Here is a 143,041-nt window from a genome sequence, read left to right as displayed (position 1 = left end):
AATCACTATCTGTGTTTGTGGTAACAGCAGTAATAAAAACAGATTTTTATAATTCATCCACATTTTTTGTAGTGTCTATGACTATCCCTTCAGCTTTTTCCTGTGGATTTCAACAGACCCCCTCTCGTCAGCATCTCGTTCACTCTTGGTATAAGATTGTCTTTAAAGTCCCACAGTCGGGTGTCCACGTAGAGCTGCTCCAGTGGACACTGTCTCGGGGTGCTGATTGGGCAGTGAATGATATGACAGACCTCTGGTGGGACCTTGACCTTTTCTCCAGACATCTTAAGCACATCATGTACTGAGGTCTGCTCCACAAACCTGTGACATACATAAACATTCCCACATAGTCAGTCATACATTGACCCAATACATTTATTACAATGTCAATTATTTGAAGTTTGCTCAACACGGAAACAAAAGTTCACCTGCTGCTTTAAACTGAACTAAACTAACAGCTAGTTCAATATTAGTAAAACCAACTCAGTTAACTGAACTTTAAAAACAAAGACTTAAATCAATATGTTTAGTTGATTCAATTATTTAGTCACAGTCAGTCAAAATATTTTTCTTTCTTTATACATTTTGTCAACAATCACTTCTTCACGTGAAGAACTCCTTGCTGCAGCTGCTGAAGTCATTTTTTTTTACCAAAATTAGCACAAAGGCAACATCCAAGGCTGCTGGTAGTGTGTCTGGTAGTGCCTAAAATAATTTGTTTCATATTTTCAAAATATTAAATATACTTTAAATATGTAAAAATAGTTAGCATTATGAAAGTTTTCTTCAAACTACTGAATAGTTTAGAGTTAACAGTGCATGCTGGGAAGTCTGTTACTTTGTTTTTACTGTAAAACATCATTTACTGAGTTGAGTGAACTCTTGTCAGTTCATTCATTCAACTCATCATTTTGAAAGGGTCCTTTCATTCCACTAAATTATTCCAGAATATCTCTGTTCCAAGTTCCATATTTATCGGCATTATTGACTGAGCCTCGAGGACAGAAGCTAATATTCCTCCTGAGACATCATTAAATGGTATAAGAAGTCCTCATACCGTGGCTGAACTATCATCTTGTAAGGGTGAAACGACTTTCTATCAGGCTCCTCCCTGTAGATGTGCTCCAGAATATTGTAGCCTGGGACCCCTTTCCAGGTGGGCAGGGGGCTTTTTTTACTTTGCTCAAAGGGTTTCTTGGGGAAGACATGATTCTCAATCAGGAACACTCCTGCCTGCATGACATGGATTCCAGTTTGGTGGGCATAAAAATTTGTGAAGAAAAGAAAAGAAAGTCAAAACATGACAGATGCATTCAGGCGAAATGTGTAAATGCACACACACAATGACCTACATTTGGATGTTGCTGTTGGAGCATGTCCATCAGGCTCATCAGGTTGTTGTGTTGGTATGGCATTATTATCTCATCTATGTCATTCAGCAGGACATAGCGTGACCGATCCATGGATCTGTAAATGCACTCATTGAGTGTAGTCAGCTGGCCAAAGTAGTGCAAATCCCCTCCGTACTGTGAGAAGAGCCAGCCAGAAGACGGCCTCAGATACTGATCAATGGGCCAAGGAACCACCTCCAAGAAGCCCCCGTGATTGTAGCTCCGCAATAGGCGGTCGAGGTCCGGACCACTGCTGGTGTTATAGACCACCACCCTGTTCACACCCAGCAACCTGGAGCAAGATGAGGCAAAGATTAAAATGCATTACATTGATTTTGCCTTGCTTTGTTTTTCGCCATGCAGCTTACATGGAAACTACACCGGATACAGGGATACAGGGCTAAAAGCACGATCAGTGGCACTGTACAAGTTTCCTTTTTTTAATAAAACAAGGCAGTGCTACAGAAGCAAAGGCTTTTCCTTTTTCAAGGATGTTGGATTTGTTATGCCTCAATTCAACAACAAAAAAACCCAAAATGTTTTAATTTATATACATCATGACGCTTCATTATAATTCTTTGGATGAAAGGCCATAGCTCTAACTTAAAGGAAAACAGCTAGTATGACCAAAAAAAAGCTTTGAGCCAGGTTTGACTAGTAACTAGAGTGCTGTAGTGGTGCTTTTAGATCAAATCTGTTACTTTTGGATAGCAGGCAAATTTTCTTTTGTTTTTGTTTTTTTTTATGATAAAGTAATCAAACCTTCTTCTGGCTGTAACCTGATACTTCATCATATGAGAACACCGTTGAGCTTTCTGGGTACTTTTAAACAGAAAAAAAACACAGCACTCATCAAACACGTCTTTCTATTGTTCATTCTTTAAGCTTTGAATTACTTTCCTGTTGCTGTCTTACAGTATATTTACCTTGTAAAGTTCTGACATCCGCATCTATGGTTTGTTCTATGTTTTTGTTGTAATCCAAATAAAATAATTTGAAAATGATCTCTTCCTTCTTATGAGTTCTCTTCATAAAAAAAACAATTCAACTTTTTCGCCATTGATTAATTTCATTTTTTTAAACTTTGTGGTGTTTCTGTGCTGACCTGTAAATCTCCAGAGTTTGTGCAAACTGAAGCACGTTGTTGTATTTGTCAAACAGTGTGGAAATGCAGACTGTGAAGTTAAAGTGAATCTTATTCTCCACTTTCATATTTTTGTTTCTTATCGGGAGCCAACTGTGGTTCAATGCCTTCACACCATCGGGCTGAGTCAGCAGAGTGACATGTGTAGCATCACAGTTAGAAGGAACTTGACACATGACATCTGTAGTGTCAAAGGGAAAACCAAAGTGGTCTGAGTGAGGTAAAATTGTTGTTGGAGTTGTAGTGGATAAGTGGCCTTCACAGCAGAAAACACAGTGAAGGGTTTGGATGGCGTCTCTTTTAAATATGCCGATGATCCGTATACTGAACCCATTCACTCTCTGGTCCGTGTAGGCCGATACCAGAAAATGATCTGTGTTGATGAGAGGGGTGATGGTCTGCTCAGACACCTGATAGGGACAAGTCTTTTGAGCCCCACGTGGCTTTGGAATCGACCAATTAGTCCCAGGTGATCTCACAAAGCTGATGAAGATGAAGATGACGACAATAATGAAGAGCAGGAAGATCTTCCCTTTGTATGGTTGACTCTTGTGCATCCTGTCCAAGATGAGACAGACTGCCAACCTGAGACAGAATTAGAAATCACAGTAAGAACGAGAGGAGGTGTGAATGTGATGTATTTAAAATGCACACACCTCTCTGAGTTCCTCTGGATGAACATAAGGGTTAAACCTCTGTCCTGTGCAGCACTTTACATGAACATATGTTCAATCTAATGTAAACCACTGCAGCACTGAAATTGTTGGACTCTTTCTAGACACAAAACCACATTGCTGCTCACAAATGCTCCCCTCTGCCCTTAGCCTAGCTTCCACTACTCTTTCCCACAACTTCACTGTGTCTCATCAGCTTTATTCTTCTGTAGTTGCCACAGCTCTACAAATCTCCTTTGTTCTTAAAAATAGGCACCAGTACACTTCTCCTCCAGTCTTCAGGCATCCTCTCACTCTCCAAGATCTTGTTAAACAAACTAGTCAGAAACTCTACTGCCACCTCTCCAAGACACTTCCATACCTTCACGGGTATGTCATCAGGACCAACTGTCTTTCCACTCTTCATCCTCTTCAACGTCCTCCTCACTTCTTTGCTACTTCCTGCTCCACAACAGTCTCCTCTTCTACACTTTATTCTCTTTCATTTTCCTCATTCATTAACTCTTCAAAGTTCTCCTTCCATCTCCCCATCACACTCCTGGCACCTGTCAATACATTTCCATCCTTATATTTATTAACCCTAATCATCCTAATCACTGCTGCACTTCCTTCCCATCTCTATCTCTCTGCCTCGCCACCCTGTGTTTTAGGTGGAAAGCCCTTCCTGACACAACCCTTTACATTTATCCACTGGGACTGGCACAAGAAGACACTGGCTTGTGCCCCCTTATGGTTACCTTGTTTTGTTTCTAGTGTGATGGATGGAAGAATTATAATGGAGAAATATCCAAATATACACAGACACACACACACACACACAATGTAAATTAGAGGGTTAAAGAAAATATGCTTATTGCTAGCATGATGATGTATTTGTGTGCACTTTTTGCATTTAATGCAAAGTGAGTTGAGGGAAACTGATATCCATTCTTGTCCAGTGCTGGCACGTAAATCTGACTATAATATTCTTTCTTAAAAGCAGGTTACATTCTGCTACTAATATCACAACTTTCACTCTATACTTGGAACCCTGCTGTAAATTTTGAACTTTCTTTTGCAATAGGTGTAATTAACCAGAGACTGCTCTGGTAGCTCTTAGGGCATTGCTTAATTGTACTATAGTGCAATGCCAACTTCTAACTTGTTTTACCACATCTTTGGATGATGTTTTTATAATAATATTTACCGGTAACACCCCAGTACCAAAAGTGGTGTGGAGAACTGGTCCTGTAAGTAGCACCTTGCCATTAAAAAAGTTACTCTTATACACAGAATTCCAAATACAGTTTCCAGTCAACAGGAACCAAAAAAGCTAAAATAGTACAAAGCACTGGATTTTCTACCACTCTGCTGCCATTCTCTTCTTATTACAAACAGAAAATGTCTGTTACAACAGCTACAAATAAATTCTACTGCGCCATAGTTTCATGGGTATATATCAGACTTTACTTTTATTTCATTTATTTGATCGATTAACGTACAAATTACCAGAATTGGATTTGAAAGACATAATACAGTTCATCCCCCAAACCCACAGGCTACATGTACCCAGCAGTATGTAAAGGAACATTTTCAGCTGGTAAATTGAATCGACAGTTTTCTGTAGTTGGGACAGCTAAACTACAGTACAGATTCTACTAAAGGCCATGCAGAGCAGAGCTGAGGCTCACTGATGTGTTTTAATAGGTTTTTGAGCTGTATAATTACAGAGAAATACTGCAGCCGTAAGCCACAACATTAATACAACCTGATGGTTTTATTGTAAAAATATTACACACTGAATGCCAACGTGTAATTGTGGCTTAACCACCTGTGAGCAGATGAAGTGGGTAAAATCAGCTCACATACCTTGTCCTTCCCATGTCCTTCCCCACATTATTCAAACCACCAGTGTTAATAATGTGGCTGAATGGTGTTTATCATGCGTTGACTTGTTAGGATCATTCATTGTTGTTGCTTTTTGTCTTTTCATTGAATGTTATATAAAAATGTATCTTATAAAACACACGCTTTAATCATTATTACTTATTATTGGTCCATCCCCATGATGAATTGTCTCCAATTGTCATCCAAAAATCTGTTAAATATCAGACTGACACCCCACTCTAATCTAATCCAGGTAGAAGACTGATGGAAATTCTCTGTGTGAATTTAGAGTTATTGTCTTCATGGGGATTGAAGAAAATATGATTAATAATAAATGTCCCTTGAGAAAAGGGAATAACACTTGGAAATCTCCCACTTTACTCTGGCCAGTTTGGTTTAAATCCCATATTCTGCCTCATTGCCTGCACTGGCACAACAGTGATCTAGCATTTCAGTGTGATGGCTCACTTTCCATGTCTTTGTGCAGATGTAACAGGAAGTTGTTTAGTACATTTACTCAATACTTTAATACGAATAAAGTTTTACTTTATATTAAAAGCCAAACAACTTAAAAAAACAAAATAGGAGGCAGTGTTAAAGACTGACTTATCTATAACTCCAGTTTGGCTGACAGTAAGCCAATGAATGCAAAGTGCTACTTCCTTTTACATGGAACTAGTACGTTGAATGTAGCAATGCCAATTCCTCCGGCACAGGCCTACACAGATATATTGTAACGCCAGCTGAACTGGTTGATCATCGCGTGTGTCCCCTGACTACAGACACAATGGAACACACATGGAACTAGTACGTTGAATGTAGCAATGCTACTTCCTCCATCACAGTCATACACAGCTGTAGCATAGCTTGTAAAGCGGGCTGAACTGGTTGATCATCGCGCGTGTGTCCCCTGACTACAGACACAACAACCCCTTCAGTTAGCAGCAAACATTCAGATTGATATGAGCTGTACAAAAACAGTAAGACACTACTATCATCCTCCAACACCACATCTGATGAAAATGTGTAACTTACCACAAACACAAGAATATTCTCCTCCTGATGCAGAGCTGAGGAACAACAGAAAATTTTACAAGCGCTGACATGCTCCCTGTCCATCAGATGTCGGCTCTCCTCACACTCATACCAGGTGACAACATCCAAGGCGTTGCTGTCTTTGTCTCCTTCCAGGGTGGAGCAAAGCATGCTCGGAAAAAATGAGTTTTGAATTTGTATAATTTACAAATGTGCTAGAGTAAAAGTATAAGTACCCACTGCAATTTCTACTTAAGTAAATAAGTAAGTACTTGATTTATATCTTACTTAAAGTATTGAAAGTACTTTTATTTTTTCTCTGTCCTTTTCTGTTGACCAGTGCTCCTTCTTGTTTGGTGGGGGTGGGGGTCCTTAACAAATTATTCATTCATTGTCACCTTAGTTTTATCAGACACTCTGCACCTGGTAGGTTCTTCAATCTCTGCATTAGACCTCTGAAGCTCTGTTAGAGTGACCACAGGTTTCTTGGTCAACATAGCTGATCAAAGATTATCTTGCTTTTATTAGATGGCAACCTGGAACCATCCTAGTGGCTACTGGGCTCCCAATAACATTGAAGGCTTCAGAAGTGCACACCCTGGCTCCAGCATACGACTCTTCACCACTTTGTCCAATCAATTAAATTTCCCACAGGGGGAGTCCAATAAAGTTTTACACACATCTCAAAGATAAAGTAATGTGAAGTTAAAAAAAAAAAAAAAAAAAAAAAGCCAACCTACTTTAGTTTCTGAATGGTGATTGTGGACAAAACATTATGGTCATTATGGTAAAACATGTACATTAATAAACAAAAATAAGGGTCAGAAATCACTTTTGCAGAGAAGGTGGATTTTAACCACTAATGTGAACAGTTAATTAACCTATAATGATACATCAGCATTTTTCAAACCATATTTTTATATTATAGCCATCAGGTGCTATTAATGTTGATTGCTAGACTATATACCCCAACTGAGTAAATTTGCTTAGTAACATAGTTGAAACTTATTTACAGTAGAAAAAAACCCCCAAAACTTTATTTTTTGTCCGTATAGTGAAGGGTATATTTCACACAATACAGGGTGGAATCTGATGTGAATTGTTGCTGCAGCACTGCGCCAAACACTAAGTTTTGTCATTTCAAAAACTGATTATCATGATGACAAGTGAGGAGACTGTGCGAGTGACTGAACTAACAAAAGACTTTATTTGTCAAAGAACAGAAACTGCTCCTATCAGGAGGGTGTGAAGGCAAACATGAAAATGGAAATGCTGAGTAAACGGATCCCAGGGAAAACCACCTTGCACACAAAACCCGAACGGAAACAAGACGGATTATAAAGATATAACTAAAAAGCCTCCCATAAAACCTAAATCACTGACCGTGAAACCCGAGTACCACAAAATTTAAGGAGACTAAAATGAGCGCACTAATACAGAACAGACACAGAAGAGAAACAAACTTTTAAACCAGAATTACACAAGACTAAGGGGAGTAATTAAACAGAAACAACACACAGTCTTAACGAAAGGACAAGGAACAAAGCCTACCAGAAATACACACAGAAAAACAACTAGGAGACAGGACGAACACAAAGCAAACCTCAGACCAACAGGCGTTGATCCAGAATGCAAGAGTCAGGTTTACCAAGAGTTCAGAACATTGACTGTGTGTTAGACGACAAATTAAACTACAAGCATGTGGCAGGTAAATGAGGGGAAGACTGAGCTTAAAACGTGAGGAGAACAGGTGCAAACAATGAGGGATAACGAGGGTAAAGCTAAGGAACAGAACTAGGCACAGGAAGTGGGGAGAAGCGGCTACAAAATAAAAGTCCAAAGGGAGGAAGTGCACTGGGACCATGACACTAATCAGTATACAGTGCATCCAGAAAGTATTCACTGCACTGTTACCTTATTTCTAAATGGATCAAAATCATTATTTTTGTTCTACAAACAATACTCCATAATGACAATGTGAAAGAAATTTGTTTGAAATCTTTGCAAATGTATTAAAAATAGAAAAACGAACACAATCACTTGTGCTTAAGTATCCATGGCCTTTGCCATGACACTCAAAATTGAGCTCTGGTGCATTCTGTTTCCACTTAAGTTAAATGTTTGTACTACTTCATTGGAGTCCACCTGTGGGAAATTCAGTTGATTGAACATGATTTAGAAAAGCATACACCTACAGTATATAAGGTCCCACGGTTAACAGTGTATGTCAGAGCACAAACTGAGCCATGAAGTCCAAGGAATTGTCTGTAGACCTCAGAGACAGGATTGTAATCAGGGGACAGATATGGGAATTGGTACAGAAACATTTCTGCAGCATTAAAGGTCCCAATGAGCACAGTGGCCTTCATGATCCTTAAGTGGCTTCGCACCGATGCTCCCCATCCAACCTGATGGAGCTTGAGAGGTACTGCAAAGAAAAATGGGAGAAACCGGAAAAAAACAGTCATACTCAAAAAGACTTAGGCTGTCATTGGTGCTAAAGGTGGTTCAACAAAGCAAAGGCGGTGAATACTTATGTACATGGGTTTTTTTATTTAATTATTTATCTTTTAAAATAAATTTGCAAAGATTTTAAACAATCTTCTTTCACGTTGTCATTATAGGGTATTGTTTGTAGAAATCTGAGTGAAATAATGAATTTGACCCATTTTTAAATAAGGCTGTAACATAACAAAATATGATGCACTACTCAACTAGTCACATGTCCAGACAGTCAAACAGGAACAGGGCCGTTCCAAATCCGTTCCGTTTTAAAACATTTTTCAAGGTCTTTCAAGATAGTATCAATTGTTCTACTCTTTATGTCAGAAGATTTACAATAATGCCTTTTTTAGAATTAGTTACTACACAGAAGTTGAATGTAGCAGTTCAGATGCAGTTCTGCTATTTTTCTAAGTATTCAGACGTTCCTAAACTTACTGTACATCAAAAACCAGTCAGAACTGCTTTATTTATCTGGTAGACCCCAAATAATCCACACACCAGGTGAAGAATACTTCAATTTGTGGGGGTGTGCGTTTCCTCCACCACTCCAACTTTTACATACACCTCGACAACAAAAGCAATTAGAAAACATAAATAAAGAAACATCTACACTATCTAAAAACCACGAGTAAAACACCATAACCGTGTTTCATTTGTTTTGTTTTCATGTTTTATTCAGTCCTTTAATTTCCCATACTTCTCAATCAGCCACTGACCTTTAAGCCAGTAAAAATGTTGACACACACAGCTCTCCTGCTTAGTAAGTGAAAAAACAAACCTCCTACAACACTTTATACAGGACTATTATCTTTAGAGTGTGCAATAGTATTGATTGTGCAGATATGTACAATGTGTACAATGATATAAAGCACAAGCTCCTTTGTGTCGTTTTCATTGTCATCCTGATATTTACACCTTTTACACACACACACACACACACACACACATATATATATATATATATATATATATATATACTATCCTGTGTTATCCTGTGAGCTAGGGGTCACTACAACGGATCATTGTCCACATGTTGATTTGGCACAGTTTTTACACCGGATGCCCTTCCTGACGCAACCCTCACCAATTTCTACCGGGCTTGGACCAGTACTGCACAGCTGGGGAGGGGAATGGGCTGTTAGGGGTTCAGTTCATCCACATCATCAGCATTAATTTTAAAGTTTTTTAAAAGAGTAAACGTGTTCCACCAGCAGATGTCACCAAAGAGCAACATTAACCTCAGGCTGTTGCTGCACCTTCCTCATGACAGTAGCATTTAAAAACAGCTATGTACTAGTGAATAACTGCTACAGAACATAAGGTATACAGTTGATGTACACAAACATATACAAATACACTGATCAACCACTTACACTTAATACCACCTGATAATCTAAATTTAACTGTGTGTGGTGTAGCCACATAGACTGTGCTTTATTTGGTTGGAGCAGTCATGCTGACCCCTGTCCACAGCATTAACACCACCAGGTGGTATTAAGGTTGTGGCTGATCACTGAAGGCATGTGCACTGTACAATGTGTACGTATATATAAATACACAAGTGCATCAACTGGGAATCATTGATTGTTAGATCAACCTTTCCTTCATTCTTTTAAGTCACCGATAATTTCTCCACAGAATTTTCTAACAAGGCTATAAGGACACAAGCATGGCTGGATAAACCTATTAGGGAGCAGTGCGGCTCACAGCAGACTATAAATGTCAGCTTCATTATTTGCCCAGAGACCAACCAGTAGTTGAGCTGGAACATTACCTGGCTCTCTATTTTTTTTTTTCCACGTTAGTTTGTGGCAATGCCATTAAGCATAACTTTATTTATAATGTGCCGACTGTGAGCAGGAAACGCATTAAAATAACAAGGTCTGAAAGCTGCATTCTGAAAGAGGACTTATCCACCGGACAGGTCCATATCAATAGGCAATAATGCAGAATTCGCTGAATTTAAGCTCCAAATGAAGGACTGACAAAAGCTGAGAGTGAGTGACGTTAGTGGCTCTGCGAGGCTGTACTCTGTACTCTCTCACAATACCAGAGTTAACAAGCTGATGATAAGCAAGTATGCTTACCATCTTTTAAAGTAGTATGTTTGCATGCAAGGACAGCTAAGCCTGAAGGGAATGTCCTTAGCTTTGCTGGTATTTGGACAGTTGGTCAGTTGGACAGTGAATGTGTTTGCTACATTTCACTGCAATCTATCAAATAGATTTTTCAGTCTGGACCAAAGTACTGGAGCATCTGACAGATTGTCATCATGCTACTACAGTTTATGTCTGAAAGCTACTGACACTCAGTGAACCTTTTTAAACCTTTAAATGTCTTCGGTTAGTTGGTAATTCATCCCTAGACACAAATAATACACTAGTCCCCTAAAAAGATTTTTATATAAAATATACAGTACCTGAGCAGGCTGACATTGTGTTTTTCACATAAACAAAATCTAATCAAACTAAGGGGATTTTTCAGGCTTTTTTGCTATGTCTACAATCCCGGTATGAGCAGAAGATCTCAGGAGTGGGCTGATTTCTCTCATATCATTACTTCTAAACGATTCAGCACTTTTGAAAACACTAATCCAAACCCCCTATCGACACACAGGGCCCTGCTCATCTAAACCAAACTAACCTCCTACTGCAGATCTTCAAACGAGCGGCCTAGTCAGCAGAGACCCCGAAGTCTCCCATCCTCCCAACTGTGGAAACACCCGACCCATATATGTAAATCAGTTCAAGTGCAGACTGACTTTCCAATGAGAAGTGTTTTTTTTCTATCCAGAACTCAACTGGTAGAAAATGTCTTGATTGATTTTACATGAACAGTTTTAATTTTGGAAATGTATTATCATGTCTTTAATCGTCCCCCATTAAACACCACGTTTCCCTGCACAATAACAGCTGACCTATGTCTCCACCTGCTGTAAGAAAGCTATGCAGACAGCAAACTGCACACATTCAGAAGAGAATGGTGATTAGTGAGAACATCCGGTCAGTTTAGTTTTAACTGCACTGTACGAAGAGCACGTGAATCAATAAATTATGCCTGCAATGTTCGTCCAGATGGTGGCATTGAGAGATTAAGATGCATACTGCTAAAATTGTTTCTGGTGAGATATGTCCAGCTATCATATTTCCTTTCTATTTCTGCCAGCTGTATCTTGCCATAAAAGAACTGAAACAACATGGACACCTCTATTAATGTTTTTAAATCATCACTTAAACACGAGAAGCATTTTTCTCACATCCTCGTTACAGTTCTTCCGGGTACACCAGATAGGAAAGATGCCACAAGTGATTAAAGACTTTGGCACTGACCTTGTCGATTATCTCAATTTACAGGACTAGGTGGCTATAAATAGCAGCCAGCTGGAGATTTCCCCAGGGGAGTCATAGATGGGGGCTTGACACTCGTATTGTGTTGGAGGAATGAAGCAAAATAGATTCCAATTATAGCATACAAACGAAACAGTTTGTAAAGGCCTCGTATGTCACCTTTAAGCTATTAATAACAATAACATTTGTGTTGCTTCATCCCTTTTGATGGTGTGAGCCTTTTTACTTGGTGATATTGCAGTTCTAAATGTTTGTTCGACATTATCGCACAGATTCTCTTCTCCGGAGGGTCAGAGGTCCAACAAGACTCTTAAGTTGTCTCCATCGTGAACTGCAGAACTGAAGAGAACCAACTCAACAAAGTTTTTCTTTGTATTAGCTAATAACTTATCTAAATGAAGAGTTTAATTGTGTTACAGACACAGTAGGAGAGTATTATAGGAATATCATAACATTTTTGGATAAGACCTCATGAGATTTCAGCAATGAAATTAGTTACAGAGCTAAGCTATAAGCTATAAGGCAATTAGTATTATACGTCGTCTTAGCATTATTGCGATCACAAAGTTGAATTCTTCTCTTGATGTAAGCTGAGCGTGTTTCTAAGGTTTGAAAGCCATTAAGAGTATCCTGCTCCAATGCTGCCGTCTCCCTCCTGCCCATAACAAACTTCATTATGCTCCACAAATAGACTACAATGGAAAACAAAGCTATATTAATCACGTGCAATCCGAGAGCTCCCTACAGTAACATGTCATAGAAAGTAACCAGCCATTAAGGTTATTAGGAGCTCATTTAGATAAGTCGTAGTTCCTGTATGGATAATATAGGTTAAGTAAGGGTTTTTTCTGCAGTGTGCTCTCTGCTTGGCACCACAGTAAAGGTCACCACCAGTGGTGGAAAGTGACGAAAGAAACAAGTACTTCATTACTGTACATTTTCCACGTATCTGTACTTTACTGAGGTAGATTTAATTAAGGCTACTTTGACTTTTACTCCACTACATCTTAGAGGAAATACATTTCCAATCAAATTTGAGGTCCACAGAGACAGGGAGAAAAAAAAAGTGGAGTAGTTTTGTTTTTAATATTTAAAATAATATATAAAACATGTATTTATTTACTTTTACTTAAGTAGAAATGTCAGTGGGTAAGTTTTTGTTTGTGTATTTGTACTTCCCGCTGCCTTCATGTTTTCCTCTCCATTATCACCATCAGGCCATTTCCTTAGTTCTCAACAGATTCTCATCATTGTGGTCATCAGAGTTTTTGTCTCCACTGTCTTCAGCGTCGTCTTCACTTCTGAAGGTTTTCCTTGTCTGAGGGTGCAGAACTGAAAAACAGTAAAGACTAAATTCATTGATTGTTGTATTGATGTCAATAGTCCTGTTCTCAGTATGAGTTTATCATAAAAGTCAAAAACAGTAACGTGGTTTAGGGGGTCAGAAACTAACTGCGGCACAAACATATTTGGATTTAAAGATTTAGAATTAGCCTTTGATTTATTCTTATTTTCTCTGCTACTGTGAATTGTCAGTAATCCTCTGTTGTGGGCAGAGGTTTGGTTTGATGTTGACTGACAACATCTTGGTGTTCAGTCAATATGTTAAGGAATCGTTAACTAACACACTGTGCGTGAATGGGAATTAGTACCCATTTGTACCCTTTCCCTCTGCTTTATTCAACCTGACTGTAAAAATATTGATGTGTGCAGCTTTCAAAAGGCTACAAGGACACACAAACAAAATAGGGAAAACTCTGCCCCTTTGCCCTATAGGTGGTAAAAAAAAAAATCCACAGAGAACCTTTTAAATAGAGAGTATCGGTGACTGCAGCCTGTTTTCCTGTAAGCTGTTTGTGCTTACAAAGTAATTGAGACCTGTAGTTTTGTTGTCTCAGTTGCAGTTGGATCTGATAAGCACTGCTGCTCCATAATCTCTTTCTCCACTGTGTCATGTTTGTATTGTATTGCAGTGAACACTGAGTTTGACAGTAATTTATGCTGACAGGCATGTTTTATACCACATCTTTAATGTATCTGGGACGTTAAAGGCCAAACATGTCTCTGGTTGTTTTGGTCCTTTGGATTAATATTTCCTTCTCACATGTCTTTATTACAGACGCACAAACATGCAATTTTTTTTCTCACACATGTTCAATAACAACAATAATGTTCTCACACTTTCTTCACTGTTCATGGGATGCTTTCTTGATTGAGTTGGAGGCCACAAAGACAGATCAACGTGTGATGCTAAGAAGGCTTTGGAGAGACTGCTTTGCATTTGATCGACCTCTTACTCTTTCATCAGCTGCGATGAGAACTTCTCAGCAACGATTAGAGGGGCATGTAGAGAGATGTAAATTTAGACAAGATCATAGAAGAAGTTGCAAGGCTTAGCCAGCCAGACGTTAGACAGATAAATCAGGTCAAGCAGAACAGGGGACAGATGCTGCAGGAAGTATTTGTTCAAAAGTTTCATTTCCAAAATGAAAACATCGATGCTTTTAAAAGAAGTGGCGCACGCCGTGGATCAGCGGGTGTGTTAATTTTAACCTTTATTTACATAATCAGGGCGAGTTTCACTGAACATGTGTGATGTTTTTTCCTGTAACCCCCAGAAGACAAAACACACACTAGAAGCAGGATCATCAAAATTCATCAGTGCCGCATGCTTAATTATCTCCCTTTGTGCCACATTTTACCCTTCGTTTCATTTTGTTTCGTGATCCCAATCTGACACTTTTTATATGATTTGCTGTAAACCGCTGTTTGAAAAAACTATTATTGCTGTTTCAAAAAGGAAGAAATGTAGTATTCCATCAATCCTGACAATTTAGCAATAATTGTCTCGGACATTTCAAGAAAAGATTAATATATTGTTGTGCAAAACATAGACAGTGTTCAATAGATATGATTTGACCCATTTGCCTCCTAACCTAACAGCAGGTCACCTGAACAAGCAAAAATTTGAATTTTAAATATAAAATAGGTAAACATAACTTAAAATGTAACATCATAATGATACAATGATTCAATGTATTTATTTTTAGCTTGGGCTTAAACGAAACAATCTTCCAGGATAGTTCCTCTGGAAATCAACAACTGCTTATAACAACTAACCAAATACCAAACGTCTGTCTCAGAATTTATACTTTAAACCTTAAAACCAGCAGCAGAGTAAAAATATATTATATAATATGGGTAAAGATGCAATTTAAAAGCACACCAATCTGGAGTATCTCAGTGGTTTGTAATGCAACAGACAGCCTTTGCACAGTGCAATTTGTTTCTGGTGTATTGCCGCTTTTGCAAACATTCACACATGGGAGTGAAACCTATATCTGCCACTGTCGACTGCCGAATGGCTTCATTGGAGCATATGAGTGCTAACTGCCTTTTCTCATTCATTTTTCCAGAGCCCACTTTCCTGCGAGCTGACCTGGGGAGTTGAGCCAGAATTTTCCGTCTCAATCTTGCACCTTTAGGCTACCAGAGCAGTAAAAATATCCATGGAACTAGTGGCTTTTTGGTTTAGAGCTGGAACATAGCAACACTTGCACATCTGTGTAGGAAAACAGTTAAAAGTCAATACATGTGCATGTACAGAATGAAGCACAGTTGGGTGGATGCCCACTTTCCTTGGGGGGGTGGGGGGGGTGGGGGGGAATTGGGTTTCAACTCCAGAGCTTGTTGAATGTGGTGCAGCAGAAATTTTGACTTTAAAAAACAACCAAACAAACAGGATTATCTGCAGCCACAGTTAATCCCATTTTATTGCGGATACCTCCAAGTGCGTGATCCGTGTGATGTGTGTGCTTTTGGACATGTGGATTTGTGCACTGCTTGTGTGTGTGTGTGTGTGTGTGTGTGTGTGCGTGTGTGGGTGTATGTGTGTGTGTCTGTGTGTGTTTGAAGTGTTGATGGAGGGATTCAGAGGATCTCCTTTTTTTAGACTGAATAAATTATTGTGTTGGCAAGTATCTGTGTTTGCCTGCATCCGTGTCTTGTACATGTGTGTGTGTTCGTGTGTCTGAACATGAAACAGTCTCCTGCGTTGTACACCAGCTCCCTAAGGTATTGCCACCTCTCAGTTATCGTCACATGTTGTGTAGCCTCATTTCCAGCTGGTGTGCACAGACGATTATGTGTAGGTAAAGGAGCAGCATACAGTAAGCAGGTGTGTGTGTGTGTGTGTGTGTGTGTGTGTGTGTGTGTGTGTGTGTGTGTGTGTGTAGAAGCCACACACTAGCAGTCTACACAAAGAAAGAATAGTAAAAAAGAACACCAAACAGGGAGTCTAAAGTGAGTTAGATGAGGGGAAAAGTGTAAGTAAATGAATATATCACTGCCTGTTGTTATGCGCTAATTGACTTGATGTTTTTGAGCCATTAGACTGCATTTCTATTGGGCAAGGAGCAATTAGCTTATCTGGTAAGAGCACACAAACACTCAAAGCCACACACACTCACACACACACACACACGCACACAAACATAGATGCTTGACAGTTTGATCAATGGATGTCTTACTGACCATAATGACTCAGTACGGCCCCCTTTCAATGCAGCACAGCTTGAGTCTGAGTACAATAAGCCTTTATCAGACACACTTGCACAAAGTGTACATACACACACACAAACGCTAAATAAAAGGCACATCAATCATAATCATAGGCACCTTTTAAGACAATACAGCTGAGATAAGAAGGGAAATGGCATATCCCTAATTACTGTCTCACTGTTGTTTACGCCCAATTATCACACATAAACACACATATACTGTAGGGGTGCAGGGACACAAACACACACAAACACACGCACAATGCAGACACACACACTCATACTGAGTGAGGATGATGAAAGTTCTTTAAAGAGAAGTGGGTCTTGTGGGCCCAGAAGAGCTCTTAGTGCCACAAAGCTCTTCTCTCTTCTCTTCTCTCTCTTTCTCACACACACACACACACTCGAATAACTTTGGTTTTGCTTCTCTATTTCCTCTTTGAGTGTAAATGATCTATCGATCCAGTGGATCTCTCTCGGTGACCCACCACTGAGTTGTGAGAGCCGCCCTCCCTGGAGTTTCCAGCAGCTGGACTGTCTCCTATCGATTAAAATGAGTCATCAACACACCTGAAGATTGCATTTATTCCTCTGTTGGCATTGAGTGTTTGTTAAGTCTGTGACTAATTGTGCCGTACATTTCTGTATGTGTGTGTGTGTGTGAGCAGGCTTAGCTACACTTGTGAGGACAGCCTTTCATGTACAGTATGTGTGTTAACCACAGAGCTACAGGAGCTGGTTAGCTTGGCTTAAAAAGGCTTGAAGCACAGTGAAACAGCAAGCATATTATTTGCTCCACAAATACCTCAACCAGCACATCATCTAAAATAAATCAACATTTTTATCTTTTCAAAAGCAAAAAAAAAAAAAAAAGATTTGTTGTTTGATTTTGCTGTTTCTATAGCATCAGGAAGTTGTCAGGCAACCAGCAGGAATAAAGTTACAGCAGCATCCTTCACCTAAGACATTTCTGTACATTAAACTAAATTAAATTACAGTGTTAATTCCTGAGCCGTAGGCGTACTGGTAGGTACATTTTTTGCTTTGGAGAGAGCTGTTTCTGTTCATGCATATGTTTCATATCTGGCTCACATTTTATTGCCAGAAAGCAGCCAAGTGCACTGACACTCAGCCACTATCAGCCCATCTTAGCAGACTGCATGGGGTATTTTCCTTTTTTCCTCCAAGTGCTGAATTTAAAATGTCTCAGCAGCAGCGGGTGGTGTGTTGAATTTAAAGGGCTGCATTATTAGTACAGTCATTTTCTTTTCCCAACAGGAGTCAGATTTTATTATAGTGGCAGAATCATTTGTTCCTGTTGGTTTATGTACATGCTAGAAAATCGCACTTTTGCACCTTCTTTGAGCCTGTAAGATGAAGAGAACGTCAGGAAAAAAGAGATTCACACTCGGAAAACTGTCACAGATCATTCAGTCATTTGCATTGTTCCCCCCATGTCCTCTTTCATATCCACTAACATCCCAGTCATTTCAGACCCTGCAGAAACCCTGGATCTCACCTTGGCATTCAGCAGTTAACTATTCACCTGCTTTAATATGCTGTGTTTATCCGCCTGCTTCCATTAGTCCGATGGCAGATTGTCTCAGTTGCCTTTGTGCCTCTAGCTTTCACTCTTCTATCTACATTTTACTAGTGTGAGCTGGTTTTGGAGCTAGTGTTTTTGCTTCTCCCCCTTGTGATACCTCAACCTGGATTATTTTTGGATTCTTGCTAACAAACTCTGCTGGGATCTCTGACCAAACTTCTGCCAAATCCTTTTGCCTCTTTGCCTCAGCCACTAAAGAGAAAGTGCTGAACTTTTACCAGCCGTCTCCCAGCCGTGCCATTGAGTCCAAACCTGTAAACGTGATCGAAATACAGATGAAAAGAAGCTCGAAACCATTTTTACACGGCTGAAGAATTAGTCCCAAAGTTATAACTGGTTTGAGCGTTATGGTTAGATGTGACATATTCTGGTTTTGAGCCAGCAGCAAATGCACTGTGAGTCAATACCCTGTCCTCACAGGTGTAGCATAGCCAGCCTGTGTGGTAAGTGTGAAAATGCTCATGCAGAGTGGATCTTTTTTCCCAGGCCTGTGAGGGCTCTGGCAACAGTCTGTTTCGATTTTCTTAGAGGAAGTCAGCGGCTGTAAGTGGAAGGTTTCTATTAAATGTATTTCTTGTTTTTCTTTCTCTGCAGCTTTTGTTATTCTCCCCTTTGTTTTCTCTATATTTCCACTCACAGCAACCCTCCTCGCCCCCGTCTGTTGTCTTTGTCTCTCTGTCTTTCCCTTCATTGCTCCCCTCCCTCTGTTTTCTTTCTTCTTGCCTCTCATTTCCATTCACTCCCTCTCTCTCTCTCTCTCTCTCTTTCTATCTGTGTCTCTCCCTCTCTCCCGTGTCTGGTGTTTTTGTCCTCTGCAGCCGGCGCCGCTCGACAAACAGGACAGTAAATTTGCATTGCAACACACTGTTCACCATCACATGCTGCAGTCCTACCGCCGAAACAAGAGGCACCTTCTCATCCATTCACCCTTTTACGGATGTTTCCTTCAACACCTCCTCCTCCCTTATTCAGTCCCTTCTTCATCTCCTCAAGAGCAGTGCTGACAGGCTGCACTGGGATAATTGAAAGTTCTATAGATCGCATTGGGTATATTGATTCCCTCCACTCTTCTACTCCCTTCTTTCTTTCAAATGCACCTCCTCCTCCCTTCTCCTCACCTGTGTTTGCCTATCTCTCTCTCTCTCTCTCTCTCTTGCTACGCCAGTCACTTTCTTTCTGTCTCCGTGCCTCCTGTTCCTTCTGTGATCACAAGTTGTAACTGCTGTGATGCGCTGCATAGATAATTCAACCACCTCCTGATCTATCTGTCTGGTAATCTGCTTGTGTATCTCTCCTTCTGTCTGTCTGCCGGTTGTGTAGCACTTCATTCTCTTTTGTGGCTAAAAGCAGAGAGATGGATAGCCTCTTAGGCTGACAAAAGAAATAAAGAAAAAAGAGAAGAAAGAAGCGGGAAAAATGCAGGTTTCACAAATATTGAGCGCTACTCCTTTTGGTACTTAATGGTTATTTTGACGATTTAGGATGTTCTCCTGCCCGCTTCCTCCACCTTATTTACATCACCTTGTTAAGGCCTAGAACTGGTGAGGGATTGTCACTTTTACCTGGAATTATTTGGGCTGTTTTAAAGACCAAGCCGCCACATTTCGTGTAAAATCACGTGTAAGTAAAACAGTCATTTTCATCTTTCTATCGACACAGCAATGATAATCCGTAATGTTTTAGTGCAAATAAATGTCAGCTTTTATACCCCCGTTGCCAATTAAAACAGCACACTAGTGACTGAAGCTCAGTAGCAGCAGCAGCAGTTTCACTGGTTTGCAACAAAAACTTTAAATCTAAAGCAAATGACTTGTGCTCATGTTTGAATGACAGTGTTCTCTGCAGAGAAAAGCACATAAACACCAAAGCAACGAGGCACCAAAGATAAACAATAAAACAAAGGTTCCCACAGATTACCGCTTTTTACATTTCAAGGCCCAGACTTACAGAAACTAAACATTTTGCAGAGGCACATTCTTCAGCTGTGACTTAAGATAAGCGAGCAGGAGAAAAACAGCCTTCCATCCAGAGAAGATGGTTTTCTTCACTGTTCGGAAGCAGGGCGGTTCGCACATTGATCTGCCTTTCACTACCCTGTTTCTGTCCTGATTTGGATTCCTTGGCTCGGCCTCGACTAGCTCGCTTATGCTCTGCCATCTTGATCCGCTGCCGATGCTGAGCGCCAAACACAAACGACGGCCCCTCAGCTCGTTTCTTCCCTCTGATTTACAAGCACTCATTGTTTCACCTTCAAGTAATTACTGTGGCTGGTTATCACGGTCATCGCTGGAGGTGTCTTATTTCATTGTCCATTTCAGTTAATGTGAAATGTCCAATTCAGTTCTATATTTGCCATGTCTTTGTCCTTTTAATACTTCTCAGAAACTCACTGGATTGTGTCAAAAATGCATTGTCACACAGCCAAAAGTAAAGTAGTTTTTCTTAGGCTGGGAAAAGTTGACATTGTGAAGATAAAAGGTTTTCACCCAGAGCTGGACAGGAGCCCTAGAACATGTCAAGGATTATAGATATTGTGTCAGAGCTGCTGTTGAATTGTTGTCACAGGGCCCACAGCTTCGAGCTGTGTCCTGGCAACGTGTCTCTCATTTGTGGAAAATCCAGTCTGTAAAAAATGTTCAAAATCCCAAAGAGTTTCCTTTTAAATAAACAATTAAGTAAATGCACAAATTAGACAAAGTGACTGCGACTCAAAAAACATTTCTCCATCAATTTCCCTTCAGATTTTCTTTTTCCAAACATCCAAGTGATGTCACTTTTTATTTTCATGCTACATTTTTGCTTCATGATGTCACTTTTCATGACCCCCACCCCCCCTAACACACTACCACCACCACCATCACCACACACAGACATACACACACCGACACACCTGGTCTTTCAGTCAATCATCCCAGCACGCCACTGTCGAAAGCATCTCACCCACACCCGCTCAGTGTCTGGCTATAACAAAAAAATTAGATGTTCAGGTATTACTGGTGTAGATGGATATAGATGTTTGCAACATCTGCTGTGTACTATTAGCCAGGTGTGAAAAGGAAACCAGTGCAAAGTTAGGAAGATGTGAACTTCCCAGACCTCTGTAGCCTCCAGCTCATCTCTGCTTGGCGACTACACCATGGAAGTCTCACCTCCACTCAGCACTTCAGGCAATTTTTGAAGTTGCCACAATTGAAGCCCAAAAATCTTTTTTTCCATACAGCCCTTTTTATACAGAGACCCTACTTTACCAGTGTCAGGTTGACCCTTACTTAATACGCTTCAGCTTACACTCGACAAAACGCTGCCCTAAAGATGTTGTAGTGTTCGTTTTACACTGGTGACGATGTCGTGCCAAAATGTGAAAGGTAAGCATGAGGGAACAGGGTGAGTATAGGATAGAAAACCATTTTTTGGCACAACAGAAGTAGTGACAACCAATGTGACTAGTTTTGTGCATTTGGGACATAATTTAGACTCAAAGTTGATGTGTGAGTACTGCTTGAGCACTACAAACAAATCTGAAAATGATTTTACACAATTGTTACTTGAGTCTGAATCATGTTTGCTGTTTGTACCTCCGCGTGCATGAGAGAGCCTCCCTGCACAAACAATAAAAAAAAGCACCACCGGCTCAATGCCACACAGGTGCTGGGGTGAAACCACTCCACCTCTGAGAGCACCTCTTGAGGCGGCTTAAAGGACAGTCAGTACTGATCCCCAACGCCGATTAGTGCCTACATAGAACAGTAAAAGGGGCCTAGGATGATAAAAGAGACCTGTGTAAAACAGGTCACAGGACACATCAAACTGCAAACAAAGTCGTCTTTTTTTTTTTTTATTGAAACTTTTAAAAACTGTGTGTAAGCGTAATGTTTTGGAGAACTCATTCAAGAGAGGCTGGAAACAAGGCAGCGTCACAATTTTAGAACTGTCAATGACAATGAAATAAAGAACATAAAAAGAGAGTGTAATAGGAAAAATATTTCTAAACACAGATTCTGAAAGAGGAATTTAAAATCTATGATAAAATAATACTCGATTAAAATGAAAATTATGTATTTTCATAATAAGGAGAATTTACTGGATATATTTACTCAAAATGTATTAAATAACACACCCACACATGTTTCAAAGCTCAAAAAAACACCCATTGTTCTTGTTGTTCATTATTGTTTAAACTAGCTGTGATGAACACACATGGCTTAAACTTAGATTTTAGATGAGCAGAAAGAAACTTTTATTTATTCAGCAGAAAAATTAGAAAACAGTTTGCAGCCCAAACATGTGCATAACGTAAGAACACATTGACATCGACATTGACATTTTTGAGCAAGGATGGACTTAATTTTTTAACAATTTGGAGTGTGAAATTTACTTGGATATGTTTTTTTTATCCTGCATTTTTTCAATTACAGATTTTCTTATTTTTGAAGGAGGCTGACGTGGTTACAACATACTATTTCTGATTTCTTTGTTATTTCATGAAGGCAGCAGACAAAGTTCTTGCTGTTTTTAAAATAAATTTCACTCGATTTCCAGTCAAGGTGTTGTTTATCCTTTTCACCATGCTGTTGCAAGTTATTATCACTTAGCTTAGCTTTGTAGTCTTACAGTCTGACCTGTTGCAGGGGCTGTTGGCACCACCACACACTAATCATCTTCTTCAACTTGAAACAAGCTGCAGCTGAAGGTGTTCTAGTTTTGCCGCTTCCATCTACAGTAGGAAGACGGAACAAAATTCCTCTTTGAAATCGGTCAGAACTTTAACACTCCTCGTCTTCACAGAGTCTGTGCTGACAAAGGGAATTTACAGCATTGTACAATGGCAATTAACAAAAAGAAGTAAGGAAGCAGAGCGGCCTGAAGAGGGAACATCTTAAGGAAAGATGAGAGACCCTTTATTTCCTCATCACTAAATCCTTGCTGACGGGCATGGAGGATTCTCTCTCCCAAGCTTTTCTTTTTCATTCGCTCCCTCTCTTTTGGTTTTAATGAGCACACGCACTTTTACACACTCACACATGCATACACACACACAGTCTTTATCACCATTATTTTCTACATTTTTGTGCCTTTCTTTTTCTTCTGTCTCACACACACACACACACACACACACCCTAAAGAGCAGAGATTGCCTCATTCTATCATCATTGGCCTTATTTTGAATGAAACGTGTACGGGCATATGCTGCCAAAAAGCTTAAGTCAGGAGGAGCACAGTGTCTGCCTTCTATCAACAAAGCATTACATTACATTTGAAACCACCTCCTCTGTTTGGTGTTAATCTAATGGCCCATTACCCCACCTGTCATCATGAGAAAATATGGAGAAAAAAAATTCTACCTGACGCCTATCTCCCACGCCTGAATGGGGATGAGCTGCTTCCTGTCATTGATGTGTATTTGTGTGTCTGTGTGTGAAGTGTGTATATTTGGAGTATGCATTTATGTTTTTAGTGTATTGGTGTATCACTGTGTGTGTGTGTTCGTGTGTTTGTGTGCACACACATTCATGTGTGCATGTGTCTGTGTGCGTGCGTGCGTGTGTCTACAAAGGGGATTGTTGATTCCCTGGCAAGCAGAACTATCTAAACAGTCTAAACAATGCCACTTTAAAATCCCCCTGACACACACACACACGCACACACACACACAGGAGAAGACTCACACATGATCACACTCGCACACTGTTTGTGATTTGGCATATGATCTGTGAGAACAAACCCCAGAGTGGACACTGTGACGAGGGTGATAGCTTTTGTTTATCAGCCGATAGAGCTAGATGTTTACCACAGTAACACACAGGTGTGTGTGTTTATATGCACGTGTGCCAGTGCCGGTGCCAGTGCACGTGTGTGTACATCTGGATGTCCGTGCATGCACGTGCCTTTTGTGGACCCACTCAAGGCTTTTGGTTGCCTGGCAACCAGATAGAGAAACTTGCACCTACAGTAAAATTATTTTACTTTTTTGTTGACAACGCCTAAAATAACTAAGCCTGAGCAAACACACACACACACACACACATATCACTGGTATGAAAACCAGGATTAATTGCATTGTGACCTTTGTTTTGATCACCTGTATAATGTGGATGTATCCTCAGCAAGAGCCAAAATAACCAAAGCTGTGTCAACACGCACACATACACACACACACACTATGAATGTAAATCAAGACATATAAGTATGCAAAGAGGGAATTGTGTGTTGTTATGAGCTTCCCATGGACTCAGAAGCAATTGTTTGTGTGTCTAAAGTGAACGTGTGTCTGAGTGAGTTACAACTCCTGGTACGTTGCTTAGCTGTTTTGAGGTGCACTGACTAAAAACCAAACAACGACACTAAGAAAATCTGAAAGTTCATTTCTGCAGCCCTCCTTCTCACTGTGTCTCTCATCGCCCGACACCTCTTGATCCACCGACTTTCATTGAGAAAATAAATGCAATCCATTATCATTATAGACAAGAAGAGATACAAGGACAAAGAGAATGAAATTGATTGCATCACTTCTTTTGACACATTCATCAGAGTTGTGATGAGCAGGATAGGCGGGCAATGCTCCTCACTTCAGCGGCTGAAACATGACAGAGTAAGACTTAGGGACCAGAGAGGCTTGAAGTGACGCCCATGCTAATGCTCTAATCTTATTCCTGGGCCTATATTTGGAACCCACCCATGTAAATTTAGCTTCACAGATGCCTCGACACACCCAAGGCACTCCGGTTTCTATCTCACATTTGAATAAGTCTGTTTTTCATGAGCAAATCTATTCCACGATTACACAGCGAATAATTACCTACAGCTGAATATGGAGGATGAAATCATTATTCAGCGTCAGATTATTAATCACTACTCCAGACCTGATCTGGCTCCTCAGCTGTGAAATTATAGTTCTACTTTAGCAAACAACAATAATGGACTGTACTGAGTTGAATAGGGTGAGAAGGAGGGAGCAGAAAGAGAGCAGGAGAGGGAGGGAGTGAACGAAAAGACAGACTAAAGAGGAGGCAGAGGAGGAAGAAGGGCGATGTAGACAGAGCGAAATATCTTCCTGAGAGGTGGAAGAGGACAGATAGGAAGCAGAGGGGGAACACTGGGAGAATGAGTTTGCTGAACAGTGTGCTGGAATTCACAGTAATAATTACAGCACTAGCTCCTTCCATTGTGTGTCTTGGGAAGCCGGATCCAGCCGCAGCCAATTTCAATTCATCTTTATTGAAGCTATTGTCAGCATCCTGGTTGGCAGAGAGCGGGGGAAGAGAGAGAAAGAGATGGAGAGAGAGAGAGATGGAGATGGGAAATGGGACAGCGGGAAGTGCTTGGAGGGAGGAGACAGAATGGAGCAGCAGGCCTAACGTATGAAATGATGGGAGGGTCTTCTTGTTTGTCCCTATCACCAAGTGATTGTTTGCTCAAAGCCTGCCCACATTACTGACAAGCTTCCGGTTTTCAATGTGCAGGTTTGTGATTTACGGTAATGACGGGGGGAGATTTGGCACCTGAAATTTGCAGTATTAAATATTTTACAAAAAGGTTTTTAAAGCTGTTTAAATACAGACGCAACAAAAAACAAGCAACTCATTTTAAACCACCAATCACTGATTTTGTAGCTGGCAGGTTGTTTCAGCCAGAGCGAGCACATACTTTTACACTGCTCATCTCTACTCATCTTATTATTTTTACTTTTTATTGCAGAAGAATGCAAATTGGTTAAAACTCCAGCCTTAGGTGAAATTTTTAAAACTGTGAAAGGATGCTAAATGACCTAACAGACTGACTGCTGGAGCTGCACATCACAAGATGCTGTGGCTGTAGAAAAGTATAGAAAAATTGTATTTTGAAATTTAGTCCCTATCCCCACAGTAAAGCGTAGTTAGCCAATGACATGCTCTTTAGATATTATTTTAGCCTTATTTTAGAGCAGGTAAACACTCTGCCTAATCCGTTTCTTTTGCTCTGTGCAGTTGTGCTTGCTGAGCTTCAGGGTTTAGCGAACAGACAACTGTTGCACTGCACCTCAGTGCTGACTGTATGTGAGTGTGCCTCTGTGCATTTGCACATCCACGTTAATACCCATATGTATGAGCGTCACACATGCATCTGTCTGAATCTGTGGGTCTGTATGGGTTTGTATTGTTGTTGTTCCTCCTGTGGCAGGGAGACAACTCTTTATTTGAGCTTGCTGGGAGCCATGACGAGTGATGCATCCCAGAGCAATAATATTCAGGGGGTAGTATTTTACAACATCCCCTCTCTGTTGGTATTGAAGCCTTTGGAACATTGCTCTGCTCATTTTCATACATATTGCCTCTTCTGTCTTCTTTGGATGCACCTCTACCAAGATCCATCACAGAAAGAAAGTGTTTTCTTTAAGACGTATCTTACCGTAGTCAACTCTACTGAAATGCCCCTTTGAAGCGATTTTTCACAGCAGCAGAATGTTTTCAGTGCTTTCTTAAACCCACACACACACACACACACACACCTCCAGAGGAACACAGGAGTAGTCAACCTACAGCACTGGCAGCCTTGGGAATCCACTGTAACCACCAATGTTCAGGTGTTCCTATTGCACACAGAACAAAACTCATAACTCTTTGTTAGACTATATAGGAAGTGGAATTAAATGCTATCCTTTGTGTCTAAATGGCTTTACAGGTACGAACAATATTACTTCCAAGCAAAAGCAATTGAGCGGCGCTAACACAATCGTGACCTCCTGTGGAGATGTGCGTGCTAAAATGTGCAAATGGAAACAATTGGCACCTACCTGCACAAAATTATTGCTGGCATGGGAGCAAATTCTATTATGATCCAAATGAAAGGTCTCACTTAAGACCTGCATTTTATGATTGTTAACTACTATTTTTTCAAGTCATGCAAAGAGCTTTGCTAAATGCATGTGTAGTGTTTTATAAAAGCTTGTCCTCCAACAGTAAATATGCCACTGCAATGCTCGCACTGTACAGAGATTAAGAGCAGAAAAGGTTACGGCCCCGTTTCCCCGTGTAATCCACAGAAGGGCTTCAAAGTAAAGCATAGTACAAAACATCATATAGAGATACTTGTGGAAGGATTATATTATGTCATCAGATAACCAACCCACACAAACCATGAGCTGAACCAGAGGAGAAGACAACATCCCAGGAGTGGACTCTCAACCCCTCAGGCTAAATCTGCAGTCACAGATAACAACATAACCTCTCAGCAGGGGGGTAAGAGGAACTTCACGTTCCTTGTATGAATTTGACTCCTAGAGGTGACCGCAGAGAGAGGAGATCCTTATCCTCGAACGCTCTCGCCACTGTTGGTTGACATTCATCTGCTGGCACAGAGCCTGGTGCTTGAGCTGTTAGAGTGTGGAGTGGACATCACTGACCTGCCATGACACTGCGGTAATACTGTTTCAAAAGGAAATAACATAAGGTGGGTGGAAGTCCTTGTCCAGCTAAACACCACCTTGCAGTTTGCTTGACACGCTGGCAGTTTCCAGTGTGTTTTATTTAGACGCAGCAGTTTGTGCAACAGAGAAAAAGGTATCACACTGTAGGGAATGCACTAAAATTAGACTGAAACAAAAAGCAGAGAAAGACAAAGTACTTGAGACCAGACCTCTAACAACCAGAGACGAGAGGAACTAACAACAACTGCTTTTTTACTTGAAGTGCCAACAATGGACGTCAGAACAGGGCCTTATATAAATAAAGAAGGTGGATTTTAAGATCCCCTCAATTCAAACATTTAAACCAATAATAGTGACAGTGCTGCACTTATGGCTCCCATCCTCTGCATGACATGGTGGTGATGCCTGGGACGCCACAGGAAGTCATTCAATCTTTATAACTCCTCCCTCTGAGATCAAATACTCTAATGAAATTTTTAACTATGTTATTGTAGTTTATTGTATTCACTTTCTATGTTTATATGTTGTGTTCTTATGCACAATTTCCTACTTTGGGATGGATGATCTGGATGAAAGCAATTTTCCCTTGGGGATTAATAAAGTATTTCCTGATTCTGATTCTGATTTTGATATAAGCTCTTTTTCAAGGCTGGATTTTTAGCTATTGGCATAGTTAAAAATGTCATTGAGATTTTAAAAGATAGTTCTCCTATTTAGTCATAAGAGATTGAATCACACACAAGATGCATCTCCTCAAAAATATGACTACCCTACATGAAGCACAGGCTACGGCGGCTGCACAGACAGCTCATGAAGTCTGCAACAACTATGTTCTCTTGTCCTCATCAGTAACACAATTCTAGCACAGTTGTCTCCACTGCAAAACTTGCACCCACACTTGTCTGAATCACACAGAGTGACCGACGCAATTGCACGGCAATAGTCTCCCGTAATGAGACAAACTGAAGTTACCTGGACGGATCTCCTGTGCTGTATGTAACTCCACAGCTCATTCCATAATACAAAGTTAATCAAAGAAAAGTTAAACACAAGAAGACATTGCTCAATGCATGCTAAATCCGTTTAGTGTTGCTGTGCTGCTGCTGACATCCAAGAGAAAAACCTAAATTAAGCTACTTGATGTTTACATCACAAGGTCAAAATTATGCCAACATGAGAACTAAATAGGTGGGTACAAAACAATGGGCTTCACAATGCATAGAACAGCCCCACTCCAAGACTTTGTAACGTGGCTGTGGAGATTCACTGCCGTTCAGCCACAGGATAAGGTTGCTGAATAGGGTTGAGGTCAGAGCTCTGCAGAGAAATTCATCGTTTCTCCCCCGAACTCGGAGAAACATTTTTTATGGAGCGCACTTTGTGCACAGGAGCATTTGTCATGTGGAAATAGGAAGGGGCCCTTTTAAACTTTGTCACCTATTTGTAAACCTGTGCGGATGCTGTTATAGAGTATGTGGACAGTGGATCTATTTTAAACCAGGGGTGGGTAATACAGAAAAAAATCAGGTTTTAATATAAAATGTATGTAATATGGCTCAGCAGGGTAAGGACAGGGCATTGCATGATTTTCTGATAAGTCTTAAAGACAGAGTCAAGACATAGTTTAAGCTTGTTATTCATGCCGTGGCAGTGTGAAATCACAGCACGCACACACATCACTCACATCCATCTATCAGTATATTATTTATACAGTACTATACCTCTTGGCTCTCTTTTAAAGTGATGAAGCAGAAGTGAAAGAAGAATTACAGCTGAGATAAAAATGGGACTTCTAAAAACATTTCACCCTCTGTTAGTTTTTGACTCCTGACTCCCTACTTCCTACGCTCTCCAAAATACACCTTCCTTCCAATCACATCACTTGAAATTGACAAATGCACAAAAATGTATTTTTGAAGCCACAGAGTAGAAGAAGGAGCCTTGACAAGATGTGCGTTAGGTAAAAAAACACTGAGCACCTTATAAGTATATCTTATATACTTATGTGAGTTAATTTAATTCTTTATGGTATTTTGTGTTGTTACAGATGATGTTTAGCAGAGAGAGGCAGCACAGATGTGAAGAGAGGCAGTAAAGGTACAAGACTAGTGAGGGGGGAAAAGCACTTAAGGTGAGGAAACAATTGAAACCCACAAAGTTATAGGGGCACAAGGTCGGCCCCTGTTGAGCCCTTTTGATCCACCAAATTGACCTTCCATCAGTTTGGGACTACAGGGAGCTATTTATAAGTTGGCAGCCATTGAGGCTGAAAAATGTCTCGCTGTTCCCCCGGCAATCAGGCCTGAAGAGCTCCGACCAGAAGCAGAGCAACCCGATGGGTCTGTCCGGCTGTGCAGCAGCCAGCGGGGCTGTCAGGCTGTTTGGTAATCAGTGAACTGTTACAAACATTAGGATGCTTTGTCAACTGGTCTGGGAACATAAAGGGGTATGGGAACTCGGAAAATGAAGATGATTTGTAATGCATGGGAAATAAGGTGTCACTAATCCTGCTAGAGCAGGAAACCCGACGAGGACTGTCAGCAAAACATTAAAGTACAGGATGAGATACTATGGCTTCTGAGAAGACAGAAGATCACAGACACCTTTTCCCCAAAGTATAGACTCATTAAAACCTCCTAAGATAGAGATTTATTAGAATAAACTCGTTAAAACGTATTACATGCCTCATATTTACAGTTGTTCTTTAATCTGGAGAAAAATAAACCTTACATGAACATGTTTTAAATCTAAGCATGTCACTCTTGACTGTTTTAAGCTCCTAACAGCTCCCCAGAGTTAATTTAGACATGCAAGAGTAAAATAAAAAACAATTAATCACCAACTAATCAGAAAGGTAAGAGAAAACACAGAATGGAATCAAAGGACGAATCTTACCAAGCAGTCGGATTCTCCTGCTCCATTTCTCCTTTTTGTGTTGTCAAAACTGTAATTACATTTTATTGTAAACCTGACAGCGCATTAAAATTATTCTCAAACTGACAAAATACTTCATGATGCTGTCTTTATATTGACAAATTTGTTTGATGAGTAAGTAGTTAAAATGAGAAAAGACTATTTCACAATGCAACAAAACAATTACATCTCTAGAACAGAACAGTAAGTTTGACTTTGCGCTGCTGAGTGACACATTCTCTACTAGACTTTGTCTTCTTTTTAAAATGCTATGACATTCATAGGTAGCTCTGAAAACATCCAACTCATTCTGTATTTGTCACTTGTAAATGGAAAAATATGTTGTTGTTTTTTTCTTTAAACAAGAGCATCACTGCAGATTGGTAAGCCAAAGGGACAGGAAATCTAATCAGTAACTGAGCAAAAACATGACACAACCATATCACATGTTTTGCTACTTTAAGTAATAAAATTGAAAGTGATTTGCATCATTAGCTCTGAAATTAACTGTTTGGAAAGAGCGCAAACTCACCGGATGACAAATTAGACCCACATGTATCTGATTCCTAATTATGTCAGTGTTATTTTTGATTGAAACAGAAAAAGGAATTTTTAAGAGGCACTGCAGGAGGCGTCTTCAGCTACAGTATGTAGCCAGTGACATGATGTGACATTTATATATTACACAGAGACAGACACACACTGACAGAAACACCGGAGGAAAGATACGTTGTTGCACTGCAAAGCAAAACATGAAGTAATTTAATGTGATGAGGACCACAGACCGTTGGCAAAACCACCACACAGTACGTAAATGTGTTGTATGATACTTGTGTCCGACAGTATAATGTACCACATGATTAAAATGTGGTACATTAAGTACAATTCTGAGGGATTTGTAGTTAACTTGACTTTTTCCATTTTTTGCTACTTTATACGTCACTACATTTCAGAGAAATGTAATATACATTTGCTTTACTACATTTATTTGATTATTATAGCTACATATAGTTACTTTTGAGATCTGATTATTAGTACAAAATACAGTATAATCATAAGACTTAATGAGCAAAATGCTTAATTAAGGTCGTTCAAATCAGCTCCATTGTTATCAGCTGCAACGTTAAAGACATTAGCATTATAATGCATCATATATTATAATCCAGTAATATTATTTAAATTCATGTAAAAGGGGTCATTCTGACACACTGTGCCAATGTCAAAAATCTAGAGGAGGCAAAGACCAAATGCTCCAAGTTCTGTGCTTGCTTGTGAGACTATAAACCGAGCAGCATTTGCTTAGAATTTTCATTCTACTCTCCCTCACCACAGACAGCTCATAACTACTTCTGATCGATGATACGTCTGATAATAACCGTAACACCTCGTTGATAATAACAACCTGAACTGGCATTGTTCATAATGTGGTCTCTCTCACCAGTGAGACCAACAACAAGCTGAATCGGCCTATAAGCTGACGATCAACAGACGATCGCCGATGACAGAATGTTGTCCCTTAAAGGTAAAACAGGTTGTGTTACTGTGAATAAACGTTTGTTGGCAATTTATCCAACAGCTGGTGGGAGGAAATCTCAGTCAAAACTGGTGGACTGACCATCCAGCATAGCAACACTGACACACCTACAAACTTCACTCTGCTGGTTCTTATTATGTAAAGTGCCCTCACCAATTTTCATAGGTTGCAAAATGAAAAATGAGCACTGCTAACACAGCTATTCAATATGTTCTCTAAATGAAGAGGATCAATAGTCTACTACAAGCTGATACAATACATCCACAAATTATTGAAAGTCACACAGTTGGTTTACTTAGCTCAGCAGTGATAAACTGGCTGCTGATACTGTGAAGGGTTTGCAACACTTATTGTTGTTCACTCCACATGAAATCTCAGTGTTTGCCAAGTAAATTATCAGTAGCTGTGCTTGAGCTTCTCTGTTTGCTTTAATAGCTCTAAATCATTTAAAGGCCTAAAGAGTGATTCACTTTGGAAGCCTGAGTGAAATGATTGGGGTTATTAGCAGGACCTTAAGTAGTTTTTATAGTGTCCAATATTCAGTATTCATGTCACAATATGGTAATTGTATTAATCCTAAACAACATAACAACGGGGCAAAAGTATTATCTGTCTTATATTAAGGACCACAGACGAGACGAGAGAATGATTGTAAATAGTTAGTCTCCCTCAGATTGAATCGCAGATCCTATAATATATATATGTTCAGTATTCTTTGCATTCTGATAAATGAATGTTGTGCATTCATATCTGGCTTTGCTCCATATATGTCAGTCCCTTGTTTGGTCCATCAGTTTGATCCAGGCTGAAATATCTCAACAATAATTAAGCAAATCACCATGAAATCCTGCGTCCTCAGGAGATTAACCTTAACTTGCTGGTGGCCCCAAGACCTTTCCACTAATGCTACTCGGAGATTGACATTTAGGGCTTGAATGAAATGTCTCAAGAACGGTTTGGAGGTGTTGCCCTGAAACTGGGTTTCATTTACGTACTGCTCATGTTAGCACTGAGCTCAAAGCATCAGAATGCCACTTGTTCTCCAGTCAGTCTTGACATTTTTGCAATTATCTGTTATTTAATGACCTCATTCTCAACATCTGTGCATGAACTAAAGTAAAACCCTGTGTAAGTAAAACCCTGCCTATTATACACTGCATTAAACTTCCATAACTATTGTTATTTTTAATCACCTCCTGATAAAATATTTCTATTCAGAGCAAACTCACAGCGAGGTGCAGTACTCAAAGCAAATCTATCAAAAATAAAACATGTCATGCAGCTCTTCAACAATGCATTATGCTAAGATAGTTGAAAAGGTTTAGTGAATAAAGCATAGTGCATTGGGGAAGAGTTGTGCAACATGTTTTCAATTTGGATGGAGCCTGCTCAGAAGCATTATTTTGCAGAATAAGAAGATGATATATATATATAATTAACCCTTAGATGCATGAGTGACTGGACCCTAAACTTCTCCATAAGTGGGTCAAAAATGAGCCGTGTTAGAATCAATGTGTTTTTATGCCAATTTTGTCATTTTGTTTACAATTGAATCATTTGTATTATATTTTGCATTATATTTTCGTCCACACAACAATGATTTCATGTTTGAAATATTTTTATTTTTCACTGTTTAAACCTTTCTAACATTTTTTAAACATTTTGAACATTTGAAAATATAATTATTAAACAGAACAATGTCAACATCCATTTTGTGTGTGTGTGTAAATGGCTACTTATACCGTTTATATACCTTTTTATCTAAAGTTCTTTACAATGCTGCTTCTCATTCACACACACACTCTCACACCGATGGCAGTGGCACACACACACACACACACACATGTACACACAAACACACAATATATACAATCATGATAGCTTCATTTTTTTTTACCTCAGAAATGTGTGTGCTTGCCCTTCAAAACTTTAACAGTGTGAAAGAGTATATGTTAAAATGTGTTGTCAAATATAAAATCCCTGACACTCAGAGTATCTGAGGTTCCCATGAAATTCATAGGAAATGAATGCTTGTCATTTTAACAAACCTATGGATGCTTGGGGTAGTAATACAAAAAATACAATTTCATAAAACGTTTAAATTGTAGGTTAAAAATTTAAGTGGCACGATATCAAAAACATTTTATGTTTATTGAGAATTACCTGGGCAATGAAACGATAGCAACTTTTCATTACGAATATGTTGCAAGAAAACGACCTCACCAGGTCATTTTAGACCCACTTATGCATCCAAGGGTTAAACATCATTCAAACTGACTATATACAAATAATAAAAAAAATAAGGATCTGTCAAAACTAACTGGTAATATTTATTGCTGGTAATATTTGTGAATATAAAATTGCAAACTGTGGCATTTCTGCCCTCAGGCATGGAGGAGAAAATGATTTTAATGAGGACCTCTGACAGCTAGTGGACTTTTTTTATGTCATTCACAGAGTTTCTGTTTGTCTCAAGTTATCAAACTAATTGCACACAAAGAGAAGAATGCTTCCTAAAAATATCAATAATTAAGGAGCATAATAGTTAAGGAGCATAAAGGGGAAATGTCTCTGTTATCTTTTCCCTGTTATCTGAAACCATTCCCCGGTTTTGAGAGGCCCTGAGTGAGTACTAAAGCAACTACCAACTTGCCTCTTCTGTTTTCTGTTTTGGTCCAGCAACAGCCCACCAAGATGCCTCCTGGCATTCCAGCTGGCTGCTCAGCTATTGTGCAGGAGTAATGGCCACGAGGCTCCTGTTAGCTGCGCAATACACTCTGAGTTTCTTCCTGATGTGTGGACTCCCCACACGGCCACTGAGCCGTCTTAAATTATGGCCCCTGATACTGGAGAGGTATCAGGGAATATAGTACCAGACCAACGCTAAGGCAAGCTGACAGCGACAGGCAGAGGCAGATGGACACACACTCACACACACACAATCAAATACTCACAAATGTGCACACATATACTCAGAAACACACACAGACTGTGCCCACACTGCTGTGACTCTGAGTGAAAGCGTGACTGTGACAGTTCTGCTGTGGGGTTATCAGTGACCAACAGAGCATGCCCAGACACACACACACATACACACACACACACATACATATATATAAATATATATATATATATATATATATATATATACACAACCCCATACACACACACAATCCTAAGGGCTCTCCAGTCACTGTTATGTACAGTCAGACTCTGATGGGAGCAGACGCTGCCTTTTCGTTTCCTGCCATCATTGTTCCTCAGCCTCTTTTACTTATTGCCTCATACCTCTTTGCCCCCTGCTTTCTTCTTCTCATCCACACATCTACCTCTTATCTCTCACCTCTGCTCCTTCACCACCTCCTCTTCTTTTACCTCCTCTACCTCTCCTGACCCCCTCCCGAGCCAAATTATCCTCTGAAGTAAAACACCCCAATCATTCTCTCTCTGTCTACTGCAACTATATTGCTGAGGTCATACAGACTATGGACCAGCCCAGTGAGCACATGCATCGGTGTAGGTGCCCCTGCTGAGACAAATAAGGGTGTCATCATCTGAGAGATCATACTGCATGAGCAGGAGTGTCTGTCTGGCTCCCTCCCTTAGATTTCTCTCTCTCTCTCTCTCTGCAATAACAGTTTCACACTCCCTTCCCCTCTCCACTGGGAGACAAACATTAAAGAGCTTTCTCATAATGAGGGAAACTACAGAGAAAAGACCTAAACTCCACACATGTGCATGGAGCACACACACAACACACACACACACACACACACACACACACACACACACACACACACACACACACAGTAGAAACACATACACATGTCCCATAGTTACATAAAGGTTACGTAAAGGCATGAATATTAAAATAAATGCTAGGGCTTGGCTGTCATTAAAAGTGTACATACTGTTGTTGTGTGTGTGTGTGTGTGTGTGTGTGTGTGTGTGAGAGAGAGAGAGAAAGAGAGACTGCATGCGTGTGTGTACATATGCATGCATTCATCTGTCTGACGGTCATTAAAACACCTGATATTTTCTGAAGGAGCTGGATGGAAGAGAAATCCTGGTGCTGTTAAATTAGAGCAGGTAATGTGGGGATGGGAACTCATGACAGGTGGCAGACTCATAAACAACTCATCCTTAACCGTCCTACAGTCAGTGATGCACTGGTAATAATAACGATACTTTCATTAAGATGGATCTTAAAAGCATACAGACCCACAGCCAAAACATTGATAAATATTGAACCCTTCATATCAAGTGTACACTTTGTGATCGTTTATCTTTTGAGATCCTCACTTTGTCACATTACGCAACTGTGGCTCATAAATTCTTGCCCTGACTAAATTGAAAGATAATTGGCGAAGCAATTGTGACTAAGCAATCATTGTTCTTAATGACATGTGTAAAGTGGCTATTTCAATCTTGTCCAAAGACACCAAGCATTCTGTATCTGACTGCAGCTCAGAGAAGTTTGTAAAAAACGATGCTCAAGAAAACCCCTCCCTTGGCTGGAAAGCTGCAGCCATGAAAAAGTATTTAAAAACATTGAGCTAGATCAACCAGATATCGTAATATATGATATTATGACACGTGGCAGCACAGTGGTGGAATGGTTAGTGCTCACAGTTAGTAGGTAGCTTACATCTTCTCCCTGTGCCTGCGTGGGTTTCCTCCCACAGTCCAAAGACATACGAGTTAGGTTAATTGGTGACTCTAAATTGCCTGTAGGTGTGAATGGCTGTCTGTGTATGTCCCTCTGTTTTGGACCTGTCCAGGGTTTTACGCTGCCTCTCGCCCAATGGCAGGTAGGATAGGCTGCAATCCCCCTCCCCCTACCCCCCCCACAACCCTACAAAGGATAAGCAATTACAGGTAATGTGTGGATGATATTACCATGCAAAATCTAATTTTGACCCCCTTAAAGCTACATTAGGGGAAATGGAAGGTTAAACAGGATGTTAAGGGATTAAAAACACGCTGCTAGTTGAAAAGAGGCATAATGTACCTTCCTATTAAGGAAATATTTATGGTAAAGAAAGTCAGGAAATATAGTGAGCCTCATATATCTTGTGAATATCCTATATATATAATACAAACAGACACTTTGGCTGTAATATAAACAGACATTTCTTTTTCAGTAGGTGTTGTTCCCGGAGCTCACAGGGTTTGCTCCAACCAGACTTGTCCAACTGACCAGGGCAATAAAAAAAATAAAATTAAAAAAAAAAAAAACAGAGGGTTAATGAGGTTCAGGTGCTGCTCCTCATCTCTTTCCACCTCCCAGGCACAGCTGCAACTCACCCCCGCTCGCCGCCTCCAACTCGACACCAACTGAAGTTCAAACTGCCCTGCAACACCAGTGAGAGAGAGAGCGAGAGGGAAAGAAAGCCAGGGGTTTCTGAGGTAAAACTGAAAATAGAATTGAGCAGCGTACATCTCCTGCCTCCGACAAAGGCAGCACTGCCACACACTCATTAGGGTAACATTTTAAAAGCAGCCATGTCACTTCTTCAGCTCCCTGTTACTGCTTTTAGCCTTTGCCCTTTGGTCATGATGCTGCTCACCGCTCTTTGCAGTCGCATTTAGTTCAGTACAGTCTAGTTTGGCATGAGATGGATCTATTCACCAGATGCATTTACGAACGTTTCCTCCTCATGGTTCATAGCCTTATAGCAAACCACAGTGTTACTGATCATAAGCGCAACAAGCTGCATCAGTTTTTCCAGCAGCTTCTATTAAATCCCTGTGAGTTTGTACCTTTGCATTCACTTACTTCAAAGACTCCACTGAAAATAGTGATATGTACACATTGTAGAAAAGAGACTATATTCAATTTTAAAAAACTTCTGGAAAAACAAACACAACATGTTGATGCTTTCAGCTGTTGGCACCAACTGAGCTTTAATGCTTCTGCAGTGTTTGCTGCTAGTTAACATTATTCAAATGTTATCACACAGAGTATAACACATGTTCTCTCGCATTATTGCACTGAAATGATGCAGTGCTGCAACTATTCATTCTGTGAATGAGGTGTGTACAGAGATCTGCAGATTTTTATTGAGATTAATTAATTTATAGTCAGGTTTAGTGTTGTTAACTATGAGAAAGAAGCTAAGAAATATCGTATACATCCAACAGCTGCTGTTTATCCTTACTAAAACTGCAGGGTGTCATTTCTAATATGGAACCCTTTGTAAAAAGGTATATGAACAGGTCCACATTTAATTAGGGTAAAATTAAAATGTTCTGCAAGGTGAAGCATTACATTTCTTCTCCTCATTAAGGGTTTGCTAAACATACAAACAGTGAGATGGGAGATGATTTTAAGTGCTAAGATGCTCAGATGAGGGAGTCAGAATTCGTGCTTCTAAGTGGATTATCGTGACAGTTTAAAAAATAAAAATGAAAAGCCAGAGGTGGACAAACAGAGCTCACCCTTAAAATCAGGTGTATACAGATTCTCAGTGTCCAGTTCAGCTTCTCTTGATACGTTTTTTGATCTGGAGTGAAAAGGGGTAAGAGTAATGACTTCAACTGTGCACCATAAAAGAGAGTGAGGTAAACAGAGTGAGGCAGATGAAAGAGGGAGAAGCAGACGAGAGAGAGAGCCTACGGTTCACTGTTGCTATGAGGCTGAAATGAGAGAAGGAGAAAGAGCTCAGGAGCCACTCAGGTGTAAGAAAGCAAGAAATGAGTGAAGAGAAATGGAGGTTGAACAGTTAAAGCTGCGAGATCTTGGAAGCACAGCAAAAAAGAAAAAAAGCATTTGAAATTACCAACTCTCAGATGACAGCTGGTAAAACTGGATGTTGTGAGTGCGTGTTGTTTTATAACCAGCCTATTATTTGAATAACAGAAAGCACAGACTCGGTCTACATGCGGAGTTGTGGATGTAGAGGGGATGCATTTACAATGCAACATTTAAAAAAGCCCTTCTGGGTTAGAATGAGCTGAACAGAGTGGCACTTTCTGCTCTGCTGAGTCTGCTCAGCTGTGCAGTTTTTGGAAACTTTGCTGCAAATGTATTTGATTCGACAATTGGGTATCTGCCGTCTTCTAACTTTGCGCAAAGTTGTAGGGTAATCTCACTTATAATTACTAATTTACTGTTATAAGTTGTTTTATTGAGCCTGAAGAAGACATAGCAGAGACCAGTGCAACATTTGGTTGGGATCTGGATGACTTTATTTTGGAATGATTTACCACAACGTCTTCTGCTGCAGTCAACATCAGCAGTGCCCCGGTCTCCCATCGTCTCTCATCATTTTGGGAATGAGAGAAATTCATTTTGCCATCAACTGTCCACATGGGCCTCAAGTATACGAGAGCTGTTTCTATAGAGGCAGAAACAGTGGGGGAGAGGAAGTAGAAGAACATCCCGTGGAGTGACGGAATGAAAGAGGAAAGTAAAAATGAGGGCAAACACAGCAGAGTCCAAAAGGCGTTTTCAAACGGAGGTTTTGCATCATTCAAAAACACCTATGGCATCACTGTAATTCTTTTAGAGTGCTGTGCAGAGTTGAAACAATTAGTCAGTGAATTAATCAATCAAGAGAATATTTACTCTCAGCAATTTAGATTCTCACATTTTGGATTTGTTTAATGAAGCTAAGCACATTTTTAATCAGGAGGACACTTTATCCATACCTTCCTCTTCCCTTCCTGTGCTTTCTCTCCCATTCCACCTCACTCATCGGCTGTTGGAGGGCGCTTTTCCTTCTCTGTCAAATTCACCACTGCCCCTGTCTCCCGGGTTCTGTCAACTGTGATTTCAGTGCTGCGTGGTTCAACCACTCCTCCACCTGCTCAACGAATCAGCCACTCCGTTCATCATCTGCTGCTCCACCCTAGTCTTCATCAAACCTCTGCACCCCTCATCCTCCATCCTCATCATCAGAGTCTGGCTCCATTTCCATTCTAGTCTCACCTGTCCTTTGCCATCTTTCCAGTCCCCACACACCTGTCCAGTCTACTTCTGGTGGTAGTTCTACACCTAGTTTATCACCTCGCACCACCATCAGTGTCTAGACTTCAGGGGGGAAGATATCTACTCTATACCCCTCATTAGCTAAAACCCCCCTATACATTGAGCCATGACATAAAATAAGATTTGTATTTTAAATTGTCATATATGAATTGGTAATATACGTGCATTTTAATATTGCTTTTAATTTAACACTCATTCAGCAGCTACTTTTTAGAAATACCACAGTAGAAATACCACTAATCATTAAATGGTTTATATTTGCAGTGCAGCTTAATAAACTCATCATTTTTTCAAAAATAGGAAATAATATCATAATATCAAATAATATCAACCTCAAAGCTGCACACACTGTGAGGAGTTTTCCACACAACAGCATGGCACTGAAAGTCAGTTTCCTGTGTGCAGCCTGTCAACTACAACTCTATCAGCTCATAGCGGCCACACTTTTTGTTGCTTTACTCTCTGCAACGTTTAAAAATCATCACGTTTGATGAATGATGATCTTCAGCACCAACCTTGTAGACGCATACATTGTGTTTTCTACTCTTACTCTACTCTTACAGCTAATAGAGGAAGCAGGAGTAAAATGATACTTTGATAATGTGTCAGTGTAAAGAGAGTGAACAGTAAACAGTGAAGCTGCTATCGATGTAATAAAATTGCACTGGATGACATGAATACATTGTTTTAAGTCCTGCGAGCTTGGTTAAGCAATCCGACTCCAGCGTGGGAGCAGCAAACTCTGCCACCTTCAAGAAACTTATTATATACAGTAGAGAGCAAATTACTGAATGTAAATACATTGAATTGTTATTGCAGAATAAATGCCAACCATAAATAGTATCAGAATTAGCTTTTGATTTTATGCAAATCTTAACTATTTTCCATATATAAATGGTTTAAACATTTTGTGGTGAATTGAGGAGCATGTTTTTCCAGCTTCAAAAGAGAGGTTTGACAGCAACTACTTGACTCACGCCATTAACACAAAAATAATTATAGATATCGAAAACTATTGTTTGTCATTAAGAATCAAGTGCTTTGCAATAATATTTAATTCAGGGTTTAATCATGTTTTCAAATTAAATCAATCACATATTTGTAAGTGAATTTTTAGAAAAGAGTTAAAAGGCTGAGGCGTAAATCTGCCCAATCAGCAGCAGCTACAGCTGCAGTAGAAGTAGTGGTAGGAGCATTAAGTCATGCACATGAACTGTGAACACTCACAACCTCTGGGTTGTGTTTGCCATTGTGGCCCCTGATCCCATTGTCCCAGCGTTGTTAATGATAATGTCAGCAGTGACGGCTGTGAGAGGTGTGTGTGCTTTACAGTGTGTTTGCAGAGCGTGAAAGCGTTTGTCTGCACTGTCTGTGTGTATCAGAGCTCTGTGTGTGTGTTTGACTAGAGGTGACCCAGTGGTGTCCCTGCTGGTCCGGAGCAGGGATAACACCCTCTAGAGGCGGCACTCATTAATCATCCCATTCAAACACACAGAATGTAATCCATCCACTCATCCTCTCCTCCTCCAGCTCCTCCTTACCTCTCCTCCTCTTCCTCCTCCACTCTGCAGCACCGACGCTCTGTAATGGGGTCACTGCTCCCATTTAACAGAGACAGACAGAAGAAAAAGAAAGGAAAAAGAGGAAGAGATGGAATGAGGAGTGCTGTGTATGTGTGCATGCGCGTGTGTCTATGTTTGGGGGGGTTAGTAAAAATGTACTGAGATTAAATAAGAAGTAACTGAGGAGGAGGGATGGTGGAGGAGGAAAGAATAATAAAAAGGGGGATGGAGAGAGGGTGGGTGGAGAGAAGGAAATAATTACAGAAGGAGGTGTTTGAATGTAGGAGTGATTAAGAGGAGAGGGAGGGGTAATAGAGTTAGGGAGAGTAAGTAAAGGGGGGGGGGGGGGTATAAAATGTCCTAAAAAACAGTGAAAGTCTTTCCCCATGATTAATGTTGCGCAACAGAGAATCAAAACATTGTGTTCTTTGGAAATGTGCAGAAGAATCTTTGGAATATGCCGCTGTGGGGACCCAGCACTAATTATGTGACTGTGTGTGTGTGATTCACTCAAGTGCTGGAGGACAAGCATGTGTACATAACCAGCACACACACTGATGCACAAAAGCTGGTAGTGGCACACAAACACACACAAGTGAGTGAGCAATGCCAGGGGACCATGGTAGAAGTAGGTTCCTCCTCCTGCTGCATTATTCTCTTTGGAATGTTGTTTTTATTTCCTGGTTCGAAGCTGCGCTAGCATCGCCCCCGGTTATCCAGCATCACACACACAACACACACAGACTCGAATGCTTCACTCATCCTCATCCCAGAACCACTTTCGAGAAAACAGCCTCTGACAGATGCCCCGAACAAAAGGAAAAACTCGAGGCCAAAAAAACATCTGAGCCCTACAAAAAGCGTTGCTTCCTCACCCTTCCTTGTTTCTGTGCCCTCATAAGAACAAGTTCACTCTGTTTCCTAATGGACATTTGTCACTGGATATGTGGCTACCCCCCTGCAGTTAAAGCTAAACTTTGACATTTTCCAAAATATGCTAATTTGCTTTCTGGCCAAGAGTTAAATAAGAGATTGATATCTGTATCAGTGAAACAACAGCCAGCAGTCATTTAGCTCAGCTTAACACAAACACTGAAAGCTGGGAATAACCGGTAGCCTACCAGCACCTTTGTTTGTTTGTTTGTGTTATCATTTGTCTAATCCAGAGGTTTTCATAATGTGAGACGCCTCCCCCGGGCGGGTAAAGACGAGTTGGAAAGAGAGTGAGGGGAGAGAGATGCTACGGAGAGATGCAGTACTGCACAGGTGCATGCTCGTGCTCCAAAAACAATGGCTAGTTAGTTATTATAGTCTGGCCAAGCAATGGTCCTGTGTTATGAACAAGGTGAGCAGCTGAGGCAGCAGCAGTGGCTGCCACACACAGCTCACGCATGCAATTAAGCTACTTTAAAATCCTCCCTTAGAGCCCGATGGCTACAATTTAATCTCCGGATTTTGCCTGAGAATCCTCACAAGTGATCCAGGGATAGTTGTATACATCCATTGTAAACAGAAACTGCTAATAGCTAATTTGGCAAACTTAAATTGGTGGAAATGTGCTAAATCGTAAACAAATAGGCAGAAAAAAAAACTGTCAGCTCTACTCCACTGTGGAAATAAATCCATGGCAACATTGTGATTTATGTTTATATACTTCGTGAGAAATCCATACAAATTCTGAAAAGAATAACCCATGAAACATGCACATTGCCATTTTTACACTTCTTTGTTTTTGTATATGCTTTAAAAACAAGATGCAAAATGTTAAATAGTGAGTTTGGAAATATTAGGCATCGTCGCTTGTAGTGACTGCGATTCCACCCAACTCAGAGTGGAGAAGTCTGGGCATTCAGTGTCGACTCAGAAAGCTCTGTCTGCCAGAGACGAGGAAGCTAATTTATATAAGAATGGGATGGAGATTAAGACCTCTGAGGGTATTATGGATTTGGGGAATTAAGCATAATAGATTTCATGTAGGGCTTTCTTTTATGAGTCCCCCATTGGAGAGGAGTATACAGTCTTGAGAGCAGATCAGATTCATTCCACGGCTGGAAAACTGGCACATGTTCCCATCAACCTGCTTTCATTCTGTGAAAACACACACACACACACACACACACACACACACACACACACACACAGCTTTTCTTATGCCTGTGCATTCATGTAAACGGCGCCTCAGCAGGATGAACCATCGCTCCTAAACGGTCTGAACTAAAATGTCTTTTGTCATCCCTGACTGTATATTTATGAATTATTCGTAGATTTATGAAAATTTTACACTCCTATTTCACACTGCTCTGGTTTTTGAAATACGGATTGGTGGAAATCATGAGAACAGCAAACAAATAATATGCGTGATACAGCAGCAGTGTCGAGTTATGTGAGGCAAGCCAGCAGAAACAAAATCAGGGGAGATACTTTTGTAAACAGCCTTACAATTGTGTTCTCGAGACAAATTTTTGAAGACTAACTGTTAAAAGTACAAAGGCTGGACGCATTAAGTGCAATCTAGTGTAGGATCGCCACAGACCATAAATACAAAAATGTACATAGAAATTAATGTATTTCAAACTGTGGGTTTGGGATGAGTATAAGCGTAATATAAATACTGTATCGGTATTAAACATTAAACTGTACTATTAATTTTTAGTGATAATAAATTTTCAATGATGCGGTGTGTGTAGAGACACACAGATTTTGTCCATGTCTTACCCACCCACACACGCCCTGTTGCGCTACTTTTATGCTACTTTTTATGTCACATCATCGGTACTATTTGGATCCTTGTTGGCAACGCTTCAGACAATTCAGCATGTTAAATAAGCAGAGGAGTCAGGAGGGCGAGCACAGAAGGCTTTTCTCATTTTTTATCTTCACCATATAAACATTCCAATACAAGAACATATTCTTGATTTGAAGGAGCTATAAATCGTCTACAGTGCTTTGTTTACAGTTAGTATCTGCATTTTCCATATTTCTGTTTGGCTGTTGACTGCAGTCATTGCAAGCGTTTACGTGTTCAAGTGCCATTTAACTTTTAACTTTCGGTCTCTGGAAACTCCTGAGGGAATTACCTGGCTCTTTAGCTAATGAGTAAGCCAAGTGCTCCGCTGTGTTCACCAGCTAGGTACTAAGTTTGTCTGCCCTCTGGTGCAGGGACTGTAGCATCCAGTGGTGTTTATTAAGACTCACGGGTCAAATTTAAATGCTGAAAGACACTAAAAGGCTCGGTGGAGCTGCGGGGAAGTGAAGAGGTGGGTGATTTTTCTGTGGCTTCATCAATACAGCCGTTAGTTCACATTACACAAAGATACAGCATTCGATTAACTGTTGATGTAAAAATATTGAGTAGTGTTGAAAAAATGTGTTTGTGTCTGTTATGGTTTTCTATCTAATGCCAACACTTGTTAAGGTCAATACTTAGAATCAATTTTTATTACTCATGTCATTAAGACAGATAGGTGTTAGGTTTAGCACAAGACCAGAACAGGAATGTTGCATATTTACCCTGAGTAAATTTTTAGCTCGCTATGCAGTGTTTGTGTGTCTGCTTTTGCGTATGAACTAGTAAGAGTACAACAGTTTTTGACTTTGGGGCATCTCAGCATCCTACTAGTCTGAGATGTGCACCATGAAATCATCCTTGATTTGAATATTGCATGTTATCTCCCATTCTCTCCCCTTTTCCTCTCTGCCTCTCTACTACGTATATTCTGTTCCACTAAAGGAAAGTGCCTTCAAAATAAACCCCTTCAACAAAAAACAGTATAACTTTAAGCAGAGGATATATTTTCTCCAAGCTCCCATTACTGTTCATCACAGCAATTATTAAGTACTAATTTGCATGTTGCTGCACCAAGGATCTTTCTGAAAGTGACAAGGAAATAAAAATGTGTGAACTTTGTATCGTGGCTTAGATGAATTCAGATGTTCGATGCTTTAACTCTGGGGATGAAAAACTGAAGAGAGAGCCCAGAATTCCCCTCTGTGCACAGGACCCATAAATCACTGTTACGCCCCTGCACCCAGACACGTAAACACAATCACAGTCCCAGTTTCAGAACGGCACTTGGAGGGAGAGAAGATATACTGGGTTATCTCTGTGAACGGGTGCCTTCCCCTGGCTCCCACTCCACTCGCCTTCCCCACCAGATAAACATGTTGTTCCAAACACTGGTTCAACACACGGCGACGGGCGGAGATTAAGGACGACTTAAGTTTATCATAAATGAAGTGCAAAGTCGACAGTTGTGTGGCCCACTGCCTCTCAATACTAAAACCACCAACTGGGGTATTTAGGAGGTGATGGGAGCTGTGCAATAGCAGCCACCAGGCATTCCAGCGCTGAGGTAGACTCTAATCCTCTGCTCCTGGCTTGCTACTGACATGGGAGGAAACAAGTTGGAACTGCAGGAAGGCACATTCACAAATCAGGATTTATGGAGCGATCAACACTGTCTTATAGTTGTTTCAGAGAAACACTGATCCAGAGGCTTTGTGATTTTTGTTCAAGCTCTCGATCCATCAAATATTCAGCAAATAGGGAATGTTAAAAAAAAGTGAAATACTAGAGTTAAAAAAAATAAAATAAAACCTATTCTGTTTTACCATTTTTGGAAATCACTTTCAGGCATGGATCTATATTTCCCAACAATTTTGTGCTCACTTTCTATTAGCACAAGCATTTCCTCAATGTTACAGGAAATCTGAGGGGAACAGTTTCTACTGCAGCAGGAAACTCAACACCTTTTGAATGTGTGGGGACTTTAAATGCAGGTGAAAATCTTGAAAGTCATACACTTTTTTCAACAAGTATTTTTCTGTGAAAAAAATAAAATTAAAAAAAAAAAAACTTCTTTCATCCTATTCTCCTCATTCTGTCTGTTTCCGATCTTTTTGCACAAACACTTAAGAAATCACCTAAATGTGCACCAAGATATAAAAACACACACTCTTTCAAAACCTGTGAAGCTTATGTGATGTTGTCAGCTGGGCCCAGCCCCTGCCATCTTAGTGTCTTCACACCAGCTTACTGTAACAGGAGAATGACACCGTAACAGACACATATCAGCTTACTATAACCAAACCAACAAGCTGAGTAATCTGCCATTTTGCATCACAGCACTGTAAATAAGCATCGTCATGTTACACTAGGAAATACAGAAATCTTCCATCTCCTGATGGTAACTGTTTGGAAGATGGGCAATTGAGCTTCCAGTGTTTTCAGAGATCATGTGGGTGGCGTCGCGTGCCAGGGAGCATACACAAAGCCAAGGCGGCCAGAAATGTGTGGATTCACAATAGCACATACAGTATATGGGTCCATTTCACACGCCGACTGTAAGGACATTTTCCTTCCCTCCCTCTCACTTCCTACTGTAACTCTCCACTCACACTCAAATTAACAAGTCCTCCAGCAGCCTTAAGCCTGGAAACACCCGCTCGCTGATCTTTCTCCCCTTCTTTTCATCTCCTCCCATCCTTGCTCAAATCTCCCTCTGTCCTCTTTAGTCCCCCCTCCCCACCATCACATCATCCTCTTCCTTACAGCATCCTCCTTATCCCCCCTTCTCCGTCTGCCTCTCTCGCTCTCCCTCTCTTTCTATGTCTTGCGCTCACTTTGTAGGTATTTCACTTGCTGATGTTGTCCATTAAGAGTCAGTGATTGTCTGTGGGTGAGAGCAGAGGAGAAGAGTGGAGCAGATTACTGCAATGCAGAGCAATCCAACATCACAGCGCTGCAGCAGACATAGTTTTTGTATGTGTGCTTGTATGTATCTTTTGTGTCTTTATTCACTTTATAATAGCTCATTAATAAAAAGTAATAAGGGGCTAATAGTTGGGGAAAAGAAACCACGTAATATTGGCTCAACACTTTAAATTTAGTCATTTAGCAGACGCAGACTTTAGTTATAACAAGGTATTGGGGTAATAATGGTGTAACAACCATGCACAACCGTGGAAAAATGCTAAATTACCTGTTTCAACTTATTGTCACAATAATATCAAGTTATAGCAAACAATCTTCAGCAATACAGGTGGATGACAAGATGTTGGCATGGTAAGTTCATAATTTGCATCTGCTTAATCATGTTACGACCAGTAAGTGGGCTGCTTGAAGAACTTAAAATGAAATGCAGGTGAATTAATATTAAAAAAAAAAAAAAACTGTAAATGAACACACAAACAAAGAAACAGCATCTGCAAAGACGGCTGTGTGAAGTCTTAGCTAAGCATGCATTTGTCACAAAGACGTTCAGAAGCTGTTCTGTGAATTCAGATGGTTTTGTCACCTTCAGTTTGGCCCGTGTTAATGACAACCAGGCCACTGATTATCTGCTCTCAGTCACCACATCACAGCAATCTGATCTGTCGGTCACCCTTCTGTCAGTAGCTACAGGGGTTTGGATGTTACATTAAAAGGCTCGATGTTCTCCAGCAGCAGTAACCGTTTGACTCAAGACATGTTAGAAAAATGATTGAAATCCATTGACAGGATATGATTCATTAACAGGGTATGAAACCGGTGCAACAAAAGCAGAAGTCCAACACGGAAAGCTAATTTGTTTTTCCCTTTTGTAATATCTTGATATTTTTAGTACAGTCTAATCTTGTGTCAGTTCAAATGGAAATTCTTAGAACATATGAATGTCCAGAGATTAATAGCTTGTATTCCACAATATTAACATTAAACTAATAATAATAATAAATAAAAATAAAATAATAATGATAAATTTTAATAGATTAATTCATCTTTGGCCCTTGGTTTTCAGTTTAGAAGAATATTACTATGAAATTAAGTAGAATTTTGCATTCCCCAGCCGCGTTTTGAGTCGAAATCTAAATTTGTTTAAGACCAACCGACAACCTGGTCACCACTTTAGTTATTACTATGACGTAACATGATTATTACCCTTGTTATCACTAAACTGTAATGCCAACTACCTATATATAAACTGCGTGTTTGTATTTGTATGGAGGGAAGTGCATACACATTTGCCGCACTGATACAATGATGTAAATGTTTATGTGTTTGTGTGTCTGCGTGTGTTTGTGAGTGATGACCAGCTCAACTGCAACTATTTGTCATGCCCAAACACCAAAGCTTCTGCAGCTATGCACCATGACTTTTAAATAGATCTCTTTTCACTGACATCAAACCATGCCCAACTGTGCATTTTTAATACCCCACATGTTTATGCAGAGAAGAATATGGTTCCGTGCCTTCACAACAGCCTTCACACACACACACACACACAAACACACACACACTCACTCACTCAGAAAGGATCTGCCTTATCACAGTACAGGCTAAATCTATTATGCAAAATGACAGTGTTTTAATCAGGCTAATTGTCCAGCTCCTCGCCATGTCTCTGCCATCTCTACTTAACCGATGCCACAGCCGAAGAGTTTTTTTTTTAAGGAATAAATGACACGGTGGTGGAGGACGAGCGAGAAGCAATCTAAGCCACAGAGGCCCACAGGCGTTTGAAGTCTAAAGACTCTTTCATCCTCGACTCTGGGAAATGAATGATTTTTTTCACACAGTGACAGGACAGCTCTGACAGGACCCAAACACATGAACCATGGAAAAGCTGTCAGATAGTCAAACACACAGATGCATAGAAGGAAACACAGAGCAAAATACATACACACACACACACAGTACTGGAATGAGTCCAGAGCAGAAAGTGTTTTAAAAATCAGGCACTCTGTATTCATACAAGCGAGGAAGTGAGAAGGAAGCGTTGAAAGTGAGAGAGAGAATGGATGGAATGATGCTATAATTAGTTGTTTGTTGCTTTAACTGGCATTTAGTTTTAACTGGGCTTCTTTGTCTGTAGACACAATGGGGCTGATGTGGCATGAGTGAACTACACAGCTTAGAGGATTAAGGCTGGACTATGGCTGTGGTGCCGCTCTCACTCTCTTCGTCTCTCTCACACACACACACACACACACACACACACAGACACACACACACTCAAATAGCTGCACAAACATCCAACTTCACACACTTTCTTAAACACACACACATACCTACAAACAAAGGCAAACCCCTCTGAATACACACACAGTCCTGTGTGAGCACACACACACACACACACAAATGCACCCACAGGGGGATTATCTGTGCAACAGAGTTCTGAACACCGAGAGTGAGGAGGCGTCTGAAGAACTGCACTCATCACCAAAGGATGGAAGGAGCACAGTGGAGAGATGCAAAAAAAAAAAATAAAGCACACACACAAACACACGCATACATAGACACACTTCAGTGCCAGCTACCTGTGTGTTGAGCAGCATATAGAACAGCACCTCTCTGTGTCCGTCCTGTAAAGCTGAGCTGACAGCCAGAGCAAAGACAGGGAAAGAAAGGCAAGAGGAAATAGAGGAGAGAAGAAAGAACAAAGAAGAAAGGTGAGAAGGACAGAGGAAGAATAAAGAGCTGAGGAAAACAGACGGCAGAGAGAAGATGGAGAAAATCATTAAGAAAGAAACAGAGCTAAAGAGAGATGGAACAATTCACAATCCTGGCCCTGAGGCCGCCAGCATTACATGTTCTTATTTCACAAATAGACTGTATTGATTTTGTACCATTAATGTGGTACATTTTACACTATTAGCTTCTATCTCCAACCTTTAGCATGTGATAACCCTGCAGGCTCTCAGCATTGCTGAATTCTCATCTGAGCTCTCCAACAAGCTGCGTGGACAAGCTTATAGGCGTAGGGATACCTCGAGCTGTTTCTTTCATGCACCATTAAGGCAATAAGGACAGAGAAAGCAAGTGGGAAAGCAAGGGTCAGGGAATGTGTGTGTGTGTGTGTGTTAATTTGTCTCACAGCAGCTGCCATCACAAGGTTTTTACGTAGCACCCTTTATTGTATTTTGTGGGTCGGCGGTAAGAAGGCTGAACCAGATGCAGAATCATCCTATACAGTAATATAACATGATCCTTTACAGGAGAGCTTCAACACGCAAAAACTAAGAATAAATATATTCACAACTGCCTCTACTACTGTAGGAGATGAAAGCATAAAAAGGTACCTCCATAAAAGATAATAATTGATAGTTGATAGAAGTGTCTGTTTTTTTTTTTTGACAAAAAAACGCTTTCACGTCCTGGTCTTTGTCCATTGTTTTTCCCCCCCATTCTATTTTCCTCTGAGAATGCCTAAAAAAACAATACAATAAGCCCGGTGCCGTTGTCCAATAAAAGAAAACTGGGAGCAGAGGTCCTTGTGTCCCCATTAAGCCTGGCTGATTAAGAAATCCAAAATGCATCCATTGCCACAATGTCCTTCAGTATATCAGCCTTTCTTTGTTTTGCTTTGCATTCAAAAAAAATAATCATTTCTGTATCCTTGCTTTCATAAAACCTTTTTTTTCCCTATAATTTCACATAGCAACCAACAATTTGTGGATAAGTCCCTCATCTAGCCCTGAAAAAAATCAACTGTATAAGCAAATTAAGTTAACTGGATGAGATGAAAATGGACTGAACCGCATACAAACAATTCCAATATTAACTGGGTATATTATTATTTTTGGCTCATCCAGGGAATGCAATTATTCAGCGGCTTTGATTGGTTTTAGTCTCAGTTGTCCATCAGCGTTCCATCCATTGGTAGTCAAACCTCTTTGTTTAGATAAATAGATCTGTATTCATAGAAAAATAAGCATTGACCACACTGCTGGCTGTTCATTGCTAAGGCACTTGGCTGTTTTCAGTCATTCCTCTCCCTCTTGCATCGTCCATCTTGCGTGTCCGTCCAGCGTGTTCCACACCTTCCCTCTATCACAGTTTGTGATTCTGTGTGTGATGTTGCAAAGAGCTGGTGTGTTTCACCTCCACGCAGGTCTTTTGTGAGTGATAATATGAACGCCCACCACCACCGCCGTACTGTCTCCTGCTCGTTGTGGCACTGAGTAGAAAAACAGAGCCTCTGTATTTTACGATCGTAAGGAGTAATGAAGGGAAAAAAAATACCACTGTAGCTGCAGCTGAAGTTTTGCCTGTGGCCAGAAATCAGGGATGAGCTTATCCTTGCCAGATACCAACCTATATGCCAGTAGTGGGGAAAATACAAAAACTGACCTCAGTTATCCACGAATAAACATTGTGTGTAGTGTAGTCACACTCTCCCACAGGCTTCTCTCAAAGCCACACCAGCCTCTGTACAGGAGTCATTGTTACTGAATGATTGGAGTGGGAGATGATGAGGAGACAAGAGATGAGTGTCAGCAGGAGAAGGAAGAGGAGGGCGAGGAAGAGAGTTTAAAAAAAGTGTTAAAACTGGTATGAGCGGTCCAGCACCTCCATATAGTCTGGTGTGGTCCTCAGTCTGGCTCTCTGCTCTCCTGCTGCCTGCTCGCTCTGGCTGCTGTTGCCACCACCTGCTGTGGAGCTGGTGGTGGTAACCACAAGCATTTGGTCAGGTCTGGTGTCCTGTTTGGAGTCTTGGGGGTGAGGATAGCGGGGTGGTGGCCTTGCAAACCTGTCTGGCAGGTCTCTGAACTCGGGCGTGGGGATTCTGAAAAGGCAGTCCACCAGTTCGACTTTAGGGGTGGGGCCCTGGCTGTCGATCACTGTAGGGCAGAGGATACCGTTCCCATGAAGGCCGGCGAGAGGTCCCATCGCTCCTGCAACGGTGTCGATGGGTGATGAGGACACCTCCAGGGCCCACTCCCTCTCTTTCTCTGCCGCAGAGCAGAACCCTGCCTCGCTCTGCTGCTGCTGGGGTCGCTGTTTCACCGCAGCATCCTTCTCCTCTTTGTAGATGGGGTTGCTACACATGTGTGACGCCGCTGCAGGGTCAAGACTTTTGGACGCAGCCTCCGGGGGCAAGATGGTGTCGTAGACATGGTTGTGTTCAGGTGGAGGCAGAGGCGGCGTCTCAGGGAGGCTGTGGTGGTGGTGGTGGTGTGTCTGCTCAGTGAAGATTCCACACTCCATCTGGATGCCAGCCAAGTCTACCTCTCCCTGGCGGCGGAACGGCAGCTTGTCCCTCCTCCTCAGGGCGTAGGCGATTAGTGCCGCTGCTGCAAAAAATGCCGAGACAAACAACACCAGCAGGCTGAGCACTAACACCGACAGAGGGATTGAATCCTTCCCCGGAGGGATCAGGGGGCCTATTCCTGATCCAGGGTAGCCAACCGACACACCTCTGTCTGCAGCGGTGGAGGTAGCGGTCTGCTCCTCCTGCTCTTGGTCCTCCTGGGGCTCCAGCTCAGGGCAGAGCAGCTCCATGGAGAGGGAGCGCAGGTCTACGCCTTTGGTCTTTTCCGGGGAATGGCAGACCACCTCTCCAACCACCACCACTGCGCTGAGCCCCTCCAGCCAACGCTTCAGTGGAGCTGCTTCACAGTTACATTCCCATGGGTTCTGCTGCAGGTCCACCTGGAAAAATACACAAAACCACAGTGTGTTGTCATTGTGTAATAGTACAGTAATTAGTAGACTGCCATAAATTGTAAATTCATGAATCATTTTGAGGAATGTAAACAAAAAAAAGATAATTTTACTTTGGCATTCATGTCATACATTTTACTAACTAAATGTCTCTTGTGTTAAAGAATAAGCCAGTAGCCAGCACTTTAATAAGATGACAACAAGAAAAATTATGTTTTCTCTGCTACCCTTGCCTTTCACCAGCAAGAAGTTATGGAAAATTAGTTTTTCGGCATTTGCATAATAGAATACAGCTCTCCATAATGGGCAGTGTCTCTGAATGATTTTTCTGAAGTATGCAGGTGATGAATAGCACTGATTAATGTAAATAATTTCATTATAGGGTTATGAAAACATCGAAGGCCTCACATTTCCTGAATGGCTGTACCCAGGCCTGATCTATTCCAAGTAAAACAATGATCTCAGCATTGACCAATTCAGCTTGTACAACCTATAAGTGCTCTTATAAAAACCTGTTCGCACATGCACTACAGCCGGTTATAGAAATATTTTACTGTAGTTTACAATAAGACCACTCAGAGTTTACACAAGTGGTTATTCACAAAACTCACTGGCAGGTTTTGTGTGACAAGCATGTGAGTGTATCACATCGCTTTGTTTATAACAATAGATGGGATGTGATGCAACTCTCCCTTGTGCTGTAATCCAATAGGTATGTGCCTAAATCCATTTTCTCATTGCAAGCTATTGATAAAACAACCTAAAACAAACTCAGATATTCACTTTGCCACACGTCGCAAGGGCTAAAGCAGATTATGGACAAAGGGAATCACGCTGTATTGTCTGCAGAAGTGATCTGTTCCATATCTTTAGCAATGACACTGGCAATGACAGCTGATTTTCTCTCTGTCACACTTCCAAGGAGCTTGCACAAATGTTGTCATGCTAATTTGGTTAGGCCATCTCCCTGGATTGCAGAAATAGATGGATGCTTTTCGAGATGATTCAGCATTGCTGTTGTGGGAGCCACGGTACAACTACTTCCCCATATCTTACTCTGAACAACAGGATGCTCCTTCCCTTCGGTGAGGATAGCCCACTGTGGGATTGTGTCTGGCTTTGATAATGACATAATTGCAAGTGTAGGGTGAGAAGAAACAACACTGAGCCACAGTTTGAACACGTCCACTACATTAAAGGTCCATTTTAAAAGGGCAGTTTTGCAGGTTTCTGCATTAGTGTAATGAGACAATGTAAATAAACACTTTGTGACCAGTTGCAGTTTTGCATCTTTCACAACTACAGTACTGTCTTACTGTAAATCATGTTGAAATTCTTGAAGCATTTTTATTACAGGTATAATTTTCTATCCCAAGGGCCCCATTTCCTTTTCTTTTGCAAGCATCTGTCCAACACCATTTGCAATTTATAAGCCTGGTCACCTAGTATGTGATTTGCTGTCAACTTGTCAATCAAAGGTTGTTGGGAAAGGAAATTACAGACCCTCAATTAGGCCACAGTGTTGCACTGAAATGTGAGTGCATTAAACCATTATGTATATTTTTTGAAGATGGAAGCTACAAAACGAAATACAGTATGTTAGTGATAATGATTTTAACAAGTCATCAGAGCCAAATTCCCTGTTTCAATGCTGTACCATGTACTCAGAAAGAAATCCATAAAAAACACAAAAAAACCCATCTTTTGTCAGAAAATATATTTAGCCTGTCTTAAGTAATGCCATCAATTTTGGGCATAAAATGTCATGCTTTAGCTGCAGAAGACTAAATTTGCTCTTGTGGGTTTTTATCATTATAACAAAGATCAAGGATCAAGCAATAATTGTCCGAAATTTACTTGGGAGCTATTAAAAAGAAAAGAAAAAAAAAAAAAGAAGAAATCACATCGAGGGAGAAATTCAGGATGTTCTCAGAGAGCTGCGTGCCTTATAATTGATCACTTTGCCCAAACAGTAATATCCTGTCAGTCATTAGAATTGCTCCACTTAGCTCTCAGAAATACAGTCGATATGAGCAGGTTTTGGAAGTTCTGGTGCAGGGATTTTGCTGTAGTCTCTTGTGACGAGACGCCACTGAGTTTCAGCTTGCCAACATTTCTCCATACTGATGAATGTGTTTCATTGTCTTTTGAATAATACACAGAGCAAAAATGAAAAGAGTGCATTTGAACAGAATCTGCAGAATACGCAAAATTTTGTTTTTCTAAAAAATGTATATATTGGGAAATGTGTCTTCATGGGTATAGTATTTGTGATATGTTATACATACAACGCTGAAGAAATGCATCAAAGGAATTCACCCATGCACAGTGTTAAATTTCACCACTCTCTGATGTTGAGTGCATTTTAGGAGTATTTTTTTTTTTAAGTGTTGTAATTTGCTTTCATAGTGTACTCGCGCTCAGTTTGGCTGCGTCGTCGACTTCTACCTGAGATAGTGATTTCTCATATTTCCCAGAGTGACTTCAATAACCTCTTGAGAAGGGGCATGAACTTGTTATATTCAACAGTTTGTGTTTCATGTAGGTGGAGAGAGAGCTGTAGTAATAGCAAGGAGCAAAGAGGAAGAGTTTCTGGTCCATTGAGGCTACTCTCAGTGGAGAAATAGGCATCTTTGTCTCTGTATGATTGCTAAACATCAGTGCAACATGGTGAGTCTAGAAAGAAGCCCTTGATCTTTTTAGTCTGATGGAAAACAAACCCTGACTTTAATGCTGTTTATCTGGATATCTGGATTTTCTGTTTAAAATGTTCTGCAATCGACTATGGAAGTATATACACATCACTCAATACTGTTACTATATTTACCTTTAGAAAACTACTACAAATTAACAACTAAAAGCACCCAGAAATTGTTTTATGTTGTATAATTTTAAAAAAAGAATGAACACATTAGAAAGGAAACCCACCTCAACTTAACCCGAGTTGTGCATCATTGGACTTTGCTAGGCATAGACTGGCCATAAGAAACATCATGTTTGAACATATTCAAGAGTGGTTCATGAGTGTATGGGGCACAAGAAAACCTTAGGCTTCAGATCAATGGCTGTTTTTTGTGGCTGTATTATCTATGGCTTGGATAAAAAGACGGGAACAGAGCTATCGACTGATTTGGAATAGTTGGCAGAAGATAAATTGCTGGACAGGCCTTGTTAACCTGAAGCAGTCGTGAGCGTAAGCTGGAAACGCCTGACTGAAGCCCATGTCTGCGAGGTCTTCAGCTCCCACCCTCAGAACACATGGCACTTAAGTTGGCCGTGTTCACATTTGTGAAGAGTCTACTTGGATACATGTTTAAAAAGTCCACCACTCAGAAATGTACTGGCAGGCCAGAGCGATGGCATCTGCTGTGGACACAAAAGTCAGGTGTGGGAGGACTTTGGAGAGACTGTGGAGAGAGATTGTTGTTTGGCTTCAAGGAAGTACTTGGCAAACTATCAGACAACTCACCTACTCACTGAATACATTGCTGAACCTGCTGCTACCGTGACCCGACTGTGGATAAGCAGAAGATAATGGAGTGGAAAGAAACACAATATTGACATTGAAATACTCATCCAATAATGAGTCTGATACGGTTTCTGTCATGCCATGTCACCTTTCCAAGTACATTCCTTCCCATCTTGAATAGTGAGAAAATTTTGCAAGAAATAAAAAAAGATCTTACAGTGCAGCAAAAGGCTGGGAACAGTCTTTACTGGCATATGATGCTAAATAAGAAGCACTGAGAAAGACAGTCAATGAGACAAAGTCCATCTTCTGTCCTGAAATAGAAAATACATTTGTATGCTTGCCAGAGGACTGGTCACACACTGCAGCAGCTCAAAGCAGACTACTCAGAAGCTTTAACTGAGATACAATATTTATGTTGAAAACACCTGGTGGTGGTTATGTTTTTGCTTTGCTGTGCAGTTTCAAGTGAAATATTGCTTTATATTGCTGCATGAATATACCCACTGGTTATCCTTGTGCTAAGATAATATTTATAACACATATGGAAACCAGCCCACTGAAATGAATGGCCCGAAAGAAAAAAATTAAGATCTGATTTGGTAAAATGTTAGTGATTCATAAACTAGCATCTGCGAACCTTAATTATTAGCATTAAAACTCTTAACAAATGACATAAAACATCCTGCATTTATTCAGTGACTCTGCATCACTTTGCTTTCCTCAGATGAAATATTCACGTCACCGTCTACATGAGTTCATCAAGGTTGGTAGTAATTTCAATCAGTGGCTGGTTGGTAACTATTTCACTCTGTTCAAATTACACCTATTCAAAGTGTTTTCAAGGTTAACACCTCACAGTCACTAATTTGCAACAGATCAATCAATCATTATCAATTCCTGACTGTTTCTATAGCTTTCATGGGGTTTGAAATAAGCCTTTAACCAGAAGGAAGCATCCTGTTTACCACGATTGAGTTAACAAATGATGCGATCCGATCACCAACAAAAAGAGTTTGGCTGATGACTTTGGTGATGACTAAGAGTCAGTTTACATTTGTTTAGCTTGAAAATGTGATTGGCATTGCAACTTAGCAACAAACTCATAAGCACCTTTACCAAAATGTTATTCTATTCTTTGTAAGATTTGTCTGTATAGCACCTTAAAGATATAAGGTAATAATGAAGTGCATGTTAGTTGGACATTAAACATATTGGTTTTGTATCAATAGTCCCCCTGGTGTTTTTTCCATCCGTCTCTCCTGAGTGTGCATTGTTTTTCTATCTGACACCACACAACATGAAACATGGCAGGTTTCTTCATTGCAGTTGTCAGTGATGAGTGAGTGCTACTCAACTACACTTTGTTTGCGTTTACTGACAAAGACAATTGTGTCCATGAACAGTATATATTTCTGGCATTCACCAAGATGCTGATTCACTTAGGTTGATTTTTTTCACTAGTTTAGTGCTAATTTCTCTTCTGCAGCAATTAATTCTCTAGTTATGAAATTCTAGACACCGCAGCAGTTTTTATTGTCTCTTTAATGCCTCAAGAATGTTTTAATAACAGATATCAGGGAGGTATTTCTAAAAAATAAATATATATCTTTGCATGTAAGTAGGTGAAACAGTATAATCCTGCCCTTGATTCTTACAATGACTCTTAGCTATACATGCTTCTGCTTTATGATTATCAAAATGCACTGCTTTTTACAGCAGCCGTGAGATTCACCCTGTTTCCATCTGTGTTAGCCTTTGATTTTACTGTGCAAACTCTGGCTCCAAAAACCCAAACCAGAGCCCAGAAATCCCACTTCCCAGGCTTCAAACAGACCAACAGTAACAGGTGATATCATTGTCACATTATTTTTTGCAGTCCATGGGCAGTGCTAATGTGGCTTTGTCGGAGTAATAACAACCCTGGTAAATGAATGAATTCAATTACGGTGCCACAGATTTTGAGCAGTACAATGATGATACCGCTGGGCGTATGAATATGGCCCACAGTGTACTTCCATTTGGTGAGCGCTTTAATGCCCTTGGACATCAGAGGCACATAACAGCACAAAAACATAATACACTTCCACATGGCTCCTCCAGCTTCATAAACCACTGTCGTCCTTCCCCTGAGCAAACATTTAGAAACAGCCTCTGAAGTGCCAGCCTCACCCACACTACCTAGGATCAGGAATTTTTCATGGAGCAAAGTAAAACGGAAATTCACAATGACATTCAGGCTAATCCACACCCACCTTGCCTCATTCTACTCTGGTCGTTTAAGAAAAGCCTGGTACATTAAATTTGCTGAAGTGAGAGGAGGCAGGATGAAAAACATAATACCTCAGGTTTGGTCCTTATCAGTGCATTGTGTACAGCAACCAGCCACATAACGCTACAGTCAAATGTGCAAGCTAAGGCCTAACACAAAAAGTGAATTTAACACATATTTGCTAAAAGGTGCATTAATTACAACCATGCTCAAAAACTTGAGGGGTTCAGCTTTCTCCAGTTTAGCTGCTGATTTATTAAGACCACTTATGCAAATCGAGTCAATTGCAATTTTCCAATTACAATACCTGAGGCGCAAATGTAGTCCCATATGCCATGGTGGAGCTCTCAAAACAACAGACGATGCAGACGACAGAGAATACTGCAGCTGTGCCAGAGGCCAGGAAATCAAGGGCTGCCAGAGGTTTTTAAATGTGGGTATGGCTTGATCCAAGATTTCAGCTTGTTTTGTTTATTTCATCAAGCTGTGATAATATAATGTGTCTTGGCAATCGATTAGTTCTTTTAATCTCATCGCCTGACATTTGAAATAAATATACTCTGCATAATTATGCACATTTTCGTTTAGTAAATCAGCAGGGGTGATCCAATTCAATCATCTCCATTTTTCACCCTGCCACTGTCACTCAACAAAATGCATGTTATTTGGCCTAAATTTGCTAAAAGCCTCGTGCCAGGTATCTGACTCATTTACACACGCTCAGGTTAGCAGATCAGAGTCATTTTTTTCAAGCATCCACCCGCGCTGAAACCTCCTCATTCATTCACCAAATAGAGTTTTAAGTTTGCACCAACCTGTACTAGTCCAGTGAGGTGCTCCAGCACGCCCTCCATAGGAAGCTGCAGAAGGTGGTTATTTCTCAGATTGAGGCGAGCTAGATTAACTCCAGAAAAGACACCATGAGGGAGGCTCCGCAGCAGGTTGGCATTGAGGAACAACAGCTGGAGGGACGGCATAGAGTCGAAAGTCCCAGGATCGACCTCACGGATCTCGTTGTATTCAAAGTAAAGGTACCTAAAGTAGGGAAGAAAACAGTGTTTACATGTATAAAGAGAGTGAACTGTAGAAATAAGAGAATACACAGGGCATGCTGGATGTTAGCACTTAGTGATACCTGGCGTTAAAAATACACGAAATCTAAAAACATCCCAACAACTCAATGAGTCCGCTGTTTGTCCGCCTTTGTCTTACACTGGTATAAAAACACTGTTTTTGATTCTTGATTAGTGCACAGTATGAATTTTCACATTTTCAAATTGATTTATTTTGAAGTATTCGCTGTGTAATTTACCACTCCTGCACCCCAGAATGATAATTATGTCAATGAATATTTATGTAAAGAAGTAATAACAGAAATTTGATTTAATCTGCACTTTCCTTGGTCACAGCTGATTAGCTGATCAGATTTAAATGATATTGTGTAATTTTACACCGAGGACTTACATTTGCTTTGGCATCACTGATCATCATGTTAAATAAAAAAAAAACTTTGAATTTTTAAGGCTTCTTTTTCAATATTAAAAGGTAGCGTAATCTTAGGAATATGTCAGTGGAACTGAAGACTTTGACTTTGCATTGCACGCTAGTCATCTAATATTCTTCCATTCTTGGAATTTATGACATATACTGTTCACTTGCCCACAAGTCACTTAAAGGGACTAACAATAGGTTAAGAAGAAGACTTTTTTAAGTTCCTATAAGAGTATATTATTGATTAATAGTCAAACTTATAGGTCTGTGGAAATACAGTGGACAGCAGAGCCAGAAAATATGTCTAAATGGTATTCTTATTGTAAAAATATGGCATAAACATTCATATTCTTTACACATGACACTGAATAAATGCAATTCCTATAGGTATTTATTGTGTAAGTTATTTTGAGGGGAATTATCTTTGTAAACTTAATCTGACAATTATTCATATGCATCATTCTGACAACTCATTTTTATAATAAACCTTTTTCCAAAAAGCTAATTCCTGGCATCATCCAGGCATCTGACAGCCCTATCAACACCTCTGTATTAAATACAAAAATACATTAATTTTCATGTTGTCACTCATACCAGGCTCACGCCTCAAATGGAGCATGGCATCAGGCAGCGTGACTAACAAAGTGACACTCCTGGAAGAGAATGGGCACCTTTTATTTCAATCAAACTCTGGAATAATGTTAATCAAAATGTTCTGCTTTGTGCTATGCCAATGCTAGAGTGAAATTAATTTGCACATACTTATAAAGAAATTTCTAAATATCAAAATTGTTTTTTTGAAGTGCAATAAGGCCAAAGGGCCTAAAATGCCAAGAGCAATATAAAGCAAAACATTCTTACCTTAGATTTTGCAACCCCAGAAACATATGAGGACTGAGCCTCTCCAGGTTGTTCCCATTCAGGTAGAGGCTCCTCAGGCTTGTCAGGCTGGAGAAAGCCCCCTCCTGGAGATAGGAGATGCGGTTGTTGCCGAGATGAAGCAGGTCGAGACTGGAGAAATTCCAGAAATCTGTGCGGTAGATCCTCTGGATTAAATTTCCACTCAGGTAAAGCTTGCGGCCATTAAGGGGCCGAGGTGTGAGCTGGGATACATTGAGGAAGCCGTTCTCTTTACAGTTCACAGTCAGGCCAAGGTCCGTTATGTGCAGATTACAAGTGCAGCCCAGGGGACAGATGATAGGGATTGGGGGTCGTGTTTGGTAGCCAGCCACTGGAGGATTCTGGTTGGGCATCAGACTGCGAGGTGTGGGAGACGTTCTGGAGAGTCGAGGCCTTTTAGTCGGCCTAGGGTGTCTCTCCTTGTCCTTACGCTCCGCTGAGGAAGACGATAATGAAGTAGAGGAGGTATGAGTGTTCTGGCGCGAGCCATGAACCATTGAGGATGGTTTAGTTGGCCTTACTCTCCCTGGATGCGGGTTTATGTTGGGTTTAGAGTTAGGGGGCAAAGGTTGGGGCTGTGATCCTGCTGGTGGACCAGCCCCTTCTCCTTGTAGCTCCTTATCTGGCAGGTCAGCGCACAGCTCCTTCCGGGGAATTTCCCTCAGGTCCTTGCCATGAAGGTGGAAGGGATATTCACAGGTAACATCCCCAACTACAGCTGTGTAGGGGATCTGACCCAGCCACTGCTGTAGCTGCACTGCCTCACATCCACAGTTCCAGGGATTCTCCTCAAGCTGTAGCTCCATGAGGGAGCGACCAACATACTCCAGGGTTCCAGCATATGCCAAGCTCTTCAGACGGTTTCCCCGCAGGTCCAGATGAGTCAGAGACACAGATCTGAAGCAGAAGGAGGAGGGGGATAGTTAGCTAGGTTAGATGAAAGGACAATGTGAGAGTAAGTGAAAATAAAGGTTCACACATTTCATTGCCGAGTATTCTGCTGCTATATCTGAAAAATAATCCATCTTTTATAGTATGAAATTGTATGCAAAAAGAAACATTAATTGACTAGCTAACTGTGTCTGACACTGATATTTCTGCAGATCAGTCCAGGCATAATTCAAGAGCTTTGCAGTATAATAATCAAAATCTAACCTGAACAGATGAGCAGGCAAGACTGGGATCAGGTTGTCATTGAGGATGAGAACTCTAAGCTTGTAGAGGAACCTCAGCGCACCGCTGTCAATTCGTTTGATCACATTGTAGTCGGCCTGCAGGTAGAAAATGTGATGAATGTACAATGGCTGCAGTTGAAAAACAGACTGAATGCAGCTAGAAAGGGTAAGTACTCTGCAATATCTGTAATATTGGGCAAATCTATCAATAATCTTATCAATCATGAATACGGTATAGGTTATCCTCAGTACCTGGAGGTATTCCAGAGCCTCTAAGCCAGCAAAGGTGTCATTTCTGAAGACCTCGAGCTTGTTCTCATGGAGGTACAGGCGTCTCAGTTTGGCTAACCCATGGAACGCTCCCACTCGGATGTCCTGGAGCGCGTTGTTACCAAGGTTTATCGACACTGCGTTGCCAAGGTGCAGAAACCCGTTGCTATAGAGACGCCTTAGAGAGTTCCTCTGGAGGTTGAGTTTGAAAGGGCGGACCCACGACTGTGACACCTGAATGATTAATTAGAGGTCTGCTTAGTTATCTAATTAATTACATGAATTTAACAGTTAGCAACACCTATAAGCCATGTTGGAGACTTGATGTGTGACTTGGAGAGATGTTAATGGGGTAAATGGGAATCTCACATAAATGACTGATACCTGGCTGACATTAGTGAAGCCCCGCCCATCACAGTGCACGTGCAGCACGCCTTCTTTAACCTCGCACGTGCATGGCTCGAAGCACGGCTCATCCACTTCCTCCTCAGAGTTGTCCACTAGAGGGGTGTGTGTGGAGGTGGGGGTAGGGGTGGGGGTATGTGATGCCCGGGACAGACACACACACCCCAGGGCCACTGCCAGAGTGACCAACTGCATCCTCCTGCTTCTCCCTCTCAGCTCAGCAGCCTGGGGCTACAGCCTGACATCGGCCCTTCACCGCACTGCATGTTAAGGCACGGCACATACATACATTCAGACAGGCAAAGGCACACACAAACACACACACACACACGCACACAGTTAAAAGAGGGCAAACAGCCAGGGAGGCAACAGCAAAAGTCAGTTCAGGATGAATCAGATTGATGATACATCACAAGCATACTAAAGCACTCAGAAAATGAAAGTTAAATCACACAGACTGGAGTGGCATGGGGAATGAATAACATTGCATTAGAATAATGGAGGCCACCACAGCACACAGTGATAAGAACTGGATCTCTGTAAACATATGTAAGATGTATTCAGTGCAGGAAAACAGGGAAATCTAGGTTCACAAAAGCAGGAAATATTGATTTAAATACAACAAACGGAAGCATCTCAGCTGACGCAGTGTTGCTTTTGAATTAAATATTCAAATTCTGACCCTGACAATGCAAATCAGAGGCAAGCACGTGGGCTAGTTCACCTGTGAATCACATTTTATCATTTTCAAAGTGGCTTTTTTGGACAAATTGGGGGTGGGGGGTAGGGGGTGGGTGCTTGTGATGAATATATTCATCTGCTTTCTCAAATGTCCGATGAAGCTGAAATGTCACGCGTGTTTGTTTTAATGCATGCAATATGAATATGGGTAAATGCAAATCAGATTCATAATGCTTCTGTCTAATGAACTGCTCAATTTAGATGAATGGCAATCCGAGAACAGAAGGACGAAGCACAAAATACCCCATATTATCAATCAGAAGAATATGTTAGGTTATCAGCCATCGAGTCCTGTCATAATCATTATTGTGATAATGACAGTGGAGTGAAAGCATCGCTGCAAATCAAAACTCTTCAAACATTTTAAAAGGGTTGACATGAAAGCAATGCAGGGATGGGCAGGAACATGATAGTGATGATAATGATGATGATGATGATGATGATGGTACTGCAACAACAACAGAATGAGAAAAGGTTGCAGTAGTACTAAAAACAGAAACAAAACAAAACCAAAAAAAAAAAAAAAAAAGAACAGCTGAGATGACACTCTTGCATGGCGATATTTCCTCTCAAGTCTTAATGAGATCTAAATTGGATAAAGCATCTCGATCCGCTCATATAGTGTTGAACACTGCCATACAAAATGCAATGATGATCATGATGGTATGGTAGCTGTAATCATACAGCAATAATCTAGCATCAGCGAGTTAGACAAGGAGGCAGCAGTGAAAACATCACCGCCGAGAGAGGAAGGGCAATCACAGAGATGATTAAGACTGGGAGAGATGAAGGGAGAGGTAGAAATGAGAAGAGGAGGAGGAAAAATGGGAAGAAGGTGCAGGAATGGAGTAACGGAGAGACGGGAATGGGCAGAGAGCAGGTACAAAGGAAGAGGAAACGGGTGAGGTGGGAGAGAGGAGTGGGATTGCATAAGCAGTAAGAAGTCAGTCAAGGCTGCCACTCAGGATGAGAGCTCACAGTGAAACAGCTGAAATCTGATATTGATTACATCAAATCCTTTCTCTCGCCCTGCACAGTGTACGGTTGCCTCACAGAGAAACGGTGCAGGAGCCAAGATACATGCGTGTGTGTTGAAAACAATGTGAGAAAGGTCAAACCGAAGCCAAAAAGTATGCTTTTATAGCTTGCCAAGTACAAAAACAGGTAGCTAGGCACGTGTAGATGAGTGTATGATTTCGTAACAAACCCATGTGATGCTGCAATACATGGTGGACAATCATTCAGGGCTTATAGAAGCATAAACAGAAGGGTAAAAGTTTTTTTATTTAAGATGGGGAAGATTTGTGCATTTTATCCAAGTGTCTGAGCAAGTACGCTTCACCCAAGACAATCTAGGGCAACACGCTTAATTGCGTTTGACAAACTGGAATACAACACGAAATATAACCCATTCACAGTCCCAGTAGGTCTTCGTTTTAGTCCAAGAAATGCAGTGTTTATCGCTGGGCCTGAAGCCCCGGGTACAGGGGAGATCAATACTGAGTCCAGATAGACCACTGGGATCCCTCCTGTTAGATTCTGCTTTGGTGGAAGGCCATCTCTTCCTTAATAAGAAGGAACACAGTCAACACTCGAGCCTTTTTCTCCAATCAGCCAAGTGGACTAGTCAGCAGTCGACATAGCTCTGCATCATTATGGTAACAAAAAAGGAGAGGACTTGTGTGTTGACCGCTGACAGCACAGCAGAATTTTAAACTCTATGTCTCTCTCTACCCATTTGTCTCTGTCTCCATGTCCATCTGAAAATAGGCCTGACACAGGTGTGGCTTCTTTCCCTGTCTTTCTTGAGTTTTTTTTTTTTCTTATGCCTCCTCTCTACCCTAGACCTGCACACTGACGCAAGCGGACCAGAGATGACGGCCACTGCTTATTCTTCGCCATATTATTCATGTCACATAATTCCAGTGTCTATCTCTCTGTCCCTCTCCGTCCTCTCTGTCCGTCAGCATACACAGAGCCTCACCAAGCTGCACACTGCCTTTTACATGGGCCCCTGCTCCCAGCACAGACCCACACTATCAGATGAGCAGCAGCATCACTGATCAAATGTATGGGGCTATGGGGCTGGATAGCCCACAGCCCTCTAAGAAAATCAATTAGCCCATAACATTATAGCAAAGAAATTGTAATAGTTAGCAGAAATAAAGCTGGACAAATTAAACAGCTTAGTCATTAACAGAACCTGTTAAGACATTTACCAGGCTATGTGTGAAAATCCTTGGCAGAGTAACGCAATCCAGTTGCATTCCCCATTGTCTGTCTCTCCCCACCAGCCTCTCTGATCCACACAGCGACGCTTAGCAGAGCAGGGATGCGGATAACACTCACTCAGTCCGCCGCCAAAGAATTAGGGAACGACCGAGAAAACACTTTAGAGGCTGACTGTCGACATGTCGTTCACATTCAGCCGCACTCTTCTCCCTCTCTCTCCTCTCCTGTAGCGGCTCAGGCGGATGGGGAGGGAGGGAGGGAGGGAGGGAGGAGGGGGCCCAGAGCAAGAGGGGGAGACGTGATAAGACTGCAATGAGGTGGAGGATAAAAACCGGGAGAGAGAGAAAAAAAAAACGATTGGCTTTAGGATGCAGGTCCGCTTCTTCACAGCGCAGACCGCGGGAGCTGCGGCACTGGACCGCTGGACAGGCGTGCAGTGCACGGAGTTGTAGACTGCGTGATGATGGAGAATCCTCTCTCCATCTCAAACACAACTAGGTAATTCATAGAGGTTAAAACGGGGGAACGACGGCGCCGGAATCAATCACGCAATAAGGCGGCGCGAAACTGCTTGTTTGTACACGAGGCATAGAGCGCGCAGGGTGGGTTCACACTTACCAGAGGAGTCAGTTCAGGTCCTCATCATAAACAGATTACAGGAGACAAAACAGAGGCACAGACAATGGGCCCCATAAACTTTCTCCTCACGTTGCCCGCGTGTGTAGTCTGGGAAAATAAAATAAAAAATACCCCGACTGTTCAGCTATACCGACAATAATTTATAATCTCATTAGTTTATTCATCTCTCCTCTTGCCCTTAAGCACCGACGGATTTCGTGAAACCGGTGTGTGTTACCATGGCGACTCGTGCCAGCTGGCTTCGTCGCGCACATACACACGCGCGCTGGAGCACGCACAGAGCATCAGTCGGGAAAACTGTGGTGACTTTTACGAGGGGAAACGGCGAAGATTACAGGGAGGCCTGGAAGTCTGCACGGCCTTCATCAAAACACCTGTCTTGCCAAATGGAGGTGGTGGGCGCAACAGTTGCCGCGGAGATGGAGAACAATGAAGCCCCCCACCAACACCGAATCCAGTTGTCAGCCCCGGCTACTATAGCCTGTTAGGTGACTGCTCCTCCATCACTACTGTTTAGGCCCCTTAGTACATTTCTAAAGTGTCCAGTGGACCAATGTCAGGGTCTCCATCAAGGACACCGTGGTGACGCGTTGTTAAAATCACGCATTCAAACATCCGTCAGCCGGTTTCGTGGATATAGGAAAAGATTTAATAACAACGTGTCTCTCACATTACTGAGCTGAAAGTTCAATTTTCAGTTCAATTTCACATTGATTTCAGCGTGCATTAAGGTGAATCACCTTGAGGAAATGGAGAGGTGCGTCTCTCCCTCACACACGCACACACACACACACACACACACACACACACATTTTCTCCATACCTCTCCCTACAGCACTGGAGGGGAAAGCTCTCCCTGGAGATTCCTATCAGAAACAGTAACAGAGACGGTTCCAGTAATATCAGGAAGATGTAGATGATGGTTATAGATTTCAGGGCTCTCAGGTGCATTAGGCTGTATTACAGCTTCCCCACAAGGCTACTTAACGCTCACTTGCAATGGAAACAGGCTGGCAGACATCAAGCATGTGCACAGTCACATGAATACACGCATAAGCGGAGACTGTCTCTCACACAGTTAAGTCATATATAACCTGCAGGGCTGGGGCTGATGAATAGAAATAAGCTTCAATGATGCAACGGTTTTGATGCTAAGATATTATGTCTTGGTTTGTAATTGGGGATGCTAGATCTGCAGCAGGGGTAATGTGATCCAAGACCTGAGGCTATATCATCTACCTCTGAGTGCAACAATGCCTGTGACAGAGAATCTGGGGGGGAAAAAAAGCACCCGCTTTTCCTCACAGAAGTGCTGTGGTTGAACCATGGAGGCTCCCTAAATTAAGAAAACAAACGGAGAGGAACTGAGGGAAGATGGTTATCAGGCACCATCAGATACCTGTGTGTCTGTTCTCTAGGGGCAGGAGCCGCTCTGAGCACATAAAGCACTTTTCGGAGCATTGACGGAGCCTCTAAAGTAGGGGATCTATTTATACTGGCCTAGTGCTGTCTGTGGAGCTGTCCAGTGCTGAAATGGATGGGGATTCATGCTGTTTCATTTCAGCCACTTCTCCTTTCTTCCTCCTCCACTTTCTTCTTCTCCAAAGCCTTTTCCTATCTCCCATCTGAATTATTTCTGTCAGATCATACTTAGATTCCTTCTATTTCACTCCCCTTTCTCTCCTCCATTATGTTCTCCTGCTCCCCCTTTCTTCATTCTTTATTTTCTTACTTTGATTCTCCTGTGGGCTCTTGTCAATTCAGACTAGTTTACATGACATTCTTTCCTTTGAGTTATTTCTCTTTGTTTTCCTCTCCCTCCTCATTCTTTTTCTCTTCTCCACTATAGATATGGTGCAGGAAGTGGTCATCCCATTTTTGCAGCTCTCTCCAATTATGCTTTAGTTGCGAAAATATCCACTGGGACTGGTTTGCATGCACGAATGAACACATACTCAAGACTGGAGGACAAGCACTGACAAGAGTAAGATAGTACTCTCCCTCTGCAATCCACAGGTCAGAAAATCTCCTTAATGCGACGTGTTGTTCACATACTGTTGTGCTGTCCTTTTACACATGCTTTGGTTTCTTTAAGGGGCGATACTCCATAGAGTCTCTCATTACTACACTAGGAAAGCAAATTAGGTCTTTTGCTGTGTGGTGTAGGAACCACAAGGCACCATTCCTCGGCTGGGTGCAGTGGACAAGAAATATTGTAGACCTGGAGGAAGGTGTTCATGCAGGAAGGTGCTGTTTTGTTAAGCATGACCTGAACAGCCACTGGAAGCCAGTTTAGAGATATGTGCAGTGGTGTGATGTGGCCTTTTAGGCTGATCGTGCTGCTGCATTGTGAATCATCTGGGGAGGCCAGATAATAAGTGCCAGCACAAATAATTTGGTAGCACATTCACAAAAGTACCATTGGATCTTTCTGATTTTGCCTGCAAGATTAGTTAGGCATCAATGACCATCTCCAGATTCCTACAGTAGCAAGTTTTACAGGGACAATCAGTGAAGATCCTAAGTCGATGCACACGCTAAGGTGTGATGTAAGTTTCGTTTGGAAAGCGAAGGAACTTCTTTCTTGAAGAGGATGGAAGGGACAAAAGAAAAAACAAACAGCCAAGTTGTGTGTAAGAGCAAAAAGGACACAATGATTAGAGGGAATTGTGATGACTTGGTGAGATACATGGTGAAGAGAGAAGAGTCGGAGGAGGAGAAGAGGAAAAAAGAAATAGAGGGGATAAATATAGGAGAGGGAGGGGCAGGAGGGTGGAGAGGAGGGCAGGTGGTTCTGTCATTAGCTCCACATTAAAGCACAGGGCAACTCCAGAGGACTCACCTCTGATTCACACAGTAGTACTGCAGGCAAGGACAAGCCTCCCGGGAGACTTGAAACACACACACACACACACACACACACACACACACACACACACAATGAAAACATATTAATGATTCACAGGATTACACACAGGCCCAAAAATACGCACATAAACAGACATAGACACACACACACACAACACCCCCTGTTCTTTTAGCACAAACTACACAAGTTACATTGTGACTCACAAGAACATACCGACTCCCACACACATACCACATACAGAGAGTCATGCAACACACATCCACACGCATATACACATCGTTGAGCTAATTAATCAAATCTCCTGTTTTAATTAGGAGTCAGATCAGTTGCTATGGGAACCTTGCCCCTTAGCATCTTAAGGTAAAGACTCTTGTTGCTGCTGCTGCCTCCAATAACTCTACAGGAAGCTGACTGAGGGGGACAAATTCATAATACCTACAATGATTCAGCTGGCTGCTTTCAACATTGCGTTTTTACACAGACACATTTTTCTGGGGAGGCCCGAGGTGCCCGATCTGAACTTCAATTTGGGCTCAGTCATAGAAAGGGGTACAAAAGTGGAAAAAATCGCGAGTTACGATGGCTCACGTTGCAGCTGTGCTAATACAATGTCCCTTACCAAGAAAAGTCCATATGTGTTGGCATTAAAGGGAAGGTTCATGGTTTGCAGAGGCCTGTCCAATCGATCACTAACACAAGCCTGCCACCATTTTTGCTCTGTAAGTTTTCACACAGCGAGTCACGTAAAAGCCCTTTCACGCAGTCCTAATAGGCTGCTTATCCTTGCTATTACCACAGCCCAGCAATTTCAGCCGTGCAACAGCTCTGTACTTGCTGCATTATGCCTGGTGCTAGCACCTTTGCTCTGAAAATATCATTCATTGTGGTTTCGCATGTGCTCCATTACTGATCAATAGAATATGTTTGTGTGAACCAGCTCAGCACTTTCACTTTCTGTGTGATGAGAAAGAATCAATATGCTAACATTTCTGTTAATTATAATGAGACGGGAAATGTTTATTTAGTGAGTAATATCCAGGCTGTATTTTAAGCAGTGTGGAGGTTTTAGTGTTAATACAGTTTCATCTTACATGCTGATAGATGCACTTATCTCAAAAGACTTTGATGAAAAAACTCAAACTGTACTGGAGCCACAATGCTTTCATCTGTCCCGAGTGTCTTAATATCAGCTCAGGTGAATGCTGGACTTGATGAATTAAAGGATAAGTGGATGCCAAATAAACCCATTAGGATACAGGAACTCAGGCATGTGCCTGGCTCACCAGTTGTCATGGTTGCGGTGTTTATCACCTCTTTCTGCCGACAGAAGCCCAGGGGCAAATCAGATTGGCTTCAGACAGAGAGACACACAGAGGGAGAGTTGGTGAGTGAGGGGGAGGACATATTGGCACAGCACAGGGGTGAAATGCCAACACGGTGCAGAGGGGAGGCTGAAGAAGGGTATTGGACAAATGTCAATGTAGCTTATTCATGATAAGAGTTTTATTTCAACCGTTTCACTGTGTGAAAAGTTTGAGGTAGTGCATATTACTAATATTAGTCAGTATAATCCAGTAAATCCATACTAGAAATGTATCTTGTTTGTTTACAATGTTCTCTGTTTCTTTGCTGTTTTATGTTGGCTTTTTTTGTCTTTACATCTGTTTTAAAGCTCTTTAAATTTCATGGAAAAATACAGATTAGCAGCCAAAAGTGGGCTAGGAAGCATCTGAGGCTTGAACCACGCTCAAAAATCAGGTGTAACACTTGCCCATGATCCCTCGTGGCCTATGCCTGCCACCTAGCGGCTCCTAAACCAATCATCCCTGATGGTACCTTGTGCAGGTGCATGAAGAGATGCGGGGGCTACAATTTAAATGAAGCACTGTGGCTTTTAAACGGCTATAACTGATAAGACACGTTACATCTAACTCCACTCTGACTGACTATACTGTCTAAACATTGGAAAAAGAACTACCATAAAATGACATTTACCGGTCATGACAAGTGATGGGTCCAACATTCCCAATGTAGCAGTCATAATCATAAACAGATGGCGAGCATCTGCTAGTTCCATCCAGTTGGCTACTTGTCGCTGCTGCTTTCCCCGTCCCTGCAGCTTTGTATCATTTAACCACTCTTGACTTCACGGTTCACACGTGTTAATACACACACCACGCCCTTTCCCGAAAAGCGCCAATCAGATGTCGACATAATAACAAGCTGAACGTTCTCGGCTAATCACAGCGCTCCTTGTTGGAGCGACCGTTCACATCTCGAGGCCCTTCTGGCAGGAAGGTAACCGTTGTGTTGTTGTAGCACTGGCTTCATGAAGTACTAAAAGTTTTTGTTTTTCTGTTTGGCTTCGCTTTGAAACCGAGTGTTGCCTTAACCAGTTGAAGCTTATTTTAAAGAATATATATATAGAATTTTCACATTTAATTCTCTCATAAGCCGTCAGTGGTCATTTCTGTTTAATTTCTCCGCATTTTAAAGGATGCTAAAGTGATTTCTTTTTAGCTGTGGTTGTTGGTGGTCTGCTTTGCTGTGTTGAGAGATTCAGGCTTTGGCTGCGGTGGCCTGCCCGGGCCGTGTTTTAGCTGACATCCAGCTGAATAGAGCGAAACCACCAGACAGTCTGTGTGAATAGCTGTATTGTTTGTGTGTGTGTGTGTGTGTGTGTGTGTGTGTGTGTGTATGACAGCTCAGGTCAAAGATGGGCTTGCAGTACATTTAATTAATGAATCTGTGTTATTGGGTAGCTTGTTCGTGAGCTTTCATTTCGATATAGCCGTCTCTTAGTCAGGGTCTTCTACTGTAGAGGTTGACACGGTGTGTAGCCGTGCTGAAGAGTAAATTACCGGTGACAGCGAGCTGTCCTGTTGTTTACGGTCGCGCCTTGCTGTCAGCCCGCAGTGCCAAAGTCTCATCATCTTTGCCAAGGATGCCGCAGATAAACAAGTCCAAAACCGTCCCAGTGTCTGAGTCTTCAGGAGCGGTGCAGGAGGAAACCTCAGCAGCAGAAGATCCAGAGCAGGTACCCTGGGAGGAGAGCCTGGCTGCTGGGGATGCAAGGGTAGGAGGGGAGGACAATGTTGGAGACAGTGAGATCATCAAGTCCCCCAGTGACCCCAAACAGTACAGGTAAGAGACTTCACTGCTGCACAGTTTAGAAGAATCACATCCACATTAACGCCTTTATACTAGATGTTGCCATTCTCTTGTGTATTTTAATTATGCACTGTGGTGTAGTCAGAAGCCATAAATCATGTAGATTTATGTCCTCTGTTTAGTGTCCTCTCAGTCAATGTTATTAATAAGATTTCATGTGCAACGATACACATAAGAGATTACTGTTTTCTGTATTAGTGAAAGTGCTGAGAAAATGCCCCAGATCCACTAACCCAGATCCAAAAATGGTATCGAGCTTCTCTTCCAGCCAGATCGGTATATTATGATTGTAGTTTGAGTGGACGATTTCATGCTGTAAGCACACACCAGGGCCTGAGGCCAATGTGGGGCATGCATAGAAACTCTCTGCTGTGAAAATACATAGAACAAGAGAGTTTCAAGTGATATAAGTTGCAGTCTGCAAAGACACATTTAATTTAACAGCCAGTTTAAAGTAGGGAAAAAAACAATAAAAAGCCTGCCAACTGTAAAACTTGATGATACTTTATCTTAGACTTTTTTTAATGTTTTACCTATGACTTTACATCTTTTAGGTATGTTGTGTTGGACAATGGACTGCGAGCTCTGCTCATTTCAGACTACACAGGTCCACTGTCAGAAGATGAGGGTGTTGAAGACGAGGAGGAGGAGGAGGAAGAAGAAGAGGATGAGGAGGATGAATCTGGTGATGAATCAGATGGTGAATCCGATGAAGATGACATTGGGGAGGGTAGTGATGAAGACGACCACAATGAAATGGAGGGGAAAAAGATGAAAGGAAATGCAGAGAAACAGGTACTGCTCATACGTATTTAGCTCTTAGTATATTTAATGAAGAGGAGGAACACTTAAAATTTCTGCTCAAGTTGAGTCAAACACAAGAGCTGTCAGCACAACTGATCTAAACCTAAACCTAAATCTTCTACAGAGTTTCAGCAATGTATGTGACAAGGTTTTCAATATTCTCTTTTTTCTTTATTGTTAAATTCCCAATTCTATGAATTAATGAAATTCAAATATTTGTCTATGTACTGTATGAACGCTTAACATCCTGTCTGCATTCTCAGGGTCTCTCAGGGTCTATTCCCATTTTTTCCTACAGAAGACACACATTTGTAAAACAGAACATAAAGATTTGTTTCATAATGTTAGAAAAGGGTATAAATAATTCTCTTTTATCAGGTTGGTATTGTAGTTTTTATCAAATGTTACTTCAACATGAGGAAATGGTATGTTAAATTTTTAATTGTTTGTTGTCATAAAGCAACAAGACCTAAGGATTACTAAGGATTTGGCTGCAAAGTCGTACAGTTTTTTTTTTTGTTTGTTTGTTTTTTTTTTAAGGATTGGGTTGGGTAGTATGGTTATGGTCCTTTTTCGGGTTTTCTTGACGGTAAGAAAAAACATTGTCAGACTTAAAAGTGACTTGGTATTCTGTGTGCTTCAGTCTGCAGCGGCATTGTGTGTTGGAGTGGGCAGCTTCAGTGACCCCAGTGACCTTCCTGGTCTTGCCCACTTTCTGGAACACAGTGAGTAAACACACTGAGAAATTCAGGTCTGATGTCTGGTAAAGTAATTCCTAAGAATCACAATTTGACAGTGTTTCATTTATTTGGTCTGCCTTAGCTCATTCTGTCTATTTGAGATAAGAAGCTTAATATCTGACAATTCCCAGAACACCCTTCTACTGGTCAGATCAACCCACTATGGCTTTGTGCCTCTTTTCACCAATTTTGCTTTTGCGCTCAGTGCATTGTGTATCAATCCCATCACCTTCATATGCCCTTTTGGTTTAAGCTACAGACTACACAACTAGCACTACCTGCACAGTGTGCTTAAAAGAATTGCCTAATACTAGATTTAAAAAGAGGACACTGTGTAAGACAGAGCCTGAGGGTAAGATAATGATACAAGATTCTCTATAAGACCCTCAACATTTCAGTTAACATCAGGCTTTAGTGATATTCCTAACTTTAGAGAACAAACTTGCAAATAATTTATTATTACCAACCCAATGACACATTGCGTGAAATTAAACCTGGGGCTTTTGGGGCCCCAGGGGGTCTGAGCCTTAGGGCATGTGCCCAGTTTGCCTGGTTTGCAATCCATCCTTGCTTCCCCTAACAGAAAATAGACATGAATTTGTTTCATTCAGTGTGTGCAAGACAGCAAATTTGAGAATTTGCTGCTGTCAGCGGATAAATTGTTGTTATTGTTAAAGATGGTTAGCTGTCATTAAATGTTCACAGCAATATTTAAAGCTCTTTCAACACCTACATCTGAAAAAACAGCTTTTGTGGCTCACTTTAAAAAAAAAATAATTCCACTCTTTGTTTGGGCAGTTGCCCACATAAATAAGAAAACTTCAAATGCGGACCATTTCTTCTCTTTTCTGCTCCAGTGGTGTTCATGGGTAGTGAGAAGTACCCCTCAGAAAATGGCTTTGATGCTTTTCTAAAGAAGCATGGAGGAAGTGACAATGCTTCCACTGACTGTGAGAGGACCATCTTCCAGTTTGACGTCCAGAGGAAAAGCTTCAAAGAGGCTCTTGACAGGTGGGGAAGCATCAGAGGTTTTTGTTTTTGGAGTAGTCATTTTTAAGAAGTGGTCTTAGAATTTAAACGTCGTAAAATTGAAATTAAAAAAAATGTCGGTGATAATTTAATATATACAAGTCACTGATTGAATGAATTTTAATTCATTTCCAAATAATTTCCTAAGAGGTTTTTATATAATTTACTTCTAATTGATGGTAAAATAGGGAATGATCACTTGGTACACTGCCAGTTATTTTCTAGACACTAAGTTAACACAACCTTGAAACTTTTTATTTATAGGAAAAAGATGACCTACACTGTGAAAAGTGTCTACAAATAAATGCACAACTAAAGAAAACAGAAGAATTATTTAATGAATGGATACATATAAAAAAGATCCATGACTCACTGGAGTTTAATTGCAGTAATTTCTTTCACAAAAATGCATCTGGAAGTCAATGATAAGCTCATAACACACTAATTCAATAAATTAAAATCAAATGGTCTCCAACTTGTAGTTTTCCTGTAGTAACTACAAAACCATGTGGTTTATTTCCAAGAAACCTTCAAAAATGTATTAGGAAGTAATAAATCTATAAAATACCGTAGCTTTAACTCTGCAGGGTTCAAACTTACAGTAAACTGGTAGCTGCAACCTCTGTGAGCCACCAGATTCTGTGACCTAATTAGAAATTTCACTCGGTGCAAACATTTATATAATAGTGTGGCCTATTTGATTATCAAACGTGGTTTCCCCCTTAGTATGTATATGGAGTTATCCATTTTAGTAGCGGTGATTATAGTATGGAGAAACTTGTCTCTGTGAAAAATACTATGGAGGTTGCTTAAAACTGATATAAAAATAAACATCTGAATTTGAATTGATCAGAATATTATATACGCGGTGTATATAATCCTGCCTTATCATGTGTACCAACCAGCCAAACATTATAGATTCAGTCAGTCCTCTGCCTTTGTTTGGGGTGTGCATAAGTCTATATGTGATTGCTTCTGTCAGACTGGTTTCCTGTCCTTTTGCCTTGTTTTTGGCCCCTGATGTTGGTTTCTCTGCTGTGTCACCCTATTAGGTGGGCTCAGTTCTTCATCTGCCCCCTAATGATCAGAGACGCCATTGATAGGGAGGTGGAGGCTGTTGACAGCGGTGAGTCTTAGTGCCTCTGTGCATCCAGCAAGTTAAATTTCAGGTGTGATTCTTGGAGTTAAACTTTCCATCAACCACGTTGCTGTTTTCTCCTTATGCAGCCCTTTTGCACTCCATCGATTGTCTTTCTCTGTCGTCTCAAGTTTTTCTGTCTCTCTTTCTGTCAGAATACCAGCTGGCTAAGCCATCAGACTCCCACAGGAAGGAGATGCTGTTTGGCAGTCTGGCCAAACCTGGACACCCTATGGGCAAGTTCTGTTGGGGTGAGTTGTTAAACACAACCACTGGGACACATAATACACGCAGGGCCTCCTTGAGGTGTGTTCACTAATAACAAATACAAGAGCTGAGACAGACGCCAAGGTTCCTATCTTGCCTAAATCTCTGCATCTACAAAACATTTTTCCTCTGTTTTTTTTCAAAGCTGCAGAATTGATTGTTTATTTGACAACATCAGGTAACGCTCAGACACTGAAGCAGGAGCCGAAGACGAAGAAGATCAATGTCTATAAGCGGTTGCGTGCTTTCTGGAAGAAACACTACTCTGCCCATTATATGACTCTGGCTGTGCAATCAAAAGGTCAGAAAAAGCTATCCCATTCTTTACACATCGTGAGCTAGTCAATTAGTAGATAATAGAAATTTAATTGATTTTCAGTAATTTCATACACCAAACGAATTGATTAATTGAAAAAGAAATTTGTAGGTTAATCAACAATTAAAACAATCATTAGTCACAGCTCTAATAAAGATTTACTTCATGCATGTTCAGCCAACTGTGGAAAATTATTCCCGAATCAACTCAAATTGCTGTATTTCTGAGAGCACTGTTTTTTTTTTTTTTTTTTTTCAGGATTTCACAGAAAATATCACCCAGCTAATTAACTGCTGGATCAGAGTAAAATGATGACTAGTGTTAGTATTTGTGCTGAGAAAACTCACCATCTTGAAGCCGCTGAAATATTGTTCTTCTGTATAAGTCTGATGCTTTCCTGTTGACGCCACTAAAAACTGCCTTCACCTAACAAAACAGCCAGGGTGAAGTGACACAAAGGTTACATTACATTACGTGAATTCTATCTATGTATATCTTAACACTAAAAAAAGGTTGTTTTCACTGACCTCTAATGCTGTAACCCGGCATCTTGGTGCAGTAATGTACATGTGTACTCACTACTGTATATGCTGTCTGTGGTCAGAGGTAAAGCAGGCCTCAAACATTTACTCTTAGAAGACAGCTCTTCACTCAAGTGTTAATTTTAAGATTCATAATGTTAAAGAATAACTCTTCAGTTTTTAATTCATTTATAGCACAATCAAAAAACTGGGCTCAGAGGATCCATTGCTTCCATTTTTTTAATAAAGGATAAGTCATTGACCTTTTACCATTGTGTCGTAAGCAGTTGTGATCTGATAGTATTGATACTGTATCTATTGATACACAAACTGTAGGAGTACTCAAATCATCTAGACTAATTTATTAAAAGTAATGCTGAAAATGTGCATGAATCTCTTTCTGTAAATTCCTTTTTATGTATAATTTGAATCCTTAAGAGGAAAATCTGTATAGAAATACAATGTTATACACTTAATGACTGAATGGTCACAACCATAATTGATACTGTTTTATGTATTTTGTTACATTGGTAATATGGAAAAGTGTTTTAACATAACTATAATATGTGCAAACATAGTGTACCTATGGTGGGCTGGGCATTTAAGGACCACATGTAGCCAAAATTGTAGTCACTACTACAGTAGTGTGTTGCACTTCTTTCTCAACAGAACTCTGGATTATGAGTTTTCAGGCAGAATTATTGAGATGCACTCGAACTCTAATTTATCTCGCCTCACTTGTCCTTTAGAGAAGCTGGACACTCTGGAGGAGTGGGTGAGAGAGATCTTCAGCAAGGTGCCCAACAAGTGAGTATCGGAGAAGAGGCTCTCAGTCAGAGTGATGAGGTGCTGGTGTCATATAGATAGTCTGAATATTTTTTAAGACTTTGCTTAAATGTAAATGTCAAGCCTTCCTCTACTTCTTTTTACTGGCTACACCACACAACTGAAAAATCAAGCTGAATTAGTGTTTTAGAGAGCTCCACTTCTCTTAAGCTGTTTGAGTCATTGTAGTATTTTTTTATTTTTTTAAGAAACTCAACATGCACATAACGGTTATGTGAAAACCACAACCACCAGTTTTTAAGCTTTTATTTCAGTTATTGGGTTATATGAAATGTCCCTCGTCTGTGAGCTTGTAATATTGTCTTAAGTAATTTTAACTTGTTTAGGTAAAGTAAAATAATATGTATTAAGCATATAACATGAAAAGTTGACATTCTTGAGTTGTCCTGGTGGAGACAATGTACGGTTTTAATGAAATACAAACAATTATTGAAAACAGTCATTTTCAAACTTTAGGAAACTTTTTTAATCATCTCTTGTCAACCTGTTAATTACAAAATACACATCTTCTCTGTTGTTTCCATAAATACGTAGAAAAAACATGTTTAGTGCTGTGTTGACTTTTTTTTTTTTTAATTAATGCTAAAGCGTACAGTTTTATTCTTGGTCACTTTTCTATATTCTGTTTTTGTGTCTTTAGTGGTTTGCCCAAGCCAGATTTCTCTGACATGCTGGAACCCTTTGACACACCTGGCTTCAACAAGCTTTACAGAGGTACTGATCCATCTCACTGTCGGAACACAACTAATGCACTCTGTAGAGAAGCAGTTCCCCCCAAATAACAGGGGTCTATAGATGGCAGAGCAGAACAAAATGTTTCTGCTACAATGAAAAATACATGAAAAATACTCGCTGATTAAGTTGCTCACAACCTGTGTATATTCAAACTGATGAAAATGTTGTACGGTCACAGCTTTGTTTTAAGGGATCACAGGCCAATAGCTTTGAGGCCCAGTGGTATAGAGGAAATTTAAATCCAGTATCAATAAGCTGCATTTATCTTTCTGTTTTTTTTTTTTTTTTTTTTTTTTTTTTTTTAACTGTCCATTTGCAGTTGTTCCTGTCCGGAAAGTTCACGCTTTGAACATAACCTGGGCTCTTCCCCCTCAGGAAAAATACTACAGGTGAGCTGTGCACAGAGGACATAGGGTGCGTGGTGAAGGGTACATAAATGCAGAAACAGACAATGGATAATAGACTGTGTTTACCCCTGCTTTGAGTGAAATTGCATCGAATGTGTTGTTTCTGTTCATTTCCATGCCCTTGTCTTCTCTCTGCAGCATGGTGACTACTTATATAAACATAAAATTAGAGCAGCTAAAGGATACCATGCTTTGTCTTGAATTGTAGAGGGCTTAAATCAATGTTTTTTATTTTGCCTTTTCATCTTCTTTTCTCCTTTTTTAAGAGTGAAGCCTCTCCACTACATCTCTTGGCTTATTGGCCACGAAGGCACAGGAAGCATCCTTTCAGTGCTCAGGAAGAAGTGAGTGTTATTGCCTCTATCTGTTTGTTTTTCTGATTCGAGGGCACTCCAGAAACCAATTAAAAGGCCTTCAATTTGCTGGGTATACATGAGCTTTTTTAAGCCCTGTGTGTTGGAGGCCAATCTTCAAACTATATGCTTTGCCAGCCCACTTGACGATATGATTCATACAGTCTCATCCCTAGATGTGGTTGTACAAGAGCATTTCAGCCCCTTGTTGCTAAGTGGTAAAGTGATTCACCAAACTCTCTGCAGTGCCACAATACCAAGAGCCCATCCAGAAGTCCCTTTACCATCAGCACCACTTGGGGCATTTCATAGAATGTTCCTATTTACTGTGTGTGCTGATTCAGTTGTTGATAAATGACAACAGTGAAATTTGAGAGCACTCAGTCTCAATTCCCAGTCAAACAAACTGCTGAGGCTGTAAAACGGTTGTTTTTTTATTGAGTTCAGACAATCACCTCAAGGGCCAAGAGACTGGTTTGAATTTGGGTCACTCTTGTCCCCCCAAGTAAAATTGGGCAGCAGCCATCACATGCACCTTTGGGATGCTGGTTAGATGTCTCAAAGTTTAAAGGACTATACCGTTATTCAGGTTATTCCACATTAACTGTACAACAGATCCATAATGCTCTATACTCTACATCTCTGAATATGGTTGTTTTGAAGAGGAGACTATACTTTTATTCATGTATTTGTTTCCCCACCACTGGATTCATTTTCAATGCAATCTATAAACCTTCAGACACTTTGAACTCACTTGGTGTAATCCATCACAGTGAACATCTTTGTTATCTGTGAGATGAATACGGTGAAGATTTTTTTAAACCATACTTTTTATATAAGTGCATCATTACACAACAAGAATATGTCTTTTTATATGATGGTGATGATTATATGATATGATAGTTGCACTGAATTATTATCCGGGTTTCTAGTGTGTAAAAGGTGTTTTTCATTTTAAATAAGTGGAAGGCTGCTATCGAGGCAGGACATACACTTAATACAATTACACATGATTTAGGGATTTTTAAAACCATGCTTAGTGCCTCAAAGAGACCACAGAAGTGTTTGTCTGAAACAGAGAAACAAGTGACATATCTCCTACTTATTGGGCTGTAAATGTTTTAAAACTTATACATTGTCTTTCCACTTAATGGCAGTGAGCAAATCTTTACCCCCATCCCTGTTTTATAAAAATCACTGGTAATTAGTGTGTGGGTGTGTGTGTGTGTGCATGTGTGTGTGCATGTGTGTGTAGGTGCTGGGCTCTGGCTTTGTTTGGAGGAAACAGTGAAACTGGCTTTGACCAAAATGCCACCTACTCCATCTTCTCCATCTCCATCACCCTGACTGATGAAGGCTTCCAAAACTTCTACCAGGTAAAAAAATTTCTTTATTAAAAATAGAAGAACTATTAATAATTGCTCTAAAATGTTACATCCATGGACTGGCACGTGCAGCCTGTTTTCATAAATACTACAGGTAAATTCAAAGAAGTAATCAGTTATCAGTTGCTATAGCAACTCTTATTTTACATTAAGAGGCTGTTGATGATCATTTATCAGCAGCACTGTTTTTGATCTTAAGTACTTAATGTTTTACCAAAAAAAAACTTTGATTCATAACTGTTTTATAAAAGCTACAGTAGCCTTAAGGATGTTGTTCACTCTGAATAGCATTTCATCCACAACTCTTTCATATAGAGAGGATAAAGCTGGAGTTGCATGAATCAGAGGGTGCTACTGTAGTTTTCTAGATGTTGCAGCTCCAAAGTGCGGTCGATATTAGCTACAGCTTAGTTGTCATGATTAACTGTGTTCTTAACTCAGTTTTTTCCAATAAACTGCCTTGATTTTACCAGCAGGTGGAAGGTGCTGAAGATGGCACTAAACTCCGTCAGTCTTGACACTGAAATTGCAGGGTGCCACAGATTATCAGTGACAGGCTTCCTACAGCGCTTCTCCTCCCACTACAGACACAGTCATCAAAATGTGAAACTGGTGCAAGCGGGGGGAAAAAATTCGAGGGGGGATGGGAGGAAGTTAGGGGTAGTGTTATGTCTTGTACAAGCACTGTCCATAGGAATAAACAAAACCTGTAACCTTTGTGGAGTCTCCCCTTGCTTCTCGGGATACCATTCTTGACCTGTAAAAAAGTTGATGGTACACAAAGAAAGCCATGAGCTAAAGACGTATTGCACGTCAAAAAGTGTCCTATTTAGAAATTGCTTAGATTAATTAATTAATCACACTTCTCCCCCTTATTCTCCTCTTGCAAACAGATAGGTCATAGTTAATAATTACGACTCTACTAAGGCAGAATTGACATTTTCATTTTTATGTTTGGATCTCTAAACAGGGGGCACACAAACACTCTCATTACTTTCTGTTTAGTATTTAAATGAAATCACCTTTTTTAAATGTCATAGCTTGCTCTAATGACTGTAATCATATAACCGCAGTCAACATGATTGGCAGCCTCTTTCATCAGTATAATTGTTATAGTCTATCAATATTAACTGTACATTTCACTTAATATACCCAACAAAATGAATGTAGTAATGGTTTATTAATGATGAAGCCCTTTCAGCTTATGACATGTAATTCCTCTCTGGTCCCTTATTTCAGGTGACTCATCTGGTGTTCCAGTACCTGAAAATGCTGCAGACATTTGGGCCACAGCAAAGGTACAGTCACACACAAACACATAGATTTGTAAAACAACACAACAAAGGTGCACTTACAGCAGTAAATAATACATTATACTGGATACTAGTGTTGTAGTAAAGACCCCCTTGACAATGACAAAGACCTTAGTGTTGTGAGACCAAGACAAGACCAAGACCAACACCAATTGCTGTTGATGTTGTGAGTTTTTCTGAGATAATAAAGGTAAATAATTGTTTTTTGTGTTTATACAATCAGAATATACCAGGAGATTCAGAGGATTGAAGCAAATGAGTTTCACTATCAGGAGCAGGTAAGGATCTAAACTATACGTGCTAGTGCTAGATGCTTTTTGGAAAACCAGCAAATTAATGATGTGCTTATGACTAGTGAGACTGATTTGCTTTTTGTCAGATTGACCCTATAGAGTATGTTGAGGACATTTGTGAGAATATGCAGTTGTTTCCTAAAGAAGATTTCCTGACAGGAGATCAGCTGATGTTTGAATTCAACCCAGAAGTAAGTAGCTAAAATATTTCCCTTTTTTTTGTATTTTTTTATTTATTTTAGATGTTGTTGAATATTGGGGTCACTTAAAAGACTTTTTCCTGTCTGTATTAATGATTTCTTAGCCTACACCTTTGAATCCCATAAATATATTTCCTGGAGTTATTATTTTCAGATGTTGCAGTCTAATTGTGGCTTTGCATATTTTCTATGATGACACTAACTTCTGTTCTGTTTTTATGCCTCTTATTGTGATTGACAGCTAAAATTGTTCTCACATAAACAAGTAATTTAGGAACAGAGGGAAAAAAATCATTATTCTCCTCTTTGCTTTTGCTTTGAAAAGTTTACTTTATTTGTGTGTGTGTGTGTGTGTGTTTGTGTAGGTGATCAGTGCAGCCCTGTCCCTCCTCACTCCTGAGAAAGCCAACCTGATGCTTTTGTCACCAGAACATGAGGGCCAGTGTCCCCTCAGGGAGAAGTGGTTTGGCACACAATATAGCATAGAGGGTGTGTTTTTGTGCTTCTGTGTGTGTGTCTTTCTGTGTTTGTGTTTGTTTTCTGTCATTGCAGCAGCTTTTTCCCACAATGTAGGCATTCAGTGCATACATTGTCTTATTTCCCCTTGTGTGGTGATATTCAGCCTGATATAATGAGAGAGGGAGCCAGCAGCAGAAATGCCAACATTTATCTCTGTCTTTTAGACAGTGAACAATAGTGTTGGAACAGAATCTAAATGTTTAAAACCAATATTGTTTTAGTGATAAAGTCTTGAAAAACATGAATTCAGGCTGGAAATGCTGTATATCTTTTATGCTAATGAATATTTTCCCTCCACGCAGACATCGAGCGGGAGTGGATGAAGCGCTGGACACAAAACTTAGAGCTGAACAGTGACCTCCACCTTCCTGCTGAGAACAGGTTCATTGGTGCGTGAATAAGTTTTGACACAAAAAGTGTGTCTTTGGCTAAAAAGTATGTGAAAAGTGTCCAAGATTGTGAACAGGATGTGGTTGAGCAGTTTGTTACTTTATTCTTCATTTATCTGTCCAACAAATAATCAGATATATTGACCAAATGTGCAGGAACAGTGAACAAATGATTTCCCTCTTATAACACTCTACTGATCAAATGAAGGTGTAACTTAACTAAGTCTAACTCCTCTAACTTAGCCTTTATTAAAAAGCCCCATTTGGACAGGATGTTTTTTAATGGAAAACTTATGGGGGAGAACTATGGGGATTTTTTATGTTACCGGTGAAAAAGAAAAATAATACATTTACTAACAGATACAGTAACAGATACATGTTTATGTCATGCAGAAATAGAAATTAAAAAATTTGACTCAGGACAGGTACACTTGGCTGGTCCAACTAACATAGAGTAATATTACAAGAGTTTGTACAGATATGGCGGCATAGTTTACATCATTTACTTTCACATCGTAGATTAATGCTAAAAGCTGCATGTGAGTGACACTATAATGAAATCCGTGCTTAGTGACTGCCTTCTCTGCTGGTCGCGTTCCAAATGCATCAGTGGTTACGTACCTATGACAGCCATTGAAACTGGGAAAAGTTTATGTATACTCAAAAAAGACTCCAGAACAATTATCACTGAAATAATATTAATGAAATATAAGTGTTTTGATAATTGTAATGCAACCACAAGTGGGCACAAGCCAGTGTCTTTTTGTGCCAGTCCCAAGTCTGGATAAATGCAGAGGGTTGTGTCAGGAAGGGCATCCGTTGTAAAACACATGCCAGATTAAACATGCGAACCATGACTTCCTTATCAAATCTGACTTCCATACTGGATCAGTCGCAGCCCGGGTTAACAACGGCCGCCACTGGGGCTGATTAAGAAGGTGAGGAGGAAGTCGTGTTCGTAGGCAGAGAGAGAAGAGGACAGCCAAGAGTGTAGGACTGACAGGGATTTAGGGATAGGGATTTAAATGTTGGGACTATGACAGGGGAGGCTGGAGAGTTTGTTGAAATGTTGCAGAGAAGGAAGGTTATTCTGTGTGTCCATGAGACCAGGGGGAAAGGTAGCAAGGCTCGAAGCTTAGGAGCAAGGTTTTTACTTTACCATGGGTCAGATAGGAAGAGAAATGGAGTAGGAGTTATCCTGAAAGAGGAGCTTGTGAGGAATGATCTAGAGGTGAAAAGACTGACAGAATGATGAGTCTGATGCTGGAAAGTGTAGGCGTGATGTTCAATGTTGTTAGTGGTTATGCCCCACAGGTAGGATGTGAGTTAGAAGAGAAGGAGAAATTCTGGAGTGAGTTAGATGAAGTGATGCAGAGCATCCCCAGAGGTGAGAGAGTGGTGATTGGTGCAGATTTTAATGGACATGTTGGTGAAGGGAACAGAGGTGATGAGAGTGTGATGGGCAGGTTTGGTCTTCACGACAGGAACACAGAAGGACAGATGGTGGTAGACTTTGTAAAAAGGATGGAAATGGCTGTAGTGAATAGAGTGACATATATAGGGTGACATATAAGAGTGGAGGTAGAAGCACTCAGGTGGAAGACATCTTGGGTCGACATTGTAACCTCAAAGAGATCAGTGACTGCAAAGTATTGGTAAGTTCAGAGTACTCAGAGTACATTCTCTTTTTCTCATCCTCGTTTCACTGCCATCTTCCCACACTTCCCATGTTTAGCTGTGCTAAGAAAATCTGTGCATGTCTTATGAGACTACGGATCTACGTTGTGCTGTAAAGCAGTTCTGAAAGGCAGTTCTTGCAAAAGGTCTCTGGGATGGGACTCAAAAGTTGCATAGTGGAGTGAATGCTGATTCAGGCCCACTGTGGTGAGAGCTGAGGCGCCCTTTACCTTATTAAAAGTCACTGTACCATCAATAGGCTTTAGAAGCGGTTATTGTAATATAGCATATATTTATAAATATTACATTTTGGGGCTTTAAACATCAGGGAACCTCTGGCACTGTTCTGGCCTAATTTAAGGAGCAGTTACACTGCAACATTCTGTTCGGTTTGTAAATTTTGAAAAGCCACAACATCACATAGTCAATTCTGACAAAATGTTGAGAGACGCTGTGCCTTCAATTATTGGCCCAAGGGTTCCTGAATAATTTATTTGTGTGGGGTGGGGTGGGGAGTGTGGGGGACATCTTTCCCTGTATTGTCAAGGTGCCGCATGTTTATCCCCAAAGTGGACATATTGAATTGTTGAAACACACACATTATTTATGAGGCAGTACCAAGTGTAAAGATGATGATTCATTGTTTATGTGCATCTGTTCAGCCACTGACTTCACCCTGAAGCCCTCTGACTGCTCAGACACAGAGTTCCCTGTCCGGATAGCTGACAGCGACAGAGGCTGCCTGTGGTACAAAAAGGACAACAAATTCAAAATCCCAAAAGGTGAAGTCTGTGTTTCTCTATTGTGTGCATCATTTAGCATGCAAGATGTTTCCATAAAGGCATTTAATATGATTAGGGAGAAGTTGACACCTATTTGTCCTTTGCCTGCTGCAGCCTACATCCGATTCCACTTAATCTCTCCTGTAATCCAACAATCTGCTAAGAAGTAAGTCAAGGCTCAAATCTGACCTTGTGAAAACGGCGTTTGTTTTCTGTTATGACACTAATTAACATCTGCTTCTCTTCCATCCGTCTATCTCTTCTTATAATTTGTTCTCCCCCTCCATCTGCCTTCCACTTGCCCTTTGCATCACTTCAAACCTCCTTGTTTTTCTTTTCCTCATTTGCTTTTATCCTTTCTTTCTTCCTTCCTTCCTCCATCTTTTCTCTGTCCTTTTCTATTTGCTCTTTTTCTTTTCCCTTGCTTCCTGCACCGCCCCCCTGCCCTCCACTTCATCCTTTTTACCTCCTTCCCTCTATTTCTCACTCCCTATTATACTTTCCGTTCTTCTTTTCTTTTTCCTATTCTCCTTTGTTCTTCCTTCCCCTACCAGTGTGGTCTTGTTTGACCTGCTAGTCAACATCCTATGCCATAACCTGGCAGAGCCGGCATATGAGGCTGAAGTGGCTCAACTGGAGTACAAACTGGTTGCCGGTGAACACGGCCTGGTCATCAAGGTCAAAGGATTTAACCACAAACTGCCTGTGAGTAAAAATGCACTGATACAGTGAGATTCATAAGATTATATGTTGATCAGTGATGATCAGTGTAATAATTTTTCAGCTCAATAGACACAATGTCATTTGGACATAGTCACACAATTATTCTTGATATACAGTGCCTTTAAAAAAAAGTATGAATACCCCTTGAACTTTTTCATGTTACATCCACAAACATAAATGTATTCTAGTGGGATTTTATGTGACAGACCAGGTAGCATGAGGATTGAGAGTGCACAGCCCCTTTCAAGTCCAGCCCCAAATTCTCTGTACAATTAAGCTGTGACTTGCCCACTCCAGAGCATTAATGTTGTTTTCAAACCATTTGTGTGTGGCTTTGGCTGCATGATTGGGGTCATTGTGTTGCGGGAAAACAAATATCCCAAGTCCCAGTTCTCTTGCAGACTAGATCAGATTTGTCTGTAGGACTTTTCTACATTTTGCTGTATTCATTTTGCCTTCTGTAGCCTTCTGCAGAGAAGCATCCCCACAGCATGATGCTGCCACCACCATGCTTCGCAGTCAGGGTGATATTTTTGTGAAAATGTGCCTGGGTTTGCACTAAACATAGTAGTGTCTATTGTGATGGTCACAAAGCAAATTTGGATCTCATCAGGCTCCTTCTAGTCACCCTCTGAGTCTCCTACATGCCTTCAGCGAAGCGTTCTGACCATATTCCTACACTGGCTTTTTCTTCACTATCCTTTTTATATACAGTCTGCCCCATCTCAGCCGCTGAGACTTGTAACCCCTTCAGGGGACGCATAGGTTTCTTGGTACTCTCTCTCACTAGTCTCCTTCTTGCAGGACAGAGATTTTGAGATTGGCCTGCAGATATACGTGTATTTATACTAAAATCCTTTAAACACATTCACTACACTCAGGTAATCTCCATTTGTGTGTGTGTGTGTGTGTGTGACCTCTAAAACCAAAGAGGTTACACTAGTGATGATTACACAATCCACTTTAAAGGGGATGGATACTTAAACAGTGAAGTATGTAGTGTTTTATATTTTGCATTAATTGCTTTTTTGTCATGTCTCTGTTTACTGTAGTTGCTGTTCCACCTGATCATTGACCACCTGGCTGATTTCGCTGCCTCCCCTGATGTCTTCAGCATGTTCTCAGAGCAGCTGAAAAAAACCTACTTCAACATCCTCATCAAACCTGAGAAACTCAGCAAGTGAGTTGTCTGTTTTATTTGTATTTTTTTCTGGCATTTCATCTCACTATCGGGGTAATCATCAAGTCTATGATGCCTTCTAGTGGTGAAATGTGTAACGGCCCTAAATTAAAAAAAAAAAAAAAAACTCCTTTTGTTTGTTATTTTCCCCTGTCTCTTTGTTTTCTCCTCTTTCTCAGGGATGTTCGTTTGCTAATCCTGGAGCACGCTCGTTGGTCCATGGTGGAGAAATATCAGGCTGTGATGGCAGGCCCGACCTGCGAGGAGTTGATGGAGTTCAGTCGGCACTTCAGGGCTGAGCTGTACGCTGAGGGACTGGTGCAGGGCAACTTCAGCAGCGCTGTGAGTTACTTACAGCACTCAGTACACAAAGACATGGACACAAGATTAGTTAATTTCTAATTAGTTTATTAGTGAATGTTTATGTTTGCAGCTGAATGAATTTGCGTGTGATTGACATTGTTTTTGTTTTGCTGATTCCCTCACCTCACTCTCATTACACTGTATTGTGTTTCCTCCACAGGAGTCAGTGAAGTTCCTGCAGTATGTCACAGAGTAAGTCAGCTATTACAGTGAATGTACTCCCTAAGGAGAAGACCAATACTATACAATCAAATAGATTTGTTTGCTGCCACACACCGTCACTGGCTCTAGTTAATTAGTTAACGATTCTGCTTTCACTGTCATCACATTTTTTTCTTTATTGCTTTGTTTTCATCTTTCTTCCTATTCTCCTGGCTTCCTTAACCATTTTGTTTCCCTGTCCCCTCATTCTTCTTTCCTCACCTTTTGCCCCTCTTTTCCCTCCTCTGGCAGGAAGTTGCAGTTCTCCAAGCTGCCAACAGAGGTGCCTGTGACGTTCAGAGTGGTGGAGCTTCCTTTGAAGCACCACATCTGTAAAGTCAAATCACTCAATAAAGGAGACGCCAACTCTGAGGTCACTGTTTACTATCAGGTAGACATCTGCACATTTGCTGTATGTTAGATCGTCCATATCTTCAATGTGTAGCTTTAATGCCTAACACACATTATTTCAATCCCACTCTTTACTTTTTATCTAGTCTGGCCCCAAGCCCTTAAGAGAACACACTCTGATGGAACTGTTAGTGGTTAGTACCTCAGTTTTTTTTTTTGTTTTTTTTTATTTCATCCAGCTATTTTGTGAATTAATTTCATGAGTTTATTTGACTGTCTCTCCATGATTTACTGAGTTGTTGTTGTTGTTGTTGTTGTTGTTGTTGTTGTTGTTGTTTTGTTTGGGTTTTTTTTCAGATGCACATGGAGGAACCTTGCTTTGACTTCCTTAGGACCAAAGAGACTCTGGGGTGAGTTTCTCTTGTTATTCATTCCCATTTTAGCTTTCTTATAGCAGTTCTCAAGCATTTTATGGCATTTTCTTTCCAATTTAGCGAACATAGGCAATACACACTAAATATTACAGTTTATAATACCAATATACACATTTCCTTACAGCTGCATTATGTTGTTATAAATCATTTAAGGGTTTCAGCCATGCAAAAAAACTTTTTATACCACCTGTTGCACAATGTTAATGCAATGCAATTGCAAAGGGTTTTACATATGAAGCTGACAATAGAATTATGAATTAACAGGAAAATATAAATAATATGAATACAAATAATTTAATAAAATGCCAGTGTAAAGATTTAGGTTCTGCATTTTATAACATCAACACTTTCAGTTGTTCTTTTTCCTTCCCTAACTGTTGTAACAACGTGGTGAATAGAAACTAAAAGTTGCTTAACCCAAATGTTTGTCTGGGAAATTTGAAGAACTGTAAACAAGACACAACAGACAAGTGAGCTGGTACAAGACCATTAGTTAAAAAGACTTTAAAACAGGCATAATGAGTTCTCTCCTTTATTTCCTGGGCAGCACTGGGGCACTGGCCTTCTGAATCAATTGTAACTGATTTATAACTTTTTTGGTAAGAGGGAGCAGGAGTGCAGCATTTCACTCTGTTGGATATAAAAGCGTGTGTGTCACTTAGAGAAAGAGAGAGAAAGAAATTGATGCACTTCAGTGACATTTGATGACATTCCCCACATTTTCTTTAAGCTTCATACAGAACTCTTCTAGTTACGTTGAATATTGCTTTTTCACATTTATCCAGACTTCAAACCTTTTTCATCTGCTAGCTACTATATGAAGTATTCTCAATCCTCTCCTTATTTAGACTTTATTACACAGTGAAAAGTAAAGTAAATCGGGACAGGTGGTGGTTTTCGCAAATGTAATGCTCTTTCTGATGTAGTTATTTTAAATCTGATTCTCAAAATCCCTTCTCCAAGTTTTATTTATTTTATTTTTCATGACTCCCTCCACAGGTACCATGTCTACCCCACCTGCAGAAACACCTCAGGCGTTCTGGGCTTCTCTGTCACTGTGGAAACACAGGCCACCAAGTTCAAGTTAGTCTACAACACAATCATAACCTTTTTCCTAAATCCTACCTTGCTTTTTTAGCCCAAAAGCAAGGTAGGATTTATCTCAAATGCTTTCTCCAAACTAAGGTATAATCTGTCTTACTGCTCACCTGAACCCAAGCTACAATTTATCTATGTGGACCTGGAAAGAGAAGCGAGTAGAACTGATAAATGACTAAAGGAATCAAATACACCCTGCAGCCTATAATATATCTCTTTCCTCTCATGAGCTTTTTTCTCTCTCAGTACCGAGCTGGTGGAGTTAAAGATTGAAGAGTTCTTGGCTTCATTTGAGGAGAAGCTCAATGCACTGACTGAGGATGCCTTTAATACTCAGGTCTGTGTCTCTGTGTGAATTATTTTGTGTATTTGTGAGTTTCCTATGGTTATGAAAAAGTAAAAAAAAAGAATTGAAACAAAACGATGCATATCCAAAAAAGTTTTTAGAAATGTTAAAAGTTGCTGCTCAAGTTACTTTTGTGGATTAAACAATCGATTAGGAACAAATTTCCTAATCATGTGTACGGCGTACATGTAAACTCCATGCACTGCATGTTATGTACAGGTTACCGCTTTAGTAAAGCTGAAGGAGTGTGAGGACACACACCTTGGGGAGGAGGTGGACAGGAACTGGGCCGAGGTTGTTACACAGCAGTACGTCTTCGACAGGCTCAGCAGAGAGGTGAGGACCACACATTAAAATGTAACATTTGCAGTGGTCTTTTAGCCCAGCTAGCATTCTTATAACCACCACTGTTTCTGCGTGTTTAGATCGAGGCTCTGAAGCAGATGACCAGAGCTGAGCTGGTTTCCTGGTTTCAAGAACACAGAGGGCAGGACAGTCGCAAACTCAGCGTGCATGTAAGCATTGCTCTTCTCTAGGTGTGAGTGCCTTTGTGCATGTAGCAAATCCCAAAATATCTCCCTTTCTTGTCAAGGTGGTGGGATTTGGAGCTGAAGAAAATGATGATGAGGAGGGTGGTGATAAAAAGCAAGAAGGAAAAGAGGGCAAAGAGGAGGATGTAAGTGGCTCAACCTATGGCGAAGTGTCTAAGCTGACTTTCCTTCCTGCTTCACCCAAGATGGCAGGCGCCATAGCCATCATGGACATCCCTGCTTTCATTAAAGGCCTGCCCCTCTACCCCTACCACAAGATACTCGAATGAGCTCATGCTCAGACTATGAAATGAAGAGATGGCTGAGCTTTGCTTCTTACTGAGCCACATTCGGGAACGCTGCCTCATTAGAGATGCAGGCACTTATTATGTGGAGGTGAAGCAAGGTTGAAACCGCTTTGGCTCCCCTGGTCCTGGATTCTGTCTCTGGGGTCCAGCTGTAGATTTTACTTACACTGTGTGCATAAGCGAAAAGCCTGGAAGTAATGATAGTTTTCTTTTAGCTAAGTGATAATCTATTCTGATTCCTCTCTAAATTGTTTAATATTCTCAGACACTGGCCGTGCAGGGGCGCACTCTCCTGTTTAGTGTCCCACACTGACTTTGGATCAAAGTCTTGTTTATTTGGTTCTCACAGCTCTACTGTTGCTACAGCACTTAATCCCCGTTTTTTGCTAATTCCAAAAACGTTAAGCCTTTTTAACTCCAGATTGTGTGATTGAGTGATCATGTGCTGGATTTCAAACTCTATGTGCTACTGCTATTAGCTGACCTGGATCATGCTGTGATATGAAGCTGTGCAAATAAATAAATCAGTGAGTAGTGAGTGAATGAAATGAAGCAATGCACTGACTACAGAAAGCGCATGTATTAAGGAATTGTTGTAGTTTTTTTTTTCTTCTGTAAATGCCATGTTATCCAACACCTGCAATTTTCTTGACATACAAATAACACTAAACCTCACAAACGCCACAGAGGATCAAGCATTTGTAGAATTCCCTGTCTGACACACAACAAGGTCTTTTTAAAGTCAGAAGGCTTTGCATGGTGGTGATTCAGTGTGGCATCAGCTGTTTAATTTACACAGCTTTAATGTATGTGTATATGTGTATTAGTCACAGACTCTACCTGCTCCCAGAGGAAAAGCTTGTTGTTGTTGGAGGCGATATTGTGTTGAGCTTGTGGCTGGTGACACTCTGCACGATTGAATGTAATTAAAAACTAATCCAGAGCCCAGCACAGCAGAGCATGTTAACAGAATTGAATAATATGCCCACAGGGAAGTCTCATACAGTAGCAAAGTCTCCATCCACAGTAGCCTCACATAAAATAACTGTGCTACCTGTAAAATGGGTGAGCAAAACGGCTTGTGTAAAGGCTGAACAAGCTTTGTGTGGTATGGAGACACCCAGAATGTGTCACTGCTGAACATCTCACTTTAACACCATGGATGTTATTAGACTGCTGTGACATCCTTCCACTCTTCTGGTTCCAGCTTTTGTGCCAGAGCTTACTCCTCGGCTGCAGAGATTTGCTCCCATTAAGCCACTGGAGAATTAGTGAGGTCAGCCTTCTGTCTGTAAAAAAGACTACTATGGGTCAACCCAATGCTGCTGGGTAATAAGATCAGGCTTACAGCCAAGATATTGGATGTGGTTGAGTGGAGCATGTTCAAGCACTTTTTATACTCCGTTTCTTTATGGCCTTCAACCTCATGAACAGGAAAAAGAATTCATTTAACCGAGAAAGCAAGAAAGGACGGTTCCTGCCCGACAAATATGGAACCACCAACGATATTAACATTCTCCATTTTAAAGTTATGCAATCGTCCATTGTACTATAATTTAAAAAAGCAACCCATTTTTATGGCCTCTTAATAAACCACGTTAACATGAGGAAGCAGGTCAATCTTATTTGTAAATTAATATCAGTGAAGGCTGTATTATTGTAGATGAGCCCATTTCAGAGTGCATGTCAACTCCATGGGAAAGTTTCCTGGAAACTCTTGGGCTCCTTGTCCTGTGTCTGCTCATTAATCCATCCATAATTACCTTTTTATGAAAGATATAGTATATAATGTAAATCCGGGTGCACTGTGGAGGTAGTACTCCACAGTAAAATTAATAGTGTACCATAGAGTAATTGACCCAGTACAAAATTAAAAGGAAACTGTGGGAAAGATGGTGTCGTCACATTGTTTCTAATGATACAATGTGGAATTAGCTTGACAACATGCACACTCATACGATCCCACAGTGCATTTTTGTTGATGACAAACAGACCTAATTAGCTTTCGGCACATTGTGATCACAGCTGAGCATCCCTGGTTCATCAGCTGATTTTATCTTTTCTTCTGGGAGTACATGATATTAAGCACGGGCTACTTGCCTTACATAACTTCAAACAAGAGATACTGGAGCTTGATTTTGTGTATATGACCAAGTAACAAATGAACAGAAGCGTGGCCCTGCTCGCACAGCTACCACACAGCTTCTGAACTGTGTGTGCTAGAATTCATCCTTAAAGAAGAAAAGCCCGCGCTGCTTTGAAGGTTAAAGAACTAGAAAATCTATTTTCACGCTCTGCACTTCAGGATTTCACATAAAGGTTTAGTGATGTTTCAGTGTGGTGAGCTGAGAAGCCACTTGACTTTATTTTGGTGTTTGTAAAACACCTTTTAAAGACCAAGTGGCCACTGCTAGAGCTCTTTGAAACATGGTGAATTGAGCCCCACATCTGTATTCACTTCATCTCTAAACTGCAGACTTTTAGGGCTTTTAATCATGTTCTTTATGTAACGTAGAATTAAGTGCTGTGCATATAAGAAATAAATCAAATTGTGTTTTTACTGCTGTAATTAGACTTACTTGTCATACATTGCCGTGCTGTGGTGCAGAAGGCCAGTCGCTGCCAATAAAGTTTTTCATGGCTCACTGTGACTATACCTTCTTTTTCTCGCGATAGTTCGAGTTCAGATAGTAGTAAAGAGGTCTCCTTTGTAAAATGTGTCTCTTGTCGCCAGGGCCAAGCTGCTTGTACAGCTAACAATCACTACATCTCCAAATGCTATGAAAAGACGAACTTTCTAACAGTGTTTATTAAAAAGTGAAACCCTAAAACTGTGGAAACCATCTGCATTTGAAGAGGTTTAATGTATATGAAGCTGCCCCTCTACTCTGTTATTATCTCTGCTTTTGAGGAAAACATGCAGGGAATTTGCCGCTCCCTGTTGTCCGTCTGAGCAACAGAGAGAGCAGCGGTGTCTCAGTACTTCTTTGAATAATAATTCAGCCTTAGGGGTATGTAACTGTGTCACATGTGGTATTGCCACTGAATGAACTCAGCCTGTGCTGCCAACAGTAACTGGTGGTCCTGCTCAGAGAGGCTTTCTGACTTTGTCCCAGAGTTGTGTTCTTGCTGTGTTCTACTGTCAGAAGCCATTCTGTCTTGTTGGCTCTCTTATCTCCATCTCTTCGACTGAGTACATGGGAAAAGAGTAAGTGTATCACAAATGCATGCAGACAAGCTTGCCCATGAATCAGAGAAGATTAGATTTGTTCAGTGCGCGCACACGCTCTCAGATTCACCCTGTGTAAACTTTCCACTGCTGCACTCTGTGTCATTCCTGTTGTCATTCTAATTTCATCTGAGAAACCCTGCCAAGGCAATAATGAACTGTAGTCATGAGGCAGGAGCCATGTTGAGTGGTTCTGAGCATCGTGTGTGTGTTTGGTGGAGAGAAAATGAGAGGGAAGGTAAATGGAGGGAAAGACTGTGTAAAAGAAGGGGGCTGGCCAGGTTTACGCGTGTTGTTTGTGTGGATGTGTGTTCCTGTGTGCCGCGTACAACACTGTGCTGGTTTTAAATTAATCAGTGCAGTGGGGTGTATCATCTAAGCCGCTGTAATGTGTCGACTCCTTTATTCGATTTGCGCTGTAATCTTAGAACTCCCCACTGGCCCGCCTTCATCAGCCCCCTGCTACAAAGCTAGCTTAACTTAGCCTCAGAGACACACAGAGGCAGAGAAATGCTAAAGAGATGAACCATTTTTCTGGATCAAGATTACGCTTAAACAAGTGGAGCCAGGCCTAATCTCCTCATTATAGGAGTATTATGGGCAAGATGGACCTTGGTTGTTGAAGCAGTTTGAGATGGTTGGTTCCAGCTGCTTTCCAGCTGCTTTCCAGCCAATTATGAAGTACTTCTTAAATATGTATCTGCAATAAAGATGATCCTCCTTCTCTTGGTAAACTTCAGCAACATGGACAGCAGCTTGCATTCACCCAATCTGTTTTTCCTTTCAGATTGTACCACATCTGTCCTGTTTGACAGGAAGTGCTACAGCTATTTATTTATTTACTTGCAAATATGCATGTGTTCCACTTTTACCTGAGAATTCAGTTTTTATCTCCAAACAACATGAAACGAGCTTGAAGCATGTTTCCAGTGTGATCGTTCTAACATTATTTAACCTCTAATTTATTGTGAAATTACTTTAATTATTAATTATTACTCAATTATAACTCAATTTACTCAAAACTTACCAATTTCTATCAAAATACTCATAAAAGGTGTTTTAAATGTAACCAACAACTTTATAAATGGTTAATGAAAGATTTATTTGTGCATTACAGATCAGCTATATACCATTATGAAATCACCACTTGTTTCGCCAGCTTAGTCATTAATGGACAGGATAAATGCTCATGAGTTTTCTTGCTTTTTAACCTGCCAAATGCTATATTTTAACATTTAAAATCTTTGTCATTTATCGATAGAGGACTTTAACGATAATTCAGCTGGGCAGGTGATGATTCTGCAGCTTTTGTTCTAGGCCTCTTTAAGGAAGAAGATTTTTAACAAGTTATGCATGTAAGTAACTTATCGACAATTTATCCACTTATCGTCTGTTACAACTTATAAAGCTTTTGTAAAGCACCACCTATTAGAAATTGGTACAGTCTTGTTATTAATTTATCAGTGGTCACTCTGGAAATTGTTAAATGACCACTGTGTGTGCATTGGCAGTGCTGCTGTTATGCATATGTGGTACAACGTGTGAAGGTCAACGGGTTTCAGCTTGGCCCTTAAGGGGTCGCCACAGCGGAACATGTTCCGCACGTTGATGTGGCATGTATTTTTACGCTGGATGCCCTTCCTGCCGCAATTTTTGTCTGGGCTCAGGAACGGCACCAATGTGGTCTGGTGGCTGCGGCCTTTTGCATCCCAACCCAATGCACCACTGAGCCACCGGGCTCCCGACAGCTCTTATTTAACTTTATTTGCGCAGCGCATAATTTTTTGTTTTTTTTCTCTCTGCAAAATGCAATGCGCCGCCGCATTCCACCGGTTTTACGCATTTCATGCTGACCCTCTCTTGCCCACTGAAACTCTGCCACCCCCTCGACCCATATAAGTGTTATCACACGGTGTGCAGGCTTACACAGTCGCATCCTCTTTCCACCCCACCGGCACCGGCGGCAGAGGGTGCCAAACCGCCCCCCGGAGCCGCGCTGAGGACGCAGCCATGCCGAGGGATGACACTCAGCAGCCGGCTTGCTGCCTCGTCTCATCTGTCTCTAGCGCTTCAAAGAGGAAGAGGAGGAAGAGGAGGAGGAGGAGGAGGAGGATGCCATGAGATTTCCCACAGGCCCTCACTGGCACCTGGCTGTGGGAAGAGAGGATAACCGACGGCGGATAATGTCACGATGGTTCCGGTGGTAGAGCGGGAAGAGGGAAGCTCTGGGCGGCTTTAATGACCTGTGCTGGAAAGGAAATCACCGGACTTTACTGTGCGTGTGTGTGTGTGTGTGTGAGTGTGCGCCCGCGCACCCGTGGACCCGTGTACAATTTTGGACCGACCATAATTATATACAATGAAAAGAATGAACGGTCTGTCAAACAGGTTGCAGAGATTTCGTTCAGTCTGAAAGGTAAGACCTTGTGGATTTACAATCATCCGTGCGCCACTGAATGCATCTGCGCATTCATTTGCCAGATTAATTGGATAAAAACGGGGCTAATTAGTGTTGGGAACGCTGTAAATCGACTTCCACCAGTGACATCAGTTAAAACATTAGTTGTGTTTATGATAGAAAAGTATTAATATATCATTTTAACCCGTAAAAAAGGATCGAGTGTAGTTTGACATTACTTGCAATCCTAATGACAAAACTGAACAGTGTAGGCAGGTAAAATCAATTTCTGGATTGGTTTATCTTCCATCCTGTTCTGCTTAACTCCATATAAAGCTGTTTGCACAAAAGTAACAGACGAATAAGAAGAATCATATAGCCTATATTATGTTCTAGCCTTTTCAGCAGAAATGAGCCTGAAATTGCTTAATTAACTTTGCAGAATTATGGCCACTTTTCTACAGATGTGATACAGTGAATGTTATACATTCTTACAAAATGTATGTGAACTAAACTACAATTTGCAGTTTGCTACATGTGGTACTTAGGGTGAAACAGGATTAATGCAGAAGTAATGGATGTTTATAAGTAATTTGTCATGAAGACTGATCCATTCCACTGACTTTAGCTTGCTTTATGTCGACCAAACAGTGCTGACCACATCACTGCTGGGGCCTGAGGCATCTCCTGACATCCCATTTATTACTGAGGTCGTGTATTTTTGTTCTCTGAGGGCTTTGCAGCACAGTCCAGGATGCTATCCCCCAGATGGTGACTTCTACAGGTAACGTGTGTGTGTGTGTGTGTTTGAGCATTCTTGTTTGCCATGAGGTTGTTTATGTGCCATGTCTGATCTCTGCTCTGCACCTCAGGGATCGCGCTCCAGGCAAAACTGTGTTCACTTTCGTTTCAGCTCTCACATCTTTTGATTTCAATGTTTTCCATGGTTTGGCACCTTCTGCACAGAACCCAACCCCTGCTCAGTCCACCTACCCAGTTCTCACTAATTAAACCATAAAAGGAAATTGACGGCTGATTTTAGAGAATTTTAAATTATATCACTCACTTTCGTTCCCCCCTTTTGTCCCCCACTCCTCTGCCTTTGTTCACTCCTCCTGCACTGGCACTGGATGTCTTTGTCCTAGATGCAGACGTGTTCCTCTCCTCACACGCTGATATGAGTGCTTTCAAAGGTGGACAAGGCAGAAAAGTCTCGATTTTACTACCTGGGTAAATTGCCCTGTGATGGAAAAATATTGTTAAAGGAATGATATTTGAATAATTGAAGCCCCGGGGCTTTTAAAATTGCAGGGACTCGCTGTGATTTCCAGCACAAAATTGGAGGCCACCCCAGCGAAATATTCATATTATTTAAGAATGGATGTATCAAAGAGCCACTCAGGTACAGCCACCCTCTCGCTCCAGCTCTCTCCCTCCCTTACCGTGAAGGGTTTCTCCTTCTTGTCTGCCTCATGTTGAAAAATAATCTCTAAGCTTATCTATTTCTTCTCTTTAAAATGCATTTATCTTCACCGTTACTTACATTTATCAATACCTTCCATTATATTCTTACATCAAGAATTAAAATGAAACTGATGAGTTTCACCCTCCCAAGTGATCTCTGCACATTACATAATACCATTGCCACAGTTCTGTTCGATAAAGATGCAGTTATAAAGGAGAAGAAATATTGTTGCTAATGTGGAGCAATTGTGAGAACATTTTCTTAATAACATAAAGTAAAAATTGGTCATATGACTGAATTGCAACAATAAGTTTATTACTTGATAAGTTGACTGACCATTTGTGAATGAAGGTATGAGACTATGAGGTTTTTCATAATTTCACATTTTTATAATAACTGTTATTTTAAGATGTCACTTTAGTCTGGAACTGGCTGCAGTCAGGAGATGGTCAGCTTAGCGTAAGGACTGTAAACAGAGGGATATAGCTTCTCTGCTCCGTCCAAAGTTGAGAAAATCCAGGGTTTATGTGCTAAACAATTTCTTGGCTCGCACAGTGATTTCCACTGTTTGCCAGGCAACCTCATGATAACAGATGACACATGACAGAACTTCAGGAAGTTATTTCATGCCGCCTAGAAACAATACACTAGTAGAAACAGTGCACGACGGTGGTTTATGTACTTTATTATTCCATGAAGGGAACTACACCAATGGCTGTGTTAGCTGCAAGTTTTTCAATTGCTGGGGCAACTCAGGATTTAAATGGGATTTAATGACTGCTGGGGCTGCACTTTGATGTAAATGGAGGATCGAACCTGTGGTTAGTGGACGACCTGCTTTACCTCTTAAGCCACAGCTGCCACTAATTAGTTAGCTTTTGAAGGGCTTCTTTGGCAGACTGTGTTACAGCTGGACAACGCCAAGTACCTTTTTTTTCCCCCCCGATTTCTTTTCTTTGTGCTAAGCTAATTAGCCGCCGGCTGAGGCTCGGTAATAAAACGGACAAACACAGCACTGCTTCTTATCAAACACTCTGCAAGAACACAAATAAGCGCCTTTCCCCCAAACTATTCCATAACGGTGTAGATAAAGTTGGGCTTTCTAATTAAGTGTTAATTTTCAAGGCTTCTCTAATTTTCACACTTCACTCAGGCATCACATGGGAGAACAAGCTCCTAATTTCAAAACACCAATCATCACCACATCATCCCACTTGAAACATCCGAGGGAGGAAGTGTTTTTACCTCTCGAGTTCTCGATCAGGCATGTGTTTGGTGGGCAATGTGTGTGCATGTAGCTGATTGCTGGGATTGTTTCATTTCCCACTGAGAAAACAAATTAAAATATGACACCTCTCTCATCTGCCTCTCATCTCCTGCTTTTTACTATGTCAAGAGATGACAAAATAGCTAAATATAGTCCTGCAAGTGGAGTGTGAAACCTCTCCACCTCTTTCAACTTTGATATGAAGCCTGAAACTGGATGATGCCTGGTGGCATGAACAAAGAAGTAATCATCCCACTTATCATGCATTTAAATATACGTTTTGCATGTTAGAAAATGAGAAAGGGGGGGAGGGGGGAGACATACTGGTCCGTGTGCAGTACGATTTGGTTGAAAACAATACTATTGTTAATACTAGTAACTCGCATGACACAGTCAAACTGAACTGAATGACTTGTCCAGGGGTCCCCAGTGCCTGATGACTGATGGTGTGTGTGTGTGTGTGTGTGTGTATACTCTAACATATATATATATATATGTATATATATATATATATATATATATATATATATATATGCGATAATATGCATTAAGCATTAACATGCAAACTCCTAATCTCCATCAGCCTGCAGTACACTCAGTTTCGGAGAGTTAAGTCAGGATGTAGCTGGTGATTGAGGTCTGTCTCTCTCCCTAACTGAAACATTGGAACAAATAAATCAGTTTGCATCAGCTATCTTCAAAATCACTGCAAATGTTGGGGATACACACTCACTTCAAGCCCTCCTCTCATTCAGTGAGGAAAACACTGAAAAAACATTTAATCTGCTTGTCACCTGAGATTTGTACACTTAATGACTTAAAAGATGTTTTGTGTTGTGGAAATCAGATGCCTGGTTGTTCCTCTGAGGCTGCCTCATCCCCTCTTCATCCCTGTCACTTGTCCAAGTCAGCAACTGACAGGATTTCTGGCAGATCCTCTAACTCCTTTCAGGCTACTGTTAAATCTTGGGGTTTTGCTTGGATTTGTGTTTGCGTGTGTTTCCCAGTTGAATCAGACAGCTCTGAACCCACTGAGAGTCATACATGAACTGCGTCGGTTAAGATGCTCTGACAGTGTTAGAGTTGAGTCTCCCAACCTCTGTCACTTGGCGTCTTTGTCTCTCCAGTCTGTTGGAAATGCTCTAATCTGAGGCTTTACCTCAATGCTCCCTTTCTAGCATAATTTGGTTGCCTGTTAGTCAAAATCGCTTATTTGTGGTTCTGAAAATATTCCATTGCTCTGTCTGTGTTTATATACATCAGAGAGGGACACAATTTCTGCCTAACTGTGCTACAGTAGCTTTAGCAGCTTAAGAGTTCTTCAAGTGAATTGATACACAAAGGGGAAAGAGGAGGCTGGTTATTAAAGAGCAGATGGGGAACAAAGAATGTAAAGAAGAGGCAAGAATGTAAAGACAACAGAGGAGATAGAGGTAGGGGGCTAGAGATGGAGAAATGGGGAGCAAGAGAGACTTCACATCGCTTTTAACGACATTATCGTGGCCCGTGGTGTATATAATTTAGTACGATGACGCAACGGAAGATACTGCACTGAGTGAGCTGTCTGGGAGGGAGGCTCACATGCTCATTTCAACACACTCACGGAAACACATTTCTCTGTATGATTGTGGACCAATTTGATTCACTTGCATTCGGTGGTAAATATTAAGGTTTATAATCCTGTCCCTGCCTGATGGCAGGTTTTAAGGGCTGCTCTCAGACAGTTTAATGCCAAAGGAGGCACATAGGAAAGACATCTTTTTTTTGCTGGATTTGACTCTAGGCAAGCTGCAAAGACATGTGGCTCCAAAACCAGGCAGCAGACCAAAGCAGCCAACCCTAAAATTGTTCATGTTTTAACCTCCTCATTACGACAGCAATTGTGCTAGAAAGTTTAAACCATTTCATTAGCCAATAAGACTAAAACTCGTCGCAAATTACAGCTTTGAGTAGCTCATAGCTGTTAGAAAATTACATTAATACATCAGTAATGAGAATTTTTTTTAATCTGTTTAATTGTGATAATTAAATGTTGCTCTTGAGAGAAATATCTGGATGTATTAGTTAATCAACTTGAGCAGTAGATAAACAAAGTCGTCTGGTGTTGTAATTACTATAATGGCAGCACTTAAAATGAATAATTCTGCCTGAACTCAGCCATTTAAATTAGTTCTAATTGATGTCAAAATCAAGCGTTTTACATGCGGATATAACATATGATTCTCTCTAAATGCATTAATATTTAGATTATGTGTTGATTTGGTATTTCCATGTGACTGCCAGGAAGAGGAAATCAAAGTGCCTATGTGCATATTCTATCTTGCACAGCTAATTTATTGCTTACTGTCGAATAAACCTGTTTATGACAAATTTCAGTTTGAGGCCAGACGGTGCGTGTGCTGTGTGCGGTGGAGATAATTATATGTGGGATGTCTTGATTTTGTTTCATCTGCCATTTTTGCTGCTGTGTGGCTCTGCCAACAGCTTAAAAGTCCACCACTTGACTGCAATTTGCCAGTAAGTGTTTATATATATATATAGGTTTTTGACGGCATTAGGGCTGTCTGATGTCTTGCTGTGTGCGTCCTACTGTACATGGCCTCAGCAGGACATTCAGATGCATAAATATAACTTTATTTGTCCAACCTAATTTCTGTATTGGTATGCACACATGATGACAATTATCCACACAGCTTTCAGAGGTGCTTTTGAATCAGTCACAGTAAACCGAACTGACAGGACATGCACGTTCGAATCAGATTTAGTATGCTGGAACTGTAACAGCACATATGCATTTATAATATTGACCATATGGCTGGTGTGCACAGTAGGTGGTGCTGCATTCAGCATGCTAATTCATCCACATCCTTGGTGTCTGTCTCTCATCCAAGCGGTCCTGTTGAAATCCAGTCACACTTCACAATAATCCCTGTAGTGAATCTAATTATGTGCAATTTATGTCTGTATGGATTTTACTGCAAAGCCATTTTCCAAGACATATAAAACAGCAAGTGTGACGTTACTCTAGAGAAACAACCAGTCAATTCAATATCATAATCTGACAGGCTCAGTGGTAGAGCATTGGGTTGGGATGCAGGAGGTCGCGGGCTCGAATCCCACCAGACCAGGCGTGGCCCCACCCATCCACCAAGGGCCACCTTGGTGCCGATCCCTATCCTGGCTAATATGGGAGTGTTGTGTCAGGAAGGGCATCCAATGTAAAATCTCGTGCCAAATCAACATGTGGAACATGTTCCGCTGTGCCGACCCCTAAAAGGGACAAGCTGAAAGCCGTTGATGCTGTTGAAGAGTTACTGTTAGTTGCTGTGTTTTAGAGACTAAACAATTAGTTGAGTAGAAAAATAGATGGCCAATAAATCATTTGCTCTCTCCCTGTATTTCTCTCATGCTACTGAAACCATTTCCTCTTGACAAAAGTTAATATCGTGTCCCACAGGAGTTCGAGTGAGAGGTGGATTTGAGACTCCACAGGCCTGTCATGGTTTCCTGCCTTCCCACACTCCTCCATCATTGCATCTCCTGCTGTCTTCTAATGTAAGTGTCCATCTCTGCTAATAGAGTTCAGACAGGATGTTATTGCTGTGCCCTTTAAGCCCATACCATTAGCCACAAATGGCTCATACAGAAAGGTAGTAATAAAAAGAAATTGTTTCATAGTTTGGGAACTGTATTATTATTTTTTTTATTATTATTATTTATTTTCGTTGTTGTTATTAGTCTTTCTGAGAAAAAGGATACAACTCTCATATTTCATGACTCTGTAAAGCTAAAAAAGGGGCAGTTAGCTTAGCATAAATACTGGTGACAGTTAATAAGCTATTCTGGTTTTGTCTGAAATTAAAATAACCTGCATCTGTAAAACTACCTAATAAACATCAAATAAACAGAAATGATGATTTGAAGTTGTTGGAAGTTCCTGTTTCAATGATTAATTTCCTTTACCACTTTTTGACTGAGGTAATGACTGTAGTGCCCTCAAAAATTCCACAATTGAGCAAAAAAAGTTGTGACTGTGGAATGTACACAAGTTTCTGCTAATATCCCCACAATGCAATTCTGGATGTAAAAATTACTATTACTACTCAACAGCAACTACAAAGAATTTAAATAAAGATCGATATCACTCTCACTAAATAATAAAGTACTGTATATGGGCTTGTGAATGTTTTTAGTGTAGCTTTTATAGAGCTTTGAAGGACTGGTTTAGGTTTTTTTGAAACTGGACTGGTTTGGTCACTGCATTTTTGTTAAACACTGTACATAAAATTTTACCCATTAGACTGTAGGGCCAAAATGTACAGCCCTCGAAACCCAGCTGAGGCTCATATGAAACTTCAACAGAAGCGTACATGTATGAACCAGAATACACAGATGAACCCTAGAAGAATAAAGAGAATAAAGACCAAAAAAAAAATGGAGGCACCGATCTCAGTACGTTAAATAAGCAGATGTGACAACATAGACAGACAGTGATATCAATTAAACAATGTCAGTATTAGAATAAGACTAGCTTTAAAGCTGTATAATCTGTTCCATTCAAGTTGCTGGATGGTATATAGCTGACCCGGTGATGACCCCACCTGATTCGTGCTGCAGCACACTGTAAGCCAAAAAAATCACACAAGAACAGTTTCTTCACACACATCATCGCTTACATGAATAGATAATCACTCGTGGGTTATTGTGACGTAATAATTGCTGATGCTGATGAGCTTATTTCTCACCTACTTACATACACAGGAACTGTTATTGTTTCTGTGTAAGTACGTTCAGAGCCATTTGTGAATGTTTTTCTTTTGTGGCTTATTGTAACTTTTGGTGCACTTTTTTACCAAGTCAAAGACATTGCTGTCAGATTTACCCAATATATCTTATTTACAGTAAACAAAACAGTTTTGCTGACTCGCATTATTGGAAATATTACGTCCTATTTAGAGCCCAAACAAAACAGTGGTATCCACATCATGTTGCTCAGAAACGAGGCAAATAATCAGAGAAAGAAAACAAACACAACTGGAAAGGTTTCTGTACGAAGCTCAATGATTGGATGAGAAAGGAAATGAAGTGAGCTATGAGCTGTGGTCACTGCATCGTAACCCAAAAACACATGTGGGAGATTTTAGAGTGACGTGTTCAAGGGTAGAGTTTTAAGTACGAAAATAATTTATGCCATGTACCACTGAAGCTGTTCTGTTCTGTGCAAGGTGGCATATCACTGTATGTGTGACACCTGAACCAGCTCCAGCTGTTTGAAAACAGCTGCATTACCCACGTGTTAAATGCTTCAGCTGTTGCAGTCACATAAATGTACTAATTCAGACTACGTTAGTTATCATTACAGGCATTATGGAAACAGCTGGACGTAAACTGAATGCGCTGATGCAAATTTTAACATAAAAGTTGAATGTGCTTCCTTTTTTTTTTTTTTTTTTGTTTGGCGTCTCTTTTATCTCTGCCTTTATCTCTGCCTTTAAATGCTTGGTCCCTGTCTCATCCTGAAGGGTTTGATGGAGAGCTGGTCGAATGTCAGCGGGAACGGTTGTTATAAGCGGAGGAATTCTCGCCGGAGTGATACTGCTGTGCATTGTAGCAGTGCTTTGTTACTGTAGACTCCAGGTACTGTGCAGTATCAGTATCACTGTGTATGAATAGACTTGTAATGTGATAGTAGATGTTTCAAAACTAAGCATTTGGAAACATTTGAAACAAAGGTTTAAACAGACATCATTACCTAAGGGTTTTTTCAATGTACAGCAGTTAAGAACATTATCCTCACCCAAGGACAAAAAAGAGGAGTTGTGAAACTGAAGTTTCAAATTAACAACTGAGAAATTACAACCTTGTAAAAGAATTCATTGCAGAGCTGCTGTATGACATTGTACAGGTGTAACTAATGAAGTGGTCAGTGAGTGTATGTTCACCGTACTGTATGTTTTAATATGCAGTTTGTGTTCGAACCCCAGCCCCTCTATGCTGAAACTCTTTTGTCTCTTCCTCGTCAACTCTCCACAGTATTACTGCTGTAAGAGGAATGACTCTGAGGTGGATGTGGGCTCTGTGGTGGGAGCAGCAGACCCTCTATCTCACTTTCCCTGCAATACCTGCAACGCCCTCGCCATGGACGGCACAGCCATCACCCCTGTCTCCCTGGATCAGCTGGACACCGGTTCTTTCCGCAACCACTGCCCCACCTGTTCGCCATACCCCCTGCATTCAGGACTCACAGATGACATGCGTAATGGAGGGGAACGGCTGGGCTTCCATACCTACTATGAGAACAGATCTGTCTCTCTTCCGCTTTCTGCCAACCCACCGGGCTCTTCCCCTCTGAGTTACTACAGTCCCACGGACATGTTTCCTCCCCCTCATCGCTCCTACAGCACCCAGGTCTGACCTCTGCTGCACCATGAAGACAAAAACAAACACAGAGAAAACTTTACTGACATATTTATTCATACCCAGCACATGCCCTTTTGATTGGGACTAATTTCAGGTGACGTATTACAATACAGCACAATTACACTCACATGCTCAAAAGCCCACAGCCTCAGTTATACCGAGACTAAACCATCCAGGGAGAGCATCCATATATGAGCCCACTAACAGAGCCTTTGTGTGGGCAGCAGTCCCGGTGGAGCTGCAGACAACGGCATTAAACTGTGTTCAATCAGCAGGGATGTGTTACACAAGTCAAGTACAACCGCAGTTTGATTCACTGGCACTAAATGCGTTTTTGGTAACTGGGCCACATGTGGATGTGATCATCGCCAGGTTGTTGATGCAGACATTCAAGCCACACTTGAAGTTGGTCACAGTCATGCTTTGACATATGTAGTATAAGGCCACACTAAAATAGAGCATTTTTCTGCTTTAGGTGCAAAGCTGCAACACACTAAATGTATGTCAGTAAAGTGTATGGAATACAAAAACTAATTCCCCACAAAAGCTTGTTTTAAACACCTGATGTGCTCTGTTTCTGCACCGTACCTCCAATAATGTAGATAGTTGAATTATAAATAAAAACAAACAAAATTAAGCAAAGTTGTTTTAATCATATATAATAAATATGTCATGAATAAATGTCATTTGGACTCTACTTACAGTGTAACAAAATTCAAATGTTGAGACACATATTTTAAAATAATGAATAGAGCAAAGCGTTAATAAATGGCACATTTTTGACAATAGGCTACCAGTGAGGCTCGAAACCAATCTAGTCCACATCCAGTTAATCATTGTTAAATGACAATAATTAGGAATCCTAAATAGAAATGACCAATCATGTAGAAATAAATAAAATCTTGATTGGATCAAAAGCTGAGCCTACAATGAGTTTGGGTAATGCCAGAGTTTTTTTTCTTATAAATATATAAATGAGAAAAATGAGACTCGTTTCTTAATCAATTCATTATCAGTGAGCACTAAATAAACTCTTTTTCATTTTTTCAAACATCTTGCATAAGATTTAAGACTGTCTACCGAAGTAAGGTTGCCATAAAAACCCTCTTCTCTGACCATATAGAAACAGTGGACACGTCATACTTCTCTACACGTGGAATCAAATGTGAGCTGTGGGGTGAAACCCGATCATAAGGAGACAATCCCCTTTGGGATGGCCGGTGTTCTGTCGTAGCTCCGCATTCACATTGTGATCACACCTGGCTACAAAATGCACAGCGTAAAACTTGGACCACCACCAGTTGCTTTTACCCTCTTCTCCAGGGACAACCCCACCCAACCTCACCCTACCCATTGAATTGAAATGTTTCCCACCCACCCTGCACCCCCTCCAGCTACTACTGTACATGAGGGCTAACAGTTTTCTAGTCGTTTGACAACTATAGAAACTACTAATGTTTATGTCCAGAAGAAAGATGTGAAGTGTACAGGATAATTTTCCAGTTTTGAAGCATTTTTGTGGATCTTGCAATTGTTCAAAGGACTGTGGTTATAGTTAGCGTGGGGGGAAAAAAAGTCCGGTGTGAATTTTTTCGGCTTGTATTTTAACTTCTGACTAGTTGTAATGAAACTAGACAAGAACAAAGAGGCTGGCTCGGCAGTGTCTTCCATATAAGGTAATCTATTTAAGTTTTTGTCATGTTACAGACTGAGATGGATGCAAAAATTATAAAGATGTTTTAGGCATAACCAAAAAAAAAAAATGATGTACCATATTTTTAATTTCCCAAAGCTTAATATTTGTATCTCCAGTATAAGCCAATATATCTGCTGTACAGAACAGTGACAAGATGCAGTGTTATTCCACAGTATATGCCTGAATCTATATATTTTTAAGGAGTATTGTAGTTTTGTGAAGGATGTCAGAGTTTAGCTGTGTTTTAGTGAGTTTGTACCAAATGTGAATCTTTCACACACTGCTATTTTTCTTCCAGCTTGAGTTTTCTTTGTGCTCCTGTGTGTCTCGGAAACATACAGTATAATACAACAGAGGAACACGGAAGAGAGTGGAATTGTACATTTGGAACTGGAGGGGGAAAATAACTTTATTCAATTATCAAAGCTGAATTAAATGTGTGAAAAACATTAAAGGCTTGTTGGCTAAAAGGCATATAAAGATATTTATATTCAGTATATTGTCACATCACATTGTTTCCACTGAGCTGTGAGCTTCACTATCACATATCCTAGAGTAACTTTCCTCATCACAACCAATTGTTGTTTAGACGTATGTGCAAATTAATATGTGTATAACTACTTTTTTGTTTTTTAACATGTTTACTCCGCATCGGTGTTCACTGCCACATATCCAGCACACTGTAGGTCATGGTCCCTAAAGTTCAGTGTCAAATTACAGCATTAAACCACAAAGAGTACTTGTACAGAACTGATCCGTGCATCTTTTTTTAAATTCTTTTTTTCTGATTGTTCAGAATAGTATTTTTCCTATTCTCTTGCTGTACGTTTTGGTATACCTTGATGAAGTGTACAAAAGACAAGAATTCACCATGTTTCACAAACTGTTCCTTTTTTTTTTGATGAGTAATAAATGTTTGTATATCTGCCTGGACTTTTTTTTTTCTTGGTTTTTCTTCACTTCACTTGACAGTGACGCAGATGCACAGAATGTTGAATTCACAGTTTCTGGCTAAGAAAAAAAAAATGAATAGAAAAGCACCGACATACAGCGGGAAAAAAAATCACATTAACACTAAAATCAAAGGCTGAAGGGAGAAGTAGCTGCACATCGAAGCCTCAAAAATGGAAGTGAAACTAAGCTGACCTCTCAAGAGAGATTTCAGCTTAAAGGGGAGAAATTAGCAGAAACTGTATTTTGATGTAGAACTGAAAATGAGAATGTGTAGTGGGGTAGGGGGAGGTACAGTCTGTATCATTATGGGCGGAGGTGCTGAATGTACTTTGTACTTAGGTATTCTGTCACTTTACCTGCTGGACCTGTTTACAGTCTTGTCAGGCTGCTCGGCACAAAAAAAAAAAAAAAAATAGCTCGACAGACTTGTGTCGCACCAACACCCTGGGGTGACATATCGCAAATACCACATCATTTACTCCTCCCTACATCAGCAGTGTCAGGCTGACAGTCTGGCACGTTGGCAGAGCACCAGTGCCAAGTAGAGTTGGGGAAAGTGAGAACAAAACAAATTAAAAAATAAATAAAAATCAATGCATATAAAAATAATAAATATATATTTTTATAGGACGTTATTACCAAAACGGTCAAAATCAAGCATTGAATTGATTTGAAATAAGGGAATAATCCAGCAGGTGTTGTTTGTGTGTGTGTGTTATACATGTGACACAATAACAAAAGGTGAGCACTGATGTGGGTGTGGCTAAGTCTGTTATTCTTTGACACACACTCTCAGGTATCCTATAAACCCCGTTGAACCTGTTACCTTTCATATCCGCTCTCCCTAACCTGTGTGTAAGTGGCCGTGACTTCTTAGTAGGTGATAGACATCATAGCTTAGCTGCACTTTACCTGTTGGAGTGCGTGTCAGTCATTCACCTTTGAACGCGAAGTTTCCTTGTCTCAGGATGACTCAGACTTTATCCTGATACTTCCTGTTTATGCTTACATATTGGATCGACTGCTCACCTGCATTACTGCAATTGAAAACAGACGACTTCATCTTTTGGTACCTGACTGTGTGTCTGAGACACCGGGTGGATGTTTTTGATGTCTCGCTGATTAGATTTGGAGGCTTCACCTGCAAAGGCTGAGATTGTTTGTGTCTGTGCGAGTGGTATAGCAGCTCTGGGGACTGCATATTTGGGCAAGATGATGGAGGAGGTGTCCACCATGATGGCATATGATGCCCAGATTATGGAACAGATGAGCGAGCAGGAGATCCTGGCCTGTCTGGAGGCAGAAACTGGACCTACATTTACAGTAAGACTTACTTTTGCATGGATTCCTTCAATTACATGTGATTACACTTTGCTTACAGAGCACCACTGCTAATAAACCACGCATTGTTTCCCAAAACAAGTTCAGCATTTTATAGCATACTACATTTTTTTACTTTTGAATAGACTATGAGTCATCAAATCTTGCAACGCACAACTTGGATTTGCAACATTTTCATACAGTGTCTGATTTTTAAACTAACAGATACCACATCCTTTGTGGCCTCTGTTTACTAAACTGACTCGTGGTTACAGGCATGAGCAGAATGCACACAGCAACACCAACATTCTTCTGCATTTGCAATCTGAGATTAGGGGAAATTGATTTTGATTGTTCATTTTAGATATTTCATAAAATAAGTCTGTCATTTTAGTTCCTCCCCTTCACTATTATTTGGTCATGTGTCCTAAATTATCTTTCCCACCTTTACCTTAGTCTCATCCCTCTCTTGATCTCTTTTAAGGGTCTGTTTTTGATTTGCTGCTCTCATCATGCATCCAGCACCAGACGTGTGTAGAGGCTATAGCTTTCTTGATTTTAAGCAAATATGATCCCACATTACTGTCTTCAATTAGAAATTAGACTAGATTCTTTTTCTGCAGGTCCCGACGAAGAAGACTACACTGAAGGAAAGCAGGCTTCAGATAATGGATGATGAAGAAGGAGACCCTTTGGACAAATACTTGGTTAGAAATCTTTCTTGGGAAATAAATGAATTTAAGTAATTCCACTATTAACTACCCTGTCTTAAAACTCCAGCAGTACTTCATCTTACATCTCAGCAGAAACTGACACTATGTTCTTGGCCCATAATGATCCAATTTCCACGTCTTAGCTTTCTGAATCCTGCAGTTTGATAGAAATTCTTTGCTTTCCAGAAAGAAAACCACCGGCTTCAGGAGGCCAGCCTCCGTCTGGAGCAGGAAAACGACAGCCTGGCTCACAAGCTGATCACCAGCAAGGTCGCCCTGAGGAATGCTCTTGACAAGGTATGGTTAGATAGTGCTCATGAAAAAAAATATTATTAAGAAACTCTCAAATATGAAGGCGCCCCTGACAAAATGAGTGAGTCGTAACCTTTATAAAATGAGCTAAAAATGTCATGTGCTCTTTGCTTGAATTTCAAATTTTTCAGCACTAAGCATTGTGTCATTTATACAAAGATACATGTATAAATAATAGTTTGAGGAACAATTAACTTAAACTTTGAAATATTCTGGCACAGAAACGATCAAACGTTTGAAGAAGAAGTCACATGAAGACCTAAAAATCAGATCATTGTTAGCTATATTTGTGTGGCATTGTTGTATATCCTATGCATCTGGATGTGACGAGTTTCTATTGTCTTGGAAACACAGACAGCTGTTTGCCTGACGCATTGGTAATAACATATTTTTTCATATGCTACTTACAGTTTTTGTTTTCTGTTTACAGGCTGAAGACAAAGTGGACGAACTCACCAAAGACCTTCTACAGACCAGACATCATCTGCGGGCCACAGAAGAGGAGAAAAGAGGGATAGAAGAGGAAGTTACAAGGGTATAAATAAAGATCTGTTTACTTCATAGCATAGACATTATACCTGTCGGTATGTAATTACAGGTATGCACCAGTAAAAAATTTATCTTTCTCTCTATAGCTAAAGGAAGTGTTTCGGAGAGAGCTGGAGAAAACTGAGCAGGAAGTCAAAAGGTCGACAGTTATCATTGCAGATTACAAACAGGTACAGAGAATCAATAACTGTGTGATGGGAATGTGAAAACTGAAAAGTAGGTTGCTGGGATTTAGCAGGTATACTTTATAAAAGGTATATCAATAAAGAATTCAGTGATGGTTTGCTTGATGTAAAATCCTGATTCTCTTTCTCTCAGATCTGCTCTCAACTGACAAACCGTCTGGAGAGGCAGCAGGCCGCCCACAGAGAAGAGTTGGATTCACTCAAGGTGAGAATGGTGAGTTCCTTCTATGGAGCGCTCCTGTCATACGCAAAACTTTCATCTCTCCTTTGCCTCTTTCTTGCCTCATCTTGAACACCACGTTGTAGTCGAAAATTTAATTTCAACCCTTAGAAAACTTCAGTGGCATAACTTTCTCATTAGAGATCACATTCAACAGCAGGAATCACTGGTTTTCAGTTGCTGCATATTTGGGGCAGAAAAGTCTTTTTAACAAGTACCTTTTACTACCTTTTACTTCCCTTCTCCATTTTTGCAGGATGCAGTGAGAGCATGCCCTCGCTGTCCACACACTGTTAAAACGGATGAGCCATCAACTGCGGGTCAGGGCTCCCCAACTGCAGCTGTGACAGGAGGACGCGGGACGACTGCACAAGGCCAGGGTGAGGACAGCGAATGTCCCAGACAGACAGAGCAGAGGAAGGAGGATCCGGAGACGAAGTCTTTGAGGGCTCGGATCAGGGAGCTAGAACAAGAGTTGGCCCAGACCAAAGTCCAGATGGTGGAAGCTAAGTGCAAAATCCAGGTGGGCCACACTTCTCAACAGTGTCATTTTACACTCATATGCTCAATTTGCTAAATGTTCTATAGTTTTCTGCATAATTATTATTATTATTTTTTAAGTGATTTAAAAATGAAGCCACATCAGATCTCCAACAAAACAACTAAAAAACTGAACGTGTGTGTTTGAGAGTCCTTTTAATGTAATATATGCACACAGTACACATCATTACAATGTTATCCAAACCCCCAAATCCTTTGACTTACAAAAAGGACTGAAAGATATTTAACTTGCAAAAGCTTCTCCTCAATAAAATAGAAATGTGCAGTGTTGCTGCACATTATCTACTGAAACTGAAGCACTAAGATCTAAAGTAAAGCTTTAGATTACTCACATGATTCTTTATTATCAGGAGCAGGAGCACGAGAAAGGAGCCCTGGCCAATGAACTCCGTGAAGCCAGAAACAGCTGGATCAGCAAAGCTTTCACCTCCCTGCGGACCACCAGTGGAGGACGTCACAGCCTTAGTATACCCAGAGATGGAGCTCCTGCGGTCAGCTGCAGTGTCCACAGTGGCTCCCTCTCTGGATGGAGACCCAAAAAGCTGCCGTGGCATCACAGAGACAATCGAGAAAAGGTCCTGGACTGTGAATGAACAAAGCGGATTTGACCACTGCCAAGAGAAAAGGCACAAATCTGGATACAACAAAAGATCAGACCTCTTTGTTTAGAGGATAGGATCACAACTTTTTTTTTTTTTTAATTCAGGCACCTGCCTGTAAATGAAAAGTGAATTTCATACATTAAATGAACATATTCCTGTAGTCTTTTCTTCAAAATTCAAAATCGTTTTCCTTTTCGACAGTGTAGTTGTCTTATCATTTCCATTCCTTGTCAGTTTTAGCTGGAGAAATTGCTAAAACAAGTAAAACATCTTTAAGTGTTCATATGGGCACCTGGCCATTGTGTTAATGCACATTTAAAAATTGTGAACCTATCCTTTAAACATGAGCTGTAATTCACACAGGTATGTAGCATACTGTTTGTGGGGGCAGCTGTAGCTCATTTGGAAAGGCAGTTGTCCATGGACCATGTCGAAGTGCATTGTCGAAGTGTCTCTGGGCAAGAAACTGAACCCCTAACAGCCGATTCCCTCCCCCAGCTGTGCAGTGCTGGTCCAAGCCCTGTAGAAATTGGGGAGGGTTGCGTCAGGAAGGCCATCCGGCGTAGAAACTGTGCCAAATCATCATACGGACAATGATCCGCTGTGGCGACCCTGAACTCAGGGGATAAGCCGAAAGGACAAAAACAGGGACGGGACTGAGCAGACGAGAGTTTCTTTGAGTTGGAGCTGCAAAAAGTACTTTCTTGTCTGTTTACTACTTTTCCCTTATGATATTTTCTCTACTTATGTAAAAGTACACATGTAATCCTGATCTATGTAACATGGGATTTTTTTTTAAATAGATTTTTGTATATACAGTATTTCTTCTTCATTTGTAAACTATTTGAATACAATATTCAAACAAGGAAAACGTTTTGTTTGTGACATAAAGAAACTTGACTCATCAATCATAAGCTGTAAAACAACGGTTATTTCCTGTATAGCACCGCATTTTTGTTCCTCTTTCATTATGACCACAACTGCTTTTAAGGTGTTGATCAGCTGCTGCTCAAGCAGACAAGTCATCTGTCATCGGTCATCTGTTTTTTCAGAACTTTTGACACTTTAAGTGGAGTAGAGGTCAGAAAGAAACGGAGCAAAGTGAAGTATCGACTGTACAGTATTTATAAAGTATTTATTAACTAGCTTTAGACACTATTTCTGGAAAACATAATGGCTCTTTTTAGCAGTGTGTGTGTCACTGTCATTCTTGTGTGTGTTCTTGGAGTCCACACACTAGACCTGCTGAGAGCAACTGCAACATCAGGGAGTAAGTACAAATCTGTGAGTGAAATTATGGCCATTTTTAGTTTGTGGTGTGTGTGTGTATGTGTGTGTGTTTGTAATTGTTTTGTTATATCATTGGCAGGTTATAGGTTTTCATGATGATATCTGTGCCTGGTATCCACACCTGTTTTTGGATGTTTTTTTAATGACTGGATGTATTATAGTTTCTGTCCGTTTTGGAGATAGTCTGATTCATATTTTATTGATTATTTGTCATAGTTGAGTTGATTTTACCTTTTAAGTGAAAAGAAAAGAAGACAAGTAACCAAACAATAATACACTATTGAAGCCCACAGTTAAGCTAACACATGAAACATGAACATTTTTAAATACTTACTTATCATTTATGCACCGATCATGTGGCACATTATTTGATTACTCATATCTTCCACCAGATGCTCCTTCCACTCCCTCAGTGCACTGCTGGTGTGCCAACTTTCCAAATTCAACGCTTTGCTCCTGGCCTGAGCCCCACCACTTTCCACCGATACACTATGTTGCAACCTACAGGTACATGTGACAAAGAAAACAACTGCTCTCCTTCTCCACTGTCTCACGTTTAATAGAAACATCTGACAAATTTTGATTAACATACTTATTTTTATATGTGTAAATGTGCGTGTTTTTCAGTGAGAGACACAGCCAACCAGTCACCAACGATTGCCATCTCATCCCACCCAGTTCTTCTTCACCAACCTCTCAACAGGTATCAGTTTATTTTCGTTTGCACCACCGACCTGCAGAGAAACCATCTTCACAGGGGTTTTCCAGAAGTCACGTTTCGCTCGTTTAACTAAAATGAAAGCAATTACTAACTCATTTATCATGAATATTATAATGAAGAGAAAGCCGCTTTCTCTGATTTTTCTCCGTACTGTAATGTTGCTCAAATAACTCTTAACTGGCCACAGTGGATTTACTGAATATTGAAAATGCCACAAACCATTTTTTTTGCCCATTCAACTTCCATCCATCCATCCATCTGTATTATCTGGAACCAGTGTCGGGGGTACTCCCTGGACCGGTGACCATTTTATCTCAGGGCAAAACCAAGCAATGAGCTTGCAAATACTTAGCAGTTCTTTTTTTTTACATTTTAAAGTTGAATTAAAAAACAGACATGAAATATAGAAAATATTAAGCATTTTAATTTATTTGAAGACCAAAAACTTATTTACTGTATATGTGTTTCCTAAAATTGCACATTATCTTTTCTCTGTTTCAGCTCTGGCACTGCCAGCTGCCCAACCTGAAGCTTCTTACCAACTATATCATCAATGTGACAGCAGTTCATTCTGGTGGAAGCAGCTCCCATCTAGCAAGTTTTATGTTGGAAGATATTGGTAAGAACTGAAATTTTATATACTTATAATCATCAATGCAAAACTGAGTTTTAAAAAAATGGGAAATGTTGATTGTATGAACTTTTACAGAACAGATACACAGAGAATTTTAAATTTAACTTGAAATGATAAGGTAGAATGTACTGAAAGAAAACGGTAATATTCTTTCCTCTGTCTCTGTTTCGTTCTACAGTGAAACCAGATCCTCCTGTAGACATCAGGGTTTCCCCTCATAATATCAAAGATTTGTTGGTTGAATGGTCTCCTCCCCCCACTTGGGACAACTTGGATATCTTCCCCCTAAAATACCAGATACTGTACCAGTGGGAACACAGGGGCACCCCAAGATCTGTCAATGTAAGACTAATCTTCACCACAAAATTCAAGAGCAACTGCAAGATAGTTTTAAAACTCTGGAGTTTACACATAACGCTGACATCACTCAGGAAGTTCAAAATTACCTAAAGGTTTCGACCAACCGTGAAAACTGTTTTGCAATTACTAACTAACTTGAAAGTGTTAAATAACTATACTATATTTTATAAGTCACACTTTTGAAAAGATTTGTACACTACCTTTGTAACTTACATTGTTTTTTATTCTTCTTAACCTCACTGGTGGTGCAGGGCTTATTCAAAGGTCTGAAACCCACATGTAGTTCATGATAACTGGCATATGGCAATGCATGTAAACTAAACTAAACAACTAAACATCAGCCAAAGTCACAACACAACTTGGAAACCTAAATATCGTGCGTATTAATTCATTAAATTTGATCTATAGATTTATAAAAAATGCCATTGTCCAATTTAATTGTTAAATCAACATAAATATTTGCCTGTGTGTTACTTTTTAAACTTCAAACACTTAAATGACATTGTTATTGTTTTTCCATAGATGGGTCCTCTTGAGAGCACCAGGGTTGAACTGAAAGGACTGAGTGCAGGGAGGACGTACCTGTTCCAGGTGTGTGCTAAAGAGCTGCTGGGTCTGGGCGAATGCAGCAACTGGAGTTCACCCGTAAAAATCACCATACCAAGGAGAAATCCATGAGGCCTTTTCACTCCCTGCTTTACTTATTTATTCTTTATGTCAAACTGAAGAGCTGCAGACAAGTTTGCTTCTTCTTTGAAGTGCACATACAATTCAAGCAACAATGGCTGATATGCATCTTTATTTATAAAGCACATAATCTCTACTGTGTCAAATATTTCACTAAGAATTTTACCGTCAATCTGCTTTTTTTTTATATGCTGCCAGTTTGTGTTCATACAATGTTTGTATTTGAGGGAACTGATATGGACATGACATGGTGTGAAGTTGTAATAAAAAATAAGGAATTTGATATTAAAGCATCCAATGATTAGTCAGCTACATCCACAACAAGTGGGGTGACAAACTCAGAGTGTCGGACACCCAGAGTGAAGGATGGGGGTTTGGGTAGGTGCAAATAATATTTCTCTGGGCTGTATGAGCCCGGGCCGGGGTTAGCAGAGGAATAATTGGGCCTTTTAGTCCTGGTCTGCATGGAGAAGGAAGGCTGGCGCTGGCGGTAAATGTCCGGGCTGGTGCTGCTGTATTTTGCTGGTCCGGGACTCATGGAGAGATCTTCAGAGGGAGCTCCGACCTTTCTCCGACCTGCAAAGCTGTAGCTGGCACTGGAGGGTTTGTTGGGAACCTGGCAGCCCAGCAGATTAGGAAGACTGTAGCTGGTGGGGAGAAGGAAAAAGTATTTAGAAGTATTTTTACTTCATCATGCCATCGATACGCAGTAGGATAAATGCACATTTTGAAAAGCACTTGTGTTGTAATCTGTATGGTTTCCTGCTGTCACCTGTTGGGTGCTGGTACTGCATCCACAGAGCGGTATCTGGTACGCGAACCAATAGTGTAGGATGGAGGCCTGTGGTGAGCATTGAGAGGTGAAGCCTTTTCTGGGCTGTAGGCCCCGGGACCTGGAGTCTGGAACAGCCCACCTATGGGCATAGAAAGGAATCAGTTTGGGAAGACCTCTCCTTTTTGTTTGTCTTTGTTATTTTTAGTTAAATAGCTCAAGAATTTTAGAAAGAAACACAGCTTGAATAAAAATCCCACACACTGTTTTCCTTATTGCTGCTATGTATATATTTTAATTAACTACATATCTCTATGCTCAACATTTATCAAGTATGTGGGCAGATATCACAGTCTCATATACAAAGATGCTGAAGAAAAACAACCAAATAAGGCGAAGGTATTGCTTTGCATATATTTATCTTTGTCATTTTCAGTGTTTTTCTAACCTTTGGCTAGAGCACTCATTAATACACCAAATGAACAAGTTTCCATTGCCTTTCATGGATAATTTACCCAGAATGTATGTTCATACAATGCAAACGCCATTATTCTGTTAAAAAACTCACCAGACTAAAGCAAGTGGGAATTATTTTTTCCCCCATTTGTATCACCTTTACTTTCTGTGAACCGTCCTCTGCCCGCAATAGAGTAGGATGGCATCTCCATCCGGCCAAACCGGGTAACATTGGCATCAATGTGGTACCTCGGCCCTGGACTGGAGTCCACAGCGACCACTGCAGAAAGTCATCCAGAGATCCTTTTTTTACCTCACAGATACAAGTTGACAGGTATTTGGCATTGAAAAGTTAACATGAAACAATAGGGATCTCTTGGGGTAAAAACTAAACTACTGTAGAGAAGAATCACAGATAAGACACCGGCTTTACAGGTTAACATATAGAAACTCACTGGCACTGCTCAGGCGACTGTGAAAGGAGTACGCAGGGCTGCTGGGCTTGGTGAAGTCATGGTTGATGTATCCAACTGTAGGGGGCAGAGCGTAGCGCGCAGGGCCCGGGCCTTACAACGTGAAAGAAGAGGAGGAGGAGGAGGAGGAAGAGGAGGACAGCGAAAATGATGCAACCAATTCAGCTCAATGCAGCAGTATAGCACACCCACCGCTCTTTGGCTCAGGCCGTGTTGTTTCTGATGATTTCCATATGGAGCTCTTTGACTTATTTTCTATGGTTATGCATTTTAACATCCTTCCTCTGTTTATTTGGGAATGGTTTCCAAACAAAGTAGAAATCTCAAACAAGTATGTCTCAATGGCTGTATAATAGCAAAACCACTTCATCTATAACATAGTCCATGTGGATGCACACACACATACATTTTCCTTAAACTGACCTCTTTCTCTAGCTGAAATTACCGGCCGTTTCTTCACCTCCCCCTCCATACTCTGCTGAAGTCTTTCGTCTCTCTCGTCTGTGTTCTCTTCTCTTTCTCTTTGCGTTCCGTCACTTCAGACACATCGTTTTCTTGTGTGTCTCTCTCCAGGTGAGCTGTGGCCTCCTGGGCTGAATTATACATGATAACGAGGTAAAGAAACTCTATCTTGACTGAGGCCGTGCACACACTCCAACCTGCTCTCCACCGCCTTCTCCCCAGGGTCCCCTCGGGACAAAAGATTTTCAAAACTGTGGCCAAACATTCAACTCTGTTGTGGCTCAGAAGAGGTGAAAAGTGATAGTTTACAACTAAAATGACTTAGAAATGTACTTTAAAGCTGAATAAAGACCAAAATCAACAATGAATGCGCTTCAGCAGAACATATGGACTCATATGGAAGAAAGGTGCACTTTGAAGGGTCCAGAAAAAGCAGTGCAACAACAATCATGTCAGTCACATGTAATGAAGTTCATTAAGCATCCTATTCCGAGGCATCAGGTTACTGCAGAATGTGTGCTGGAGCTCTCAATTACAGTGTGCATGCTGTAACTAATAGCTCTTCAGTACACATGGAATTAAAAATGAAAAGACTCAGACTGTTCTTCTTTTGCAAGATGACATTTGACATGCTGAAAATGGATGTATTCAAAGTCTTAAACATCACGCAGTTTTTCTTTACTTAGTAAATCGGCATGGGAACATTTTAATGCTGCAAACGATTGACACACCGTAAACAGCAGAATGATGGATCTGAGGCTGCTGGTGAGTAAAAAACAGGTAGAGTACCCATGTTTATTTACCCACGCTGCAGTAGCTTTTTTGAGGAAGGAAAACACAAGAGATGTTAGAAACTAAAAACCCAAATGTACAGTAATCAATGGCGCAAAGTAACTACAGTCTGTAGAGCAGAGCATTGACCAAGAAAAACCCCACAGCGCTTAAAAATTAAACACCAGGGACCGACTGGTCACAGGCTCTATAACAAGACTCTGCAGTAGCATCAGCAGCCATCAACTCACAGCCTGGCCGGGTCACTGACAGGAAACAAAACTAGTGTCTTAATTTTCATAAGTCATAAGTCTATGAAAAGGCAGCAAGTTGAGTTAGATTTGTAAAACGATGTAACTCACTGCGGGAACGAGATGGACCACACACATGAGCATTTCAGAGCGCGCTCTAACGTTATGTTTTCATTCTTGGCTCTCTGTTTTTTTGTCAGTTAGAAAGAGTCCGTTCACAGAGTTAAAGGCTAAAGATGAGCAAATTAGATTTAAGGAGCAGAGAGCGCCACCATGTGGGCAGCACTTGACATTTTATATCACTTTGGCCTGTGAAGGATGATTTGGTCATAAGCACCAAACTGAATTCTAGCTGCAAACACGTTCTGCCACTGTTTTACTGAACACTAATTTTCCAAGTCTTGACATTTTTGGACTGTTTGATTCTACTGTATACAGTGCAATGTTTCATTTTTTCTATGGTTTTTGAAATATTGCACATTAGGTCAATCAAGCCCCTGGCTTGCCACAATCCCTGAACACATTTCACATGCTGGGATGGGCTTCAGCTCCCTCAGATCCTCTAATGAACTAGTAGGTACTTTTGATAATGAATATATTATCCTTCCCAGTGTTTATCTAAAAATATTTCAGGAAATCCTGGTTTGCTCATTGTACTAAACAGAGATTCCATGATGTCATGGAAATATAAACAGAAGAAATATAAGCTTTCAACACACTTTTGCCTATAGAATATGTAATCTTCCTTTTCCACTGTAATGTATGTCACTATTGAGAAGAGCAAATTATCGAAGATATAGCACGTTTACCTTCTTTTAGGATCGTATCCCTTTAGATCAAAGATGCTGTTTCAAGCTGCATGTATACAGAAGTGTATGGAAGCTGCATAGAAACTCTTATCTGCTAATTCTGGGGGGACATGAAAAACTGCTGTTTGGAAATATTACAGCTCTGACAATTGGACCAAATTCCCTGCAGAAAATGTGTCAAGCAATAAGTGGAGCACCATAAAAAAAAAAAAGATTGCGTTAACATGTTGAGAAGAGTGTGTATGTCTGCGTTGCAGCTGTAGAATCCATTCATCTCTTTATCAAAATCTCTGCTTGTGACATTTGTACGGATCAGCATTAAAGATTGATAAAAACTTCAGTCATTGATATCTCTTTACTAACTAAACATAACTTAAGATAAAACATAACTTTATACAGTTTTAAATATGCTGGTACAATTCAGTACAAAAATCAGGGCATGAAAACATCTGCACACACAAACACCGTCATGTCATCAGTCACATACTGTCACTCGGGAACAGAGAAATCCTGAATGAACCAGTTTGGCACATTATCCACATGTATAAGCATAAACTACAAATACTGTTACAAATCTGTTAATTTTTTGTCTTTATACATCAGGAACACGGGAAACGCTTTGATTGGGGTATCCATGCACGTCGAACAGCCACTAGATGGTGCTTCGAATTCACCCAAAAAGCTCCTAAAATACTTCAGCACACAAATGCTTCTTGATCCTTGTTTGAATCTGTTTTGACATTTAGAGCAGGCACCATGTCAAATGTCTTTACTGAGGTCCAACTTATTCATGCTACAATGTCCTCTGTGAGTTTGTGATGTCCATGATGGCTCCAGCTTCTCAGTCCTTCCCCAGTTGCACCTTCTCAAGCAAAAGCAGCGCTCGTGTCAACTGGAGAAGATGCACGAAGGAGGAAATTCCCACTGTTTTTCTTTGAATGTCTTCTCACGTCTGTTGCTGGTGTCCGCACAAAATGTTCAAAGCAAATTGTCTTTATATTTCCCATATATGAATACAATCTCTTTTTTCATTTCTCACTCACCCACACAGACAAGAACACATACTGTAACACAATTACTCAGTTCTTTTCTTGACTTGTTTTCTGCTTGTAAAAGCAGGGTGTGCTAGGATTTATCCCCTTGGAGAACCTATATTGAAAGACAGAATCTGTTACAAATCAGCTTTTATGAAACAGAGTTTTTACGTTGTGCATGTGTCGGTGTGTGCTGCACGTGTTTGCATGCGTGTCTGTGTTCAGATTTGAGTAGATTTGTGTGTCTGCACATGCTTCATCCCTGCATTAGTGATGCTTACCTACCTGGTTGCGAGTTTTGTGGGATTTCTGCATCAGGACTCTCCACTGGTCGTACAGCTTCATGGACATGCTGCTGCAGCCGTAGGCGTGCTTGCGCACCCAGCCGAAGAACTGCTTCAGTTCCCTGCGCAGGGTGGAGTTGGAGTCCCCACTGGATTTGGAGTCACAGGAGCCCGACATCAACCGCTCTTTGAGAAGAGAAGAGAGGGATGGAGAGAGACAAAGTCAAAGGGGAGAACAAGTGAGAAAGCAAAGAAATACCAGCTAAATGTACTTGCAAGTATGAATAATTAAAGAAAAAAGGTTATACAGGGAAAACCTTTAGGTTGGTACTAATGTAAAAACGTGTAAGTATCATAAAACTGCTGTTGCTGTTGAGTTGGAGCTAGATTTATGTAGAGAGGGGGCAGTTTATTCCAGTGGTTTCAAGCCAGTGGGTTCACAGGATAAATCTGAGGGGTTATGAGATGATTAATGCGAAGAGAAAGAAGAAAAACAGTTCTCTCACATAACTCTTTTTTTTTTTTACTTTTTGTGGAATATTGGATACGTTTATCTATTTTTGCTTAAAACAGGTGTTTAATTGGAACCATGTGAGATGTTTAGACATGAAGTCTCTCTGTGTGACACTGCTTTTTGGTAATGTGTCAAATGGCAAAACAACTGATCAACACTGGATTGTACTTAACAAGCTTATTGTATGTGTTTTATTTAAAACACAAAATTATATATATGAGTTAAAAGCAAAGGAGTCACCAGAACAACATTGTCATCTGAAATGTAGTAAAACAAATAGATTAAGTAATGACATACTTAAAGTTCAAGTACGTCACAGTGTAGCCAATGAAAAGAAGAACCAGAAGAGAAACAGAAATGGGCACAATTAAACGAGGGAACACAACAAAAAAGAAGTTGCAAATTGTTCAAAGATGTGTAGCGTCTGTGCCATTGTGACATACAGAAATGGGAACTGAAAAGTTCAAGCACTGAATGTCACAACCCCATTCAGTCTCATACTCAGGCCAAAATTCTTGGCTTTCGTGTTTAATAGTTGTTCTGCCGATTATTTCTAGAAGTTACAAAAACATTTTATTGAATAATTTCACAGCTGAGGTCTGGGGAGGAAACAACCCCACGTAACCATGGTTTTACAGCAGCCAGTGGATTAGAAACAAGTGGTCACACAACCAGCACATGTTTAACTCAGCCAGCCTAGTTTTTTAACATGTATTTGCAAATTCATTTATGTTTCTCAGACGTTTAAATGTGGCGGCATAAATGTGATGCATGTTGCAATGTTTTCATAAGGTTTTAAATTAAAAGGTCGCACCGAATTCACCCTATTAATGAGATTAATTGGTATTTAACTGGCATTTCTAAGCTACATCTTAATTAAATTTGATTTGATTTTGACATGTTCAACTTTAGTTCAACTATGAATATGCGCTATATATATATATATATATATATATATATATATATATATATATATATATATATATACACACACACACACACACACACACACACACACACACACACACACACGTGTGTGCCCGTGCATGCGTGCATGCGTGCATGCGTGCATGCGTGCGTGTGTGTGTGTGTGATAGACAAGGGGAATCTTCCTCTTTTTCTTTGAGGCTGTTAGTCGCCAGCAGTGGGAGAGAGCATCGGGACATGTAGTACACCATGATCCAAACTTGTAGCGGTGCAAATTGCCTTTAAAATTGTAAAATTGTATAAATTGGCTCTCAGAGAGTACCAAAAGGCTGCCGAAAATGGGGCCAAGAGCAAAAAACACTGGCAACTTAGAGTCTGCTCACCGCTGTGGGGTGTGGACGCAGCGGTGGGATGGCTCCACTCGCTCCATATCCCAGCTTTGCGAGAACCATAGATGCCTACAGGGTTACAGCGAACCTAAGGGAATTAATAAAACTATTTAAACTGTCAACCTTAGAGCAATATTAAGTAAAGTATATTGTTGTACAGATGGACACACACTTACTTGGACAAAATACACAGTTCCAGGTCTTAATCCTGCCAGTCTACAAGAAGTCTGGTTACCAACATCATCCATAACCTATAAGAAAGAAACAAAAAAAACAAAAACAAGACAGAAACACAGAGGAGCTGAGTGCTGGAGGTCTGACCGCAGTATTAAATACCAATGGGCAGAATCAAGATGTTAAAGAGACCACAAACCATGCACAGACCAAAATATGCATGAACACCACATTGTTTGGTGGCTCCTGATCAGCATGTTTATGAAAATATTTTCATGTAATTGTGCCTGTTGGGTACAAATCTGCTCTCTATTACTTATAACAAAGCTGGATATGCTGGGAAATACACGTGACAGCAGGCCCAGGTACAGGTACAAACATACAGCTGGCAAAAATAACAACAGCGAGAAAGAAACTCACACGCTGCAGTTAATAATCCCCACTTTCTCTGTCTGTAAACACTTGTTAAGAGCGACCCCAACAGAAAACAGAACATGGAAATTACAGGCATCAGAGGGCTAATGATGTGATGCGGAGAAGCCAAATCAGCAGAAGTTACTGCTGAGCGTCTTTACAGCCATATTGAAGACATTAACAGCTGAGATGCATCCCTCCATTCCTCAGCATGACCTCATGATTAGGGCCAGTTCAGAGGGAAATTGCGTTTTGTTTTCACCACTAAACCCTTAAAGTTACTTGGATTTAAGTCTCCTCTCTCCTCCTTCTCATCCCTCCGTCGTTTCTCCACTCCCCTTCTTTTCTTTTTCCACTTTGCGAGCAAAGACTTGCTTACATTACATCTTTGTAATTCCCCCTTAATTACTGGAGAATCTTCACTCTTGCCCAAAGGATTCTGGGAAGCACCATCTGCATGACTGAAGGTTTTGCACTATATTTTTCATTCATTGAAGGTTTGAGTACAAGTATACACAGTGGCTCTGGCTTGGGTTTTGCTCCTGATCAAATCCTGACTTCTACATTTATGAGTGATGAAAATTTTGACTAGCCCAGCTATTAACTCATCTGGCAGAGGAGGCTTCAATCAGACTAGATTAGTGTGATTACAACATTGAGATGAGAAACAGCTGGAACAGTGCTTCGGTGCTATGAGCTGTTTGAGTGTAAGAGACAAAGAGAACAAATTAACGTCTTTATAACTGTGTGTCCTTGTCCTTTACCTTCCAGTCTTGGCTGTCCTCCAGTCTGTAGCGAATCTGGTATTTGGCCTGAAACAGGAAGTCTTTGAGAGCGGGAGGAGCTTCCCAGCGAACACTCAGCTGGTCCTCCAACTGCCCGACACGACTCACCGTCACACCTGATGGAGGGTCCGTGGTCACTGGGGTTGGAGGAGATCAAGCAGGTTATTAAGCAGGAAGGTCGAATCAAAAGCTGAAGCTGTGCCCAAAATCACCCCCTTCAAATGTGAACATTCTTTTAAGTAGTTTTCAGTGATCATCTTCAGGTTTGTAGCGTTGCTAAGGCGACATCCTACAAACCGAATGACTAACTAAGAAATAAAGCAGCAGATTAACAGACAATGGAAATAATAGCTACAGTGCCAAGCACACACACTTCCTGTGCATTAACGTAATTGTGTTCTGAGCTAGTGCCTTTAATTTGACACTAATACAATGAAAATCACAATCACTTTACAGCTACAAGTTATGACCTGCATCCTAAAACACTTTTTTCCATTAAAATCGAAGCAAGTATGATCAAGGTGATTACGAACGTTCTGACTGTCACTTCCTTTTGCCATCATTGTACTTTTTGCATTGAAGATTTTTAAAGCAGCACTACCTGCTTTTTATGGCCACATGGGGGCACATGGGACGTATTTACACACAAAGCCAACATAAAAGACAGAACCCACTCGAGTTGTTTTTCTGTCCAATATATACTCTCCTTTTTGCTTTGTTTTGGTCTCTGCTACCTCCTGAGGTGAGATATACTGGCTTCTTTAGTTCTATTGTTTTTACTACCTAGCCACCTTTGCACTGCATAGTACAGGCTCAACTTGGCTCAACTCTACTTTTCTTTGATAGCAGGTGCTTTTTTTCCATTTCAAATATAGTACCACCTGGTGGTCAGTTTAGTTCAGATGACTGTGGACACAGCAGTCATGACGCTTCTACCTGACCAATTAGTAATCTGCAATGTCTTCACGTCATCTTTTGCTATTACTTCAGCTCATTTGGAACCTCAACAGAGGTGATCCTGAGAAAGTACCAGTCAGCAGGTAACATCCACAACTTCTGGGAAAACGAAACAAAAAAGGCGAGTAGAGTCAAGTTGAGCTGGTACAGTGCAGTGTCTGCTGTTTGATCAAAATAGCATATGGTTTATTATCATTATTATCAGAGCGTTCTTGTTTGAGCACAGCTTCTTGAGCTAGAATAAGAACTGAGCGTGAATCAAATATGGTAAGATCAAAATAATACGCTGAAAGATGCTAAAAAACTCTGAGAGCTGAACTACAGAGTCTTGTGATAGGTTTCTGCTGGTTTTATTGGATTCTTTGTTTTGATTCTTTAAGGGATTTTAGCCTAAAAAGATGCCAAATGAACCTTTGGTCTTATATCAAGAAAACCAGTGGCTTGTATCTGTGGCTGTGTTGAAATTATAACTACAAAGTCTCAGATGTGCAATGACTTCATGAGAGGCACAAACTGGGATATTTTGAATGCATTACATCTATTAACGCGTTTATTTCTATCCTAAAAGCTTAATGATAAACTTCTGGTGGACAGATGGTTGAGATTTTCCTTTCTAGCCATTGCTCCAAAAATTCCTAGCTTAGGGGCATCTTTATGTCTGTATGGTCAAGAAATCATTCAATTCAAATTTAAAGTGTTAGGAGTGATGTCTTCATGTTTAACAGCACATTGAAGGATTGTTCTACATTGGCAGAAGTTTGCGGTTTCGGAGTGCCTTCTAGTGTCGGAAGACTTGTGTGAGTTGGAGGAGGCTTTTTCATCTGACAATGATTATCTTTTCGACAAACAAACGTGGTGACAGACCATTATTTTAACTTTCCTCACTCATAATGTCCTGCCTTACCAGTAAACAAACAAGACGACCCAGGAGGGAAAAAGTGAGAACTGACACGAGAGTTTTAGAGGATTTCTTCATGGTTGCCAGGAAGTGGGTGCTTTCCCTGAAGTTTGATTCACAGAGTGTACTCATGGGTGGTTTAAGAAGTGCAAATCCAATGATGGTGGCTATTTATGTTAGAAAAACTATTTATTTTTAGCACAAAAGTGGGTTTCTAAAGCTTTTGCAAAACCTCTTAGGCTGAGAGCAGGCCCGAGCAGCAAGCAAGGCCAAAAAAAGAAACGTCATAATCCTCTACGCCTTTCTTAAATTAAAAAAATAAGAATCGCTGGATCTGTTTCTCTTTTACACTGAATCTGGATTTCCTTTACAGCCAATAAAGCCAAATTATATAACGATCAAGCTTCATCTCATACATAAGATTTATTATTTAGTATATTGAAAATGGCAAGTTTTCAGTGTATTATACGTTTCATTGTTGACATGCCAAGCTATTCTAGTACATTATTCAAAATAATTCAATAGATAATTCAAGATAATGAGATAATGACTTATGATTTCCAGATAAAATAAAATCATTGCAACCACAGCAGCTCTTAGTTTCTATACAACCCATTCATCCACTTATTGAAACTGAGGGGAGGTAACTTAACATGCACGTCTTTGGAATGTGTAGAAATCCAGTTAGTTTTCAAACTAAGTTACTTGCCCTCCAATGACAGCAAATGTGATAATACTATACATTACGTGCAGTTGCCAATAAAAGTCAATGAGGCATGACCAATTACAGATGATTAACTGTTAACTTATGTTGCATCATTCCTCAACACATCATCATCTCCAGAGCGAAAAACCAATACAAGTTGCCTCTAGTCTCTCACTTCAGAGGGCTCCCCGTTACTGAGGAATGCGGAGAAAACTGTAGGTGTTTCCGCCTCGCCTTCACAACTGATTGGACATCACCGTAGACGCGTGACTCACGGCAGCTCAAGCATGCAGGTGTGGTTGCTGTGTTTTATGACCTGCTAGTGTTGTGGAAACTGCTTGGCTGGGAAGAATGGCCAGAGCAACCTGAGCGAAACAAACGTGTACACACACACACACACACAGATGCAAGTCCAGAAACCGCCTACACTCCGCCTGTCTCTCTGTTTCTATACTTTTACTAGGCCTTGCCCTGCCCTCAGGGTGTGTACACAGGTGTGTGTGTGTGTGTGTGCATGCATACATTAGGGAACAGAAAAGGATTACAGTTTGATGGACGGTTGTTCCCTCACTAATGACGTGTTCACCTCTGAAACTCCATATGCTGTATCCCAAGTTTCCCTAAAACCATTAGGAGCACTTTAGGAGCAACCCAGATGAATAGTTCCAGGCTAATCAGGTCGTATTATTTCAGGTCCAAGTCCTAAAGCCTCAAAGCCCAAACTCCTCTGACCTTGAAGGTTTGCAACAGGCTTGGAGACAGGATTTGGTCTGCAACATTCCAATATTACATATAAAGGGGTTAGCGAGTGTTTCTATATGTGTGTGTGTGTGTGTGTGTGTGTGTGTGCGTGTGTGTGTGTGTGTGTGTGTGTGTCCAGTGAGCATGACTAAAGAGAAAATAAGCTCATCAAAAGAGAGGGCGTTTCCGTTCGTCATACACCTACGCCTGTCCAGGTGTGGACATGTAGCAGTGTGTTTTTTGGGGGGATAATGAGGGAAGAGAAGAATTTGAGAAGAAGTTGTGTTGCATGCTCCGATTGCTTAAACCACACTGAGCTAAGCAACGCACCACATAACAAAGCTTTAAAAGGGAACACTGCTCAGTTCCTATCAACGTGAAGCCGGATGGGAAAGTTGCGAACGACTTTCTCCAAAAGCCAAAATCACAGAAGTCAAGCCAACGTCCTGTCTGTACGAATAAAAGCGCCGAAGATGTCAAGTGAAGGGATTTTTAAAAAATGCCCATATGAGGATAATACTACAGTCAGGCTTAGTTCCCAACCTGCAGGTCACAAGACACATCTGAGGAATGATAATGAGATGATAAACTGGATTGAACTCCCTGCTTCCCCTTTGAGTAGCCGTAGGGTTATTAAACCATTTTCACATGTAGCTTCAATGTATTTGAGCTTGTTGTCAGCATGATGGCGTTTACAATGGGAAAGACATAACCCCAAACGGCAGCTCACATATTCTACATCCAGTCAAAACTTGCATTGGTTTGGTTTAGCTGGCTGCAAATTGTAAGTTCTAGAGGTTGATTTATTTGTTTGTTTGTTCGTTTATTTATTTGTTTGTTTGTTTAGGCAAACCACTTTATGTGTTCAAGTACTCGTGCTATAGCTGCCTTGTTATATTATGATGATGTCAAAACTGAAGCACGTCATTGTGCTCAGCTATCACCTATGGATACTGATGGCTTCCTATTCATTCCTACGAAATATGTTCACTGTGCAGGTTTCTGCATGTTAATCCACTGAAACCAAAACTTGGCATTTTTATATTTTTGTTGAGAGTTACATTAGGCTATAGTTTTCTCATTCCTGTCAATTTAATGAAGCTACCAGTTAGAGCCATTGAGCCTGGGTCAACCTGGTGCTGTGGAAACTTAAAGCTACTGTTGTCAGCAACGGATGAGTCTGGAACTAAATCCCCTACACAACCACTAATTGTTAATGTTACACCATTTTTCTATGGATTAAACAAACAAGATACAGCGTGTTAATTAATTAGCTGTAGAGTTGCTGCTTGTCTAGTTTTGTCTAACGTTGCTTACAGTCTTGCAGCACTGAGCTAATTACCTCCCTGCCCTACCTCAAAGTTGACACACAGGCAGGATCAATCTATTCATCTAAATTTCAGTAGTGAAGCAAATAATCTATTTCCTAAAATGTCAAACATTAAATAAGCTACCATTAAGATAAACATGTCAGTCCTTCAAGTGCGTTCCAGGAGCCAAATGAGCCAGATGACGATTAACATGCTAATTTTAGACAGGCAACACCAAGTTAGTCTGGGTTAGTTTCAACAGAAAAACAAGGGTTTTGGCTCTGAGGGGTTCCTTTCCAAATAAAATAAAAGCGGTTTATTTTACAAAGAAACTCAGCTCATTTTCATCAGTATATATATATATATATATATATATATATATATATATATATATATATATATATATATATATATATTTATTTCACATATTTTTGATTGCAATATTTCATTTGTTCTTTCTGTGTTTTAATATATTTTTTTACTGTATAAATTTCATAATTTGTTTCTTTTTTGGGAGAAATCATTTTAAATATTTGCTTTTTTTTTTCTTTTTTTTTAACTCCTTCAGTGGCTGCATTGACAATGTGGGATTCTGATGTAGCGCTCAGGCCTAGCAACCACTTTGAAGACACCAACAATAAAGGTAAAAGACTAGTCTCACACACAATGATCCATTTTTATCCACCAACTATAGGTTGTAGCCTGGGGACTCACTGACACTAGGATCTAAGCTGTACAAGGTCAAAGTTCCCCTCTTCATACACTCACCCACGTCGAGGATGTCAAGGGTGATGACATCAGAGGTACCCCGGCCCAGCTGGTTAGAGGCCTCCACCCAGATCTCGTAGGGCGTGAAGAGATGCAGGTCCCTGGTGATGCTGCAGGAGTAAGGCTGCGTGTGAGTGTAATCCTCACACTCCTTCTCCTTACCATACCACCTGGGAGGAAAACAAAAGCACAGAAATAACTCAGCATCCTTGAATAACGTAAGTGACATGGAATTGTCAACTTAATGTGTTACCAGTTATGAGTTTATCCTGATTTACCCTAATCTGACAGCAGTAAGGGATTTCCATTCTGTTGGCACGCCTGTGGGCACTGGATGTCAAGTAGTTTCCTTTTTTGTGTTTTAAAATGTCTGATTTAATTAATAAAAAATGTGAATAGAGCTTACAGCCCATGTGAAACTCATTGTTTTAAATGTATGGTTCCCAGATGAAAATCCATTTTATTGATTCTCATGAAATTTGACTTTTTTATTGTGCAAAGACTTTCAGCCTCTGGCTACCAGTGGTGTTATTTTTCATAAAACAAGGTCTGCCAGAGAGTTAAATATTTTTTTCTTTGTTTCCAGCTCCACTTGTTCCTTGGATTTTTTTTTTAGGCACATTAGTATCATAAAAAAATCTCTCAAAACATGTTGATTTTGGGTGGAAAGATTTGAAATTTGAAGACTAGAATGCTTTTTTTCTTGGTTTTTACTCCCTTAATTTACAAGCTTTTGGCACGGTCATGGCATCTCTCTACATGTACCTTTTATAATAAGTTACTCAGAAATTCTATCAATTTTCATCATTGTCCAATTATAGCTTAGCAATCATAACTAGGCATGGCAGGCTTGTCAACATTGGTGTTTCTCCACATGTTGAAGCAGAGTTTGTTGGGCTTTAATAAAGTAGCAATACACTTAACAAAAGAGTCTAGAGGGTGGTGTCATTTTTAAAGGACTCGTTCACTGATTTTGAACTTGCTTCTTTTGGTTCTAGTTTGAGTAGTACATGTACACAAATGTCATTACACTTCCCTCTGACCTCGCTATATCAAAATATCTGTCTACTTTTAGCTGAAAAACTTGCCATAGAAAGCAAGTTGAAAATATGTGAAGTCACCCTTTAACAGTATTGCTATATTGTTCCTCCTCCTACCACTGTATCAGAGCTATATTAAAGTGGTAAAGGAAACTGAACTTTTGCTCCTGTTGCTCATTCATATTTAAACACACAATAGCTTTTAATTTGAAGCAGCCAGTGGAAACACATTGTATTTGTCACTGACGTTAGTGCTGACTGCACTTAGTTATCACAAATGTGTTTACTAAAGAAGATTTAGTAAACATTTTTTCTTTTATAGTGCTCTGCTTTCTGTGGACAACTAAAAGTAAAATCTGGGATTACACATTATTTTTTTATTATATAAAAGAAAGGGAGATTTTCAAACACAATTTTGGATTGAATGATTTGCAGTGGAGCTGTAGAGTGCGAGTATATACCGAAGTTTGTACTTGAGCGTGTACTGTGTGCTTATGTTGGTCTCTCCTTTCCCTCCAGGAGCCCAGCTGCAAGTCAGGTCTTTAGTGTTCCTAGACCAGCAGGTCAGATTGACCGGCTTCTCTGGGGGCACTGGAACGAAGACAGAGAGTGAGATGGAAAGGAAAAGAAGGGGAAAAGGGTGGAAGAGGTGAATGAAATGGTTGAGGAGGGAGAAGGAGGTTACAGACAAACAGAAGGTAAAGATTGAGAAAGATCGGGGAAATAGAGATTGAAAGAAAGTGGAGAAAAGACAAAGGGTCAGTGAGGGTACAAAGTTTCCTCCAGCCATTACTTCAGCCTCTTCCTCCTGAGTGTAATTCACCCAACAGCGATGTTCCTCAGAAATTGGTGTCTCTTTTTCTTAATTGGTCTGTGTGCGTGTATATACTGTCTGATTTGGTCAGACTCGGGATCCCTGCCAACATTCTTCGTCTCTCAGAACACAGGGTGCTCAACACCAGTGTCGTACAGAGATTAAGATCCCGACCCCATCTCTTTGTGTGTGTCTGACCAAATGCAATGCGACTCCTCACAGGCCTTTTCTCATCTCATAATCACATTTTTCTAATGTCATTTTTCTATGTATAGGAACTACAAGAGAAGGACCAACAGAGAAGTCAAAATGTGTTTGTGTGTCTGCTTTTGTGTCCGTGTGTGTGTTTGTGTGTGTGTGCGTGTCCATGAGTGTGTTTGTGGACTCATCTCTGTTTGCGTAGACCAATTTGAATTTTAGACTTTGAGAGTGAGGACATTTTTAAGGCGTGAGGACATTTGGGTGGTCCTCAATCCTTCAAAGGTCCGTTTGACACTATTTATTACTACTTGGATATTACTTTTGTAGCTTTGGCCCTCGTTTTTATGACTAATAATAAGATGGCATTCGTGTTGTTTATCAAACATCACTAAAAAGAAGTCAGATTGAACAAGAAACACGAGACTTCAGATCATCATACATGTTTTAAACAAAACCTTATGCTGGTTAAACTTATTTGGAAGAGAAAACAATGGCTATAATATTTTTACCCAAACAGTCTCTAGTGTAAGTTTAATGACTGTACGTGCAGTATTTGTGTGCACACAGAGTTTGTGGGAGTATTACCAACATTTTCAGTGTACTTTAGTAATACCTCCAAAGTTTAGTCCAATCTGGCTTCTTTACAACCTGTCTGCTCAGGCATTTCATGACCAGACTTTTGTTTGGGTTCCCAGATCTTGGTAATTAATTCGGTGACATAAGACCAAAAGTAATGTGTAAGATTGAATATTTGTAGTTTTACAGTGAATTATGTACAAGACTATTTGTTGACTGGAGACGCTAACTACACAAAGTGTGTGCAAAGTGCTTTCCAGTCCCACTGACAGCAGTTACAACCCGAGTTAATTCCCGAAGCCTTATTGACTCTTCTAGCTGCTGGGATTTAAAAAATAGTCCAGTTGTTTTCTGGACAAAAACGACTGTGTGGCCATTTCTTCTCTACAAAAGCAAACGTGGCAGGAGGAATTTATACAATCTTGTGGTCTTTCGTGTTTTATCATCTGTTTCATGGAAAAAAAACACATAATGATTATTAAAAAAGTTATAGATAATAACTCTAAAGAAGACATTTTATATATGTAAAATGATAACAAAAACCATGACCTTCTTTGAATCACAGCATTGTTTCCTGTCACCATATTTGTTGATGTGGATAAGAAACTGTATACCCGAGTACCCATAAAAATTGTTTTTCTCCTGGACTGATCCAGATTCTTTTTTAATCAAGAGAGGTGAAGAATCTATGATGATTCAATAAATACCTTCAGAATTAGGCTGAGTCTTGTCAAACAAATCCAATCCAATCAAAGTATTGGAAACGGTCACTGTGTACTGGTTTTTGGCTCTCTGGAGATTTAGTAGTGACTTGAATGTTTGCTATTCACAAGGCACAAGCTAAGGAGAATTAGTGTCATCTAAATTTGGCAAGAGAGGAATGTCCAAGGCACATTTCTAAAATGTGTTTAACCCTTTGCTAAAGTTAAGGGAGATTGTCTGGAGAAAAACAATTCCTGTTCATGCACCATATTAACACCATTTATCAACGAATTTTACTGCAAAACTTTAAAAGGACAATTTAGCGGATTGATAATGCATTGTGGTGATACGGGAGTACAAAAAATGTTTTGTTTTTTTTTGTCTGTAAATTGTAATTTCTGTGCCCTGTGAGTGCGAGTAATGGACCACACAGGTGGTCAAATCACCACACAGTGACACACACACACACACACACACACACACACACACACACACACACACGGAGGCCTCTAGCTGGGCCTGAAGGCAGGAATACTAAACATAAAATATAGCCACAACTGTGTAGGGACACTTAAAAATCTGCCCACTACTTCCTTGTTGTTTCTCTTTAGTCCCATTTCCTTTTCACGCCTCTGACCTTTTTGGTGTATCACTTCTCACACTCCTCTCCTGCACTTTGTTTTTAATGGAACAAGCCTTTACTTGTGCTTTACTTCTCATCACAGTTAATCACAGAAGCAAAGGCCGATATATATTCCTTTCCCAAATAAATACATAAATAAATAAAATGCATGTTAGACAACAAAATAAAATGCTTAGAAAATAACAAAGTTTTAGACAAATGAACAAAAAATCCACCTGCATCACTGCAACAAGTGTTACACTTACTGCCAACGTAGAGGCAGGAGCCAGCCAAGATGTGTCCCTTGTGGTTGTGACAGACCAAGTTGTCTCCAGACTTTTGTTTGGATGCATTGAGGCCAGCAAGCGTCACACTTAGGTTGGTTGGACTCAGCACTCTGTAGAGAGAGCTGGGCAACTGCTGACCGTTGAGCGTCCAGAAAAGAGAGGTGGCATGGATGCCGAGGTCGGGGTGAACCCAGCAGCTGGCGGTCAGGTTTGATCCCATGCGGAGGACAGGGTCCTGGGGGTAGATGACTGCTACATCTTGATGAAAGTGAAAGGAGAAGATGGATGTTAGAAGAAGAGGATACATAAATATCTTCAAATGCTGCTTGATGCACAGTAATGATGTCACCAGATTAGGATTCTAAATATTGGACAGAAAGCTTTCACAAACTGAGGAGGAGTTCTAAAGTTATAAAGATGAGATTTTCCAAGCGCAGTTTAAAAAATGTAATAATGAATTTAATTTTCGTAAAGTATGATGCATTTTTTGGAGCTTTATTAATGTGATAACCATGAGAATAGCTCAGTCTTTACTGCTTCAGTGTAGAATATTTGTTTTAACACATCTGTTCCAAATTCTACTTTGTGGACATAAAATCTTTATTAATCCAATTTTGGAGTACGCTCTACCCACCTAAGAATAAATGAATAAAAGTAATTATACGTTAATCCTGGTGGATTACCAATAATCTTTGGACATTTGCTTTAAAGTGCTTCAAAGTTTCTGCGTGTTAATTTCCATGCTGTGCTGCGAATAAATGTGGGAAAATGTCGAAAATCAATCTAGAGCGATAAAAAAACTGTTAAACCTGCTGTTTTTCATCAGATCTTGTGGAAATGAGGCTTTCTTGCGTGTTGTACAGTAAGTCAGTACAGCTGTTTGCTTATTTCTTTTTGTGGTTTTCAGTTTTTAACCCCACATAACAGTTGGTAAACTTCAAAATTAAAGTTGCTAAGTAAATACATGCCATGTCTCTTTTATTTTTTGTTATCATATTTCAAAGCTGGCAAACTGCAAAACAAAGAGTAGTTAGGGATTCTGATTTTTCCAAGGGACAATTAGAGATATTTTTCTCTTCTGTAAAACACGCCTTGATCCCAAACTTTGTGAATAAATGCAGCTTAACAGAACTGGCAGGTGAATAGTAGATGGGTTTTTGCTTTCACTACAGGTGAACAAAGCAGCAGAAAAACAAAGAATGATGAGAAGAGAGGAGAAGAGAGGAGAGAAGATGATTTTCTTCAAGTCTTTCTTCAGGATTTCGAATAAATCCTGCCCACCTAAGTAGACCGCTCTACGAAAACATGTATTTAGGATGATCTCTGGGAAGGAATGACTGAGCATGAAGAGAGAACATAAACACTTTGTCAGGCCACTACAAATCTGCGCCCGGGGCCACATCTATTCAGCTGCCAGCCACCTTACGCTGACAGACATTGTGTAGCCCTTTATGGAAGAGCCGCCTTTGAAGAAGTTCATTCGACCGTAACGGTGCACCCATATTAATATCATAACCCCATCTTGAGCTTTCACACGACACTTCCACACATTAATGCACACACACAAACGCAAACAAACACATGCACAGAGGCTGGTTGACTTTGTCACCAGATACAGCGGACTAAAAGGGGGCTGTGATTAGATGCTGATCCAGCTGAATGACAATCAGTGTTTATGTATTCCAGGCTCTAAGAATGGGACATTGCCCTGGAGCGGGGTGTGAAGCCCTCTAACACCCTTTCGTTCACAGTTCAAACACTGCAGTGATACAGGCATAATTACTGCTGTTTATTGTCTCTGCTTGAGGAAATGCTTTGTTAAGTGTTATTTGTTTGAAGAGGCTGAGGCTGCATTAAGCACAGTTCTGATCGGGGCAAAGGATGAGACTCCAGTATAGTGGAGGATGAGTTAAGGAGAAGGTTTGAATTTGTTTAGAAGTGAGATTAGGAAGTGTACTGCAGACTGAAAACACTTCTTTATGCTGTCAGTCTTCAAAAGGTACATGACATCCCCTCCTGTTTCTAAAGACCTATTTATTCTTCGCTCATCCATGCAGCAGTTCAAAGAAAGCCTCTTCTTTTCTCTTTCCGTTGTACAATAGTCGTACATGTGGAACATTTTGAGGGGCCACTGTGGACGAGCCAAGTGGAAGAAGTCACGCCACATTTAGTGACAATGAGCCGTGTAACGCCATCTGAAAAAGGATCGAGGACACGTCTCCGGATGTTTTTTGTGTTTTAATAGATTAACATTTTTTGGTATCAAACTCAAAGTGTTATCTGAGGAGAGGCGAGATTATCTCGGCAAGCCTAAATTGGGCAAGCACAGGCGGAAGAAAGAGTTCAACACGAGATGTTAATTTCAGGTAAAAAGGTTGATTTTTCGGGCTGTGTATTTTGGAGCCAAATATTTTATAATAAATGATCACATCCAACACAAATACTACTTTATATGCTGTAGGCATATATAAAGTAAAACTGTATAAGATTATGTGCTGCATTAAAAAAACTAATTATAGGGTTAGTAGGAACATTTTTAGATGTATTTCTATGGCATCAGTAAATCACAGGACACTGAGTGAAGGGAAAGCACCATCTATTATTACAGTGAATAAAACCGTAATGATCAATTAGGCTCTATATTAAACAGCAGTGCAGCTTATGATCAAGGTCCATTGTCCCCTTTAAGCTCCTACAACTATACTTTCTTTTATTAGCGCCTTTCAAACAGGATGAATACAAGAGATGCTCTCTGAAGAGCTATTCTTTGCCAGTGAGCTCACCATAAAAACTAATCCAGCCACTTAACGGGGAAGCGGACATAACTTTGATTTATTTACGTTACTGTGCATTAAGCTGCCGGTTAACATTCTCCAAAACCTGAGCAAATGATGTCACAGTTTTGTTGCGGTTCGTAAAGCCTCCATGTGTTAAACGAATTATGGCCTGACTTGTTGAAATTCAGCCTCCTGGGATATGAGTTTTCTCTGCAGGGAAACAACCAATATACTTCAGCAGGTCACATCAATAACAGGAGCTGTCAGGTGGACAAAAGTGGCATTTGTCCTTTGTTTTTGTTTTTTTTATGTGTGCAGAAATCAAGTAGAGTAGATCCACTGTGTCCTGAGCCAACTTATGAAGGAATCTGTGAAGCTATGTTCCATTGCAACACATTTTAAACACAATGAGCCCTTTAATTGTTGGTCCTTGTATCCTATTATGTTTCTCTTAACTGGAGCTCTAGTTATTGTTTTATCACTTTTAATATAAGAAATGCTATGATATTTTATAAAGGCATTGCCATCTGCACTCATAAAATATTTATCCCATGTGGTGTCACTGTGCTGTTCTGGTAGCTGTTCTTACAACCTTCTACGCTGTGATGTACTATTATTCAAATGCCATATTCAGCAGTTATATCTTTGAAACCGTGCATTCCAGGGCAGGACAGTGTCACACAAAGTTTTAACAGGTCCTTTTGGGTGTCACTGGACCCAATAAGCAGCCTGCCTAAACCCCAACCCGTGACGCTGCGCATCGATGGACATTGGCGTGCAACTTACGTGTGGACAAGGACAGCACGCCGGGAGTGTGCAGCATGAGGACAATCAAGCAGAAATCCAGGACGCCTTTCATTTTCCCCACTTGGTTGGATTTCGGTCTGGATCCCGCGTCCTCTTGTTGTTGTTGTTGTTGTGATGTCGCCTTTTCGCGATCCTGGATAGAAATTACGCACAGTGGAAGAGGAAAAGCAGCACGGCTTCAAGCTGAATGCTCCGGATTTTAGGAAGAACACAAGAGCGCACTAGAAAAAGTGTGACCCAGTGGAAAAAGTCACCCTGTGAGAAGCCATGAGGCGGCTCGTCCTCAGCAAAGCATGAACGAGTGAGTATACCACGTCCTGTTTGCAGTCTTTTCCCTTCTTAATGCTTCCTGCAGCAAAATCATACACAAGTTCATACTTTTTAGGCCCCTCCTCTCTCGCTTCCCACACAGTCGCCAGTCATTTCCCCCTCTTTCCGTCCTTTCCCTGCTTTTTTTTTAACCTCTCCCCCTTCAGTGATGGGTAGGAGAGTCAGAGCCATTTACTTTCACTGAACCACTGTGTCTCTGTTACTTTCCATGCCCCAGGTCCCCACTTTACAATTTTTCACCACAGGAGGCTGTTGACTCACTCAGTATTACAACAAAGATTTCCATTTGTCCCTTTCTTCTATTTCATCTTTTTGTCTGTGGGCAAAGTTAAAATGTATATTAATACCTCTTTGTATCCACTTGAACTATAATGTTTTTATCTGACTGTCTTGTCATCCGATGTGTCATGTGTTCATTAACATAGCTTACACTGTTATCCCGATATCAAGTATCCTTAAGGTATTTTTATTTCCAGTAATTATGTTGTGATGTTATGTGATGATGACAGATTTCATGTTTACCATTAACCGTTTACCGTTTACCATTACCACTGTGATGATACAATTGCAGGTTCCTTTGTTAACAGTTTAAAATCACCAAAAATCACCAAAGCCCCTTTTCATATATTTCCTGTCATACGTTTTATACACATGGGATTCAGAATGACTAAGGTGGTACAAGTACTAGTACCCCTGGTGACTTCCAAAAGTTAATGCAAGACTGAAAATAAATAGCTTACTCTGGTCTGGTAATGTATGACCAGAACTCTGTGATGTTTAAATTTTCTACTTACTACTTTTGCCCTACATCTGATCATTGTCTATCATTTCACGTAGATAAGACTTATCTATTGGCCTGGCTAATGCTCAGACTTCAGATCTCCAGACATCTACAGTCACATGTTCCAAAATTAAAACAGGCCTAATACTACAGATCAGTTTGAAATACGTTTTGAGATGGACCAGAAACTTGTCCAGTGTGTACCCCGCCTCTTGCCCCCCGGCAACTGGGATAGACCCAAGTATCCCCTTGACCCTGAACACGATAAGCATATAAGATAAAGGACAGATGGATCTTTGGACACCATATCTGATGTTCAAGAAAAGTTATGTACTCTAGCTTTAAATCAACTTTAAAGAAAGTTAAAGTCTTTACTATAACATTTCACAGAGATCCTGAGCCTGTGGTTTATTCTAAGAGGAATCATGTTATAGGAACTTGAAAAACCGATTGCTCTTTCTTTGCAAAATGCCTTAACATAAACTAAGATGTCACAATTGCTTCATTTGTTTTCTGTCCTATTGTAAGAAAAAAAATCCCAGGCACTATTGCTAAATAGACACTGACTAAGTATGAGTCAAGGTATAAAGCTACCAAACACCCACAAACTGTTTCACTTACTGATGATTTATTGCATGTTTATTCAGAACTGACCTTTTCAATCTAGATCAGATATGTAAACAAAAGCTACACTCTACATAGATGTTGAATAGGCAGTGCAGAGGATCACAAGGTAAATAAATAGGTCTTTTTCACAGAAGACACACACACACACACACACACAGCAAAAATGTATTAACAAATGCTGTGTTTTATTCAGGTGTCTCATTAAGCTATCACAGCCTGCATCCTTAATGCCAGGAACCTGAAACTGACGCTAGTAGGAAATGTAGCTGCAGTTTACACCTGTACTTTTCCTAACGTGAAGAGGATGTGTGGAACGGAAACATGTTGAGGAAACCTGTGTTGTTATGAGTAAATAGAAATAAGTAAATAGAATCGAAAATTACATTCACATTTTGTAGTATTCCAAAAAAAAACTGGTTTGAAGGCAGTAGGGAGCACAATGATGACTGTGAGCACAATCCATAGCAATCTATGGTTAAAAACATGTATAAAATGTGAAAAATTAACTTAAAAATACAAAAACAGCAACAAAAACATGAACAGCCATTTATCTTATGACAAATGAATTTATCAATAAATTGATGCAAACATCACACTTCTTTAAATTTATGTCATAGCCTGAACATTTTCAGGTTGTAAAGATTAAGAAGTGCACGCAGTAATATAACCACCAGTTATAACAGAACCTAAATCCATTAAGATTCGTTATGAGGTTTAGTCTCTGAGTTATATCTGGATAAATTACATTCAATAAGGGGAAAACCTTGGACATAGTAGAATCTGTTTTGCCTTTGAATAGCAGATTGATAAAACATGACAAAAATAGACAGGAATTCTTGTTTAAGATATAATTACATCCACTGTTTGCACTGGCACGGAGACTTCAATAAAACTCTATTTAAAATTCTTTAGAAGATGGTAAGAAGCAAAGAAACTTTTTTTTTTCCACAGAAGAAGAGTTGCCCTCTGGCACAGTTTTATCAGCTCAGAAGAAACAAGTCTGGTCTCAGTCGAGTTTCAGTGGGAGTCCTGTGACGCAGCAATCCTCCCAATCTGTCACCAGTAGCTCTAATAGACTTGGGAGACAGGCAGGGAGCAAGGAGTCACAGCAGGGAGAGGAAATGGAATCACATCAGGTCACAGCAGGGTTAAGATAACCACGCTTGGAGAAAAGAGTGTGTCTGGAGAACAGCAACTCTACATATACATCACCTAAATGGGCACTCTGACTAATATCCGACTAATAGTGGCCCAGGACGTGCACAACTTAGTCCTGATAGTCCTCTGGTTGGACCAGCCATGAGTCAGCAGGAGTCCGGGCAGAGCATGAGCCTGACAGCCATAACGACCTTTAGGTCCCGGGCCACAATGTCCCCCTTTCTCCTGACTCAGAGGGGACCCTTGTTCGAGGAGCGGTTCCCGCTCGTGCCCTGTGGTTACTGTCCCGGAAACGTGAAAAGGAATTTTGAATCGTGTCACTTCCCGGTCATTTTGTTCAGTCTCCTATTCAATTAGGATAGTGGATTTATGACAAGCAGTCACCACCGTCTTAGCCCCGTCAGTGAAAATGTTGTGGCACTGTCTCAGCTTGTGTGTTTCATGCTACTGATGTCATGTATTTTGTACACACACACACATACATTTCTAACACTTCCTTAAATGTATTAGCTCTCTTTCTTCTCTTTCCCCTTATTGTGCCTGTATACGAACAGTTGCATACACTTGCATAAATGGCCTATACTGGCCTATACTCATGCACACACACACACATACAGTGTAATTTAAATAGCACATCTTCCAACCAGACAGTACTTAATCCAAAACACCACAGAGAAAAATCAGGGGATGTGTTGTTGAGACGCAGCGAAACATGGTAAAGACGATGACAGAGAGCGAGACAGTGAGAGTCAGAAAGATCAAGAGAGCAGTAAAAGCTGTGCTGAAGTTAGACGAGGAGGGCTGCTCTGTAACAATGGCAGTCATGTGAGGACAAAGTTTTACATCTCTTTAGCTGGAACCGCAACATGAGAACACAGGCTTAGTGTAAACCAATGGCACATGTTTGACAGGCTGATGAGACTCCAGCTCCAGCAAATGCAGCTTTTTTAACATCCCAGCAGCGGATGGCAATTTTCTTTCTGTTCCGGTCCATCTGTCCACAGT

At 40.5% G+C, this 143,041-nt stretch overlaps 8 protein-coding genes across 17 annotated transcripts in view; 4 read left to right on the top strand and 4 right to left on the bottom strand.

Moving 5' to 3' along the window:
• LOC137100938 (uncharacterized) overlaps positions 1-6,265 on the bottom strand; it is a 7,007-nt gene extending 742 nt beyond the window's left edge. Inside the window, exons 1-6 of one of the 2 annotated variants that reach the window (XM_067478635.1) lie at positions 6,111-6,196; positions 3,571-3,754; positions 2,497-3,120; positions 1,353-1,683; positions 1,058-1,233; positions 1-321 (exon numbers count right to left, since the gene is read on the bottom strand). The exon at positions 1-321 is cut by the window's left edge and continues 742 nt beyond it. In XM_067478635.1, the coding sequence (XP_067334736.1) occupies positions 90-321; positions 1,058-1,233; positions 1,353-1,683; positions 2,497-3,092 (1,335 nt within the window). In that variant the 5' untranslated portion in view covers positions 3,093-3,120; positions 3,571-3,754; positions 6,111-6,196 and the 3' untranslated portion in view covers positions 1-89. Of the gene's footprint in view, positions 322-1,057; positions 1,234-1,352; positions 1,684-2,496; positions 3,121-3,570; positions 3,755-6,110 lie in introns of both variants that reach the window. The other variant, XM_067478634.1, reaches the window with a different exon arrangement.
• Positions 6,266-50,389: 44,124 nt separating this feature from the next.
• LOC137101325 (SLIT and NTRK-like protein 3) lies at positions 50,390-71,573 on the bottom strand. Of its 3 annotated transcripts, none has more exons than XM_067479604.1 (7): positions 71,413-71,573; positions 62,916-63,196; positions 62,514-62,765; positions 62,242-62,357; positions 61,048-61,983; positions 59,511-59,730; positions 50,390-52,942 (listed from the first exon to the last, which is right to left on the bottom strand). In XM_067479604.1, the coding sequence occupies exons 2-7, from the start codon at positions 63,129-63,131 to the stop codon at positions 51,833-51,835; spliced, it is 2,850 nt and encodes a 949-aa protein (XP_067335705.1). In that variant the 5' UTR covers positions 63,132-63,196; positions 71,413-71,573; the 3' UTR covers positions 50,390-51,832. The 3 variants fall into 3 exon arrangements, with proteins under 3 accessions (XP_067335705.1, XP_067335706.1, XP_067335704.1); XM_067479605.1 differs by lacking the exon at positions 71,413-71,573 and adding an exon at positions 66,528-66,711; XM_067479603.1 differs by lacking the exon at positions 71,413-71,573 and adding an exon at positions 65,897-66,467 and having other exon boundaries at positions 50,392-52,942.
• A 109-nt stretch (positions 71,574-71,682) lies between these two features.
• Positions 71,683-94,481, top strand: LOC137101324 (nardilysin-like). Of its 2 annotated transcripts, XM_067479600.1 has the most exons (32): positions 71,683-71,715; positions 72,327-72,561; positions 73,143-73,383; positions 74,036-74,117; positions 74,990-75,143; positions 76,214-76,287; positions 76,455-76,550; positions 76,745-76,867; positions 78,153-78,210; positions 78,890-78,963; positions 79,304-79,373; positions 79,658-79,735; positions 81,000-81,120; positions 82,369-82,427; positions 82,666-82,720; positions 82,822-82,926; positions 83,301-83,424; positions 83,757-83,843; positions 86,183-86,302; positions 86,417-86,468; positions 86,857-87,007; positions 88,078-88,205; positions 88,385-88,547; positions 88,729-88,760; positions 89,022-89,160; positions 89,267-89,314; positions 89,478-89,530; positions 90,554-90,637; positions 90,899-90,989; positions 91,218-91,334; positions 91,424-91,513; positions 91,591-94,481. In XM_067479600.1, exons 2-32 carry the CDS (start codon positions 72,362-72,364, stop codon positions 91,816-91,818), a joined length of 3,297 nt encoding a protein of 1,098 aa, XP_067335701.1. In that variant the 5' UTR covers positions 71,683-71,715; positions 72,327-72,361; the 3' UTR covers positions 91,819-94,481. The 2 variants fall into 2 exon arrangements, with proteins under 2 accessions (XP_067335701.1, XP_067335702.1); XM_067479601.1 differs by lacking the exons at positions 71,683-71,715; positions 76,745-76,867 and having other exon boundaries at positions 71,722-72,561.
• Positions 94,482-96,731: 2,250 nt separating this feature from the next.
• LOC137101892 (protein FAM163A-like) lies at positions 96,732-109,238 on the top strand. 2 transcript variants are annotated; one of them, XM_067480867.1, is made up of 5 exons: positions 96,740-97,481; positions 98,115-98,247; positions 103,653-103,750; positions 105,718-105,832; positions 106,229-109,238. In XM_067480867.1, the coding sequence occupies exons 4-5, from the start codon at positions 105,740-105,742 to the stop codon at positions 106,607-106,609; spliced, it is 474 nt and encodes a 157-aa protein (XP_067336968.1). In that variant the 5' UTR covers positions 96,740-97,481; positions 98,115-98,247; positions 103,653-103,750; positions 105,718-105,739; the 3' UTR covers positions 106,610-109,238. The 2 variants fall into 2 exon arrangements, with proteins under 2 accessions (XP_067336967.1, XP_067336968.1); XM_067480866.1 differs by lacking the exon at positions 105,718-105,832 and having other exon boundaries at positions 96,732-97,481.
• Positions 109,239-110,094: 856 nt separating this feature from the next.
• On the top strand, positions 110,095-114,629 carry LOC137101851 (rab GTPase-activating protein 1-like). 4 transcript variants are annotated; one of them, XM_067480753.1, is made up of 8 exons: positions 110,095-110,588; positions 111,194-111,292; positions 111,485-111,595; positions 112,041-112,145; positions 112,246-112,329; positions 112,478-112,558; positions 112,821-113,087; positions 113,476-114,629. In XM_067480753.1, exons 1-8 carry the CDS (start codon positions 110,478-110,480, stop codon positions 113,716-113,718), a joined length of 1,101 nt encoding a protein of 366 aa, XP_067336854.1. In that variant the 5' UTR covers positions 110,095-110,477; the 3' UTR covers positions 113,719-114,629. The 4 variants fall into 4 exon arrangements, with proteins under 4 accessions (XP_067336854.1, XP_067336856.1, XP_067336855.1 ...); XM_067480755.1 differs by having other exon boundaries at positions 110,096-110,588; positions 111,209-111,292; XM_067480754.1 differs by having other exon boundaries at positions 110,096-110,588; positions 112,478-112,549.
• A 130-nt stretch (positions 114,630-114,759) lies between these two features.
• Positions 114,760-117,616, top strand: ebi3 (Epstein-Barr virus induced 3). Its single transcript, XM_067480757.1, has 6 exons — positions 114,760-114,997; positions 115,410-115,524; positions 115,645-115,720; positions 116,240-116,357; positions 116,551-116,714; positions 117,255-117,616. The coding sequence occupies exons 1-6, from the start codon at positions 114,901-114,903 to the stop codon at positions 117,408-117,410; spliced, it is 726 nt and encodes a 241-aa protein (XP_067336858.1). The 5' UTR covers positions 114,760-114,900; the 3' UTR covers positions 117,411-117,616.
• Positions 117,617-117,659: 43 nt separating this feature from the next.
• On the bottom strand, positions 117,660-119,592 carry odf3l2a (outer dense fiber of sperm tails 3-like 2a). The gene is made up of 5 exons (XM_067480465.1): positions 119,544-119,592; positions 119,103-119,213; positions 118,805-118,927; positions 118,192-118,333; positions 117,660-118,066 (listed from the first exon to the last, which is right to left on the bottom strand). The coding sequence occupies exons 1-5, from the start codon at positions 119,590-119,592 to the stop codon at positions 117,721-117,723; spliced, it is 771 nt and encodes a 256-aa protein (XP_067336566.1). The 3' UTR covers positions 117,660-117,720.
• A 2,162-nt stretch (positions 119,593-121,754) lies between these two features.
• crlf1a (cytokine receptor-like factor 1a) lies at positions 121,755-139,532 on the bottom strand. Of its 2 annotated transcripts, none has more exons than XM_067480662.1 (9): positions 139,120-139,532; positions 135,536-135,814; positions 132,816-132,945; positions 131,315-131,484; positions 125,914-126,071; positions 124,738-124,812; positions 124,556-124,649; positions 122,729-122,917; positions 121,755-122,562 (listed from the first exon to the last, which is right to left on the bottom strand). In XM_067480662.1, exons 1-9 carry the CDS (start codon positions 139,190-139,192, stop codon positions 122,546-122,548), a joined length of 1,185 nt encoding a protein of 394 aa, XP_067336763.1. In that variant the 5' UTR covers positions 139,193-139,532; the 3' UTR covers positions 121,755-122,545. The 2 variants fall into 2 exon arrangements, with proteins under 2 accessions (XP_067336763.1, XP_067336762.1); XM_067480661.1 differs by having other exon boundaries at positions 122,733-122,917; positions 139,120-139,531.
• Between the last annotated feature and the right edge of the window lie 3,509 nt (positions 139,533-143,041).

This window comes from Channa argus, chromosome 16, assembly GCF_033026475.1.
Source record: "Channa argus isolate prfri chromosome 16, Channa argus male v1.0, whole genome shotgun sequence".
NCBI classification, from domain to species: Eukaryota; Metazoa; Chordata; class Actinopteri; order Anabantiformes; family Channidae; genus Channa; species Channa argus.
The sequence above is the reverse complement of the archived record's forward strand: the minus strand, read 5'-3'. Positions and strand labels throughout refer to the sequence as shown.

Excerpts from the sequence above, each read along its gene's own strand:
- crlf1a (XM_067480661.1), bottom strand. The coding sequence starts at position 139,192 with ATGAAAGGCGTCCTGGATTTCTGCTTGATTGTCCTCATGCTGCACACT. Across the intron at positions 135,815-139,119 it reads CGTGCTGTCCTTGTCCACAC|ATGTAGCAGTCATCTACCCC; the intron begins GTAAGTTGCACG and ends ACTTTCATCAAG. Across the intron at positions 122,918-124,555 it reads TGCGTCCACACCCCACAGCG|AGCGGTTGATGTCGGGCTCC; the intron begins GTGAGCAGACTC and ends CTCTTCTCAAAG.
- LOC137101851 (XM_067480753.1), top strand. The coding sequence starts at position 110,478 with ATGATGGAGGAGGTGTCCACCATGATGGCATATGATGCCCAGATTATG. Across the intron at positions 111,293-111,484 it reads ACCCTTTGGACAAATACTTG|AAAGAAAACCACCGGCTTCA; the intron begins GTTAGAAATCTT and ends TTTGCTTTCCAG. Across the intron at positions 111,596-112,040 it reads TGAGGAATGCTCTTGACAAG|GCTGAAGACAAAGTGGACGA; the intron begins GTATGGTTAGAT and ends TTCTGTTTACAG.
- ebi3 (XM_067480757.1), top strand. The coding sequence starts at position 114,901 with ATGGCTCTTTTTAGCAGTGTGTGTGTCACTGTCATTCTTGTGTGTGTT. Across the intron at positions 115,525-115,644 it reads CACTATGTTGCAACCTACAG|TGAGAGACACAGCCAACCAG; the intron begins GTACATGTGACA and ends CGTGTTTTTCAG. Across the intron at positions 116,358-116,550 it reads TTTTATGTTGGAAGATATTG|TGAAACCAGATCCTCCTGTA; the intron begins GTAAGAACTGAA and ends TTCGTTCTACAG.
- LOC137101892 (XM_067480866.1), top strand. Across the intron at positions 103,751-106,228 it reads ATCTCCTGCTGTCTTCTAAT|TATTACTGCTGTAAGAGGAA; the intron begins GTAAGTGTCCAT and ends AACTCTCCACAG.
- LOC137101324 (XM_067479600.1), top strand. The coding sequence starts at position 72,362 with ATGCCGCAGATAAACAAGTCCAAAACCGTCCCAGTGTCTGAGTCTTCA. Across the intron at positions 82,721-82,821 it reads AGTTTCACTATCAGGAGCAG|ATTGACCCTATAGAGTATGT; the intron begins GTAAGGATCTAA and ends GCTTTTTGTCAG. Across the intron at positions 89,531-90,553 it reads AGGACCAAAGAGACTCTGGG|GTACCATGTCTACCCCACCT; the intron begins GTGAGTTTCTCT and ends CTCCCTCCACAG.
- LOC137101325 (XM_067479604.1), bottom strand. The coding sequence starts at position 63,131 with ATGCAGTTGGTCACTCTGGCAGTGGCCCTGGGGTGTGTGTGTCTGTCC. Across the intron at positions 61,984-62,241 it reads TTGCCTGCTCATCTGTTCAG|ATCTGTGTCTCTGACTCATC; the intron begins GTTAGATTTTGA and ends CTTCTGCTTCAG. Across the intron at positions 59,731-61,047 it reads CTGGGGTTGCAAAATCTAAG|GTACCTTTACTTTGAATACA; the intron begins GTAAGAATGTTT and ends TCCCTACTTTAG.
- odf3l2a (XM_067480465.1), bottom strand. The coding sequence starts at position 119,592 with ATGGAGGGGGAGGTGAAGAAACGGCCGGTAATTTCAGCTAGAGAAAGA. Across the intron at positions 118,928-119,102 it reads CAGTCGCCTGAGCAGTGCCA|TGGTCGCTGTGGACTCCAGT; the intron begins GTGAGTTTCTAT and ends GACTTTCTGCAG. Across the intron at positions 118,067-118,191 it reads GCAGTACCAGCACCCAACAG|CTACAGTCTTCCTAATCTGC; the intron begins GTGACAGCAGGA and ends TCTCCCCACCAG.